This window comes from Microtus oregoni, unplaced genomic scaffold (assembly GCF_018167655.1).
Source record: "Microtus oregoni isolate MIOR12 unplaced genomic scaffold, Mior012 000032F_ref0000030, whole genome shotgun sequence".
In the NCBI taxonomy this organism is placed as follows: Eukaryota; Metazoa; Chordata; class Mammalia; order Rodentia; family Cricetidae; genus Microtus; species Microtus oregoni.
Window position 1 is genome coordinate 11,862,053 of NW_024543091.1, and position 121,896 is coordinate 11,983,948.

Genomic DNA, 121,896 nt, shown 5'->3' on the forward strand with positions numbered 1-121,896 from the left:
CGGGGCTCAGTAAATAGAGTGTTTTTCTGGCCTGTTCAAAGCCCCCTCCCCACCCCGGGAGGGAGTGTCCAGGGGCTTCCACATCCGCACCACATCAACCCATCCATAGTAGCATAGGCTGTAAGTAGTGCCCCGGGAATGCAAGCAGGAGGACCATATTTATAGGAGGCTATGAATGAGTCCAGTCTGGGCTGAGACCCTTACTTTAGGGGGGAAAAAAAAAACAGTAAAGGAAGAAAATATAATCGGACTGAAGTGCTCCTGGTCTCTGAGAGGCATTTAGCACAGCACCCCCACCCAATCGCACCCTCCCATACACCATCACGCCCACGCTTCGCGTGTGGTCTCACCCAGCCGTCATGAGCCTCCAGCCACAAGCGATGATGTCTCAGGAGCTGATTACACAGTAAATTCACGATGAGATGGCAGTCTCGGGCCACTTGCATTTGATTGTTCACACCATTCCTCTGCGTGGTAGCGTGGCTAGGGTCTTGATCCAGAAGCGTCCCCGCGAAGGTCAAGAGCACCACCAGGCGGCCCCAGTTGAAGTTTGGGACATCGGAGAACATCCCATTCGCCATCTGTCTCACCAGCTCCACGCGGTTGCCCTGGTAGCCAAAGAAGGTGGAGAAGAAAGCCTCATGCTGCCGTTGCATCCGCGCTGCCAGAGAGCGCAGCAATTTCGCCTCGGCCGATGTGGGCGGTGACTCGGGGACACCCGGCTCCCGAGCACAGAACGTAAAGAAGTCAGTCAACAGCCGTCTAGTGCGTTCCTGCAACGGATCGTTGTCCATCCTTAGGCCTCTGCACCCGGCCCAACCCAGCCGGCTTTCAAGGCCCAGCGGCTTCCTGCCTCCACCCCCCAGATGATCGGGAATCTCACTTGCACCTGTTGCAAGGAGCGAGGCCCGTGATGGAGCAAACAAGAACAACGTGGGACCCTCGGGTTACTGCTTACCTTTTGCCCAAGGATTAAGAATTAGCTGGGTTCTGGAACTTTCTAGGCGTTGGTAGGCCTTAAAATTGTCATTCTCCTACCTCGGCCTCCTGAATCTCTGGAATTACAGGCTTGTGCCATCAGGCCAGGCTAGAAACCACGTCTTAACTTGCTATGAACCCGGCCGGCTTGTTTGGAAAGTGAGGATATATAAATAATTTTGCAAAGGGGCTGTCCTAAGCTGGAGGAGGCAATGCAGGCCCTGCCCTGACTCTTGCTTATCTCTGACCTAGCAGTTACGCTCCCTAGAATCCCTGCAGGCCTCCCCTGACCAAGTCTCTACTTCATCAGTTCTCAACATTCCTAAAGTTGCGACCCTTGCCTTGCAGTTACTCCCAACAATAAAATTATTTTGTTGCTACTTCATAACTGTAATTTTGCTACTGTTATGAATCCTAAGTACCTGCTATGCAGGATCTATCTGATATGGGGCCCCAAAGGGGTCACAGGTTGAGAACCCCTGCTCTGGTAGGTTACAGTTCTGCTGGGCTCTATTCCTCGTGGGCCCTCCTGGGGCTGCTTTTTGACTTTTTGTGAGCTGAGGTTACTCCGTTTCCCAGAGATCACTTGTGCCCAGCTGTCTGGTCCCTTCTTTATGTCCACACTCTCTAGAAGCCTGCTTTAATCCAGGGCAGTCTCCCTGAGGGGCAAAGAGAACTCTCTAGAGTGTCACAGTATAACCCAGAACCAGCGTGTGTCCCTGAGACTCTTTCAGGGCTCCTAAGGGACACTTAAATAATCCTAATGACATGACAAAAATGTGTGTGACGTTTTTACTCTCAAGTCCAAAGAGGCTGCTGAGGTCACAGGAGCGCCCCGATGGCTGGAAGAGTGTGTTTTCTGCATTCTGGGGTCTCTCTGAGGAGCAACCGTCTGGGGCTGAGGCTATAAAGGCAAAGCCAACATTGTGCAAAGAGCCAGCCAGAGCAGGGGGCCAGGCAATCTGGGGGTACACTCCCTCTCCTGCTGCTCAGGGGCAGCAAATCTTTGGCCAGATGCCCAAGGCCATGCATAGCGCTAGTTTTACCCAGGAATGATTACCAGTGTCCAAGATGACCTTAGATTCCCAGTATTCTTAAAAAAAAAAAAAAATCCTTTTAGAGATGGGGTCTTGGGGGCCTGGGGCTGTACCTCTCAAGGTCTGGGTTTGGTCCCAGCAGCACACCTACAATTTTAGTGCACTTAGTGTGTGGTGCATGCTGACAAACGCAGTGTTCCAGCACCAGAAGTTTACAATCCTACTTGGCAATGCAGCAAATTTGAGGGCAGCCTGGGAATATACAATACATTGTTTCATAAAAAAAAAAAAAAACAAAACAAGGGGCACTGAGATTGTTCAGCAGGTAAGGGTGCTTCTTACTAAGCCGGAGGATCTGAGTTCAATCCCCAGGCACCATAAGTGGAAGGTGCGAAGAGGCTCCCACTGACTGCACTCTGACGTCCACACGTCTTCTGTGGCATGGGTATCCACCACACACACACAGAATAAATAAATGAATAAAATAATGAACAACTAAATATAAAAAGACAAAACAGAGCAAAACAACTCCCCCCCCCCCCCACACACACACAAAGAAAAGCAGAGGTCTCACATGTGACTGAGGTTGGCCTTGAGCTCTTGGACTCAAGCCACCTCCTCCTGCCTCTGAACCACCCCCCTCCCCAAGTACCTGGACTTAAAAGTGTGTGCCACCACGTCTGTTAACATGACATTTTACTAGATACGGCATTTCTAAAAGAACAAACCTCTACACCTTTGAAAGAAAAATGGAAGAAAAAAGCAGGGACCTTGTAATAAGAAACAGGCAGTAGCATTTAGAAGGAATTTCTGACTCAAATAAAGACAGGACATCCCTTTGATAGCAAAGACATTATTATTCATGACCTGGCCATCAGTCTTAGTACAGCTGCTGTGTAGGACACTCGGTTATTATTTACACGGACAACACCCACTTTAACTTCGGCATTTCTGACAACACTACTAGGAGGCTTAACCCATTTAGTGTCTTGTCTTCCCACGGCAGAAGGTTCTGTTTGCTCTCGGCAGCGTTTGAGCTATAAATGGCAACCAGTTTTTCCCCTCCAGTGTGGGGGACTGCCCCGCCCTAGCCCACCAACTATCGCAGAGCCACAAGTCAGACATCTGGCCTGTTTTCTGCACGTCTGCTTCCTTTGGAAAGACTCTCCCAGACAAAAACATTTCATCTAAAAAAATACAACTGAACAGGTTGGGAAAAAGAGATACTTTTACATAAAAACAGTTTTAAAAAGTGGTTCTGTGTAGTCACAGTTGGAGCTGGAATTTTCTTCTCTGACAGACCAATGCACAGTCATTCTCACAGTCCACAGAGCTGGCATGTCCAGAGGAAGGTTCTAGAAGCCACAGTCCACGCCAAGAAAAGGTAGTTTAAAGTGCTCTGAAGACAGACCGGATTCGAGGAAGCAACGGGGGACAGTTTAAATGTGGATAAATGTGGAACTCTACTGGATGAAATAACTTAAAAAACAGACAAACTTTACAGAGTGTTGGAGATGAAGCAAGGACTCGAAGGTACAGTCGAAGTGCCGAGACCTACAGGGGTGCACTTCCAGGAAGGGGACGGTTTTCGTGGTGACACTGGAGGGCTGAGTGAGTGCTGAGCTGTGAAGTTGCTCCCATGAGCTAACCTGTGGGAAGTCCTGGGCTCCTCTAGAAGTCATAGCTACATGGGAGGACACATGTTCTTTGTGCACGCTGTGAGAGGATTATGCCCAAACCTGAGAAGACGAAGATAGATCATTTGTAGTAGTTATTCATAAAACTTGAGTTTAACAGAGGAAAACAGGCTGTACACACTCACACATACATATACATATACACGCATACATACACATACCACACACACATACACACATATAACATACACATACATGCACACACAGACACAGACACACATACACACGTACACACACATGCACACACATACATACACACATGCACACACAGACACACATGCACACACATACACACACACATATACACACAGATATACATGCACACACATACACACACACACCCCTCCCACTCACACACTCCACCAAACAGGGCTCTCCAGGGCTTCAGCATCTCTGACACCTACTCCTCAGTTAAACGTCGGCAGGGCAGCCACTGGCGACGCCTTAGACTGGGAACTGAACCATGCGAATCCTCCCAGCTCACTGTTGTTCATCAACACCTCACTACTAAACTTTGTTTGTAACGTTGCAAAAAAAATCTTTTTATCTATTTGTCCCAAAACTAGACATTCAACCTACTCCCATTAAAATAAACAGAACAGGAAGGGCTGCTTACTTCCTAAGGCCTTAGTGCAGCGTTCTTCATTCATGATTTAGTGTGTATGTGTCTGTGTGCGCTGTAGTGTACGCAAGTAGGTCGGAGGGTAATTTGTGGGCACCACCAGTTCTCTCCAACCACTCTGTGGGTTCCAGGACTCAAACTCAAGCTGCTGGGCTTGGCAGCAAGCACCTTTACCCATGAGACATCTTGTTGGCTCCCCTAAGACTTTCTTTAAAAATCTGCCCCTCACCCTCTGCCCAGCCATGTTAAAATTATTATGCTCCAAATATGTCCAAGCCTAATCAAGATCATTATCCAAAGATCTATCTCAAACTCAACCCCTAAACCCTCACACAAGGCTCTGTCAGACCTGGTATCTTGCATAGCAATGGGCAATGTGCTCAGCACTCCCAAGTTCCAGGAACACCTGACGCCCACCTCCCTGCCTTTTGCTGTGGTGGTGGGACTCTAGGGGAGTTGAAAAGCTGACCAAAGCCACAAGGCCCTTCTCCTGGAATAGTATTCACACAATCAGTAGGCCATCCCAGGGGCCTTCACCTCCTCACATGAAGTCTGTCCCAGTGTGGAGAACCCTGCAGCACAGGGAGCAGTGACTGGGAACCTGTGACTTACTCAAGGCCAGAATCACAACAACATCAGACATGTAGGGGAAAATGAAACAAAGCATTTGGGTTCTTCAAGTTCCATTATTCTTTCGGCACCATTCTTGGTCTCTTAGAACACGTGTGTGGACAAAGCTCCTGACCTCCCAGAGATGCCCCCTTGGCATCTACCTTAGCTCTGGACATGAGAATGCTGGCTGACAGCCCTGGTGGCCTTCCTTTCCTTTCACACAGGGAAACGGGACATCTCCTTACTCTTAGGGTGTGATCCCATGACCCTGAGCAGAATGCTGTTCCGTCAGGAGAAACTCGAAGAGTGCTGACGCGGTTCTCATGTCCAAACAGGATGGAGACCCTGGAGCCCTTGAGAACATCCCAGACATTGATGGTGTAGTCATTGTACCCAGCAAAGAGCAGGCGACCTAGAAGCAGAAGATGCAATGGTTAAATCAGTTCCTGTTTCTCCTTCCTTGACAGTCACTCATTCTCACTCACTTACTAATGAATTTCTCCATCCATCCATCCATCCATCCACTCATCCATCTATCCATCATCCATCCATCCTCCATACATCATCCATCTATCCATCATCCATCCATCCATCATCCATCCATCCTCCATCCATCTATCCATCATCCATCCATCCATCATCCATCCATCCATCCATCTATCCACTTATCCATCCATCCATCCTCTATCCATCCATCATCCATCCATCCATCCATCATCCATCCATCCATTATCCATCCATCCATCCATCCACCCATCATCCATCCATCATCCATCCATCCATCCATCCATCCATCCATCCAATAAACAGATTCATCTAGGCCCACTCTGCAGCAGGCACTGTATGCTGCCTTTGCAGTTCAGGAGAAAGCTGTCACTGTCCTCTGTGGACAGCATGGGGCAGACAGAAATATCACTGTAGCATCATGTGGTAGGAGCCACCATGCCAGGCTCACATGAGATGGAGGAAGCCAGGCGGTGGCGGCACACACCTTTAATCATAGCACTCAGAGGCAGAGGCCGGCTTGGTTGACAAAGCGAGTTCCAGGACAGCCAGAGCTGTCACAAAGAAAAAACTCTGTCTTGAAAAACGAAAACAAAACAAATGTGTGTAGGATGTCACTGGGCTTTAGAGGAAGCAGGAACACTCCTGTCATTTCTAAACCTTCAACTTGGGTTTACAGAGATTAAAACAAGGTGATCGATGCTTTCGGGGAAGGAACAGTGGAGCTGTGTAGAGGTGCCAGGAAGTGGCTGTAATTTTGTGTGCAAAGGCGTAGACTCAGAACAGGGGAGTGCCCCATCAGCACTGGCCTGGCTTCTGCTAGCTGTCTCCCAGCTGTGGGCAGGGCAGCAAAGAGTTTCCCAGCACAAAGGGGAAAGGGGGTGTGTTAAGCGAAGGGTATCTGAAGGTCAGATGTGGCCTGAGTGTACTGCCCCACAAAAGGCTCAGAGAGGCGAAGCTAGGCAGAGAGGTGCTTTGCTTTTTAGGCCTACACTCCTGGAGAAGTTTCTGAAATAAAACCTTACCGCTGAGGGAGAAGTCCACGCTCGATGCTCCAAATATGATACTCTCCTTGGAGTAGATGGCAACCTCTCTATCTGCCCGCAGGTCGTAGAGGCGACACTTCAAAGAAACAGACAAAGGTGCAAATCATTCTGACTTCAGTCGGTCAAAGGGCAGACCACAGAACTACTATTGGGGTCAGCAGCTCTGTAGCTTGAGGCATGACAGGAGGAAAACCTTTTTAGTTCTCTCTCCTGTTATTTTATACTTCAGCCCCATTTCCTGTTAATCTCCATGGGTCAGCAGAGACTCAAAGAAACAGCAAGTGTAGAAAGTTCCTTCAGGGACAGAGATAAACATAAAACCCTACTTTCTTTTCCATGATGAAGCACACACAGTCAACATGGAACATTCCGAAATACTTAGAAATTCATTCTCGAGGAAATGAAAGTCGCCCCAAGTTAGAGGTATCTGCTAATGACTGCAATGTTCTTTCTTATGTATCTTTTTTATTTTAAGTATATGTGCTGGATACTTTTATATCAGCTTGACATGCTAAAGTCATAAGAATGTCATGGAACTCACTTTGTATCCTAAATAAGGAAATACCTCCCTAAGATAAGGAGTTGTGGATTTAGCTTAGCAGTAGAGCCTTTGCTTAGCAAATGCAAGGCCCTGGGTTCGGTCTTCAGTTCTAGGAAGAAGAAAAGAAGTTTGGGCTGTAGGGCATTTGCTTAATTAGTGATTGATGGAGGAGGGCCCAGCCCATTGCGGGTGGGGCCACTCCTGGGCTGGTGGTCCTGAGTTGTATAAAAAAGCAGGCTGAGCAGGGCGGTGGTGGCGCACGCCTTTAATCCCAGCACTCAGGAGGCAGAGGCAGGCAGATCTCTGTGAGTTCGAGACCAGCCTGGTCTACAAGAGCTAGTTCCAGGACAGGCTCCAAAACCACAGAGAAACCCTGTCTCGAAAAACCAAAAAAAAAAAAAAAAAAAAAGCAGGCTGAGCAAGCAATGAGAAGCAAGCCAATAAGCAGCTTCCCTCCATGTCCTGTGCCAGCTCTTGCCCCAGGTTCCTGACCTGTTTGAGTTCCTGTCCTGACTTCCTTTGATGCTGAACAATGTGATATGAAAGTGTAAATCAAATAAACCATTTCCTCCCTGACTTGCTTTAGGTCATGGTGTTCCATCACAGCAACAGAAACCCTAAGTGTGGAGGTAGACAGGGTGAGCGCCTCCCTGCTGTCTCTGTCAACACTGCATGGTAAGCACTTCTAGAATTAGTCTTCAAAGAAGATGATTTACATGTCTGTCCAATATTCCCCACGTGGCTATGTCTCAATCTGTTAGGCCAGGGCCAGCTAAATGCTTTTCTTATGACCAATTTTTTCTTTTATACATAATTCTATGACGAACATTTTTGTGGGAAGAAAACTGGTTTCTGAATATATTACAAGGGGCAATGGGTTGGGCAGTAACAATAGAACTGCCCAAAGCCATGTAATGAACTTTTTATGTAAAATTCTTTATATACATGTTGATGTCAGAAATAAAGTTACATTAGCTTAGGAGCAGAACCCTTGGAATAGAATTATTTCCAGGAAATGGCATGGCCAAATTTACATATTTTTGACACATAAGGTTTTTTTAAAAAAATATTTTATTATTTATGTGAATATGGACGAATATGGACATGTGTGTGTACGCGTGCATGTGTGTGTGTATGAATGCATATGTGTATGGGTGTGTGAGGAGGATAGAAGAGGGTGTCAGATTCCCCAGAAATGGAGTTACAGGAGGTTGTAAGTCACTTGACATGGGTGCTGGGAATTAAACTCGGATCCTATGGGAGGATACTAAGCCTTAAACTCCGAGCCATCTCTTCAGCCCTAAGATTTTTGTTATTATTAAAATGCATTAATTTCTCTCGTAATGTCTTCCACAGCAGCAGCTCAGAATGAAGCCTATTATTTAATAGGCTATTTGATATTTTTTATTGATTTTTATTGAGCTCTACATTTTTCTCTGCTTCCCTCCCTGCCTCTCCCCTATTTGATATTTTTAAGAACAACAAGAAATGACATTATGCTTTCTCTTAAAAACACGTCAACATAATTTGCCCCTTGTAATGAACCCATGAGGAGTGAACCTGTTTTTAGGTGAGTAACCAGTGTCCGAGAGTTTAAACAGTCAGAGGAATGAAAATATTCACTGACAGCAAGGTCTATTGCTTTGTAGCCCAGGCTGGCTGTTGGCTGAGGATGACCTTGAACTCCTTCCTGTTCTCCCTCCTACTTCCACCTCCCTTGTGCTGTGGTTGCAAGCCCTGTACCACCTGCTGGGCTTGTGTTCTTAACAGGGGGGAAACCTTAGGAAGAGCTCCCTCCAGATTGACGACTCTTTGAGCACACGACTGCATGCCAATAACATGAAATGCCAGACGATTATTAAGAGGATACAGGAGCGAAAAGTGCTTGTTCGGCCCAGCAGAATGTGCACAAGCTGCTGCGGTACAGTGAAAAAGATAAATCTACAAACAGACATTGTGTTGGCAAAGAGAAAGAGCATCCAGGTTAAACTGTGTGGCTTTCCTTAGGAAAGGAGAGTAATTTAATTTACTTCTTTTTTTTTTTTTTCAGTGACTACACATAAAACAAGTTGATTAAATAAAGTACCATGCGGTGGTGGGGCACGCCTGTAATTCCAGCACTTGGGAGGCAGAGGCAGGTGACTCTCAGTGAGTCTGAGGCCAGCCTGGTCTACAAAGTGAGTTCCAAGACAGTCTGAGCTGCTCCACAGAGAAACCTTGTCTTGGAAAACAAAAACAAACAAACAAACAAAGCTAAAGGGTTGGATATGTGGCTCCACCGTTATCAAGATCACAGGCGGCTTGCTAATCCAGAGGATCAGGTTTTAAATACCCAGATGGGGGCTCATACTTGTAACTCCAATCTCAGGGCATCCCAGTGCCCTCTTCTGGTCTCCAAAGGCACCAAACATACATGTGGTGCATAGACACACAAACAGGTAAAACATCCATACGCATAAAAATACTCAAATAAAATTTGAAAAAAAAAATTAAGGCCTGGTGCTTTCCTGGTCCCTTCTGTTGCTTTGTTTTAAATAAAATACCCTGCCACTTTTGCAAGTAAATAAAGAAAGAAAGCAAAAACAAGCTATTCTCTCTCCCCTCTGCCTTGAAAGGGCTCTCAATAACTGAGAAACATACCGTTGCATCATCGGACCCAGAAGCAAAGGCATCTCCACTGGGGTAGTATCTGCAGAGAGAGTTGGCAGAAAATCTGTTATGGGGAGCAGTCATCCCCAGCCACTGACCCCCGCCCCTAGAACCCCAAGGAAGGCATCCTGGCTCAGGGTCTCCGACCCAGAAGCTGCACTTCTGGGACTCAGGAGGACTCTTGCACAAGCTAGAGGGGAGTCTCATGTGGTGTGTCCACCAGCCTCTCCTGTTCCTCCAGCAAACTCGGGACAGCGGACCGCCTTACAGAGAGGTGTGCCAAGAGCCAAATGCCATAACCCACATTCACCGTAGGCACGGAACAAAGCAGGAGCCCTGGGATGCACCTGATTCCCCAAGTGTGGCTCAGAGCACAGGCACGACAGTCAGACAGACAGCCACCTCAGCCACTAGCACTGTCACTACGTGCAGTGCTTTGGGCAGGGACATCAACTTTCCCAGCCTGGTTTCCTCATCTGAAAAGTGAGGGTAATAAAGCCTGTCTTCTGGGTGAAGATCTAACAGGGCAGGGAGTCCCAAGAATCGGCAATGCTATCAAATAAAAAGCAATCAAGGAACGGTGGCTGTGGCTGTTCCCACTGTCACTTCAGTGCTCAGCACGGAGTAGGGTATTTATTTATTATAGATGGGGTCTCATGTAGCCCAGGCTAGTCTTGAACTCTGTAGGTGAATGACCTTGAACTTGTGATCATCCTGCCTCCACCTCCTCTGTTCTGTTCTGAGAATACAGGAGTGAGGTGCAACACCTGGTTCTATGCCACGCTAGAGAGAGAACTCTGGGTACACTAGTTAAGCATTCTCCCAGCACAGCATCCCATGAACAAGTGTCTTTAAGCCCTTCACTCTGCCCACACTCAGAGGCATCCCCACCTCTTTCAAAGCATCTTCTTTCTGGTTATAAATGGCCTCCACCCCACAGTTTGTCCATGGGGAGATTATAATTAAAAATACTAATGAATTGGAAACTTTGTTATTTCTTTTAATGCATACATTTGTGTAGGTGTGTGTGCACGTGCATCTAGAAGGTGTAGGACAGTTTCAGTTGTCAATCTCAGGATAGACTAATACCTCTTTCCCAGGTGACCTCCCAAATTACAAAGAAGGAGCAGAACGACATTATCCTGACCATTTGTTCAGGATGGCGTCAGTTTTGTCTCAAAAGGCTAGGTGACCACCTTCTGTGCAGCAGGTGCCAATTGTAGCCTAAAATTCTAGCTGCCATACAATGTAAAAATCTGGTCCTGTGTAATGCGACCCTCCACTTTTGAGTGGGGTTGTCAGTGACCTGGAGTTCACCAGTCAGGCTAGATTGGCTGGCTACTCAGCCCCCAGAAGTCTCTTATCTCTGCCTCCTCAGGGCTGGGATTATAGCCACCTGCTACTATGCATTTTAATGTGGTTGATAGAGATCGAAGTTGGGGGGCGTTTGGAGAGATGGCTCAGTGGTTAAGAGATTGAAGTTGGGTCCTCAAGTGATTTACCAAATGAGCCTTCTTCCCCTGGCTCCAGTAAGCTTGATTTTATAGAGTTCTGACTCAAGGGGATGAGAACAGAAATGCTGGAAGAAAAATGCCCACGATGTTTAGCTCTGTCTGCCCCACACCATGGTGTGACTATATTATGTGGGTTTTTTTTAAAACACACACGTGTGTGTGTGTGTGTGTGTGTGCGCGCGGTGTATGTGTGTTAGGTTATGATCACGTGAGTGCAAGTGTCCGAAGAGAGTATTGGATTTCCTGGAGCTGGAATCAGAGGCAGTTGGGGGTCACCTGACGAGGGTGTAGGAAACTGAACTCAGAGGAGCATGTCTGGTGTTTTCTCACCAAGAACAATGGCAATTCTTAGGACTCTGAGCAGAAAGATGTTTTATATTTAGCCATGGCTGTGGCACCTTTTGAACATGTGAAGTCCCAACTCTTTTCTGGAACCTCATAGAGCTCTCTACCAACCAAACTGTCTAGGGTTTTCTCAACTGAAGTAGCCCCGTGCAGCTTCTGCCCAGCTCCCTCTACACTTCCTCTAGCCTTCCCTGTCTAAACAAATAGGCCACCGCTGACGGTCCCGATTGGAGACTGGGGCTCCCTGAGCACAGGGTTCTTACAGTGTGGCTCATGTCACCCTGATGCCCTTCCTTAACAATTTGAAAGCCTGGCTCTTCAACTTAAAATCACCTCCTCAGAGGCAGTCACCCTCTAAGAAGCAGCCCATCCACTCATACCCCTGTTCTATTTTCACCTCGTTGTATGTGTGTGTATCTTTTTCCTGAAGGGTGACAGAGGCCTTGTCTATCATGCTGTAATCCGACTTCTGAGGAAATGCCTGGCATGTATACACCTATTAAGTATGGTCAAGAAATACTGGCTCACTCAGGGAGGATAGAGGTTGCTCTAAAGCAAGTGGATTAAGTGTTCCTGGAACCTGGAACCTTTCCTGTTAAGGAGCCCTCTCTCTTCAGGTAACCTCTGGGATGTGTGTGCGTCCATGCATGTGATCTACGCCCTGGGTCAAGCCCCAGGACAGAGAATCTCAAGCATTTTGCTCACTGACCGGACACTATTGACGTCAGATTCATGAGTTTCAAAGGCTTGCACACACTGGCCAGAGCGCATGTCCCACACCATGGCCTTCTTGTCACAACCCTGCAAATAGAAGATCGCCTGGTTAGTTATCCACTGCAAGTACCATATACAGACAGGGATGAGCCTGAACAAGCGCCTCCACCCAGTGAGGCTGAGGAGACAGAACCGAGGGATCTCAGGATAGAAGAGCGGGCAGGTTTCTTCACACACAGACACACACACAGACAGAAACACACACACAGACACACACACACCCTTAGTGTCTTTCCCTCTTTTGTGTATCTCTGAGTTGGAGTAAGACCTTCAGGGTTTCCTCCCTCCTTCCTCCTGGGCTTTTCACTCTCCTTCACTCCTCTTCCATTTTCTCCTTTCCCTTCCCTAAGCCCATAGCAAGCAAATGGTGCATGTGGTGGGGGTGGGGGAGCCCAGGCTGTTGACACTAAGGGATAGGTTGGTGGCATCAAAACCAAGCAGCCAAGAGCCTCGGCTTTGTTGGGACTGCAAAGCCAACCCTCAGCAGAGTTAGAAATGGGGTTCCTTTGGGTCACCTGTACCTCAGCAGCATGTCAACCTGGGAAACAGCTGTCCCAGGGCCTCTTCATAGGCCTGCCATTGAACAACTGGGGGCGTCAGTAGAAAGTCACCCCCCCCCCGGGCCTTCTGTCTCAATCCTGAAAATTACATGCTCTCTCTGAGTCATTCATAAACCATAAGCAAAAAAATTTCCATATTTTGCTATCAAGATGCTAGGAGCTCTTTGATAAATTCCCAGAGCCTGAATAGCAAAAGGCATTCTCTCAACAGTTAGATGAATTGATGGCTTAAAGCATTCAAGTTAGTGGGCTTCAAAGGTATAAAGAGGTCCAGTGACATCTGAGGAGCACCTGTTCTGGGGTATAGCGCCCTGAGAGTTTCACTGAGGACCGAGACAATACAATTCAAGTATCTCCAACCTCCTAGTGGACACTAAGGTGAACTGAGCTCATGTATGCAGAGATAATATAGTCTACAGAGAGAGTGGTCACTTCAAGAGAGCAGTGTGGTGGAGCAGGGACGATGCAGTTATACAAAGGCACAGGGGGAAGGCATGTATGGACGGCCAAAACGAGAAGAAAATCAGGATCTCTCCCCATGAGCAATGGGAGGCTCTTAATGGCTTGTCTCCCAAGGCTGTTGCCCGGGCAGCTCGCAGTAGAGAGCTTTGTGGCATTTGGCTACAGAAATTACCACCGTCTCCTGACCAGGGGAGACAGGTCTGCGAGCTGGCATCCCTCCCAACCACACAACACACGCTACAAACTCTTTCATCTAATGTGGGTACCATCTGGGAGAAGGGGCAGCAAGTGCTATAGTGAAGTATGCTAAGCTTCTAGATGAAACCAGTTAGGGTCCATGGACACTGATTCCTATAGTTCCCCTTCTGTTTCCTGCACCCAAGGGCGAGAGAAGGATGGTGACCAAGAGATGTGGGATGGGAGTGTTTCCTGTGTCTCTCCCACCCCCGGCAGCCTAGTGATATGCCAGCACTAGCTCATCTTAACATGCATTGTACATGCCCAGTGGCCTACAATTGAGCCCTGAGTGGCAGCATTCGAACAGAACATTCCAGATCTCCATTCCAGGGAGCTGAACAGTTCTAGGAAAGAGACAGGACCAGACCCGAGGACAAAGAACTGCCAGCATCTACCTCCCTAGTGGATAGAAGACCCCAGAGATTTTCCTTGTCTTTACCCCAGACACGAAGGTGTTTCCAGTTTCTGAGGGGGCCAGGTCCAAGCAGAGGACGTCAGCCCCATGGCCATGGAAGCTCTGCAGTAGCTGTCCGCTCTCCACATCCCACAGGGCGCATGTCCCATCACCACTGGCTGTCAGGATCTGCGTGAAGAGAGAGAGTGCTGAGGAAGGTTACTAAAGACTTAACCTTCCCCAGAATACAGAAGTGCGCGTGAACACACACACTCACACACAGACACAGAGGGTAAATGCTGAGAAGTCTCTCCTATAGGTGGAAAGTCAGAGTGTGTGGGAGGTTTTTTTGTTATTTGTTTCTTTTGTAAAGTTGGAGCCCTGCAGTGGTTCACACTTCTGATTAAGACAGATGAGTCCCAGGTCTTGCTGGACGACCATCCTATCCTAACTGGGGAGCCCCGAGGCCTAAAGAGAGATCCAGTCTCAAAAAATATGGCAGATGGCTCATAAGGATCAACCACTGAGTCTGATCTCTGCCCTCCACATGTATGCACATGTATGCATGTGAACACATTCATGGACACGGACACACACACACACACACACACACACACACACACACACACATCTGCTTGCTCCAGGAAATACTCTTCCTGGAAGACAGGGCCAGCCATATAATAACTTACTTACCAAGGTTAACAGCTTGATCACCAGGTCTCACTTGAAGACCCTCGGCTTGCTGGGCTTCCAGCTCAGCACTACCAGGTCCTAATCCAGGTTCCTGCCTGCCGTGCAGGTCTGTACGGCTGCCTCAACTATGAGAGCAGTCACAACCCGCCAAAGACATGCAGTCGGCGTGTTAGCGCTGTGCCCTTGCTGTGGCAAGACAGGGCGCAGACTGAATGATGCCCATAACATTTTGTTCTTGCCTTTTTTTTTTTTTGAGACAGGGTTTCTCTGTGGTTTTGGAGCCTGTCCTGGAGCTAGCTCTTGTAGACCAGGCTGGTCTCGAACTCACAGAGATCCACCTGCCTCTGCCTCCCGAGTGCTGGGATTAAAGGCGTGCGCCACCATCGCCCGGCTTTGTTCTTGCCTTTTTTTTTAAAAGGCTTTTTAAAAAAAATTATGTGTGTGTGTGAGGGAGGAAAAATGTGTGTGTGTGTGTGTGTGTGTGTGTGTGTGTGCCTTTGAGAGTAGAAGTAAAAATTAGGAGTCAGATCTCTCATAGCTGGAGTTATAGGCGTCTATTGGGATACCTAAGCTAGTTATGAGGCCATTTCTCTAGCCTCAACTTTTATTTTTATTTTTTAAGATTAGAGTATAAGGGCTGGAGAGATGGCTCAGAGACTAAGAGCACTGGCTGCTCTTGCAGAGAAGAGGGGGAGTGGTGTGTGGTGGTAGTGGGGTGTTTGGTTTCCTGCAGGCGATCTGATGCCCTCTTCTGGCTTCTGTGGGCACTGCATGCATGTGGTACACAGACATACAAGCAGGCAAACACTTAATATACATAAAATAAATCTGAAAAGAAATGTAAAAATGAAAGTGTAAAACGTGGCCAGGGAGATGCATGCAGTGCTCAGCCCTGAAGCCCAGCAGCTGTGGAATGCTGTGCTGTCTGCGTTACAGGCTGTACTCTACCTTCATGCAACTGAAGCAGCGTGCTCACTGCATCAGCAGAGTTTAACTCTACCCAAGTTCTCCTGGTTTTCCTTTCTGATTTTATTAAGAAGAGTGACCAAGGAGAAACAACCTCTGGAGCCTGCAGCACACAGGGCATGCCTTACCCTGCAGTTCCCAGATGTGTTCTGCAAGGGGGTGCCCCAGGGTGGTGTGAGCACTTACCTGCTGCAAGGGGGTGCCCTGGGGTAATGTGAGCCCTTACCTGCTGCAAGGGGGTGCCCTGGGGTAGTGTGAACACTTACCTGTGCAAGGGGGTGCCCCAGGGTAATGCAAGCACTTACCTGCATGTCCGAGTTGGTGAAGCTACAGGCAGACAGGTAGTTTGTGTGCATAGCAACAGACTTCTTCTTAGCAGCCATGTTCTCATTTTTGTCAAATGTCAGTGGATACACGGAACACTTATTATCCAGACCCCTGGCACAGAAGACAGAGGAACCAAAGGCTGACACGGAAGGACAAGCAACATGCATCCTTTCTCATTTGTACTGACTTTGCAAACTTCTTTTTTTCAGCAGCATCTTACATTAAAAGCTCTCCGCTTTGACTCTGAAGATCTAATTTATAGTCAAACGGAAACAAACCCACAAATATGAAACTGGGAATTCTTTTGGATCCACAAACAAGTGTGTGGGAGCAAACGCAGATCTAGATGCAGACATGGCATTTAATTCTACATAGATCAAGGTACACATTTATATCTCCCCCAAAGAGAGAGAGAGAGAGACACGGAGGGAGGGAGGGAGGGAGGGAGGGAGGGAGGGAAGGAGGGAAGGAGGGAAGGAGGAAGGGAGAGGAATGTACCACAGCACACATGTGGAGTCAGAGCTCCACTTTCAGGAGTCAGGCCTCTCCATCCACAGTGGGACCCAGGGACTGGACTCAGGCCACCAGCTTGCACAGCAAGCTCAGTTACTCTCTGAGCCATCTGTGGGCCCCTGTCCAGGTTTTCATGTGGGTGACGGGGTCTGAACTCAGGTCCTCACATTCCTTTATCCACTGAGCCTTCTCCCTGGACTTCTGACTGCTTTTTGTTGTTCACGACAGCTCTTGGTCAGCTGTTTCTAAGGGCTGCTCATGCTGGACTTAACTGTTTTTCATGGTTAGAAAGGACAGAGATCTCGGAGTTCGAGGCTGGCCCAGGTCTACAGAGTGAGTTCCAGGTTAGCTAGGACTGCACAGAGAAAGCTTGTCTCGGTGGGAAAGTACAGGCCTGTGTCAGAAATGTTTTTGGATCGTTTGGATTTTGGAATACTTGACTATACAAAGCAAAACAGTATTTTGTGGCTAATGGACATTTGGGAAACTTACCCACAAGCGATGGCACATCCCGACGGAGCGTAAGCGCACGCCATCACCCACGTGCAGGGCATGGTGACAGCATGCTCCTGAAACAGTAGTACAGTCAGCAGTGAGAAACAGGCACTTCCACACAGGTCTTAATACAAACACCAGGGTCAAGCGTGGGGGATTAGCAAATTTCTCTCACTGTGCCTGTCTGGTCTGGGATTGTGGTCCTCTAGGGAGTGAGGCTGGGAACCCGAGGCCCAGGATGTGGTGGGGAGGGACACCTCACCTTGTTAGTCGTGAAGGAATCCCACACAATCACCTTCCCATCCTGGAGAGAGAAGAAACAACAGTTCAGGAGTGGGCACCTGCCAGTGCGTTCTTACCAGAAATGGAACAGAAGTCCACGGAACACCGAGTCCTCATGGGCAGCAAGGGAGGCAGCTGAAATCCAGGATGATTAAGACCCTTCCACTTAGGGAGGAAGTGGGGCTGGGTTTTTCAGAGAGCTCTTTGAAGGCTTGGCTCCCCGCTTTACGTTTTTTGTCTGGGTTGGCTTTGACCTTGACCTGTAGCTCAGGATGACTTTGAACGTTGGCTCTGCCTGCTTTGTGAGTGCTGGCTGGGCTTACAGGCAGTACCACTGTGCCTGGTTCAAGCTCAACTTTTTAATCCCTCAAGCCATTTGGAAGTTCAGGTGGTGAATGAGACAGGGAAATGGGCTAGGAAATACTTCTTAGGGCAGAAGCAAGATCAGATGGCAAAGTGATAGATCCTTTCTCTACCACATCTGGTGGGAGAAGCCAGGATAATGCTGAGTGTCTACGGCCGAAGTGCATAGTCTGGGGCCTTTGAAGATCCCTGGGCTCAGGTGTCTGTCTCTAACTTCTGCCTAAATGGTCAAACAGTTGGCACAGGATGGATTAGAAAAGCCAACTCACCATAGGACAGGGGCTCTGAGCCTGCACACCAGGGGTCTCGGCACCTAGAGCCCACGTTGCAGACAGGGATACAGAGTCAATATGGTGGTTTCCTCCGCCTCACTGCCTGCCATTCCCCACCGCCTACCCACTGTGCACTCTGGAGTCCCATCAAACTGTGATCTTCCACAAGCTGATGAGCTTGCCAGGCGCCCACATACCTGGGGAGAATTTACCTCCACCCACAACCCCTATTCCTACTCATCAGGGTGATTAATCTCCTTTGTTAAAGGCAGAAAGTTGCTGATAACTCAAAGACTGTTCCAGAATCTTCAGTGTTTCCAGCCTCCATCCAACACTTCCACTCATATCCCCCTGTCTCTCTCGAGCAGAGGGGTTGCACGGAGTGTACTCAGAAGGGGCCATGTGGCCTGGCCTCCCCTTCCTTCTCCAGTAAGAGTGGCACACGAGGGGTTGGGGTGTAGCGGCGTCACTGGGGTGCTTGCCTGGCATGTATGAAGTCTTGGGTTCGGTTCTCAGTGATCCACAAACTGGGAGTGGGGGAGCACACCCGTAATCTTAGCACTTGGGAGGGGGAGGCAGGAGGGTCAGAAGTTCAAGGTTATCCAAGGTAACAGTGATTTTGAGGCCAGCCTGGGAACAGGAGACCCTGCCTTTTAACGAGGCGGGTGAGTGACAGGAAATCCCCCACACTTGATATGCTTGTAGAGATTTAAAAGTCAAATAGCTAAGTAGCAACTTCTTCATATAAGAAAAGACCAGGCAAAAAGGCACTAAAATGGTAAGGTGGGTAGGACACTTGAGAGGATGAGGCAGGGGAGTGAATGTATGAGGACAGTTTAGCCTACAAAGTAAGACCTTGTCAAAAAAAAAAAAACAAAAAGCTAAACAGTAAATAAAGTTTAATTAAGGTAATAATTGAAACGGGAGTCAAAACTCAGTTCTATTCTCTGGTATTTTTAATATGTATGGGTGATAGATTTGTTACTGCTATAAAATAAAAAGCAAGCGCAACATGACATGCTAGATCTATACGTCACACGCCACACTAATAACACTTGTCCTATCCAGCATGCAACTGACAGATGCCACAGCAGGTGGGTCACTGGAGCATGCACACTCTCTTTTAAAAAGATTTTCGCTTACGTATTTGGGTGTGTGTATGGGGGGGGGGGGAGGAAAGAGAGAGAGGGAGGAAAGGAGAGAGAGAGTGTGCATATATGCACGTGAGTGTAGTGTCCACACAGGCCAAAGGAGGTCACTACATCCCCTGGAGCTGGTATTATAGAGCACTGTGAGCTACCTGAAGTGAGTGATGGGAACTGAACCTGGGTCCTCTGAAAAAGCAATACAAGTATTTCCACTCCAGTACATGTACAATTTTATACCTACAATGGTTATTAAGGAAAGATAAACCCTTGTCTGGAAGAGGTGAGCCAGATCCAGATGTGTGGTAAAACCTTATATATATACATATACAAACAAACACACGCATATTACACACACACACACACACACACACACTGTATAAATAATCTATCTATCTATCTGAGTCTGATCTATAGAATATATAGGTTCATAAATTTCTGTTTGTTTGAGACAATGTCATATGTAGCCCAGGCTGCCCTTAAATTCATGTAACCAAGGATGACCTTGAACTCCTGATCCTCCTGCCTCCATCTTTGAGGGGCTGGGATTGTAGGTCCATGTTACCATGCCTGGTGGCGATTAATAAGAGACCAGCTCCATTAAAACAAAACTTTCTGAGAAGTGTTTCCTCAGGTCGGCACATGGATCCTGTGGTCCAGAGACAGCCAAGGTTGTACCTCACGCTGGCAGCTGAACTTGGTAATGTGTAAGAGTCACTCAGGTGGCACTGGTTTTGAGGGCACAGAGGGTCATGGAGAACAGCCGAGGCCTGGCACTATGTGGCAAGGCTGGGGCCCTGAGGGAGAAAGAGGCCACTGGAAAAGTTCAGCCTCGGCAGCAGTGGCATACCCAGGACTGAAGGAGTCATAAAGGGCAGTTAAGGCATGCCACTATGCAGCAGTGTTACAGGCCCTGATGAGAGCCCAGAGGAGGTTACTGGGGAAGGTGCAGCCAAGTTGCAGTGGAGAAACCAATGTTTTGGAGATGCCAGTACCACGAAACAACCACCGAGGACAGCAGCTGAGGCATGGAGGTGGCTTGAGTCTAGGAGCAAGTCAGTACACAGTGATCCTTTAGAGCCTGTTTCGGTGCCTGCTTTCGGTGCCTGCTTTCAGGTCCACGTCCTGAGGTCCTGCCTTGCATCTCCTTCATGGCCGACTGTGATTGAAGCAGGTAAACTGGAATACCACATCCTCCCCCAAGTAGCTTTTGTGCCGGGGCTTTATCACAGCCATAGAAACCTAACTAAGGCAATATCTAACCTAAAACTACACATACAATTAATTATTAAGCTGAAGGAGTCAGTTTCCCTCCTTATTTTATCAGAGATGTTCTATGTGCCCAAAACGACATGACAGGAAAAAATGGAAGGCCAGTTCCATGGCTAGGTCACAAAAGAGCTCTGGCTGCTTCTGTTTCCCTCTCTTGGGTCACCTGCTGTAAGGGAGGTCAGCTGCCAATGGCCATGTGAGCAAGGCATCCTGAGCGGTGTCACACAGACAGCCGACTGTAGCCACACCTACATCTTCAGCAACCTCACAGTGGAGTAAGAAGCAATGCCCAGGTGTCCAACTCAGAAATCCTGTGACATATGACACCCTTGTGCTAGGCTGCCTCATTTGGGGGTAATTTAGTTCAGTGCTGGGGATGGAACCCAAGGCTTTGTGCTCGTCTGGCAAGTGCTGGACCTCAGAGCTGAATCTTCTATCTCAGTTTTGGGGTGATGTGTTTATGCAGCAAGGGACATATAAGATATAAAAATAAACTGCATAAGCTATACAAGAAACTATGTATTTCAAATAGTTACATAAATTTCTTATTATTAAGCACAATAAGAATAAACCACTGAGGTGTGGTGGCACACACCTTTAATCCCAATGCTCAGGAGGCAGAGGCAGGTGGATCTAAGTTCAAGGCCATCCTGGTCTACATAGCAATTTCCAGGCCAACCGGAACTACATACTGAGACCCTGTTTTAAAGAACTACACTTTTTTATAATGGAAAAAGCCATTAGTGGGATCTCACTCATTTATGGCCCCCTTGAGGTGGGGAAAGACCTTTAAAAATGGCTTCACTCACAAAGGAGACCCTGTGACATGCTTAGGGAGAAATGATTCTGAATGCACCATCAAAGGAGTCAGACAGAGTCAAGAGGATTTCTTCCATCACTAATTCAAAGCCAGTGACATTCCCCAGGGTGTCGGAGCATCTGTCTGTCCAGTGCTGGGGATCAACCCCAAGGCACTGCTTGCCAGACAAGGGCTCCAACACTGACATACGGCTTCAGCGCTGCAGGAGGATTAACTCGCTCACATCCCTTGGAGAGTAGGCAAGGTCATAAAGAGGACCAGATGGCTCTTTCCTTCTGAGCTGTGTGATTGGAATACTGTCTCACCCTGAGTGGATGTGATAACCTCGTGCGGTACCTGTGACGAGCTCACGATCCTCCGCTTGTCTTTGCACCAATCCATGCACAGGACTTTGTTTCCGTGGCCTTTGAGGGTCCTTCTGGTCTTCATGACGAACTGGCCCAGGGCTTCCACCCGCTCAGCCACCTGGTGCACTGCAAAGACAAGGCCACAATCAGTTCTGTTTCCCAGGGCCAGGCTCCGGGCCACAGTGGTCCCAGGAAAGTCTCTGGCTCCCTAACGTCCTCTTCTTGATGTTTAGGCCTTGCAACACTTTCTTCTAAGGTTAGAGAGCAGAGGTAGCACAAGACTACTTGATATTTCTAGAGCACTATGTAGACTTTCCTCTTGGCCCTGAGAGACGGGCAGAGGAAACAATAGGGTAAGGCTGCTGTCTCTGTGGAATAGGCAGAGACCGAGGTTTACACAGACTTGCTGGGAGCCAGGCTGGAACTTGAGGATTTTGCCTTTCGGGGTGTGTGTGTGTGTGTGTGTGTGTGCGCGCGCGCACGCAGGCGTGCCAGAAGACAATCTCAGGTGTCATCCTCAGGAACAATATTTGAGGCAGGGTCTTTCACTTGGCCTGGAAGTCACCAACTGGGCTGGATGAACTGGCCAGGGATCCTCGTGTCTCTAGTCTCCATAGCGCTGGGGTTACGAGCACATGCCACCACATCAGGCAGTTTTATGGGGTGCTGGGGACTGAACTCAGGTCTTAGTGCTTCCAAGGCAAGTACTTTACCGAGGGAACCATCCATCCCCAGACTCTACTGCTTTCTGCTCACAAGGGAAGCTGACTTCATCAAAACCACCCCACACTGTGTACCTTGCTGCCTGGCAGTAAGCTGAATGTAACTGTCCCTGTGCCTGTCAAAGCCCGGGGCATGGTGGGAGCTGCAGGAATCATCATACAAACACTGATCAAATGATGACCGTGTGAGGCTGCTGAAGATTAATCAACACTGTCCTCAAAGTCTGGACAGAACCTGCTCATGACGTCATTCCACCAGGTCAGATTTCCTCCCCACGCAGTCTCTTGGGGGCTGGGACCTGTGTCCTTTTCCCTGAGGCCAAGAAATAGCTCAATGAGCTTAGAGAGGTGTGGCTGATGCTAGCCAAGATGTGGTGAGGAGATGAAGCCCTTGGGAGACAAAGGTCGGCAGGGTTCAGGGACTCCTCTCCACGGGAGGCAGCTGAAGGGACCACTCTCTTGTTGGTTAGTGGTTGAGCCAGGAAAGACCTGGGCTCCTGAGCCTTTTGGCAAGCAGGAAGAAGGAGGGGTGCAGCTCAGGGAAGGCCTGGTTCCCGCAGTCAGGGCGGTTGGCTGTTGAGCTAATCTTCCACGGGAGGAAGCAGGGGCAGGCTGATCTAGGCTGGAAGCCAGGGCTGTGACAACTGTGTCCCTCATGGACATCTTCCCTACCTCACTTCTGGTGTTTTTACCTTCCCTCTGGGTCCAAAGAGCAGTCTTATAGAACCATAGTATATCTTATATACTATATATAGTATTATAATATTTAATATATAGTATATATCTGCATGTTATATATATTATATAGTATATATAATCAGGAATTAGTGATGGCTAACCTACAGGCCTTGCCAAGTTGCGTTACCCAACACCACCCTTTGCAGCAAAGGCAAGCTTCAGGTCATTCAGGGTATCCCTCGGGGCTCTCCAGTCCTTGTCTGGTGCTCACTCGTGATGAGATTCTGCCCAGGGACTCTTATCAGGAACCCCACAGGGAGAATTTTAGAGACACCTGCTACCATCTGTCGCTCTGCCATTGATGGTGACTTTGACCACTTGGTTAAAGTTGTCCACCAGCTACCATTTCACCTTCTGTCATGAAAAAGAGAGTCTCACTTAACTCAGGCTGGTCACAAGTTTGCTGCATAGCTGAAGATGACCTTGAATTTCAGATGTTCCTGCCTCCCCCTCCCCAGTGCTGGGGTGAAAAGACATGTGGCCCCCTGCCTGGTTTATGTGGCACCTTGTCCACAGAGGCGAGCACGCTGCCAGCTGAGTTTTACCCCCAGCTCCAACAACACCCTCACGGGACCACGCCCTGACAGCCATTCCCGCACGCCAGCTGGCTGTCGACTGGTGATTTTCCTGAGCCCATCCTTCCTTCCACATGCAATGGCTGCTTTCCCCACCTGGTCCTCATGATGTGTTGGTGACAGTAGCATGGCCTCTGTGGGTCCCACTGTACGGGCCAGGTCATAGGTCAGTTCCTATGACTTCTTTTCCCCACCCTGGGAATGAGCCTAGGGCCTTGCATGCACCAGGCCAGCGCTCTACCACCAAGCTCCATCTTCAGCCTTGGGTGTCCCAGGAAAGAACTCTGCTCTGAGCGACACTCTTGGCGTTTCTGTGCTGCATTCCAATGCCCAAATTGTCCTCATGGCCCAGGAGAAGCCCCATCACGCAGGTTCTTGTGGCTTCCTGCAGCATTTTATTATCTTTAGGGGTCCCCAGTTCAGGCTTCCTGCACTACGCCAATCATGAAACCAGTCATTTCTCCAAGAAAGTCTGATCCCTGTTAGTGCCCCTTGAGAAGAAAGAGCAGAGAAGTCCCAATGAAAGCCCCAATGTTTCAGCATGGTGGGGCACATCTGTAATCCCAGCCCCCCACCCCCAAGGCCCAGACAGGTAGATCTCTGTGAGCATGAGACCAGGTAGAGCTATATAGTGAGAACCTGGCCCCCAAACAAAACAAACAAATGAAGCAAAAATACTCAGATGAAAGAAAAGCTCAATGGTAAATGCTCTCGTACATTAATTACAAAATGCCATCTCAGTGCTCAGGCTGAAGCCCCCACCAAAAAAAGGACACCACCAGCCTCCTGCAGACACAGTCCTCACAAGGCATACTGGAAAAGGCAAAAAACAGACTTAATTTTCTGAATTCTTACAGGCCTTTTACACAAACCCCCACGTCCTATTTAATTTCTTTAAAGATTTATTTATTTTTATGTGTCTGCCTACATCTATGTATGTGCACCAAGTGCATGCAGTGCCTGCAGAGGCCAGAAGAGGGCGTCAGGTCCCCTGGAGTTACAGATTGTGGTGAGCTGCCAGGTAGGTGCTGGGAACTGATTTGGGCTCTGTCTGGAAGAGCAGTCAGTGCTCTTAACCCCTGAGCCATCTCTGTAGTTCTGTTTAATATTTTATATCGATCTCCATTCCCATACCACTGCAGCTTCTCTTGCTTCAGCTTTAGAGGAAGCCTAGTTTTCCAAGATCCCTTTGAAAAAAACAAGACATTTCAGCAACTAAAAGAGGGCCCTCATTACATAACTTCAATTTTAACACATCCCAACTATCAATTATCCTTTCTCTTTGCGTCTTCCCTTCCCACACGGACTCACTCCCAGCCCACTCCATCCTGCCTCTATCTGCCAAATCTTGCAAGCATTGAATTAAAGGATTACAAAAAATTAACTATCAGGAAATAAAAGAAAATTTGGAAATGAGCTAAATATGTATTTGTGGGGTTGGGCTGGAAGCAGGAATGACTTCTCCTTTGCCTCCTGACTGACTGTTCCTCCAGGAAGTGGTATATATATATCTTTTAAAGAAGTAATGAACACACTGGTTTCTACAATAGGAATGCTAACTGGTTAGGAGATTTGGCCGGCAGGCAAGCTTCAGGGAGACAGCGGTGTGTTCTGCTTGAGCCTCCTGGGACTAAGAACCCATCTTAGCCACACACAGCCATCTGCCTTCCATCTCTCCTCCTGAAGGATTGGTCCCTTATCAGCTCCTCTCGAGAGCTACTGAAGCCTGGAACAAAGGGGACCCTTGCTAAACCAGAAATGAAGGCGCAGAGACAGCAGCAGGCCACACTGGGCTTTAGGGTGATGTCTGTGTTCAGAGAATTAGACTATGTAAGGGCTCGCAATGGGCATTCTCAACTAAGGAAAGCAAAAGCAAAGACCCAAAGGTGTGACGTAATCAGGAGCAGCAAGGGGACTCATCCCAGAGAGCAGAATGATGTAATGTCTGCACCCCCATAACAGCTGTTACCCACGGACGGCAGCCTGTCGGTGCACTGTCACCGAGTGATGCAGATCTGTCTTTCTATGACTGTCCCTGGCTGCAGCATGGGATAGTGATGACACTGGGGAGGAACCTGGCCAGGGAACTCCTCTCTTAGGCAAAGCCCTCTGCAGGGACCACAGCGCTTGCTGTACCACACTCCTGTGGTCCCTCTAAGACATGCCTGCAACAGCCTAGAAGCTGAGCCAAAGGAACCTGTTCCCTGACCCGTGCCCAAGGCATCCACTACCTTCATTGCCTTCTTGCTCAGCTGGAGCCCACATAGCTTAAACTGCTGGAAAATTTGGACAAGCCTTGTCAGAACCAGAAGCCGCAGCGGAGACTCCAAGAGAGGGAGATGGGTGTGGTTTACTGGGTGTTAAATACCATGCCGAATACCTCGGTAGAGGAATAGGTTGTCCTGGCTCTTAGGAGGCTCATAGCCTGGAACTAATGGACATGCCAATACCCTGGCATCAAGCACTCTGCAGTGTGACAGTGACTAACAGGTTGTCATATGAGGTCAGGGAGCCAAAGGATGCTATACAACTACTTACTGGCAGGCTGTCACAGGTAATGTCATTAGCTCCTGAATTTTTTTTTTTTTTTTTTTGGTTTTTCGAGACAGGGTTTCTCTGTGGTTTTGGAGCCTGTCCTGGAACTAGCTCTTGTAGACCAGGCTGGTCTCGAACTCACAGAGATCCGCCTGCCTCTGCCTCCTGAGTGCTGGGATTAAAGGCGCGCGCCACCACCGCCCGGTAGCTCCTGAATTTAAAGGAGGCATGAGAACTGGGATAAGGGAAAGACAGAGAGGAACCTCCCTCCCTCCACTCCCCCCTCCTTTCCTTCCTTTCTCTCTTCCTCAGACACGTGCCGCCACACCAAGACTTTTGGTATATGTGAACAATACCCCGCGTTTATTGCATTGGGGTTGGGCGGGGGGCTTTGTACAACAGCTTGCGAACACAGTTTTAAAGTTCTGCAGGTGAGGAAGCCAAACCTCAGAGGGCCGAGGACTTTCTCTACACATACTCTGGCCCTTAAGAACAGGCATACACCTTCAACAGGGGGATCAACTTTACTCAAAATGGCTGTGAGTCTTTGGAAAATCAAGGACAATGACACTCAGGCATGGGAGACACCCTAACCATGGATTCCCATATGGGAACCAGATCAGTGGGTCACAGGTTAGTCAAGAGACAGTTTGGCCCTAACTTGACCTCTGTCTGGTTACGAGACTTCAGATCAGAATGCTGCAGCATGCAGGGACGTAGCTCCTTCAGGAACCAGGCCCTGTGCTGTGCTCCAGAGGGAGGGTGGCTGGGACCCAGGCTGGCCACACCAGCAAGGGGGAAGGCCACTGAGCCACACCTGCTCCCTTACATCTCAGGGGAGGGGGAGGCTAACGGGAGGACAGCAGTTTCTGTTCCATGGAAGCCATCAGGCTCCCCTGAGCCTCTGTGTACACCCTGAAATCAAAGTATCAGAGTCATCTAGCTGGGATCGGGGAATAATCTCTCGCTCTGGGAGACTAATCTCCCATCAGCGACACTGACTAACTGGCTGTGGGGGTGCACACCTGGAATCCTGGCATGTAGGAGGCCCAGGCAGGAGAACCAGAAGTTCAAGGTCATCCTCAGTTACCGAGCGTAGTTACAGACCAGGATGAGATACGTGAGAGCCTGTCTCTCAGCTCTCTCCCCAAAACAGCTCCTGTGGTATGTAACAGGAGGAACTATTGGAATGAATATGAAATGTGTCTCAATGCATTTAATACAATCTCAAGAGTGCTTACAGAACTATAAACATGGAAGTAATCCACAAAGTATGGCAAAGAGGAGCCTGCAGGTGGGGGCCGCAAAGCTTCACCTCCTCTGCTTTATCTAACTGCCCCCCCCCCCCGTGAGTGTGGGGACCCATTAGAAACACTTGCTTTCCCTCGAGAGCTCGCCCCAAGCTATAACCGCACAGCAGAGGAAGAGGGCAGGAAATGGAGGGCAGGCTGGCTTTCTGCACCCTCTCCAGAGGGCGGGGCAGGCAGGAGGCAGGAGGAGCCCATCTGCAGGGACAGCAGCTTTCTCTCGGCCTGGGTCCTGGGGCTGTATTTCCTCAGAACATGCTAAGCTATTGACACACTCGCTTCAGGTCTGTCTAGAGTACGATTTGCCTGGATCTCCCCGGGAGCCACAGGATCATATTGGTGCAGGCCTCCAACTACAGCGTGAGAGTAAAACCTTCCACAAAAGAACAGTCAGCTGTCCTGCCTGGTAAACCCTGTGATTAACCCAAATAGAACCTGGATTTGTGCATTGAAAAATTACATAAATTTGCCTTTGCAGTTAAGGAGCTGGGACTCTGGATAAAGTGCCCACAGCCCAGGATGCTGTGACTTGCCAGTACTTCCCACTGTCAGCCCGCCTTCTGGAACGTTCCTCGCTCTAACTCTGGGACTCTATTGTTGAGTTGTGTCTACCTTTCTCCTCTTGTCTTGACACCACCCCGAATCAATCCGTCCCACAGCACATGAGGGATGGGTCTAAAGTGAAACCTCTCCACACCCCAGAGCCCTCTCGAGAGAACATACATCCCTTTAGGCATTCTGCACTGACTAGACCAAGGTGGGCATACTGACCAGTACTTGGTCTTTACCATTTTGCTACTTTAACAAAAGCATCGTGCTGGAGAGATGGCTCAGCGGTTAAGAGCATTGCCTGCTCTTCCAAAGGTCCTGAATTCAATTCCCAGCAACCACATGGTGGCTCACAACCATCTGTAATGAGGTCTAGTGCCCTCTTCTGGCCTGCAGGCATACAAACAGACAGAATACTGTATAAATAATAAATAAATAAATGAATAAATAAATAAATAAATAAAACAAAATATTCAGTACTAGGCCGGGCGGTGATGGCGCACGCCTTTAAAAACAAACAAACAAAAAAACAAAAAGCATCTCTGCTGTCTAGAACACAGTGAGACGTGGAGAGGGGAGACCTGTACCGGAAACCTTCCCTGGCTGCCCTCCAGCAGCTCTGGTGATGCCAGCCTGTGTGTCCCCCTCTGCCCTCCTGGGACTCAGATGCGTTCACATCTCTAATGGGAGGTAGAAGAGCCCTCTTTGAATCTGGGGCCTGAGGCTGGAGAAGAGGATCCTCTTTGATCTAAGGGCTGTTGGCGGGCCGAATCCGTGGCTCCCGATGAGGCTCACATCCTTGGAAACCGTGAAGACGTCGCCTTCTGAGGCAAGGGGCCTTTGCATCTGTGAGGATGTTACTGTGATCTGGGTAGACTCAGTGTAACCCTAAGGGTCTTTTTCATGGGAGACAGCAGACTGAGCCAGAGAGGGCGGTGCCAGAAGCAGTGGTCAGAATAAAGTGGCCTCTGAGCCACGGAACAGCCTCGAGACACCAAGAACACAAACTGTAGGCTGAGGATCACAATGACCTCAGGATGTGGGGAATGGCTCTCCCAGAGCCTCTGAAGCCACTGACCCATTGAGACTTCTGAGCCCGAGCTATGAGCTATCAGACCGTGAAGTCTGTGCAGCATGGTGTGCGTAGGAAGCCAACACAAGCCATAGCTGCATAACTGTAAATTGAAGCAAGGGCCCCCTCGGTATCAGCAAATAGAGGTAAGGTGGGGGCTCCAGGGAGAAGAACCCTGCAGGAGGCTAGGGAGGTAGGAGCTCCTGGCTGCACAACTGAGGCAGGCTACTTCCTGGTCTACAAGTCATTTGGGCTACTTCGGGCACACTGGTCTGAGTGTTAAAGCTACGGGGCTGAGGACGGAGTCCGATTCAGGAGTTGCTCATTCCCTTCCAGACTTCTCATCTCTGTCTGCTACATGGACTTAAACATATTTATTTATATATCTGTTTGTTTTTGAACAAAGCTTCTTGCAGCCCAGGCTGGTCCCAAACTCATTTTGTAGCTGAGGATAACCCTGACCTTCTGATCCTTTTGCCTCGACCTCCCAAGTACTAGGATTACAGGCCTGCACGCCTGGTTTATGTGCTGCAGAGAATGGAACCTGGGGCCTTGTGCATTCTAGGCGAGTCCTTCACCAACTGAGCTGTAGCTCAGGATTGATGTTTCATTCATCTTTAAATTTCTTTTAAAACTACAGCGCTTTGTTTACTTATTGTATGTGTGTGCATGTGTCGTATCGAATGTGTGAGCATGTGTTGTATCGTATGTGTGTGCAGGTGTCGTATCATACGTGTGTGCAGGTGTATTGTATGTGTGTGCATGTGTCCTATCGTATGTGTGTGTCCTATCGTATGTGTGTCATATTATATGTGTATGCATGTGCCATATCACATGTGTGTTCTATTGTATGTGTGTGCATGTGTCACATCGCATGTGTGTGCACGTGTCATATTACATGTGTGTGCGTGTCCTATCGTATGTGTGTGTCCTATCGTATGTGTGTGCATGTGTCATATCATATGTGTGTCCTATCATATGTGTGTGCGTGTCCTATCGTATGTGTATGCGTGTGTCCTATCATGTGTGTGCGTGTGCCATATCGTATGTGTGTGCGTGTGTCCTATCGTATGTGTGTGCGTGTGCCATATCGTATGTGTGTGCGTGTGTCCTATCGTATGTGTGTCCTATTGTATGTATGTGCGTGCATGTGTCATATCATATGTGTGTCCTATCATATGTGTGTGCATGTCCTATCGTATGTGTGTGCGTGTGTCCTATCGTATGTGTGTGCGTGTGCCATATCGTATGTGTGTGCGTGTGTCCTATCGTATGTGTGTGCGTGTGTCCTATCGTATGTGTGTGCGTGTGTCCTATCGTATGTGTGTGCGTGTGTCCTATCGTATGTGTGTGCGTGTGTCCTATCGTATGTGTTTGCGTGTGTCCTATCGTATGTGTGTGCATGTGTCATATCACATGTGTGTGCATGTCCTATCGTATGTGTGTGTCCTATCATATGTATGTGTGTATGTGTGTGCGTGTGTCCTATCATATGTGTGTCCTATCATATGTGTGTGCGTGTGCCATATCGTATGTGTGTGCATGTGTCCTATCATATGTGTGTCCTATCATATGTGTGTGCGTGTGCCATATCGTATGTGTGTGCGTGTGTCCTATCGTATGTGTGTGCGTGTACCATATCGTATGTGTGTGCGTGTGTCCTATCGTATGTGTGTGCGTGTGTCCTATCGTATGTGTGTGCATGTGTCGTATGTGGACCTCAGAGGACCACTTGCAGGAGTCAGTCTTCTTCAACCACATGGTCCTATGGATACAGCTAGGGTCCTCAGATTTGGCCAAAACCTGTTCGGTCATCTCACTGGCCCCACTGGGGGGCCTTTAAAGGAAATCTTGACTTAAACAATACCTCATGGTTTGTTTTTTTTTTTTTTGTTCTGTGGGAGTGGACATGCACAATTAAAAATTTGAAAAGTAACCTAAAAAAAAAATAAAAACCAAACATGTCAGTGGTTCAGTTCACTTGGGCTTTTTCAAAGCTCACGTCCTAGGCCTGGGGAGATGGCACATGTATCAGGACCTGAGTGTAAATAAAGTTGTCATAGCGGCTCGTGCTTGCCATCCCAGTGCTGGGGAGGCAGAGACAAGAGGATCCCTGGAAGTCTCTGACCAGTCTAGCCTACTTGTCAAGGTTCAGGTAAAAGTGAGTGGACTTTTACCTGAAAAAGCAAAGCGGACAGGAACAAGGATCTGAGGCTGACCTCAGGCCTCTATACATAGATGTATACACATGCATGGACACACACAGCACCCAAGACCTCACTGTGTCCCTCCAGACCCCAAAAGCTTCCTCACTGCAACCCCACCTCCAACTCTGGCCCTGTGTATGCCTGCCTCTCCAGACAGGACCCTGGCTTCCCTCAGCACAGCAGACATATTACCCTACCTCAGCTTCGGCTCACTACAGCAAAGACACCAGCCCCGCCACACACATCCTTGCTTTACTGTCTTGTTTCAAACTCCTTCCCCACGACAGTCTGTCCTTTATCCAGGTAAGGAATCTGTTTTCAAAGGTCTTTTCTAGGAGCCACGCTGGGCCACAGTCCCTGGGCCACAGGTTCTGGGGGATTTCTGAGCGCCCCCACAGCTCATTCCCACTCCTTCACTCCCTTCTGTCCAGAGCACACATCTAGCCCAGCACTTATTTTATCTATTGAGTACCCGACTCTGAACCAACACTGCAGCATCTCTACGGACCAGTCAAGCAGAGCCTGACACACCAGGGGCTGGCAAACTGTGTGAGTGAAGGAAAGGTGTGTGTGTGTATGTGTGTGTGTGTGTGCGTGTGTAAGGAGGGGGAGAGAATGTTGGCAGAGAGGCAGGGGGCAAAGATGGAGGAAAAAGTAAAGATAAGGTGGGGGGACCCTGAGACTAGGCATGGGAAGAGGCTGACCCCAGGCAGGAGGGGTCAGGTGTGTATGGGGGTTGGGTCTATAATCTCAGGGAATGGGCTCTCTACCTTTCATTTTTTGTCGGGGAGGAATAGGGTTGGAGACCTTCACAGAATGGTAAGTGGTTGACAATTGCCAGGGTAGAGAGCAACCTGAAGACAATGAAGGGTGACTTAGCCCCTGGCCACAGAGGCCTCCTGGTGCCTCCTCTTCAGCTTCAGAGGTTCAGCAGCAGGAGGAAGTGGGGGAGGCATGGAGCCACCCAGGGCTGAGGAGGAGGCAGGAGGGCCAGACAGAATCAGGGTCTCTGAGCAAGACTTTCGGAAGTTGATCGAGATATCTGTGCTGATGGCAGGGAAGGGCTGAAAGACAGGACAGGGCTGAGGAGTCCGGGCGAGAGCCAGGGCTCCTGAGGATCCTGGAGAGACTATGGTCAGAGTGGGACACTAAGTCAGAGACAGAGAGGATGCAAGACAAGATTCCCCGGGTGGGGAGCAGGGCTGTGCTAGAGTGAGGGGCTCATGTCACAAGGGACTTCAAAAAGAACCCTCAAGCAACAGGGCTACGCAGTGTCTCCATTTCCTCAGCTGTCAAACGGAGGAGTCTGAGGCATTAAACCAAGCTTGAGACAACATCACCATCTGCAGCACACAGGCTCAGGAAAGGGAAGGATGAGATCCATGCCAGGCCCCTCATACTTACTCCCCACTTCCCCTCAACTTAGGGGTGGCAACGTGCTTAGCCTGACTCCCTTTTTCTCCAGACTCCCTGGCAGGGGCCACATGGCCTAGTTCTGGCCAATGAAGTACAAATAGAAATCTCGGGAGGAGAGGAATTCTGGGAAAACTTTTGCTTTTTCCCTAAGAAGGTAAAGAGCCTGGGGTTCACACTTCCCTTCTTCCTGCTTTGGATACTGAGACAAAGTCTGGTGCAGTGGCAGTCATCTTGGAGTCGCTGGGTAAATGCCACATACGAAGGTGTGGAAGGCCTGGGTCCCTCAAAGCTCCAAGCAGTTACACCAGACCTGATCTTGTTACCAGAAAAACAACTCACAGTTTAACTTACTACATCTGGACATATTTCAAAACCTCACAGGGGCGTGTTCCCCTTCTAACAACAGAGGACCCCTAGAAGACAAACCAGAGTTCTGTTCTTCCAGCAAGTTTCAAGGAAAATCAATGCTAAAGGCCCCATACTGAACCCCAGTTCCTTTGTCCAAATGGAACTTAAGGCTGTGACCAATTAGGAAGGTGAGGACACCGCACATTAAGTGTGTGTGTGTGTGTGTGTGTGTGTTGGAGGGGGTGATGCTGGCAAGCCTTGCTCAGCAAAGGAGGGTGAGCGGGTAAGACCACTATCCCCATTCTGAGCTCTGCGGAGGAACACCCCTCCCTGAGAAGGGGGACCCTCTTCTAACCCAGAGTCCCAGCCCTGTTATGAACCGGGATGCGGGCACGCTGGCAAGTTTATTTACACCGTGCTGGCCCTTTTATATCAACCAGGGCATCCATCAAACGCTTCTGAAGGGCCTGCTGCCAGCTGAACGGATGGTTGCAGAGAGCGTCTCGCTTCCCTCCGCCGTCAGGCTCCTTACCCCCACGGACAAGGGAGACACGGGAAACGGAGCGCGGAGAAAAGACCTAACCGGGGCGGCGGGGTGGGGGCAGAGTCCCAACGAGGAACAGTAAAGCGGTCCCGCCCCGGTACACCTGCTTGCTGCCTCTCCACCCGCCCCCTGGGAGGGGCTCAGCATCCTCCCACCCCGGGCGGTGGAACGGGTCCCACGCGGGTCCGCCAGCCCCTCGGAAGGTCTCGAGAGCTTCCCTTTCACCCCCAGTTCGCACTCACGCTCCACGTCATGCAGCTTTGCCCGCTCCTCCTCCAGCTTGCCCTTGAGGCTCTCGGCCTCGCTCTTCAGCGACGCCAGCGTCTCGTTCTCGTGCAGCCCATCGGTTGCCATCTTCGTCGGGATGCAGCCGGGAGAGAAACGCAAAGCGGGAGATTGAGAGCCGACGCGGGGGCTGGCCGAGAGGGCGGGTGCAGCAGTGGCCTCCGTGACCCCGAACGCCTCCCCGGGTCCGCCCCCTCGGCGGTGACGCAACCGCTGCGGGGACAGACTTCCCTGGCTCCGCCCTCCGCGCCCTCCCGAGAACCAGGCGGGGCTAGGCCGGGGTAGGGGGCGGGGTGGGCGTGGGTGGAGGCTGCGGGGAACTGAGGCTCGGAGAACAAGCTTTGGTCCCAACTCCGGTTTCCTCGCTCCAGGGAAACCTGGTGAAGGCGAAGAGATACAGCCCAGCACTCTGCATGCCCGGGGACTTGGAGCAGGATGCATCAGAAACCTATCCTTGTTACAACTCATTAGCCAGAAACGTTCTTTTAAAAATGAGTTCTGGCTGCCTGGGCCCTGGGATGGGGCAACAAAAGCAGGGGTGTATGGCGCACTCTGCTGGGGTCAGGGGCGTCCTTTCTTCTCGAATGAAGCCTTGTTTGTGTTTCCTTAAGTTTGGGAATTTGGTGGCAGCGTGCAGACTGCGTTTGCCCCTCTCCACCTACACTTCTCTGCGCCTAGGTTCCTTGGTGACTCTTTTGATGCCCACAGGAGTTTCTCCGAAAGGAATTTTAGACACCCCCCCGCCCCCCCCCCCCCCCAGATTCGAAACAGGCACAAAAGGCAGTGATCCCTCGGGTATCAAACGTCCAGAAAGAGGGGAAGGTAGGATTTGGACCCAGCGGTTTGATTCGCCAACAGGCTCTGGGCTTAGGCCTTCTTCCTTTTCCTCTGTGACCTTTAGGTTGGGAAGGAAGATCAAGTTTGAGAATTCTGGACGGAACAGTGCCAAAGCAGTCTTCGGTGTTGTCCGTCCTCCAGTCTGGGGCCTTCTCATCCTGAGAAGGAATCTATATTAATTTTATAATTTATATTAATGATATTGCTATCTTTTAGGCAAGATTCTGGAAGCCTCCATTTTCTTATCTGGAAAACCTGTTTCCTAGCATCTATATCCCAGGTTTTTTTTGAGCATTAGATACTCTGGAGGAAACTCTAGGCGACTTCCAATATGTGACTAACAACCCCCTTCTCCTTTTCCTTCAGTACAGGGTTATCCACCGTCCATATTTATTCTCCCTGTCTCTGTGTCACTCTATCTCTTTCTCTGTCTCTCTCTGTAGCCCTGGCTGTCCTGGAACTCCCTTTGTAGAGTAGGCTGGCCCAGACGTATTGCTGTACCTCCTTCTGCCTCTCGAGTGCTGGGATCGAACATGTGTACTGCCAGCAGTAGTTTATCAGAGTTTAACAGAACACAGGCATACAGAAATAGCTCAGTTAAAGCTAGCTTTTTAAATGGGTGTATAAAACAGGCCACATAAGTGTACATGTATAGAGAATGAGGGGCCGGGGTGATGCCTCAGTGGTTAAGAACACTTGATGTTTTGCCAAAGGATCCAGATTCGATTCCCAACACCCATATGGCAGCTTACAACTGTCTGTAATGCCAGTTCTAAGGAAGCCAATGCCCTATTCTGTCTCACTCACCTCAATTATGCCCCGTGGTGCATAGACATACATGCAGGCAAATCTCCAATACACATAAAATAAACACACCTCTTTAAATTAAAAATTTATAGATTTGTTTATTTTATGTAGATGAGTGGTTTGTCTACGTGTATGTCTGTAACCCACGCGTGTGCAGCAGTCACCCCTGTTGGATCCAGAGATGGTGAATTACCACATGTTACCAGGAGAGGGCTCTGGTGAGCCACAGCTTTGCCTATAGCCTAGTGGATCTTCCCAGACAGGGACTGATTCCTAGGGCTGAGGACATTTTTGCTGGTAATCTGAAGCCTGGGAATAGACACCTTTGGCAAGAACAAGATTCGATGCGCTTTGGAAAAAGAAGTCAGGATTTCTGTTCAGTTTTTCCCCGGGCCAGCATGCCTGAGCTCAGGAGCACTGGAGTTTAGTTTTGCTCTCTGTTTAGGCTGGGCAAGATCAGCCAAGCTGTCCAAACAGTTAAGACAGGGAGCTTAGATAGGTCCCCCGGGATTGTTTATCTACCAGAATTTCTTCTAGCTTACTGGCTTGCTAGACAGACTAGGAGGAGACAGAAGCAAAAACCATCAGCACCAGGAAGAACAGCTTGTTAGGAGTGTGTTGGAGACCTAGCCAGAACCTCATATGACCCTCGCAGAGCCCTAGGGTACAAATCTGTTAGCATTCCTATTTCAAAGGTGGGAAAATAGGCCTCTGGAGGTGGGTGACAACTGGTGTCCCCACTACCTCAGATAGCAAGCAAGCCAGGACCCTAGGCAAACATCAGAGCTACACCAGGCTTCCAGGAGCTTGGGGACACAGCCTTTGAACCTACTCTAGGTAATTCGACTATCACACATGGGCTTGCATTAGAACAAAATGGACCAGCAATGGCACTCACAATCTCGGCACACGTGGAACAGTAGCTGAGCTGCTGAGATTTCTTGAACACAGGCCTTAGGGCCCTTTGCTTGAAGCATTTGTCACAGGAGCCGAACACGTTAACCAGGAAGGTCTGATCGCACATCTTGCCGGAGACGAGGCTGAAGGACAGAAAGAAATGAGCAGGGTGTGGGAATGTAGCAAGTGCTTCTGGGGACCCAAGCCTCTTCCTCAAGCCGCCTCGGTCTGCACCTCCGGGCAGAGCTCACAGTGAGTGCCGGCCTCTGGTTTACCACAACATGCAGCTCATTTGATCAAGCAGAAAGTCAGACAGCCGTGCACACTGCTCACAGGTTGTTTGGGCAGCTTGCTCACACCTTACAACTGACCTTTGGAGCACAGTGAAAACATTGTGGTGCATAATACGGTTAATTTCTTAACATTATCTTTTCGCTTTTCATTTCTTACACATTTTTGTTGGTGTGTATGTGCACACACTCTCATGTGCCATGGCACAAAAGATGAAGGTCAGAGGACAACTCGAAGGAGTCAGGAAGTAGATTTCAGGTCGTTAGGATTGATGGCAGACACCCCTGCTCGCTGAACAATCTTGCCAACTCTTTCTTATTTTTACTATAAGGTTTCTTGGAGCCCAGGTTGGCCTTGAACTTGCCAAGTATCATAGTATCAGAGGATAACCTTGAACTTCTTAATCCTCTTTCCTCTGACTCCGGAATGTTGGGGTTACAGGTATGCACCATTACCCCTGGTTTATGAGGTGCTAAGCATGTAACCCAGGGCTTCGTGAGTGCTAGGCAGGCACCCTCCCCGGTGAGCATCTTCAGCCTGGAGAGCCATTTGAAATTTCCACAAATGTTCCTCCCCTTGGTGTAAGATTTTGGACTAAAGGCAAGAGTCAGAAAATGGGCCTGAGCCAGAGGGAGGCCATATGTGTGGTGTTGGCTTCCTTCAAAGTGGGCATTTATATTTGTTAAATGTGGCAGCCAAACACTCAGGGACCCAACCTGTGACTGCATGAACAGCCTGGCTTGGAACTGGGAGGATGGAGGCTTTGGGAAACAGATCCACCAGGGGGCCTACGGACCTGGGTTCCGGGCTGCCCAGGTTCTGGTCTCTTCTGGAGGCCAGTCAGTAGACATGACTCCCTTGACATTTTGTTCACTGATATATCAAATAAACATCTTTAAACCAACCTTTGTAGGGTTGGCACAGGACTCAGAAGAGACAGTACATGAAGGAACTCGGCTCAAGGCAGGAAGTTGTGAGACTTTCAAGACCATTCTGACCTGAGGGTGGCAGCACTGGCAGGAGCAGAGACATCCTTGGAAGGGAAGAGAAGAGCCAGAGGGGGCTGTGGCCAGACATGGAGACTAACTGAGATGCCAGGGTGGCCTTGGACAGAGAATAGGGATGAGGAGGAACTGGGCTGGAAGGGGAGATGGCTAGGGTCAGGCCTCCATTTCCTTTGGGAGGTTGTGGAGATGGAGGACTGGGAGGTCACAGGGAAGGGTCACAGCTCAGTCCTGCAGATCGATAGCTGTACCAAAGAGAGCCCCACCTTCAGAGTCAAAGAAATTAACCATGAGTGTATTATGGGAACACTGGACTGAACATGCCAACAAAGGGGAGTTTGAGAGAGCTGTGTTTTGGGTGGCGGTGACACTGGAGATATTTGGGAGGGAGAGTGCCATACAGAGTCACCACAGGGTCAGAGAGGGAAACCACGAACTGTGGAGTTGGGCAAAAGTATGGCAAACACAACCTGAAAGTGGGGCGACAAGGGGGTAGAAGGCAAACCCTTAGGGACAGAGACCACAAGGGACAAGATACTGACAGCTACAAGCGGGCTTAGCTGACATCGCCCACTGCCTCTTCCCAGGAAGGCAGACATCCTGTGGTAGTCAAGCGAACAGAGTGGTTTCAGTCAGAGAGAGAGGCTGAGCCTGAATTGTAGCGTGGCTCACCAAAGTCAAGCACCGAGGTTTGTCACAAAGGGTGAGTCATAGAAAGCAGAAGGGGCCTGGGATGATGGCTCTGCCACTGAGTGCTTCCTGTGTGAGCATGAAGATTTCACTCTCATCCCCAGAATCCAAACAAGAGCCAGTGTGGTATACACACGCTTGTGACCTCAGAGCCAGTGTGGTGGTATACACATGCTTGTGACCTCAGAGCCAATGTGGTAACACATGCTTGTGACTCAGAGCCAGTGTGGTGGTATACACATGCTTGTGACTCAGAGCCAATGTGGTAACACATGCTTGTGACCTCAGAGCCAGTGTGCTAACACACGCTTGTGACCTCAGAGCTGGGGAGGCAGAGACAGACAGATCTCTGGTGCTCACTGTCCAGCCAGCCTAGTCGAAGGCCGGAGAGAGATCCTATTTCAAAAACAGATAGATGGTTTCTGAGGAAGGATGCCTAAGGATGTCCACATATATGCATATATACATGTACCCATGAACACACATGCACACCCATGAACACACACACACACACACACACACACACACACACACACACGAGTGCTTGGGGCTTGGAGAATGTCTCCTACTTCCCAGCCCTGCAGGGGCTCCTGCCGGTCTCAAGGTCAAGCTGAGACGTCAGGTAATAGCATTAGGAAACAAAGTCACTTAAGAACATCATCCTGGGATTTGCTCACCCAGAAGTAGGTCGGGGAGAGAACTACCATGGGAAGATGACCCAGAGGAAGAGATTATGTTCTAAGGGGAAGTGACTCTCAAGGACTGAAGGCTGAGAGCATCTCTAGGGACAAAAGTCATATAGGAATAGGTGGGAGTGGGGAGTGGTTCTGGGATTACTTAGTCTAAATCCAAGTCAGAGGCATTGTTTATAATGTTCATTATAAATAATTGGGAACAGAAGGACATGAAAAGAACCACATCTCCATCCTGTAATGGCAGGTCCTGGGCCCGTTCACACTTCCCATTCTCTTGCAGGGTCTTCCTAAGCATAAGCAGTTTAAACAATCGGGGTGTGCAAGAGCTGGCAAAATGACTTAACAGGTGGGTGGAGGCGCCAGGCTTGACAGCCTGAGTTTGATTCCCAGAACCCACTAGGTAGAAGGAGAGAACTGACTCCCAAAAGTCGTCCTGTCCTCCACATGTGTGGCATGCTCATGTCTACACATGCGCACACAAAATAAAAAGTAAATATCAGAAACAAATTGGGAGGGTAGGCTGGGGGTGTAACTCCATTGGTAGAGTGCTTGCCTGGTGTGTGCAAGACCCAGAGTTCAATCCCCAGCACTACCAAAAAAAAAAAAAAGCAGAACAAAAAGTCCTCTGCATTGAAAACATATATGCATGTTTGAAGTAGCATTATTTTTAGGTAAATAATGCAAAGAATTCAAATGTCCACCAAGGGAAGAAGAGGCATAGAAAACATGGTATGGCCAGGCTGTGGTGGCACACGCCTTTAATCCCAGCACTTGGGAGGCAGAGGCAGGCGGATCTCTGTGAGTTTGAGACCAGCCTTGTCTATAAGAGCTAGTTCCAGGACAGGCTCTAAAGCTACAGAGAAACCCTGTCTCGAACCCCCCCCCCCCCTAAAAAAAAAAAAAGAAAAGAAAAGAAAATACAGTATGTTCCAGAGACAGTCATTGGCAGTAATAAAGGAGACCCTGGAAACATCTCGGTGTGAAAGGAGCTAGACAAGAAGTCCACAGGGACCATTGCATGAGAGTCTAAGACACACAGACCGTCAGAAGTCCATCTGTGGGTGATGGAAGCGGTGGTGAAGTGAGAAAGCCTTTGATAGCTCAGAGACTGTGGGATTGGGGGAATCGGGTTGCTTGGAGTTAAATTACAGTGAAGACAGCATGCACATCCTTGCACACACATGAAAAGACAGGCAAGCCTTTTTAAAACGTGCAAGGTATTTGTAGAGGTACTGCTCGAATCAGGCTAGTCAGGAGGGCTCAGAAAGGTGTCATACAGAGTCGTTAAAGACACAGACTAAAGCCACAATGTAGCACTACTCGTTACACATGAGAAGTCCTAAAATTTACTATATTTAGTGTGTGTAGAGGTCAAAGGACAACTTTAGGTAGTCAGTTTCCTCCTTTTACCATGTGGGTCCTGAATATCAAACCCTGGTTCTCAGGTTTGGTTTGCTTGTGTCTTTACCTGCTGAGCCATCTTGCTGATTGGGTTAGAATACCTAAAATCCAAAAAATTGATACACTGGGGCTGGAAAGAAGACTCGGTAGTTAAGAGTGCTTGCTGCTCTTCCAGAGGACTTAAGTCCTGTTCTCAACACCCATATAGGGAACCAATGCTGCAACTCCTGCCCCAGGGGATCTAACGTCCTCTTCTGGTCTCTGCAGGCAACTGCACTATTTCCCCACCATTGGGCAGATGCCTAATTAAAAATAAATCTAAAACAAAACCCCTGATATACAAAGTGTGGGCAAGGATGTAGGAACTTGCTTTCGTTGCCAGCGAGGGCAATACAACTACTTTAGAGAACTGGCTGGTGGGACCTCTTGATGGTAAACAAACGTGTGTGTGTGTGTGTGTGTGTGTCTGTGTGTCTGTGTGTTTGTGCATGCGTGTGCATGTGAGACCCAGCAATTCTACTCCTGGGTATATATTCAACAGAAATGCGTACTTATTTCCTAAGAAAAAGTAAGACTGTCATAACAGCTTTGCTCACAAATAGCCCCAAGCTGAAGAATCCGATGTTCGCCAGGAGCGGACTGGATTCAAGCAACAGAATATAATAAACGGGGGCTAAGGCAGGAGCAGGTGTATCTCATAGACCTGTGTGGTGCCCTATCTGTTCCATCAACTGCACTCGACGGCTTTGGTTGTTACACTACTGCAGCTGGACCAATTTTGAAAACCAATTAGATTATTTTAAAGTTGCTTAATTTGTTACTGATGCCAACACTAATCTGCCTTTTAAAATCTCTTTATGATTTTGAAATAAAGTCATGAAGGTTGTAAAAAACTTAGAATAGACATATACAGAGTAACCGGAACACAAACCCTCCTGACTGGGCACCCTCCACAGAGAAATTCCTGTGACCTTGGAGTCCAGACATTGCTGTGTAATACAAAACCCAAGTCCCCCAAGGTGAATGAGTACGTACCTTACAGAGCAAGGATCGCCTGGGACGGTTGGCAGAAAGTGGGGAGGTTACTGAGGCACTGTGAAGGTTTGAGCTACTGGTCACCTAATCTCTTTATCCGACATTGCAGCTCAGGGACTGCTCCTCCCCATCTGCATACTCAGGTTCACTATGGGCCACTCACTAGCATAAACTCACACTCATGGGCCACTTACTAGCATACACTCACACTCATGGGCCACTCACTAGCATACACTCACCTGGAGAACCCTCTGCCACTCCACCTGTTTTGGATCCCTCTTAACTCCGCTAAATTCCTTCCTGGGCCCATTTCTCTGCTCCCTGCAGGAGACAGAATTGAATTCATTTGATCTTGTGTATCTACCTCTGCTCCATGGAGTAAGCCTGACAGCTCCTACCTTTTGTGTTGAGATCATCTTTGAGCACTGGCCTTCTTTCCTGCCTTCACAGTGATCAAGGCCATGGGGTAAACACGTCCTCTTTCTCCTCTGTGCAAAAACTTACCAACATCCCCAAGTCTTGTCCTCAAACAAGCTCTCCAAACTGACTTCTACACTCAAACCCTTGCCATCTCCACGGGACCTTGCCAATTCAGTTGTCTCCCAGCACCCTGGCATACAGATAAAATGTAGAATGAGATGGGGTCTAGTCCTCCAGGAACTCGTAGATCAGCAGAAAGCGTGGCCAAGGTTTCTGGTGTAGAACCCAGGTAATGCTAGAGTGGACAGAAAGCCCGAGGCTGAGAGCAAGAACGTGAGCTTGACTCCTCATGGGGCAGAGAGGGACAGGAGTGGGCACTAAGGTCATGCGAGAGGAGCAGAAACCCAGCAACTCCATCCTGCTTCCCCTCATTTGATAGCTAGGGAATCCCAGACACAGCCAGCACTCATGACATATCCCGCCCTGTGTTTACTGACGTCAGGTGGCACACTGTGACTTGTAGGATCCTAATATCTTCCTGTTTAAAGGAAGGACACAGAACTGTGCAGTAAGAAGATATGTAATTCACAGTGGTGGAAATAACTGCATGAGATTTGCTTGATAATTTACTTTATTAAAGCATTATCAAGTTCTATTTTCATTGTCCGGGTACCGCACATCAGTAGGATGGCACACGTTTGTCGGTGGCTCTGCTTCATAATCACCCAGAGATGACCATGCATTCTGTGGTGTCGCAGTCGCTGCCCGAGACCATCAGACGAAAGGGCGGTCAGGTGGCTTGGGGTGCATAGAAGCGTTGGGTCTTGGCTATGGGCCAGGGGTGCCCATCAAAGGGCTGCATTCTGAAGGGAAGGGAAATAGTTTGGGGGAAAGAGTAGCTGGTTCAAACGAAACAATGGAAAATTAGATTTCTCAAATTAGCCTGCCCAAATCTTCAGCTTCTTTCATGAAGATATTTAAAAAGCATATTAGAAAACCGATTAGTTAAAGAAAAGAACCCACAAGTTGCATGTGTATGCTTGTGTGTGAATGAATGTGTGTTTAGGTGTGTGTGCGGTACCGGGGTCAAACCCAGGGCCAACTGCTCTATCACAGAGCTCTGACCCCACAACTAAATCTAGTTTTAAAAGAAGTAATTGTATTTAAAAAAAATTAAATGAGATTATAAAAATTATGTTGGCAGGACGGTGAGCATACAGCTACTGACACAGGCCTTTCATCCCAGCACTTGGGAAGCAGAGGCAGTGGATCTCAGTGAGTTCAAGGCCAGCCTGGTCTACAGAGCGAGTTCCTGGACAGCCAGGGATGGTATACAGAAAAACCCTGTCTTGAAACCACAACCCTCAATGTTGGTTGGTACATTTTTAAAAAAATTCTTTAGAAAAGATCATTAATGGTATAAAAGTAAGCCTTGCTAGTAAATTTGTTTTAAATAGATATATACATGAAATGCTCTTCTTTTCTTCTGAGATGGGTTCTTAGTTTGTAGCCCAGGCTGACACTGAACTCGAGGTTATCCTCCTGTCTCATCCTCCTGAGTGCCAGGATTATAGGTGTGTGCTACCATGCCCATCTCTCAGACCGAATGCTCTCTTAAACATTAGATCGTCAAAAGTGAAGAGTTTTCTAATCCAGGGGTGTCTTTAGTAAGAAGAGCTAACGAGCCCTTCCTGCCAGTAGCGATGGGGCAAGAAGACTTTGTTCCAGTGGCCAAGGGTGATTCTTTCCTGGAAGGTGTAGGCATGGAACTCGCCTGTGGCTTCAAACATATCTCTTGACTTCATGGGAACCTTAGAAACCTGGGGAGCCCCCAGATTTCACTCCTGTATATGCAGGTGGGGGTAGGTCCCCGCCACAAAGTGGAGTAAACAAAGGCATTGGGAACAAAACTGAGTCTTCAGAAGTTGTAGCAATAGCCACCGAGATCAGAAGCAAGAGCCTTTCCCAGCCCAGTCGACTGCATGACATCTCCAAAGACAGGTGAGGTGTGGGCTTTCCTCCTTAAACTGCAGTCCATTTCCGGGCTCCAGGGGACCTGTGTCCATCTCTTCTCCTGCTACAGTCTCCGGAGAAAGCCGAGCTTGAAACTGCTGGGGATCTGGGTCATCTCCAGGGCGTGCGGAGAAGCCGTGAAAGGAAACGTGACTTGAAAAAGATACTTGGTGTCCAGCATCAGTTGGGAAGAGTCACCCCGGTTATTCAGAAGAGCCTGAGGTCAGAACCAAGGGGAGGGAGTCAGAATGAGTGTATTCTGGTTCACCACTACTCGGAGGTCAAGAGCCCGGGAAATTCAATAGCTCTGCCTCCTCGAGAGAGCTCAAGCCATCAGAAGAGAAGGCAACCCCGGGTGGTTGAGTGCACCGCTCCAGGGAGACAAGCCTATTAGGGTCTCCTGTCCAGCCAGCTTCCAGGAAGTCTCTCATTGTTACACTCTAAAAGCCATTCCTCACAGGACAGGCTGACTGGAACTATTCTTAGTCTTTTTTAAAATTTACACTTATTTGCATGTGTGTGTGTGTGTGTGTGTGTGTCTTGATTAGAGAACAACTTGGGAAAGGAAGTCTGTTCTCTCCTACCATAAAGGTTTGGGATCAAGCACCTTGGCAGCAAGCACCTTTGCGTGCTGAGCCATTTGCCTGGTCCATTTTATTCTTCTGTATTTATGTACATACCAAGGTTTAATTCTAAGCTCAGACGTCACTGGATCTCAAGTTTTACATTTTTTTAAAATTCATTTACATCTTTACTATTTGAAAAGTTCTTTGGTGTCAGGATTGCTTTCTACTCTTTAAATTTTTAAAATTTCTAGGAGCAGTGGCCCATGCCTTTAGCCAGAGGCGGGTGGGTCTCTGTGAGTTCGAGGGCAGCTTGGTCTACAGAGTGAGACAGCCAGGGCTACACAGAGAAACCCTGACTTGAGGCAAACAAATAAATGCATTTTTAAAAATTAAAAGTTGATATGAGTATATATGTGTCTATGTGTGTATGCCCCATGTGTGCAGTACCCACAGAGGCCAAAAGGGGGCATCAGATTCCCTGGAACTGGAGTTCCAGGCAATTATGAGCCTCATGACATGGGTGCTGGGAACTGAACTTGTGTCCTTTGTAAGAGCAGCAAGTGCTTGTGACTGCTGATCCAGCACTCTAGCCTTCTGCTACACTCTTGATAACCATGAGGACTCCAAAGGGCTTGTATATGTGGGTATAACTAGTGATGTTTACCACAGTAGCAATTAAAATAGCATTTAATATTAATAAGTCCATTAAATTGAACATAGCAGTTTTGTTGAAACACAGTTAAAATTTCAGAATAAAAAACAAAACAAAACAAAACAACCCACAGTGAGAAGCGGGAAGTTTGCTGTTCTGTGGTCTTGAGCTGGTGTGAGACGAGTGTGTAACACCTGCTTCTGTATTCAGTGAGCTGGTGTGAGCTGGTGAGATGCCTGCTTCTGTATTCAGTGAGCTGGTGTGAGACGAGTGTGTAACACCTGCTTCTGTATTCAGTGAGCTGGTGTGAGCTGGTGAGATGCCTGCTTCTGTATTCAGTGAGCTGGTGTGAGACGAGTGTGTAACACCTGCTTCTGTATTCAGTGAGCTGGTGTGAGCTGGTGAGATGCCTGCTTCTGTATTCAGTGAGCTGGTGTGAGCTGGTGAGATGCCTGCTTCTGTATTCAGTGAGCTGGTGTGAGCTGGTGAGATGCCTGCTTCTGTATTCAGTGAGCTGGTGTGAGCTGGTGTGATGCCTGCTTCCGTATTCAGTGAGCTGGTGTGATGCCTGCTTCTGTATTCAGTGACCACGTAGGTCTGGATGAAGTATGAAGAAACTCTGCCTCCTATAGGCACAGCTCCGAAAAAAGCAAGGGTTTTGCAGACTCCTGAAAGGGTTTACAGGATCCTCAAGATCCCCCCAGTTCACCAGGGGAAACTTTGGGGATGGTCATAGAAAAATGGGTCCGCAGGTCTGTTTCCACCGGGCTCTGCTCATTGGCACTACTTCTCAAAACAAGCTGATAGGTGAGTGGCGCCAGGGCTAAAGGTACTTGCTGCCAAGCCTGACAACCTGAGTTCAACCCCAGGAACCCACAGACGGATGAAGATAATGGACGCCTTTAATTTGTCCTCTCATCTCTATTCACACATCGTGGGATGCATGCACACACGCTGTGGCATATTTGTACACACACACACACACACACACACACACACACAATGATCTTTTCGTTAAGAGGCGCTAACGGTCACAGCACCGGGGTCCTGGTTTATGTTTCCATTCCCTTCTCATCAGGATGGGAATGAGTAAAAAGCCACCAGCTGAGGTTCCACGTGCTTGACAACCACGTTTTAATACTGGACCACATCATTTTACTCGAATATCAGTGTCTTACAGAGTGTAACAGGGTCAGGTTAACCTGGGCGCCCATAAGAAGCTCACCTGCACTTTGCGAACAAAGGATGGAGCGACTCTTTTCTCGAAGTCATCTATAGGTGTGTATGAATTAAGGATCTTTATGATCTGTGAACATGACAGAACATGGAATCAGACCGAGGAAAAGAGCAAACAGTTCTGGACAGTTAGGAACCCTCAAGAGGCACAGGCGGTTCTTGTAGACTATAATTTGTCTCTGGAGCCATGTGCTGTCTATTCCAAGAGAATAGGAAACAACACAAGCAGAATAGAGAGTGCACAGAGACCAACCACAGTCAGATGGCAGCGAGGGACTCTCCCCTTCCAGGCTCCCAGCTCCCACTCGAACTAGTGCACAAGGAAAGAGCAAACACACATTTATGCCGTGAGGCCTGCAATCACTACCCACCAAATAGTTAGCAGGTAAAAGAGGAGAAGTGACTTAGGGTCAGGTGCTACACAGCCAGCTATGGTGGGAAATGCCTCAGAATCTCTCCTTCGAGGTCCAGAGAGAAGCCGGAGTAGCCCACCCACTCACCTGCACAGCGGACAGGCAGGTGCAGCACTCTGAGATCTCCTTGGCATCGCTGTCTGTGGTCTTCTTGACCTGGAGCAGCCAGGCTGCCTGAGAGAGGGGCTCCAGCGTCTCCTTGGCTGAACTGTTCTGCAAGTTCTTATCTTTAAGCCATTCTTCTAAGTAGCTGATGTTGCACCTGGAGAAAGCCAGCAGACACTTGAGGACAGAGGGTTAAATCCCTCAGCATGTCCTAGAGGCTGCCAAGCTCACTGTATGCATGCTCAGCAGCCAAGTCCAGCGGTCTCACTTATAACAGGAGGGGATGCACTGGGAGATGGCTTTCCAGATCGCCACCATCATCTGTATGACAGCCATGACATAATGTGACAATGTCGAGAGCCCTGTGTGGTGGGAAGATGCTGAACACACCGCTTGGCATGGTGACGTTGACTCCATTCAGAGTTAAATATTTAGGTTGTTAAAAATATAAGTATGTACACTTTGGTGCCCAGAGCAACCACTACAAAACAATTAATAAATTACAAAGATACCAGAATATTCTAAGGACACCAAAAAGGCAGAAAAAGGAAATGAGAGGAACAAAACCCAGGAGGGGCAGGAAGAAAAGAATACGGCAGGGGCCAGAGAGATGGCCCAAGGAGTCTGCTCTTGCAGAGGACCCCATGCATGGTGGGAGTTCCCAGAATATTGGGAGGCTCACAACAATCTGTAACTCCAACTCTGGGGACATCATTGCCTCTGATCTCTGTGGGCACTACACTTTCATATATGTACCTCAACACAGACACACACACATACATGTAATTTAAAAAAAAACAATAAAAATAAATTGTAAGGAAGAAAATAACACGGCAGATAGAACTAAATATATCATGAATTACATTAAATTAAGGTAGTCTAAATTTCTCAATTAAGGAGCACACAGGGTCAGACTGGATTAAAAAAGAAAACATGACCAGGGCTGGAGAAACAGCTCAGCAGTTAAGAGTGATCACCACTTCTACAGAAAAATCCATGTTTGGTTTCCAGCATCCACACCATGATGGAGGAAGGTCATTGGTTAAATAAAAAGAAACTGCTTGGCCCTCATTGGTTAGAAGATAGGTGGGAGGAGTAAACAGAACAGAACGCTGGGAGGAAGAGGAAGTGAGCTCAGATTCCACAGCTCTCCTCTTGGGAGCAGATGCCTCAGGAGAGATGCCATGCTCCGCTCTCCCGGGCAGACGCACGCGATGAAGCAGGCTGCCAGGTTAGACATGCTGAATCTTTCCCGGTAAGACCGGTGCTCACAGATTATTAGAGATGGGTTGATCGGGATGTGAGAATTAGCCTGTAAGGGCTAGAGCTAAAGGGCCAAGCAGTGTTTAAACGAATACAGTTTGTGTGTTGTTATTTCGGAGCATAAGCTAGCCATGTGGGCAGCCGGGGTGCTGGGGACGCAGCCCCGCCGCTCCTATTACTACAACACCAGGCAGCTCACAATTGCCTGTAACTCCAGCTCTAGAGCAGCCGTTCTCGACTGTTCTAACGCTACGACATTTAATGCAGTTCCTCATGTTGCGGTGACCCCAACATAAAGGTACTTTGTAACTGTGATTTTTCTATGGTCATGAATCATAATGTAAATATCTGATATGCAGGATATCTGATATGTGACTCAAAGGGTCGAGACCCACATGTTGAGAAACACTACTCTAGAGGAATCTGATGCCCTCTTCTGGCTTCTGTGAGTACTGCACTCACAGGTACATACGCTTACCCCATAGATATAATTTAAAAACCAAGTCTTACAAACACCAAAACATTTGCGTGTGCTAACTACAAGAAACCTCAAATATGATATAGGCATGTTAAAAGAAATGGATAGAAAAAGATATTCTATGAAAATACTAATCAAATAAATAATATAAATCATTTTAAAGAAGACTTCAAAGAAAAGAAAATTACTGGGAAAGGATAACCAGGACGTTACATAATGACAAGAGGACCACTTCACCCGGATCTCTAGTGCTGTAAGCCATTCCCTTAGTCCCCAGGAATCATCATTCAAATTCCTGTTCCTAGGCATTTAACCAACAAAGCCTGATCTATGACCGCAATGGAATTAAACTAAAGCAACTGAAAGGCGACCAGCAAGTGTAGAGTCACAGGTGTGCACAAGGTTTATGCGGTGCTGGAAAGGAACCTGGGGCTTTGTATATGCTAGGCCACCACTCAACCAGCTCAGCCACATTCCCAGCCCCTCTGCCTTGTCTTTCGGTAGAAGCTTGTTCAGGCTCACAGCCATCTACCTATGTGAAACATGGTAAGAGCTTTTCCCCTTTCTCAACGAAGAGTAAAATATCTACAAAGGCCGGTCCCTTTGAGTACCCCTTTGTATCTAAAAATTACAATATGGCACCATGGGATTGTGTCCATGTGGTTTATGGGAAATCCAACTCCAACTTTCATGAGTGCTAAGAAGACATGATGGATTCTTTGCAGGACACAGCACCCACCTGTGGTCACCTCCCCAGTCCCTCACAGCACACAGGTGTCAATCACCTCAACACACATACATATCTTAAACATCTCTCCTGCGCTGTGTGTTTCCTAATCACAGGCTCCATGGCGCCTCAATTTAAGGTAGGATCTATGATCCTTAAAACTGTGTTCTGTCTTCAAGACAAACTCCAAATGCTTTCAGTGCATTTGGGACACTCCTGGTCCAGATCTGACCCGCCTCTCCATGGCAGTCCTACAGGGTTCTGCCAAACAGATGGCTGCTGCTTACTCCAGGCAGATCCGGATACAGACCACGCCTTTGCTTTAGTTTGAATCTTCTTCAAACATCTCCCGTTTGAATGTTCCTCTTTCTCAACCTCGTCACTCAACACTCTTCTCTCTTGTTTCCTCAGTGAATCTATTTGTCCTCCGTCTCATTTATCCCTGAGCATCCCCTTACCACCTGCTTGTGAGCCTCTCAACATGGCGCCAGGCTCTCTACCTGACTGGGGTAGTCACCGAGCAGGTGACTGGTGGAATAACCTTGGAAAATCAGAATCTACAACACAAGTGCCATTCTCACAGGCCAGAGCATCAAGCTGGTGGTAGAGTATGAGAGGGTTGGTGTGGAGCCACCAGCAAGCCAACCAACACTCAGGAGGCTCAGGGGCCTTGCACATGTCCAGGGGACAGCAGTGAGGGTCCAGCACCAATGAACTGGCCTTTGGGAGCATTCCTTCCAGCTGGCCTCTCCAGGAGGTTGTACCTGATTTGCATCCTTCGGGAGGTGCGGCATGGGACTTTACCTGATCTGCATCCCTTTCCTGCAGGAGCACATGTCCTTCCTCAGGAGGAGGCTGTTGAGGGTCACCGCCCCGATCAGGTAGAATAGCTGCTTCACCACCTGCCTCACGAGCTCGGGGTCCAGGCCATTCTGACACATGGTGGTGTAGAAGTAGCTCAGCTGCTGCAGGACGGATGTCATGGTGTAGGCGTCTGTGTCATCGATACTGGAGGAGCGCTTCCGGAAACCGGTGGGCTTCAGACCGGAAATGCCCTGCAAGCTCTCATACTCCAGCATTCCTGGCACTGCGGGAAGGGTGGAAGGCTCTTTACATAGGGATCACGTGAGGGTGCACATCCTCAACCTCATTGTCTGTTATTTATAGTCAATGGCTATGGTTGTGATAGAGCACAGTGGTTAATTTTGGCTGTCAGCTCGATGAGATTTAGGAGACAAACTCCTGGGCCTGTCTGTGAGGGATTTTCTAGAATTAGGTAAATGGAGGTGAGAAAACCCATCCTAAGAGTAGTCAGTGGCATCATACTCTGGGATCCTGAACCAAAATAAAAGGGAGAAAGTCACCTGAGGCCCTGTTATCATCTCTCTTTATTTCCTCACTGTAGATGCAATACAGCCAGTTGTCTCATGGTCCAGCCAAGGACCACCTTTGCCTTGGTGGACTGTGTTCTCTTAAACTGTGTGCCAAAATAAACTTGTCCTTATGTTGCTTTTGGCATAGAAATAAACAAACAAACCAAAAAGTACTAATATTAAAAAAAACTGAGTATATTGGGATACCATAGTAAGCCGGGGCATGAGCCGTGTCTTACAGAATGGCAGGAGCATCTCTTGAAGGCTTGAAACAGTGGTCCCCACAGGAAAAGATCAGTAAGTAGCTCAGAGCCTGGAACCACCAAAGCCTGAAGTATTTACATTTTAGAAAGCTGAGTAAAGCACATACAAATGTGAGTGGGACCCGAGGACCTCAGAACCTAAAGCAGCACATCAAATAAATAGTGTAAGTTCTCCACAGGGTTCCCCTCAGGAAAAGGGATCCTTACCCAAAGAAAATGGGCAACTGTGTGCTACTATACACGGAGTCACTTTAAACAAGCTAAGAATTAAAAGGTAGACACATGGTGATTACATTTCTTAGTTTTCCAAGCTATGTTACTCATAATCATATACACCACACACAGAATTTCTATTTTAAAGAGTCTCTTGGGCTGGGATTGTAGCTCACTTGATACAATGTTTGCCTAATATGCATGAAGTCTTGGTTTTATTCTCAGTACTAAGCAAAACCAGGCACGGTGGCACATACCTGTAATCCCAGCACTCAGGAGATACAGGCAGAAGAATTATGAATTCAAGACCTGCCTTAACTTTCATTACATATCAAGCTCAAGACCAGCCTGGGTTATGGGAGACTCTGTCCCAAAGCAAACAAAGAGCTTCTATATTGCTGTAAGTACCTCTTGGCCATTCATTCTCTTCTTACCTATTATGGGCTGGATGTTGTTCTCCATCACGATGATGAACTGATAATAAATCCGAATAGCCACATCACTCAGAATCTGTCTGTATTCTGTAAGATCAAAATTGTTCAAGCAGTTCTTATTCTGCTGTGGGCTGTTATACTTCATGAATTCCTGCAAGCAATTTGAGCATAAACATGAGAGCATTGTAGACACTGACGGAAACGGAAATACTGCCCCTCCTAAGGATGCTATAGTCAACACTTAGGGTAGCTTTTACAGCTTGAAGCTGAAGGTCTGCTTTTAAATGAGTTCTTCAAGTTTATTTTATATGACAAAAAAAATAGCAATTTACTGTATAATCTCAGTCAGTGGCAGCTGTCATCACGGCACTGCCCCTGAAGCGGAGAGCTACAGAGAAAGACACTCGGTGTCCTGCTCTGGCCTCTGCATGTGGAGAACAACAGCCCAAATGCCACTTTGTGTTCTAGTTCAGTGAAAAATGCCCAGTGAAGCTTGAAGAACACCTTCATGACATCACTTCCTGGAAGCAGAGTTGGGGTGCAGAGGTCATCGACTTAGGGATCATAGGAGAATGATCAGAGTCCTCTAGAGAGAACAGTTAGCAAAATAAATCAGAGGTTCTATTCTGGGTCATCATGCTGAAATCCACAGCAAGGCCCCATCAGGAGGAAACACCACCATCACACCCTCTATTGACTGGAAAACCGAGGAAAGCAATGCTTCACACTGAAGCCAAGGTCTGAACTCTCCGGAGTGCACCCATGCACATACAGGTGATACACGAACTAGCCTCCTGGGTGAAGAGGAGGCCGGCAAGCTAGCTGGCACAGAGGCTGAGTGGAGTAGGGAGTTCCCAATGCAGGCCTCCCTGAGCCAGATTGTGAGGTGGTCCCGGGAGGCCATCAGCAGGACCGACGCGCGTCCTTACCTCCTCCCCACTGTACTGCTTCAGGCAGTTGAGGAAGTGGCACGTGTTGGATAGCCAGAAGGACAGCATCTCCAGATCCTCCAGATGCTCCTTAGACAAGAGAAGACAATGAAGGCACGGAGGCACACACCTTTAACCCCAGCACTCGGGAGGCTGAGGCTTGTAGATCTCCAAGAATGAGGTCAGTCTGGGCTACATAGTAGAGCCCTGTCTCAAAAAAAAAAAATTCAAAAACAAACATTAAAAACAAGCTTAGCTGTAACCTCCCATCATCTGTGTGCCACACACATGTGGGTCCCTACCCATAGACCGGACAACCGTTCTGATGAGCACAGCTAGGGGGGGACATCTAGCAGGATGAACAGAGCCACCCTTCAGCCCAGATGAATCATGGCAGTAAGGCTAGGAGCACAGGAACGCACTCCATCTTCTTCAACACACTGCACGGGAGTGGGGGAGGGGCACCTTACAAAGTCACTGACCTAATGAACAGCTGCTCCTTCTTTTCTAGACCAGGAAAAACAGCGACAACAGGTTTTCATTTAGAATTTTATTTTATGTATATGGGTGCTTTATTTGCATGTGTGTCTATGCACCATGCGCATGGAGGTCAAAAGAGGGCATTGGATCCCCTGGAAATGGAGTTATGGAGGATTGTAGCTACCATAGCTACCATTTGGGGTCTGGGAATCAAACTCAGGTCCTCTGCAAGAGCCCTCAATGCTCTTAACCACTGAGCCATCTCTCCAGTGCCAATAATAATGTTTTAGGAAGGAGACTCATATGCTTGTCACTGGAAGAGATGGATAATCTTTCAGTTTCCCATTTCCTTACTGCTACACTAGTGCGGCACAGATCCCTCACTCATGAGGGGACAGAGGGGTGAGGTTGGGCGCACAGATCCCTCACACATGAGGAGACGGAGGGGTGAGGCTGGGAGAACAGATTCATCACTCATGAGAAGATGGAGGGGTGAGGCTGGGAGCACAGATTCATCACTCATGAGAAGATGGAGGGGTGAGGCTGGGAGCACAGATTCATCACTCATGAGAAGATGGAGGGGTGAGGCTGGGAGCACAGATTCATCACTCATGAGAAGATGGAGGGGTGAGGCTGGGAGCACAGATTCATCACTCATGAGAAGATGGAGGGGTGAGGCTGGGAGCACAGATTCATCACTCATGAGAAGATGGAGGGGTGAGGCTGGGAGCACAGATTCATCACTTATGAGGGGATGGAGGGGTGAGGCTGAGAGCACAGATTCATCACTCATGAGGGGATGGAGGGGTGAGGCTGGGAGCACAGATTCATCACTCATGAGAAGATGGAGGGGTGAGGCTGGGAGCACAGATTCATCACTCATGAGAAGATGGAGGGGTGAGGCTGGGAGCACAGATTCATCACTCATGAGGGGATGGAGGGGTGAGGCTGGGAGCACAGATCTCATACACCAGAGGGGATGGAAGGGTGAGGCTGGTGGCTACCAGATTGTAGCTTCTCCAAGAGTCTTTGAGGCTCACTGGCAGAACCTCTGCCATTTGTCTTTCCTTAGAGGCCAAGGGTAGACAAAGACTGGGTCACTTCCCAGAGCCCTTCCCAAATCGGACACTATGCCGAGATCCAGCACCAAAGGCGGCTCTTACCTTAACCACGTGCTTGATGCCGTTAATGGCATTGTTCATAAGGGACTTGAGCATGTCGGCATCATTCAGGGAGTCTGCATACCGCACACACATGAACAGGATGTGAGCTGGCAGCCCGGGAATCATGTTCACTACCACACCTCGGGGCTTCAGGTCTGTAGGGGAAAGAAACCTGCTCTCAGCTGCTGGTGGGAGGGGGTGGCTCCCAGCTGCTGGTGAGCACTCCTCCCATGATAGGAGGGGATGGGGTGGGGTTCCTGGCCTTTCTGTGCTTGGGTAGAGCCTGAGAGCATAGTGTCTCTTCTCTCAATCTGAGAAACTCCAACTTTTACTTAGCGAAAGTACATGAGGGGCCACTGGCTCACCCCACACCTCATTGGTAAAGGGCTTGTTCTCTGTTAAGAGGCCAGATGGGAGAAAGAATTTGTAATTTTCACTGGCAAGGAGGCTCTAAATATTGGAACTCCAGCATAAGAAAGGAACCCAACCCAGGCACCTCACCCCAATCGCTTTGGTAAGGATGGGAGCCATCTCAAGTCACAGGAAGCTGTCTCCAATGGAGACACTAGTGGCCAGCAGTACAGCAGAGGAGACAAGCTATCAAGCTAGTCTCAGGGTAAGAGATGTCAGAGAGGGTGGTGCACGCCTTTAACCCCAGCACTCAGAAGGTAGAGGCAGGCAGATCTCTGTGAGTTCAAGGTCAGCCTGGTCTACAGAGTGAATGCCAGGACAGGCTCCAAAGCTATACAGAGAAACCCTGTCTTGAAAAACAAAAACAAGAGAGAGAGAGAGAGAGAGAGAGAGAGAGAGAGAGAGATCAGAGGTGAGGGACTGGAGAGAGGCTCAGAGGTTAAGAGCACTGGATGCTCTTGCAGAGGATCCGGTTCAGCTCCCAGCATTCATGTGGTGGCTCACAACCATCTATTAACTCCTGTCCACAGGAGCTGATGTCCTTTTCTGCTATCCATGAACACCAAGAATGTTCATGGTGCACATACATACATACATGCATGCAAGTAGACACTCATACACATTAAATAAATGATTAGTCTTTTAAAGAGAGAGATGTCAGAGAGGCAGAGCAGGGATGAAGAGAAAAGCCTTGCAGGGAAGCTTATGACAGGAAAACAGGAGCTTCCAGTGGCCGAGTTAAGGCAACTACAGAGAAGACGTCCCTTGGCGTTAACACAGGTAGGGCTGTGTTAAGGTTTGAATCTTAAAAGTTTATGCTTTGAACACTTGTTTCCCAACTAGTGGTGCTATCTGGGGAGGCTGTTACCTAGCCTGTAAAACTAGGTCATTAAGGGTGGGCCATCAAAGAAGGCCCCTGATCCCTGCCATTGTCTGTTTCCCGCTGCTGTACTGTGAGTAGGTTTCACCCCACACTCTCTTACTACCATGAACTCAGCGGGCCCGCCATGCCAAGGTAAATCTTTCTTCCAGTTGTTTCCAGCAGGCATTTTGTTAGCAGTGATTGGAAAGCAATCAACAGCCTGATGATGCTTGCTCTCTCTCTCTCAGTCTCTCTCTCTCAGTCTCTCTCTCTCTCTCTCTCTCTCTCTCTCTCTCTCTCTGTGTGTGTGTGTGTGTGTGTGTGTGTGTGTGTGTGTGTGTGGTCATTGCAAAGCAGAGGAATCAAGGCAGCATCTTTTTCTTGAAAGGTCTTGGGGAAGATGGAGAGATGGCATTGCAGCCAAGAGCATACACTTCTTTTTCAGAAGAGCAGAGTTTAACTCCCAGTACCCACACTGGACAGCCAACAATTCCCTGTAACTCAGTCCTTGGACATGCAACACGAGTGTCCCACCACTGAACTTGGCTTTGTATGATGGGGTTTCCTATGTAGTTCAGGCTGGTCTGGGTCTCACAGTATTTCTGCCTTTCTGCCCCTAAGTGCTTGGATTACACATTTGCCCCACCAGACCCAGGCCCAGGAGTTGTGTCTTCCATTCTGACCCTATGATTAGACTTGGGAGGCGGTTGGGACAGTGGTTCTCAGCTGAGGACTGTTTTGGTTCCCCAGAGGACACTGACAGTGAACCCTGGAGCTTGACACCAGCTTCTAGAGTAGGCGGAAGCTAGCGATACGGTGCTGTAGTTCACAGTGCATAGCCCTTTCCCTCAACCAAGGACTACCTGGTCAGCACTGAAGCTGGGAAGCTTCAAGCTAGGGGGGAAAGCATGAAGGAAGAGAGAGATAAAGAAGAGCCCTCGTCCAGGACTTTGAAACTGACTGATATATTCAAGTTCTCAAAGAGAAAGCATGACCCAGAGATATGGTTTTGACTACCAAGAATGAGGTTTTGAATGATCTTGGCCTCATCTTCTTTCTTGTATTCCAGCATTCCAAGGTACTCCTTGGGTCCTGAGGGCAGGTGCACTTCATTGGCTGCAGACAAAGGCAAATTGTCAGCTACATACACGAAAGTCACACTCTCCGGTTCATAGTGAGGATACTGTCCAAGTCTATCCTGGTCATGAACCGCTACAGCTTGCAGCTATTGCTGGGGCTGTTGGATGCTTCAGACTTCTCCTTATAGTGATCTCTGTCTGTGAGTATGGCCACTGCTGAAAAGACAAAGATGTACTTGAATGAATCTCAGTGAGTGCCTCTTTCATCTCCAGTATGGCGGGGAGGGAGAGAAACCCAAGACATTGCCCTGATAATATCTACAGGGAAGGTACAAGACTCAGGAAACAAAATGCTGAGACACACATCTTGACCACAGGGGTGGGGCTGCAGTCTTCTATGGCTCCTGTGAGAAATAACCACATACTTAAGGGTAACAATGTTAGTCTGCTAAGTTGGGGTAATGTGTTACATCATAATGGGTAACTGATATAGGCAAAAGGAGTCCTGACTTAGATGTGTTGAGCTGAAAGGAAGTAGTGAGAGAGACAAAATGGATCTAGGACTTAAGAAAAGAAGTGACGATTAGGTATGAGGTTTGGTAGACATTATATAGAGAATGTAGCTCATTATTTTATTCATCTACTCCTTTTTATCTATCATCATCCATCCTCCATTGATAAATACATCCACCCATCCATCCACCCATCCACCCATCCATCCATCCACCCATCCATCCATCCATCCATCTACCCATCCATCCATCCATCCACCCATCATCTATCCATCTATCCATTCATCCATCCATCCATCCACCCATCCATCCATCCATCCATCCATCCACCCATCCATCCACCCATCTACCCACCTACCCATCTACCCATCCATCCATCCACCCATCCACCCATCCACCCTTCCACCCATCCATCCACCTACAAATTCTAATAGTAGCGACATAAAGGACAGGACATCTAGACCTGTCCCTTGTTTCCATGAGGCAGATTAGCACATAACATCTCTTACTGGCTGGGCAGTGGTGGCGCACACCTTTAGTCCCAGCACTTGGGAGGCAGTGGCAGGTGGATCTCTGAGTTTGGAGCCAACCTGGTCTACATAGAGAGTTCCAGGACAGCCAGGACTACACAGAGAAACCCTGTCTTGAAAACAAAAACAAAACATCTATTACTAAGGAGGAAAGCGCCTGAAGATATTGCAAATTTAAGATAAAAGTATAGTATAAGAATAAAGGAGGTCTTCAAAAGAATGAGCACAGCAAAAGAAAGGTGGCTGTAGGTACAGCCTGTGCGAGCAAAGATGGGACAGAGAGGACCGTGAAAAAGGAAAGTATGAAGAACGTGGCAAGAGGGGAATACTGGCATGGACATGGGCTCCAAAGCTAAGGGAAGAAAGGTAGTGGTCCTTCCCTCGGGCCTCCTGGGGACAGGCTGCAATTGCCACTCAGCTGAGGTCAGGATGTCATGTCTGTCTTCTCTGTTCCTCTCCACGGCCTTCAAAATGATTAATTGGATACTCACAATTTCATCTTGACAATGAGGAGCAAACAGAGGAAGGGGATAACGTATTTGTTTTAGGGGGTTCCTTGAAACAACAGGAGTGTTCTTGCTGTCTGGTACAATGAGCTTCTTTATACCCTTAAAGGCTCTTTAGCCTAGCCCAAGGCCCTAAACCTGAGCAGTTGAGCATCATTCCCTTAGGCTCTGCGTACTTTGAACATGGTCATGATCACATACTTCAGAACACAGTGCCTTCCCCGAAAGCTGCAAAGAATAAGGCCATACCCCTCCTACCTTTTTCAATTGTCTTGGTTAAAGTCTTGACTTGATCCTGTAGCTTTTTAATGACTCTGTCCTTCATGTCTAACTCTTCCTCAAGATCCTTCAGAAACCCAGAGAAACAAGGAATTTTCTCAGAAGCATCTCCTTTGACTTTGATTTTGTTAATGTCTTTACGGATCTGTAGTTCACATTGCATAAAATTCACTCGCACACATGATTTGCACAGCAGCTGCTTTCCAGATTATCCAGTTCCTGATATTTTCAAGGCTCCCCTAGTGAACACTACATCTGGGCTGGCTCACACCTGATGCTCTGAGCTCAATCCCCAATACCACACGGTGGATTCTGCATGTTGTGTTCACACACACACACACACACACACACACACACACACAGTCCTAGTTAGTTTAGTTTTTTGCTAATGTACCATGATCTAGAGTCACTGGGAGGAGCGAACCTCAATTCAGACAATGCCCCCACCAAGTTGGCCTGTGGAGAATTTTCTTGATTAATGATTGCTGTTGAAGGACCCACCAATAAATTAATGTCCAATACAGACTGAAAATTAGAGCTGGGGAAATGAGCTCTTTGAACGTCAGAAGAGGGCGCCAGAGAGACTTCTGAGGTTTGGCCCCGGCTTTCCCTTTCCTCTTCTGGGTGAAGAGGCTGTTTGGCTTAAACACTAGGAGGGTCCTAGTTGCCCAGAAACATCTCTCACAAAGGGCAGAGAGCCTTCCAGTTCTTCTGAAAGTGACTACCTGTTATTTTCCCCTTTCCGTTATGACTGGGTCTCGTCTATGGCAGGCTGTTCTCAAACCCTCTTCAAGGCCGACCTTTAGCTCCTGATGCTCCTGGGATTACATGCGCTCACTACCAAGTCCGGACTGTGCAGTGCTGCGGACGCCACGCGCTCCACCGCTGAGTTTTATCATTACACAACCACCAGTCTTTAGATAAGGACCCAGAGTGCCCTCACAGAAGGCCTTTCCGTCTATAGCTGTTATCCTTATTCGACAGGCGGAACACTTAGTTCCCTGCTCAGCAACACTGCCACACAGAGCCAACCTTCCGTACCCCTTACCCTGTTTTCCAAAGACAGCTGAGAGGCCTCTTGTTGGAGAATATGCTTGGCTTCCTCTTCAGCTTCTGGTTGCTTCTCCAGGAACTCGCTGGCCTCCTGCAGTTCTTGGATCTTATCTATGGGCCCCTCATTTCCTTTGATTTCCACTGCCCTGAGGAAGGGACAAGATGCTCTGGGCATCGTGTGACCACCCTAGTGTTGATGACTGCGCAGATGAAGGTGCTCCCGCCAGTTCCCACCAGAACACTCACTTGCCCTGCACCCCTAGTTCCCACCAGAACACTCACTTGCCCTGCGCCCCCAGTTCCCACCAGAAAATTTACTTGTCCTGCACCCCCAGTTCCCACCAGAAAATTTACTTGTCCTGCACCCCCAGTTCCCACCAGATAACTTGCCCTGCGCCCCCAGTTCCCACCAGATAACTTGCCCTGCACCCCCAGTTCCCACCAGATAACTTGCCCTGTGCCCCCAGTTCCCACCAGATAACTTGCTCTGCACCCCCAGTTCCCACCAGAACACTCACTTGTCCTGCACCCCCAGTTCCCACCAGAACACTCACTTGTCCTGCACCCCCAGTTCCCACCAGATAACTTGTCCTGCACCCCCAGTTCCCACCAGATAACTTGCCCTGTACCCCCAGTTCCCACCAGATAACTTGCCCTGCGCCCCCAGTTCCCACCAGAACACTCACTTGTCCTGCACCCCCAGTTCCCACCAGAACACTCACTTGTCCTGCACCCCCAGTTCCCACCAGATAACTTGCCCTGCACCCCCAGTTCCCACCAGATAACTTGCCCTTCGTCCCCAGTTCCCACCAGAACACTCACTTGCTCCACACTCCTTCCCCGTCTCTGGCTCGACTTAGGTGATTGAACGACTCTTCTGGTTTTCCTATCATGAGAAGCCTGTCACTGCTATGGTCAGCCAAGCCACTGAGATCTAATTCGGGGTTGCCATTATTTTCCCAGAGGCTCTAATCCATATCTAATCAGAGATGATTAGGTTTTGTTTGGTCTGAACAAGATTTAGTTTGTTTGCTTGCTTTGTAAAGCATTATTTAAGAAGGACATTTGATATAAACATCTAGATTTCTAGATTCTCTTTAAAAATAGTGATAGCAGAACCAGGGGCTACATTCCCACTGTGCCAGACGCCCATGGAACTTAAAGGAAGCAGCCCCTTTAATACCACACTTTCTTGCCCTCCAGGAAGCCATCCTTTTACCCCTGTGCTACCTGCCTGGCCCTGGAGACCACAGCTTAATGCCCCCAATGCCGGCTTCCCATGAATTTCCTGGATGCCAGTGTCTCTAAGAGTAGGACCAGGATGGTTCCGTTACCTTCCATCTTCTCGGTCTGCTCCTTCAGGCGCGACTCAAGATCCTGCTTCTGCCTCTCCAGCTCTGAAATCTGCTGCTTGAAGTCTGGGATCATCTTCAGAGAACAGTTAGCAACTATTATAACAGTCAGTGTTTGAGTCTGGACCTTAACTCTCCAAAACGAACATTCATCCGTCTCCCGTTCAGCTTGTAGAACACACAGCTGTGTAAAAGATCAGCTGAGGCACTGGATTTGCTGACATTCTATCCCCTCCCCTTTCCTCTAAAGACATACACAGTGGTCTCCAAAAATCCCAGCATGCTCAGAGAGCGCAGTTCTCACACGACTGTCACTGTGAGAAGGGAAGATTGCCCTGTGCTGAACTGTACCCATGCCTAGCAATACCATCTCAACCTGGAACAGAACATCCTATAGCTGGAATTGTCCAGGGCTCTCCATAAGCCCCTCTCCTTTGGTGTGTGCCTTATGTCCATCCCTTCACCTGCAGCCAGGTACAAACAGTTTGTCTGTTCTCTAAGTTTATACAGACACCCAGGCCGCCGAAGCCCAAACATACAAACCTATCTTAAAAGCACCATGTGTTTCTGTATCTTGAAAGCATTCTCTCTCTCTCTCTCTCTCTCTCTCTCTCTCTCTCTCTCTCTCTCTTTCTCTCTCTGTGTGTGTGTGTGAAAGAGAGAGAGAGAGAGCCTGTAGACCTATGGCAAGGCCTACCATGTTTTCTGATGTCAGCCTGGTGACTTCATGACGGATACTTTCATTGATGCCTGTCTCTTCTCGGAACAGTTTCTGCAGGTGGTTGATCTCTTGGCTCAGGTGCACTACTTTGAAGTTCAGACCTTCAATCTCTTTTTCATAGCAATCCTTCTGAGACTGGAAATGGCTTTCCAGAACACTGTTAAAAGAAGGGGAGAGGAATGAGCCCATGGTCTCCACATTGCTGGGCCAACCACAGAGGCGACATCGTGCTATAGTTGAGAAATCTAGGGTCAGCATTTCCCTTTCAGGACTAATGCTGACAATGCATTCACAGAAACAGGGAGGGAATTAGGAGTCGAAACCAAAGGAGCCTGGCCACTGTTAGAAAACAGTGTGTGTGGTTAACATGCAGTTTATGACAAAGGCATTTCATTTTAGAAGTGATTCGGTTATGGTTTTACAGTAAATAGTTTGAAACCTCTGGTCTGTGTGATACAGTTGTGATGATGTATGCTATATACTTGTGAGGGTTCCCTGAGTGTACAACGTGAGGGGGACCCTGCTGTGCCACCAGGCTGTCATAGGAGCTGGTGGCAGTAGGAAGTCCACACATGACAGTGGAGGTATAAATGAGGACTCCTCTGTTCTTTCTCTTTCTCTCTCTCATGCTCTCTCTCTTTTGGGTCCCTCTATGTAGCTCTGGGTATCCTGAAACTCCATATCTAGATCAGACTGGCCTTGAACTCACAGAGATCCAACCACCTCTGTCTCCCTAATGCTGAGATTAAAGGTGTGTACCATCATGCCCAGTGAGAAATCTATTTTCAGCTCAGTTTGCTGTGGACCTAAAACTTCTACAAGACAATGAAGTTTATTAATTTAAAGAAGCGCAGAAACTTCCTCAGTCCAACCACAGTACAGTAGCTGCTTATATAATGTAACTATGTTTTGCTTTTACTTTTAAAGCATTCACACACTTTTACTTTATGTGCGCTTGCCTGCATGTATGTATACATGTATACCATGTGTATGCATTGCCTGTGGAGAGAAGAGAGCATCAGATCCCTTGGGGCTAGAGTTACAGACAGTTGTGAGCTACCATGTGGTTGCTGGGAATCTGGTGGACCTGGGCCCTTGGCAAGAGCAGTCAATGTTCTTAACTGCTGACCCATCTCTCCAGTACAGATTTTGTTTTTTGAGATAGGGTCTCTAGCCCAGGCCAGTCCCAAACATCTTTGGTAGTTAATGATAACCTTGGAGTTCTCCATCTTCTTGATTTTCAAGTGCTGGGGTTACAGATGAGCCCATCAAACCCCATTTATTCAGTGCAAGGGATGGAAACAGAGTTTTTTTGGGAGGGAAAAGGGGGGTTGAGACAAGGTTTCTTTGTGTAGCTTTGGAGACTGTCCTGGAACTCTCTCTGTAGACCAGGCTGGTCTCAGACTCATAGAGATCCACCTGCCTCTGCCTCCCAAGTGCTGGGATTAAAGGTGTGCACCACCACTGCCTGGCTGGAAACCAGAGTTTTATGCAGGCCAGGCAAGCACTCCACTAACAGAGTTACATCCCCCAACCCTGTAACCAGTTTTGAGGAAACAAGTTACAGGTTTTCTCACTAGGTGTCCTCTTACTAGGCAAATGGCTGAATTCTCAGAGAAGTCTTTCTAGGGGCTATTAGATAATTTTACCATAAGAATTTACTTCACATGTCAAATATAGGTAAGATGAACTTCCTAACATTGTACTGTCTCTGGAAAAACAAACAAACAAACCAAAAACCAAAACCAAAACTAGAAAACAAAACAAAACAAAAAAAAACCCAAGGGAACAAACACCTCACCGAGTTGCCTTTTTGAGTCCTTCATAGGCAAACCAAAGTTCTCCATCCTCATTTAAGTGCTCCAGATCCTCCACAGAGAGCCTGGGAAATAAAACAAAGAAGGCACAAATGTCCAGTCTCCTACTCACGGGTTACAGTTTGTGTGTGTCATTCCTACAGTACGGTTCACCTTGCTTTCTAAAAGATTGTGTGTATGTGTGCATGTGTGTATGTGTGTGTTCAGAAGCTGGTAGAGACCAGAAGAGGACATCACATCCCCCATGGAGCTGGAGTTTCCACTGGTACTAGGAACTGATCCCTGGTCCTCTGCAGGAGCAGCAAGCACTCTTAACCACTGAGTCATCCATCAGCCCCTCCAACTCCCAACCCCAGTTTTATTTTTTTTTTAGGCAGGGTTTTTCACTGACCTGGCACTCACTGATTGAACTAGACTATCTGGTCAGTAAGCCCACTGATCCTCTGTCTCTGCTGCCCCAGTGGTTGGTTACAAGCATGTAAAGCCATGCTTAGCTCCCCCCCCCTTTTTTTTTAAAGAAAAGCATAGGTTGTAGGGATCAAACTTAGACGCTACCACTTCACTCAGTGTAAATGCTTGTAAATGTCTGAAGACGTAAGACTGATACCTGCTTCTAACATCTTCTATGTCATAGCTCTCCAGAAGCTGTTTGGTGACCTCTGACATCCGATCTGGAAGGAAAGTGAGAGCAGCATAAATCAAAGTCGAGCATAGCTTTCTTCCCTGGTGTCTCTCCAGAATGGTTTCCTACAATCTGCAGCTGAATAACCAAATAGCTGGCTATGAACACACTAACCACTGTCTTGGGTATCCAACTAGCAAGGTGTCCAGACTATCCACTAGCCAGCCCATGAGCCAGTACCTCTCACCAACCCACTAACCAGTCCATACTCTTGTACCTCTTACCTACCAACTAACCAGCCCACGTCCCCAGGACTTCTTACCTACCCACTAACCAGCCCACGACCCAGTACTTCTTACCTACCCACTAACCAGCCCACGCCCCAGTACTTCTTATCTACCCACTAACCAGCCCATGCCCCAGTACTTCTTATCTACCCACTAACCAGCCCACGACCCAGTACTTCTTACCTACCCACAAACCAGCCCACGCCCCAGTACTTCTTATCTACCCACTAACCAGCCCATGCCCCAGTACTTCTTATCTACCCACTAACCAGCCCACGACCCAGTACTTCTTACCTACCCACTAACCAGCCCACGCCCCAGTACTTCTTATCTACCCACAAACCAGCCCACGCCCCAGTACTTCTTACCTACCCACTAACCAGCCCACGGCCCTGGTACCTCTCATCTCCCGTTTCTGTGACTGCACGTGTTTTTCCACATCTATCTTCTGTGCCTGCAGCAGCTCTATCTCCTTCTCAAACTCAGAGATGGTCTAAATCAGAGCCATGAACAAGCCAAGGGCAGAGAAAACAGCCGTTACACTTTCCATCAGACAAGGACACAGACTTGTCACAGAGCACATGGAGCCAGCGGCCGCCATGCCATTTCCTAGCTGAAATTGTACCCTGCTCTCACAGCCTCAGAGCTTGCCCTGAAGCAGCTCAACTGCTCAAAATGCTACTGTTTCCACATCGACTTGGGGGCAGAAATTAGCTTCCCCATTGCAAAGGAAGAAAAGATTTACAAATTTGCCATGAGGTGGGTGAGGGGCAAGCTAAGATAGACCAGGTACTAGAACCTGAACAGTAAGCCTGAAGAGGTGGGGGTGGGGGAAGACAAAGCTGACTTCCTTCCAAGGAAGCTTTCCTCTTCAGCTAGGCTGAGAGGGGGAGCAACTGTGGAGGTTAGGCACCCTGGGAGGGCCTCTCGGGGAGAGTTTCCCACAAGCATTTCTGCGGGTCAAAAGGTTGCACACTGCTGTTCACACTACAGGCTCAGCTCAAGGAAGACCATGGGCTGTGTCTTGTTACTGTTTGTTTTTGTTTGTATTTATTTATTTATTTATTTATTATTATTAATATTTTTATTAATATTAGATAGAAACATTCTCAGGGATAGCAGAGGTGAAAAGCCCTCCTAGAATACTCTGGTCCTGAGTATTGAGACTCCTGACTGCACAGAGGAAGGGGATCAAACATAGACTCCTAATGGTCCTAACTGTCCTTGAGGTGAGTAAAAGCTGAGCCCCCATAGGGTAGAAAAATGATAATCTACCCTGAATTGAAGGCTTAACGACATGTTCCGGATCATGTGACGACATGTTCCGGATCATGTGCCTGGAAGCCGCGATCGTCCAGTCTGAAGCCTTGGCTCCCTTCGCTATTCTTGGCACATTTCAGGTAATGTTTGCATTCACTTGCAATCTTCAGACACACAGAGCTTGTCAGTGATGGCCAAGGTCTTTGTAAGCCAGACAGTAAGAGGCATCAGAACGGAGTGACATCTACTGGCATCTCACTCCAAGTGCAGGCTCACAATTCTTCCAATTTAAGGTTAACCTGGAGAGATGGCTCAGAGGTCAAGAGCACTGGCCACTCTTCCAAAGGACCTGAGTTTAATTCTCAGCCCCCACATGGCAGCTCACAACTGTCTGTAACTCCAGTTCCAGGGGATCCAATACCTCTCAGGCAAGAACACCAATGCACATAAAATAAAAATTAATAAATCATTTTTTTAAAAAGGGATTAGCCAGTTGGTATGACACGCAAGAGACACAGAATCGACTTCCTGGAATGGACAAGTCAAAGGAATATGATCATGTGATCCAGTCTCCCCAAGTCCCCCACATCGCAACAACAGGAGGCCAGTTGACAAGGGAGCCAGGAGAGCACTGGTTAGCACAGGGTGCTTATAGAAAAGGCGGACAGTTTTCCTGGGAAACCCAGAGGCAACGCAGACCGACAGTTCTGACGGGGGAAGCTCTTACAGAGCACACACGGCTGTCCACAGAGCTTTCTAACATGTGTTTTACGTGATTAGTAGAAGCTCAACAGCTTTCTGACTTCACAATGAAATGCTTTGCATTTGAGAACAGGCTGCAGCCGGGCATGGCTCTAGGTCCATTCCCTGGAAAGCAAGGTTGCTCCTCCTGCACTCTGCATCTGCCAGAGGTCTGCATTCTAAAACAATGCATGCACTGAAGGATCAGATGGATGCTACCACTAGCACCTGGGAGGCTGAGGCAGCAGCATCCTGCGTTCACGGACAGCCAGGGTGACATATTGAGAACTCGTTTCAAGATAAACAAATCCTCAAGTCTGTAGGGATGCATACGATTACGATTTCTAGTAAGGACTCATTGTCCATGCACAGCTCACACCTTACTTATTGTTCTTTTAAAATTTATTTTTCTCAAGAACTTTTTATTAAATTTCTATGAATATTTATATATTTTGTAAAATATAGATAACGCTGGTATTTTATTTATTTTTTTTCAAAACTTTTTAAAGATTTATTTGTTATATATACAGTATTCTGCCTGCATACCAGAAGAGGGCATCATATCTCATTATAGATGGTTGTGAGCCACTAGGTGGCTGCTGGGAACTGAACTTGGGACCTCTGGAAGAGCAGCCAGAGCCCTTACCCTCTGAGCCATCTCTCCAACCCAGCTCTGGTATTTTAACGCTTGCTTAAACAATGAAAATATTTTTCTATGTGATTTTTCCTGCTCTACTTGTAAATTTCATTTTTTAAACTTTTATTATAGATTGACAAAGTATAATCACATATATTTGTGGGTGACAAAGTAAGGTTATGATTTATGAATACAATGTGGAAAATCAAGTCAAGATAACAAACACACAACTCTCTCAAAAACCTGCCATTTTTGCAGTTGAGAATGTTGAAATTTATTCTCTTAACAATTTAAAATGTATAATACTTCATCATTAACTGTATTCAGTGATCTGGAATGAATTTCTGGAGACAGGGCCTCATCGTCTACTCTGGCCTCTAGCTCCCTGTGCTGCTGAGGAGAACTTGAGCTTCCTCCTGGCTCTCCTGCCTCCATCTCCCCAGTGCTGGGATTACAGGAGTGTGCACTACACCTGAATTCTATTGACTGGGCAGCTTCTCCAGGTATGGACCATCACTCGTGAATTTTCTGATAAAGTGGAAGATTATAACAATTTTACTTTAGTACAGGTATTCTTAAATTGATAAAATGATAAGTGATAAGGGTTTTCCGGAATATATAATTTAAATTGGAAGTATTCTTTTAGTCAATCTGTTTAAATAACTGTATAATTACAACCTAGCCGTGTTAGAAGCTGTGAGAAACATGAAATACAGTTTCAGACAGCGCAGTGTCTGGGACTTGGACTTGGGGGAACAGAGCATTGGGGTGTTGTGTGCCGTCAGTCTGTAGGGCTACGCCTGCTGTTTGATGTCTTGGGAACACAGAGATGCTCTGGCTGGGCTAGCAGCTGCTAGGGCCACACTCAACCTGCACCTGCCCTTTTCTATTTCATCCTCTCAGCTGCTCTGAAAAGCAAGCAGCCCGCTGTGACTCTGATTCTCACTTCCCCAAAGGATGCTCCCAAGCATCTAAGCACCTCCTGTAGGATGGCCACACCTTACTTAGCTAAAGGACTGGATCCTTGCTGCTGCCCCTGCCACCCAGGAATCCAGGATAACCTGACTACCAGCATATAGTACTGGCTATATCAGACACAGAGCAAGGAACCTCCTCATTCTGCCTGAATCCATACGAAGGCCCCCTCATATACACAATGCTTCATCTGGGCTCTCTTCAAAATCCCTACCATGCCGATAATGATATTAATAAATATCTTACCAAAAAGGACAGCCCACCTGAGCTGTCCCCAAACTGAACCCCGAATCTGAGACCTTTCCGCTATCTCTGTGCAGATCAAGGGCATCACCAGAGGACCTAAAAGCCAGCACACCCTACCTTTGCTTGCTTGGTCAGAAGAGCCACCTCCCCTTTCAGGCTGTCAGAGGTGAGCCGGCCCTCCTCCAGCTGATGATGGAGCTGCATCCTCTCATCCTTGAGGGCTTTAATTTCTTCTCTCAGAGACGCTATCTGTTTCTCATAGGCCTGCGTTTTCAGCTCAAAACTTTTTTCAAGAAGTCTAGACAGCAAAAGAAGAAAAGATAAACTTAGATTTGTTTTTATAGTCTTTGAACAAAATATACAGTACTCTGAAAATATAGAGAGGAGACACCTCCATGCCAAAGGAGGAGACAGGCTTGTCGAGACCTATGCCACCCTTGCAGTAGCCCACGGTCCTGTGTTTTAGCATGTATCCTGTTCTCATAGTCTGTAACCAATGCTTTAGAGCTCCTGGTATGAGAAACTCTCTCAAGATCACAGGGAGCACAAGACAGAGAGGCTGGACTTCAAGTCACACTGGGTGCTGGGGCGCTGTGATCTCAAAGTCATCCCTGGGTTCCACGCTGTCCTCTGAATGGGGTGCCCATCCTTCAGCAAAGACCTGACATATTCTGCCAAGTTCTAGTCCTTTCCCAGGACTCCCCAGGGGTCTTATTTAATCCTCAACAAATACGGCTGAGCATCCCAAATTCCCAAAACTGAACGAGAAATGCTAAAATCCGAAACTGCACCACCAGTGTGCTAATGAAAGGTTTCCACCTCCGAAATTATTTAGGATTTGGGACTATGAAAGGAGGGGTACTCTCTTGGTGAAGTCTGTGTCAATGGAAAATTTTGAAAGCAAAACCATTCTGGCCACAAGCTTCTCAGCTAAGGAACAAAAGCAGAGGCCATAATACAGGCCACCTCTGTATTCAGGGGTCTTGGTTTCTGAGAAATTTGAAAATGATTTATTTTACGTGTGTGTGTGTGTGTGTGTGTGTGTGTGTGTGTGTGTGTAAGCAGGTGTCTGCATGTCTGTGATTGCATGCACACATGTGTACCCTGATGTTTGCACCTTTGCACATGGAGGTCAGAAGAGGGCATCATGCCCCTCAAAGAGTTGGAAATGTAGGTGTCTTGGGACACCCAGCCTATATGAGTGCTGGGCTTCAAACTCTGGTTGTTCAGCAAGCACTCTTAACTATTGATCCATATGTCCAGCCCATTTTAAGAATTTTAGAATATATTTCAGCAAAGCCAGGTGCCCCAAAGTGTGTGGAAACCCAATTCCTTGTAAAAGGATCACTGAATTCAACAGGTGACGACGAACTAAGAAAAACAACAGAAAGGAGACATGTGACCTAGACTAACTTTGTCTAGTCCACAGGGTCCAGTGAGAGCTAAGGCAGCTCCAAGAGCTCTGTTAACTTCCTGCAGCCCTTAAGCTGCTGGGATGCTGCGAAACCTCGCATCCAGAGCCTCCCACCAGGAGCTTCCTACTGCTGGGATGTCAAGCCACACTCTTGACCAACTTGCTGTGTTAGCACCAAGGAAAAGACTCTGAGGAAGTCTTTGTGGCTCCACAAAGATTTTTGTTTTATCTCCTTTTGTAGATATTAACAAATCTTTAAAATTTGTAACCCCCCCCAAAAAAAAACCCAATCCACTATAGTATTCTCAAGAGACCAGAAAACAAACAAAAAAGAAAACCCTGGAGCCTGAGGTACAATGAACCTCAGACCTGCAGCCTGAACCTGCTGGGTCTGTCATGGTTTGTGCCTCTAAGGGCTGGGACAGGGCCAAGCATGCGCAGGCAGATGACCAGGGACCAAATGGAGCTGCAAGGAGGGCTAAGAGCGCTGCTCACTTTAGGGGCCAGCACAGCCTCGCCCAGGCAGACAGCAGGGTGCTCAGCTGTGCAGCTGGCTCTTCAGCCTTTGGGAGTCTCCTTACCCACCTCCTTTACTGAGGCCATGGTTTTCGGCGAACTGCACGGCAAAGTAGAACCTCATCCCAGGCTTCCCTGAGACTTTGTCTCCCAAGGAACACGACAAGAATATTCCACATCTTCCCATCATTCCATCATGCCCCCCCCCCCACTTAGATCTAGAAACTTCTGACTCCATCAGAGAAGGGGGGTTCCAGACTGGAATCTCTGGGAATTAGCAGATGGTTTATAACTGAGACAGGAAGAGGGCTGGTCCAACCCAAGGTCATGGGGACTAGTGAGGGTCCATCATCAGGAAGAGTATGAACAACCCTGGACCATGGGTATCATTTGAGGCTGTATATTATAGAATTGGGCCCTCAAGACTAAAATCCCCACTTGTTCAAAAAAAAAAATTCACACCCTGCATACCTGGATCTGGATTATGCTAGTTACAAGCTGAGAAGCAAAACAGAAAATAGAGAGCAGATGGGGATGTAGCCGCGGGTGGAGGGCTTGCCTGGTAAGCACGCGGCCCTAGGTTCCATTCCCTGCAATGCAGAAACCAGCAGTGGTGGTGCACAGTTGTAATCCCAGCACTGGAGAGGGAGAGGCAGGAGGGTCCTTGGCTAATGGAGGAGGTTTGAGGCCAGCTAGTGATACACGAGACCATGCCAGGAAGGAAGGAAGGAAGGAAGGAAGGAAGGAAGGAAGGAAGGAAGGAAGAAGAAGAAGAAGAAGGAAGGAAGGAAGGAAGGGGGAGAGGAGTGCGGGAGAGAAAAGGAAAAAGACAGGGAAAGGGAGGCTAGCTGAGTGAGCGGGTGCTGACTTTGAGGCCAGGGTCTCTTACAGTCTTTGCTGTTCCTCTTTTTGCACGTCATCAAACAGCTGCCTCGTGAGCTTGTCCATTTGTTCTGTGGACAGAGAACACTCTTTGAAACAAATCCACCAAGACAACGTCTGAATTATCTCCCACTTCCCAATCACCGTGGAGGGTTCATTCAGCTGGGACTCAAGGAGACACGTGCACCCTCATAAGTAGATACGTAGTGGAGGGGGCTGGGAAACAACAGTTCTGTTAAAAGTATCCATCCAAATGTGCCGCTGGTACCAAACAGGCAATCCCCCCCCCCCCACCTCGCTACACTTCTTAGAACTTCAATATTCCTGTGGCAACCTTCAGTTAGAAAACCTTTGAAACAGTGTAATAAAAAGTGTGCAGGGGGTGGGGTGTAGGGGGGTGAGCCCCTCCCTGCTCAGGCTCCAGGTGACTTCTCGACCTCTCTGCTCCTCACTGACTCAGTGGGCTCCAAGGCCCGGGCCACAATCAGGGCGTGCCTTCTTGCTGGAACCCCAGCTGCCTCATACCCTAGGCCTGGTGCCCTTTAGTCCACAGGCTGGGCAGAATGTGTGCAAGGTCCCTTAGGCCACTCACAAGGTGCTTACACTTATATACACTCATATGTTCACAGACGCTCTTAAATACATGCTTACCCATACATCTCCATACACACACTCATGAATACTCTTTTAAATGCACACTCTTACACACACACACCCACTCACACTCTGTATATACACTCATACATTCATGGATACTCTTAAACACACACACTCATATTTGTCCACACTCACTCTCACCACACTTGTGTCCCCACACTTACATTCATACACTACTACACACTCTTATACACTTACACATGTTCCTATTCTCACACTTCCTCACACTCATACAGAGCAGTACACTGTAAATGCATACATACTCCACACACTTACACACTGATCAACACCCACAAACTCTGATGGGGAATCTTTGCCAACCAATTATCTTTAAGAGGTGGGACCAAGTTAGGGTGTGGCTTTCTGGGACCCGGAGAAAAAGGGCGTGTGCGGCCCAGGTGCCCTCTCTCTGTGTGGTTCCCTCGCAGCACAGCTCAGCTTGGACTTCTTGCTCCTGTTTCGTGAGTTTTCCCCTTATAATAAATAAAAATATAATTGTTTTATCTTTTAGCTAGCCTGGTTCTTTCCCGACTCAAGCTAACTTCAACAAAACTATTGCACACGCACTCTCTCACAAGCTTGCACACACACTATTGCACACGCACTCTCTCACAAGCTTGCACACACACTATTGCACACGCACTCTCTCACAAGCTTGCACACACACTATTGCACACGCACTCTCTCACAAGCTTGCACACACACTATTGCACATGCACTCTCTCACAAGCTTGCACACACACTATTGCACATGCACTCTCTCACAAGCTTGCACACACACTATTGCACACACATTCTTCTGCACACTATTATACTCTCACCCATTCATACTCTTACATGCTCCCATGCATACACAAATTCTCATATACTCACACACACACACACACATACACGCTCACATACACTCTCACACACACACACACAACACAGTACGCACATGCATACAACACACCACACACTCTCATTCTTGTCCTTGGGCAAACCTTAGGGCTGCTGACTATGAGGCGCAGACGGGTGAGGTGAGCACCTTCTAAATGCACTTATCCCCTTGATGTGTGATGGCCGAGGACAGAGCGGAGGCCTGGCTACGCCCACACTGCTGAGTGACGCCCAGTGCTGGCTACCTTTCAGCTCCTCGGTCTTCTCTTGCAGCGTCAGCTCTGCTTGCTCTTTCTGCAACTCCAGCTCTGCACTGTGCTTCTGCAGCTTCGACAACCTCTAGTGAAAGGAAGGGACATGAGGAGACCTTGGTGAAGTCTCTGCCACCGGCCCTTGTGACGAGCCCTGTGCTCTTCAATCATATGCGCTTGCTCAGCTTAGGCCAGAGTAACAACCGCATCGGCCACAGAATCAGGGGCCCAAGGGGACTTCAAATCAGACACCGGTCCCACCCACCTCCCCAGCCATGACTGACGGCTGACACCTGCGAGATAAGCCCAAGTCCAAGGACTGTCTCAGGCCTCTCCTGAGCTCTGAGTACCCGGGGCAGCTTCTTAGTTAACTGTGGTAATAGCTGCTTAGGTCACAACACACACTGGCTTCCTGTGTTCATACTGCTGTGGTGTAGAAGGGAGGGGAGCAGGGCAGAATCTGTTACTTCAGCTTCTCTTGATGAGAGAGGCCTGCAGGGCTGTAAGTGTAGACCCAGTGATGGTGATGGCCATGACAGGCAGAGCCAGAAAGGGCAGCAGCAGCATTGTGGGCACCCCAAGTACTAGGTCACAGAAAGGGCAAAGGGAAACCCCCAGGGTGCCCATGGCTACGAATGTGGGAACTTCAAGCCTTTGGAAGGCACAGGAGAATGGACGGTAATGGAAGAGACGCAGAATATGCTAGATTCATCTGCTCATGCCTGTGTGGGGCCCACGGCGGGCACTGACTAAATTATTTCCCTGGAAAACTTTACCCTTAAATTTTTTTTCTAGCCCCCCTCTGTCATTTCTATTTTAAATGCAAGGAAGCTAAAGTTCAGAGGATCGGTGACTTGGCCAAGCTGTACTTTAGCCAGTAGCAAAGTCAAGATATGAATCCAAGATGTTGGGATTTCTCACTCGACCACAGAGATAAACTCTTTCCCAGGTTCTGCAGCGCAGGTCAGAGACAGGTGCCTCCAGGGCCCATGCAGGTGGACAAGCAACAGAGCGGAGGGAAGAAGGAAGCAGTCAGCAGTGTCCCTTGGGCCTTGTGTCCACTTGTAAAGGACAGGGAGAGCAGCTGGTCCCTTCCCTAAGCACACGATTCCCCCCAGAGTCCAGGCCCCTGGGCTCCCTCTGTCAGGGCTGTGAAGTCCCTGCTTTATTATGGCATGAGCAACATTTGCCTCCTCTGCAGAGACGGGAGTGTGGACTCCCCACGCAGGACCCTTCTGACCTCCTCCACTGTGTCCCTGTATCTCCTGCCCTTCTCTTCATAGCTGTGTCGGTGGGTGGCCGCTCGTTCCAGCTCTGCTTCCAGCTTCTGAATCTTTTCCAGGTCACCAGCCCGCAGAGCGGCCAGGCTGGTCAGTTTCTCCACCAGTCCATGGTTCTCTCTGCTCTGAAGAAAGACTCAGACGTCAGGGGTTTGTTCAGAGCGAAGCAGCCGCTGCATTCATGCCTCACGCAGCACCGTGGCATCTATCTACCACAGTCGCATTTCCCACAAGTGACATTTGTTAGCCTCTTCCCAAAGAACTGAGCGAGGTGGAGTCTTTCTGAGCTGGTGACGCATGTCATGGGCGGTCCATCTGCTTGTGGGACTCCGCAATAATTTTAACACTAGAGGCTAAGTTGTGTTTACCTCAAAAATCATATGCTGTGCTTTCATCCATTGACCTGAGGTAGGACTATTTGATAAAAAACGACTTCTAAAGAGGGAATTTGGGTATCTCTGGAGACCATGGGGTGGGCAACACAGATGGTGCACTCCACGGGTCAGAACAGACAGGCAGCGGTAGAGGGCTGGGGAGGTGGCCCCAAGATTAAAATGCTTGCCTCCAAAGTTAAAGTGCTAGAGTTTGGGTTCCCAGAATCCGTAAAAATAATGTCAGGCCATCACGGGGACTTGCTTGTGACTCTAGTCTTAGAAGGTAGAAACAGGAGATTCCCAAAGAAAATTGGCTAGTAAGTACCACTGGCCATGTGGGCAAGCTCTGGGTTTGACTGACAGCCCTTGCTTCAAAAAGAATAAGGCAGAGAGTAATCAAACATGCACACACATGTACATTTACACACATGAACATGCACATGCATACACACATGTGCACACTCATACACACATGCACACACACACTTACCTGATCCTCCAGCTTCTTCTGCAAACGCTGGACCCTGTAAGTCAGTTGAATGTTGAGCACAAACCTGCGGATGTTCTGGAATCTACGCCGGGCCAGCCATGCCCGTGCGTACTTCTGAAGGATCACAGCCTTGTGTTCCTGTAGCAACTGGAGAAAGAACCTTGTAAGATGTCAGCCAGAACTCCTGTTTCTCTTTCTCCAGGTCCATCATTACCTGAAGAGTCAGCCCAGGACATCCACAGTGCAGGGCAGGAGTCTCCCATCACTGACCCACTAACCCCTTCATCCCAGACTTCTGAAGCAACCCCTCAGGTAACCACTCAGGGCAATGTGGATGCCTCTCTACCTAGAACCCCTGCACTGAGGAAGGCACGGTGAGGAACAGCTGCCTGAGTCTACTCCGTACCTTCCGGTACTGCCTCCTGGCCAGGAAGCCGCGGGTGTAGGCCTGGATGGTGATGGTGGCCACGCGGATCAGCTGGTACAGGTTGCGGACCAGGTATCCTCGGCAATGCTTCTGGAGGATGATGGCTGCCCAGGCCTCCTTCAAAGCGGTGGCAGTGATGGCCTTCCTTGGGTGAAGAGATGGCAGTGTGAGTGGGTGGCCAGAGCTTCACCCTTCACCGTGAATCACAAGTATGGGCAGCACCTTTCAGTGAGGGGAGGCTCAGGTATGTCTCTATGGTTTATTCTGATGCAACTTCAGGCCTGCCTGTGCCTACCCTGATCTCAGTGTGGGTCACTCGGTCATGGAGGAGCCACGTGGGATCTCCTCAAGCCAGTTAATCCACAGGCACACACGTATACATGTGCACAGCCCACATCCAGACTATGAGGATGACAGTGTCCTGAAACCCCACTTGCTCATGCATCCATTCATGAAGAGCTGGGTTGGGAGTTGCCGATCTGGAGTTGGCAGACTACGAGCAAAGGGTCACATCTGCTGAGACCATCAAGCCTCATGGACACACCTGCGGCTGCTCTACACACATTGACGACAGCAGCTGCTGTAGGCGTAGCTGCCCTTTAGTGAGTCCCGCCAGAGTGGGGTGGCCTGGCAGAAGGTAGGGGCCTCTGAATGGCTCACTATGAGTCAGAGCTAAGGGGAGTAGGTTTTCATCCCTTTATTTTAGAATTTATTTTGTTTCTGTGTGATACAGATGCACAGGTGTGTGCCCATGCCCAGCTGTTCCCATATGGTGCTTGGATATACCATATGGATAACTTAATTGTTATTCTCTGCAGGAAATACCATCTCTCTCCAGCCCTTATTTATGGAGAGACAGGGTGTTGCTATAAAATCTTGAATGGCCTTGTTCTCATAACGCAGCCGAGTCTGGCCTCAAACCCACAGTGTTCTCCTGACTCAGTGTCCTGAGTGCTGGGATTATGGGGACACAGCACCACACTTAATAGAGTGGGTTTATACAGAGGGAGCTCCATGAACTTGGCCCCTTTCCCACGTGGCTCTTTCTGCCTACTTTCTCTGTCACACTGTGTCACAGAAATGGAGGCCATTATCAGAGGCCAAAACAATTTGTACTCCAAAATTATAAGCTGAACAACCCTTAAAGTATCAAGCCTCGGGCCCTTTCTTACAGCAACGGATAATAGACTCATGCATGTGTCTGCTTTCAGGCTATGACAGCAGGAGTTGCCTCAGAGGTCATTATTAAGTCTGGAGTGTAGCCCCAGCCCCTGGCACCCATCCCAGGCCCCTGCTCTGGGAGTTGCATTAGTCTGGACTCCAAATCCCAGCATGCTACTCCCACAGGGTATTTAAGTGGGCTCCCAGAGGAGAAACACGCGGTTCCAGGTTTGCACGTGCTCCCTGCTTTCCTGTCTCGCCACCGTGCACTTGGCTGCCCGAGAGCACCGTATTTAATAAAATGATGGGCATTTTAATTTGGTTTGATCTGACCTAATTGGATTTCTTTGTGTCAGCAGAGCCACCTGTCTTAAGATTTTTTTTTCCTAACAGTTATGAACGGTTAAAGTCTCAAATAGTTACTAACTGGCTCTTTACAGGAAAGTTTGCTAACATCAGCCTAAAGGTCTGGAGGTGAACACAGGCTCTTCCCTTCAGAACATATAAGCCCATGGAGGAGGATTTGGGAATGGCCAAGAAATGTAAGTAAAACAACTATGAGATAATCTCTATATTAGATCATATGAAAAAGAACAGTCATCCTGCCTGGGAAGAGATAGCACACAGGTCAGGTCCTTCTTCTATCCAGGCTCATGGTCACTGGTGGGGACCCCCCACCCATACCTGTGTCCAAGGAGCAAGAGAAAGGTTCCTGTCCTCAGCTGCCTCTCCTCCTGGGCACATCAGCAGCAACCGCCCTATGGTCTAGCTGCTCTCTATGGATCCAGCATGCCCCACTGTTGACCTGGAAGTAATTGGTATGACCCAGTGCCAACCTTCCTTATCCACTTACCTCACTGTTTGCTGACCCCGGAAATACTGCTGGATTGTCAGGGCAGCTTGTCTCTCTCGCAGGAACTTCCTCCTCTGCAGCCAGCCCCTCACATGCTTTTGAATCACAATACAACTCTGCCTCAGTTTATCCAAGCGGAGTTTCTCTAAATAAGCCACTTGTCCCGCTCTGAAAAAAATTTTGGTTCTACCAAACTGGTACTGGTTAGAATCCTGGAAGAGAGGAAAGATATTTGACACTGAGAGAGTCCAAAGATTTTCAAACCATTGGTATATATAGCTTTGGCACAAGGCAGAAAAGCCTGACTCACAATCTAGAAACTTCTGCTTTGAGGTGCATATTGTTTTCTGTCTTGGCTTTGGGTTCATGGCCTATCCCATTTCCTGGCTGTCGTGGCCTGCCATCTCTTTTCCACCGTAACTCATCACCTCAGCAATAACCTCAGGTCACACTGAGTGACACTAATACTCTGCTTGGTTACTGCCTCATCTGACCACGTCCTGTGACCCAGGTCCACGGAGAACGATATTGGATCATGAGAGATGAGGCAGAGGGAGATGGCAGTGAAACCCAGTGTTTGGATCCCCAATGTCCGCTCCTAGGGGATCTTGCCATGATGAGCATGGCCGCTGCTGTCTTACTAGTATGTGAAGGGACACATTTGAGAGGCACGCTGTTGGAATGAGCCCGAGATCCCAGCAGGCAAGACCGACCTGGATGAACCTGTGTAAAGCTATCTTGCACACCTCCTTCTTATCGCCGAGGGACAGCTCCTGCTGGGTCATAAGGATGCCGTAGCGGCTGTAGAACTCGATGTATGTCCACCTGCAAAATTAGAGAGAGAACTGGGCAGGTGTACCATGGAGGAGGCTCTTCATGCAGTGGACTGTGTCCCCCCCCCCACCACGGGGAAGGTGGTAGAGCCTGCTCTGGTGACCCTCCCTGTGTCAATGCCAAAAGCTCCCAGCATGTGCACCTTCTACATGTACGGATTCAACCAACCCTCTGGCCATCCGGCCCTCCGGCCCTCCTCAGCTCCTGTCCTGACGAGGCAACTGGGACCATCGCCAGCACCTGAGATGGGGTCCTGGGTGCTTCTGAGATACCCACAGCACCTTTGCCACAGTTCAAACATTACATGTTTCCCAAAGGCTCGGGTGTGGAAGACTAGGTCCTTATCACATTGTTTGGAGGTGAGACTCTCGAAAGAGATCCTGAGAGTTCTGGCCCAAATAATGGATTAACCCACAGACGAAGTCTACTGGAGGGCATGGAAACCAGAAAGGACATGGGACTAATTTGGAGGAAGTAACTCACTCTGGGCACAGCTTTGTCCCTGACCTCCTCTTGTCCCTCTCTCTGCCTCCTGTCTACAGTGAGGTGAGCCACTGTGGTCCACATGTGCCCCTTGCCATGATGCTGTGCCCAGAAACAACAAAGGCAAATGGCCACAGACCAAAACCTCTGAAACCACAAGCCAAAATAACCCTGCCTCCCTTGTCTCCTGGGGCATTCTGTCACAGTGACGAAAGAGGAGGATTTCTCCCCGGCCTTCCTCCAGGACGATGCACCTGACAAAATGCAATACTGCTACTCTGTTCTCAGCAAACACCTGAATGAGGGTAACTGGTAGGCCCAAAGTGCACCCCCCAAAAATGCAGGGCCTCTGACAGTGTCTTAGGGTGTCATTCAGATGACAGCCTAGGCCAGCTCAGCCTAGACTCTGATTGGGTAAACAGAAAAGCTGCTATTGAGTAAACAAAAACCTAAACAGCTTTCCTCAGAAATCTTGTGAAGCAGGTTTCTGTTTGTCAGGAAAAAGCCATTGCTTTCTTTATCTGTTCTCTACAGACAACCAACTCTGGCAAAGGGCATCCAGGTCCTGTTTAACCCAAAAAAGTCTGTCACAGGTCAAAGTCCCCACCCTAATCCTCAGGCTAGACCCATGCTAACCCTAGGCTATACCCACCACACCCACCTCCCCTGTACCTCTCCTCTACCTGCCGCCATAAAATTGACAGGACTTTTCCCACTGTCTTGTTCTACACACACACACACACACACACACACACACACGCACACACTCACACACGCACACACTCACACACGCACACATACACCAGTTTGATTCCCCCAGTAATCTTTCTACCAGTGATGTGGTCCCGTTTGATGGCTTCACTGTGCTCTTGCTTACAACAACCTACCTGGAAGGGTAGCTCTGGGCGCTGATGCGAATTGTTTCTAAAACGCCACAGGCTCGCAGCTGCTGGACGATTCGTTTGGAGTCAAACCTTGAAGCAATTTTACGATGGGTTCAGGCCTTCCAGCCACTGATCATCCCAGAACACGTCGGCTGGCAGGCCTGGACTTCAGGACAGCAGGGTCCAAACCGGTTGCCCCTTCACCCTCAACTCACCCACAGAGTGCCAGCAACACTGCAGATCTACAGAAATATCTACAGAATGTTCTGGAACAGCCTTGATATGAAACAGTCTAGAAGCTGGGGGTGTAGGTAGGTGTGGGAAGGAGCTCTGACTGTGGGAGGTCGGGGGAAAAGAGAGGCCCCACCTTGTGGGAGAAAACGCCTGAATTGAACTTCAGTGACAACCAGGTAAAAAGAGACGCATGCATTGAATGGAGGAATGCCCTTTACAAAACACCCTACAGTGGCTTACTTAGGACATAGGGCTAACACTGTCGGACCCGCGGATGCTCTTAGCACCTCCACTGACAGCCCACTCTAAGGGCCCCTCTTTTAGCTCCAGTAGGCAAAAAGGACTTCCTGATCTACAGTCATTGGTTAGGGGCTTTTACTCCAGGACTCCTAAGAACACATCTGATGTCTCATGCTACATATCAGGGTGCCTCTGACCCTCACCCCACTCCTTCACATGCACAGATGCCCCCTTATATAAGTAGAGGGGCATGGGTCCCGGTGTCTGACGAGACAATGATTTCAAACTCAGCCCCTTTGCTCAGCCCTGGAGTTGAAGGTGGTTTAACCAGAGAAGTCCCGCTAGCACATATATAAAAGGCAACACTGTTTGAATCATTAAAGAACTCAGAAACAGTGTAAAGTTCATGAGGGATCTCAGCAAATTCCAAAATCACGGTCATTTGAGTGTGAAAAGGCTGCCACAGGCTCAGGTCTTTGAACACTTGGTCCCCTGCTGTAGCCTGATTGGGAAGGTTGTGGAATCTTTACGAGCGGGAGCTTTGCTGGAGGGAGCTCGTAGGTGGGGGAGTACTTAGAAAGTTTATAGCCTTGGCCCATTTCCAGTTGCTCTCTCTGCTCCCCTGCGTGTGAACAGAGCCACGATATCTCATCTTCTTGCTCTGGCTGCCTGCTGCCATGCCTCCTTCACCGTTGGGGGGGGGAGTCTCCCTGGGGAACCCTTAGCTCATATGAACTCTTCCTTCCTTAAGCTGCCATTGGTTATGGTAGGATGCCGCTTTTGCAGGGCTTGACAAAAATACTTACTCAAAGGGCAACTTGCAATCATTTGGCTTGATGCACCGGACATAGTGGGGTGTGGTGGCATTGAGGGTCTCCATGAGCAAGGACAGAGAGCTGCGGAACTAGAAAGCAGGACCAGAGGTCAGAGGTCGCTCTGGGATGATTTAATACTCAGATCAAGACAAATGAAGCTGATCAGTGAGAGGTCATTTTAGGGCCGGAGTTAAGAGTACTTGAGGCTCTATTGGAGGACCCGAGTTTGGTTCCCAGCAGTCCCATTGGGTGGTTCACAGATGCCTATAACTCTAATTCCACGGGGCCTAACATCCTGTTTTGGCTTCTGTGAGTACCTGGGTACACTACCTTCCCCCCAATACACCCTGACCAGGTTCCCTGCAGCAGAGAACTAATGAACCTTATGACCATGCACAGGTCGGGAAGGGAGCTGGGATGCGTTTAAATTGGAGTTGGGACTTTAACAGATGGATTGGAAGAAGCCTGGTGTCGGTGGCCAGACCTGGACTATGGGTCCCACAGGTGTCTGACTCCCCAGAGTCTGGGCCTACTGGCAACCAGCTCCCACCTCATTCCCGCTCCCGTGTACCTTGCTCCCTACTGTGGTCCGGAAGTGCTTGCTGTTTGGCTTGATGACCTGCTTTGCAGATTTAACTGTGATCATTGCCCCAAAGGGAGAAGACGCAACAGGGGTTTCTTGGAAAAAGGTGGCGCAGAGGTGAAACTGTAAGGAACAGAGAGGGATTTAATGTCCCCAACTGTTGACTAACAGTCCTCACCAGCACTGACCAAATTCACAATCATACCGGCCCTCTAAATGAGAGGGTCCAGAGTGATAGCCCCAGCTACCTCCACAGCCAAAGCTCCATTGCCCCTAGGCAGAGCCTCCTTGCTGGTGACACCCATGGCTTGTTTCCTGGGACTGAGAGAGAGGGACAGCTGTGCAAGTGTCGGCATGCACACATTGTTCCAGCTGACGGAAGAGACATCTACTCTCCCTACTGAGCTCCTTGGCTCGGCTAGACTCTTTTCTCAGCCCATTCACCCTTCTTGCAGACCCAAACCTTACCCCAGAATCAAGGCTATGATAGTGTCTTCCAGCCACACCCTGCTTACAATGCTGAACCCACACTCCTACATCCATGTTTATATGTAGATGTGTTCTTGTATATTGTGTGTTTATGTGCGTGAAGGTGCATATATGCAAGGATAGACATGCGTACGGAAGCCAAAGGACAACCTTAGGCTTGGAGCTTACCCAAATTGTGATATGGGAAGACCAGAAAACGCATTTCCATCTCCGCTGGGGTTACATACATGTGTGTACCCTGTCCCCGGCTGTTCGTACATGGGTTCTGGGGCTCAGACTCAGGTTCTCATTATTGTATGGCAAGCACTTACTGAGTTAGCTTCTCAGACCCTTTTATGTTTTGAGGCAGGGTCTAACTACATAGCCCAGACTGACCTAGACCTTGTTATTAATGTATAGCCCAGGCTGGCCTTTGTCCTGCCTCTGTTCTCTCCTCTCTATTTGCTCCTCTTTTGAGGAGCCCACAGTCTGCTCTGCGTCCCCACCTGTTAGCTCGGGAGAAAGAGCCACTGCGTATCTGCAAGGCTTCTTCTAGACAAGACCTGGGGTAAGCGTGGGGCTGAGTAAATAACCCGCAAATTAAGACTAATTCTGTCACAAGATGCGGTCCGTGCCAACACTGAATGCTCTTCTGGGAGACACTCTGGTGAGTGTGGCCGTCCCCAGCTAGCATTTGTTTATGATCACCAGCGCAAGTGCCTGGGCTCATTTAGGAAACTGTCAAGAGCCTCGAGCATTTTAAACAGTAGATTGGATCTTCTAGAAGAGGGAAATAAATATAGATCATATTATTAGAAATCAAAGGCCTATCTACAAAATACCTTCTACTCAAGGTTTTATGAGGAAATGTTTGAGTGGGAAGAAATGGCCGCATATGGAGATAGTGTTCATCACACAGAGCAATGGATTTGAGGATCTACTGCCCCGGGCCACACTTCCTTCTGCCATCCCCACACTTAGTTTGATTTTCTTTCTTTTGCTCTGTGTGTGTGTGTGTGTGTGTGTGTGTGTGTGTGTGTGTGTGTGTGATGTTGGGTGCATTCTTCAGTCATCCTTCAGCTTATATTTTGGGACAAGATCTCTCTCTGAACCGGGAATACCAACTTGGCTATTCTGGCTGGTCAGCTAGCTCCAGAGATCTGCCTGTCTGCCTCCCGAGTGCTGGGGATCAAACCTAAGTCCTCATGCTTGTGATGCAGGCATTTTACTGACTGATAGTTCCTTGTTTTGGTTTTCTTTAAATGCTGTGGGTACCTCACACTGCTTGTTTTTGTGCTAAGGGATTTGGCTTCCTCTAGACTATGGAAGCCCCTGGAAAGACTTGTTCATCAGGCACATTCACTGTCCTGTACCCAAAAGTGAGAACGGGGCCTTCCCCATCCCTTTGTGTAAATGAAGGAGTCAAATGTGAGGTGTGCTTTCCCAAGCCGCTGTGTTTGCTGTTTTCCTCCTGTCATCTGCATGATGACCACATGTATACAATCTACAATGCTTTCAGATACAAAATGTGTAGAGGCCGAATTAATACAGGTCATATCCCTACATGGTATGGCAGTCAAAATTCTGAGCCACCTGGCAAGGCACAATTTGCACCTTCCACACAGAAGGTGGTCACCTAGCCTTTGACAGTGAGACAACCTGATGCCATCCATAGTAAGTGGTCAGGACATGCTAATGTCATTCTGCTCCTTCTATTGTAATTTAGGAGGTCACCTAGGGAAGAAGTGTTTTTCAGTCTACATGACAGAGCAGGCATAGTTGTGGACATGACCTAAGTCATTCCCTGCTACCTAGGAAACAGAATGCTAATGAACTTCCCCCTCAGTTTACCTTTTGATATAAAAGCTGTTTGGATAATAAATGCGGGTGATCTTCAGGTTTTGAATGAACCTTGAGACTCCCTCCTGTTATTGCCGTGTGAATTGTGCCTCAATTATTCCCACACCTCCACTCTGGTATGAGAAATTATTTAGGTCTGGGCTGGCCCCGGGCCCTGATAAAAATGGACTTTACCTCAGCTCTAAAACACATAAAAAGCGGTATGTGTATATTCAGCCTTGAAAAAAAAAATGAGATAAAAACCAGCTGTAAGCGGTTGTGACCCAGCAGTCCCTCTCTCTCCAATCCCACCCCTTCTCGAATCAGCGACTCCTCTGGGGTCCCTGCCGACCTTGCTTGCTCTGAGGATTTCAACCAGCATGTCATAAACAGTGTCTCTGTTCTTCTCCAGGAAGCCTTCACACTGGTACTCCACCTGTGGAGAGAGAGGCCGGTCACCCCAGAGGCCAGCATATGCTGTAGCATTGAGTTACACTCCAGGCCCCCTTTGTGTGTGTGTGTGTGTGTTTTGTAAGGTCTCAGGCAGCGCATATATCCAGAAATGAGCTCAGTATGGACTATAGAAGGATTTCTAGTGGTTAGACGAAAGTCAGCATTCCTCAGGAATTTGTGAAACATGTTCTGTCCCCTAAAAGGAGCAATTTCCCTTGCTTCTGGCAGAAGGGACACATGGCCCTACTGATCTATGGCAGCTGTCAGCATGTCAAAGCTCACGTTAGCCTCCAGGCTCCTTCGGTCTTTACTCACAAGTACTTGTAATCACATGCTAGCATCCTGACCCTTCCCCCTTCATCCCACACCCCCAGGCCTGCTCCTGCTCCAGCTTGCGGCTTCCCTCCCCCAGCTATTCTCTGCTATCCCGTCTCTTGCTCTCTTGCTATCTCCACTGCTCTCTTCTGCTATTCTCCCTTCTCTTGATGTTATCCCAGGCCGTGTCCTGTCTGTTCCTTTCACTCTCTGCTATGGACTCTGCCAGATGCCCCGAGCCCCAGAGATCAATCTGTCCCTAATTCCCCAGGGATGATGGAATTACAACTATGTGTCACATGATGACTGATTTCTTCCTTCCTTCCTTCCTTCCTTCCTTCCTTCCTTCCTTCCTCTTAGACAAAGGGTTCAGGAGGAGGTTGAACTTGTAGGGCGAGCACCTTACTAACTTATCTCCCCAGTTCCCCTCAGTGGAATCCAGCCACACCAGAGAAGTCCTGTCCTGGACGCGGCATACTGGTCTCTGTACCTTGTCAGCGAAGTGCTGGATGATGAAGGATGTGTTTGACATTCTAGGCTTTTCGAATAAAGAGTTCTTGTTGACAAAATTGTTGTACAGCTTTTGAAGCCAGTTTTCATCAGTTCCATGAGGCAACTGGAAGAGAAGGCAAAGACAAATTCTAGTAAAGAAACGAGATGAAAATGGCTAGCGGGAGGAAAGAGGCGGATGGGAGGGGGCTTTCTGCTGCCTCAGGGAGCCCCTCCAAGGCAGAGGCCCTTCTTCCTCTGAGCAGCTCTAAGTATTCATCTGCCTTTGACCTTAATCTTTATAGATATCTATCTTTTATTATGGACAGATAACAATCGTGGTAATATATGAAATATTTATCGCAATATTTCAATGGCTATGCCAGTGTCCCTTTAGATGGGAAACGGGCATGGCATGACTTAGGGTGTGATGCTGAATCGGCAGTATTTTATCCTTCTTCTCACAGAACCCTCACAGCTCAGGCCTGACTCCACTCTGAGTGACAGGAAAGGCAGCACCAGGTGTGTGTCTTCCCTACCCCATCTCAAGGAAAATAGGTTTTGGTTTTCCTGCCTCCCAGAACCAAGATTCAGCTAAGCTCCTTGAAAAACCTGTTTTTAATGCTGGCATTTAAACACTACTGGGTAAATTCAACCCACACAGAGTGAATTCAATCCCCCATTGTGTCTCAGTGACTTCTAGGTCACATTAGGAAACACTCCAGTACTTACAAATGCTCAGAGTCTACCTTGGCCTCTATACCCTAGAACATTCCAGAACACCGGCGGGATGCATGCAAGAGTTGGTGCACAGTACTGGGGAAAATGTTCAGGAAGAGTCATGAAACCAAGTATTCCAGGAAGGAACCACCGCCGGGCGGTGGTGGCGCACGCCTTTAATCCCAGCACTCGGGAGGCAGAGGCAGGCAGATCTCTGTGAGTTCAAGGCCAGCCTGGTCTACAAGAGCTAGTTCCAGGACAGGCACCAAAAGCTACGGAGAAATCCTGTCTTAAAAAATTAAAAAAAAAAAAGTGACAACATGAGGGATCCAAGATACGGTTGAGGTGAGGGTTTTTAATGGTAGATCTGAGGGACAGTACAGCCAGAGGCATCTGAAGGAATCCAGAGCAGGGAGAGAGAGTCGACTGAACATAGTCAGCAGACTGAACTGGGTCATGAGAGGAGAGAGAGAGAGAGAGAGAGAGAGAGAGAGAGAGAGAGAGAGAGCTGAGAGGAGAGAGAAGAGAGAAAGAGAGAGAGAGGAGAGAGAGAGGGGAGAGAGGAGAAGACCAAGTAAGGGGGCCAAAAGAGGGTGTGGCAAAATGGCAGGGTTATGTGGGAACGAGAAGCTGAGGGGAAGGGCAACACATGAGCTGAAGAAGTTTAGGGCAGAGGACAGGAGGAGACAGCTGTGAGGAGCCACAGGTACTGAGGGAGCCTGGAGGCCAGGCACAGATTGGCACGTTGACAGGCACCACCGTTAGCCGTTTCTTTTGGACCAGCATATTGCATCACTATTTTTACGTTAATAAATCTTTGGGGAGAAATGGCTGCTCAAGTGTCATAAGTAAGCTCCGTTCACACTCTCCTAGGGATTATCTGTTCTTGGGGCACACGCTGGGCTGACCAACCTTTAGGTTGCTCCTCCCCAAGGGGGAAAATAACAAGACAACTCCTAGAGATTCTCTGGAATCAGATGGTGTTGACTTTTGGCTCCCTCTCCCAGTGACTCCCGAGAACCAGGAAGAAGGAAGCTTTGTCACTGTTGTTAGCAGTTAGCACAGGGTGGAGTCAGTCACTGCCTGCCCGGTCTGGACACTGGCTTCAAAGACGCCTGCTTGCTGGGTGTTGCCCTACGGATTGTGTGTGAGACCCTGGTAGGTCTTGAACTCAGGACAAATGGCAACTGAGATGTTTATTTATCATGTCAAAGCGGACTCTGGCTGCCAGTCTCCCTTAGTCCTACTCACTAGTACCTGTGACAGGGTCATCCTGGATGGTAGACCCTGCCCGTTACCCTCAACCTCTCCAGCTCCTGAGCTTCATTGCCCTTCCCCCAGTAGCTTTCTCCTATATAACCCAGACATTTTTGTTGCGTGCCCTGGCTCTCGGTCCTTGGCTCCTTCTTCACCCCACTCTCTCTTCTTTTCTCCTCTCTTGACCCCCCACCTCTCCTCCATGGCCCAGTTCAGTCTGGACCCTTCCAGATGCCACTGGCGGTTCTCTCTGTCATGTTTACAATAACCTTCTCCACCATGCAAGGAGCATCAAGTCTTTATTGATTTTCATTCACACTCAAGCACACGCATGAGCTAAGGGTTCGGGGGGGGGGGGGTCCTAGGCCCCAGGATTCTGGGTCTATATTAGTATCTCAGAGTTACCATCCGACCGAATGGGTAAGATGTCCCGACTTTACAGATATGGCTCCAAGAAGCCTGCTGTGTGGTGTGTGCATGAAGCCAGCTACTTTGAAAGTTACCAAGCATTCTTCATCCAGCAACTCCAAAATGCCCATTTTTGCTTCAATGAGGTCGATAACAGGTTGATTGTCATAGAAGTCTATCAGAGTCCAAGGGATGTCTTCCTTCATGTACTCTTCTTGCTCGAGTTTAAAGACGTGCTGCAGATCCCAAAGATAAATCGAAATTAAATATCATCAAAGAGCATATATGAAGGGCAGGATCAAGCCTGAGAGACGCAGAGAAGATCTGACTTGTAGTCAGGAAGACCCTGGAACACGGGCCAGCCTCTTCCCAGGGATAGGGTCATCGAGCCTCTCTCATGAGTCTGCCAGTCACATGGAAACCAGCCTGAGTGGATTCACCACTCCTGGTGTTTCAGGAGTAAAACATGGACCACCATGTGTCTCCACCACCAACACAGTCCTTTTTGCTGTGGCTGTGGGCCACTGGGGCTCTCTGGGGACAGAACCAGTCTCCTTAGTCTAGAGCAGCTCAGCCAGGGCAAGGCAGCCGTGGAGCACACTGGCTTCACAGCCAGTGTGCAAATCCTAAAGTAGCATCCAGGGTGTCGAGGAGGCTTCCCTGGGACCCGGCTCAGGTTCCTCTTGGAGGATGAAGGAACCAGGTGACAGATGGGGAGGAAAACTTCACAAGCTGGCTCAAAAAAGAGAAGCTGAGGGTGGATGGATGGGATGCAGTTTCAAGATGCAGCCACAAAGTGGCACAGGAACTCCCTGTATAACTCATCTCTCTGGCTGCCCATGCATGCATCAGAACTGCCCCTCGCTGGCCCCGGGACGCCAAAGCGCTACCTACCAGGTTAAACTGCTGCTGCAGCTTTTCATTAGCGTAATTGATGCAGAACTGTTCAAAGCTGTTGACATCAAAGGTCTCAAAACTGAAACACAGTTGGTTGAACAAATTAAAATGAAAGCAGGCACCGCACCTAGATGTTCATTAGAGTTTAGTAGATTCCGAACGTTAAACTTAGCAGTTTAACGATAGCTTTAAGATGCTATGCTGTCGGCAAGTTTAACCTACTTCAAAGCCACTGGTCCCTAATAAAATGCCAGCCAGTTGACGGACTACTCTTTCCCCACCCTGGTTGTTCCCTGGAAGGAATCTGACTGTACATGACTCACCTTCCGCAAGCCAGGCACCACAGTAGTAGGCCTGTCAAGTCTGTCACATTTGACATATCATCTAATCCATACACCAGGGACGTCAGCATTATGGACCTTGTTCTACAGAATGGGAAATCACTCAGGCAGTGACGCCTGAGCTTCCAGTAGGAGGACACTTCTCTAACCATCCATCCAGGGGACAGGCAGGATAATCCTGCCTTCCCAAGGCTGGCTTTCAGAGTTCCTGGAACAAAACTCTGAGGTCACTTAACAACCTAGTCCAGCAGGAAGCCACACACATCCCTGCACTGTTTTCAGGCTTTAATGGCTGTTTCCAGGGTTACCTGGGAGTTGTAAACTCAAGAGCTTGGAGCTGCCAGGCAGGAGGAAGTGATGGGGGACTGGCTGGTTACTGCCCAGCAGTGAGCCAGCCCCTTAGGTCCTGTAATAGACAGGATTGTCTTAAGGAACAGCCTCTCTTAGCTCTTGTCAGCTGTGGCCACGCCAGAATCCAGGCCATTGAGCTGATCCCAAGAGGCTGCAGCAGCGGACACTTGGCTATGGTGTACACTAAGTCCTCCCCCTGGCCAGGTGAGCGCCCTGCTGGGAGGAAGCCTGAAATAACGCCTGCCTTTGCCTGCCCTGCCTCCCTTTGCTCTCACCCTGCCTCAGCGGGAGGATTAATGTGACTTCTTATTACACGTGAGGGTCAGAGTACAAGGGGCTGCAGCAAATGGTGCTGAAAAGGCAGCTTGAGTCCCTATCCTCCACCCTCCTTGCCCTCTGCGACACACACAGACACACAGAGACATACACACAGACAAACACACACACACAGATACACAGATACATAACTGCACAGACACACAGACACACACAAACACACAGATACACAGATACATAACTGCACAGACACACAGACACATACACAGACACATACACAGACACACACACAGACACAGACAGATACATACACAGACACACACAGATGCATACACAGACACACACAGACATACACAGACACACACACAGACACATGCACAGAGACACACACAGACACACAGAACACACAGAAATATACACACAGACAAACACATACACAGACACACAGATACATAACTGCACAGACACACAGATACACATAGACACACAGATACATAATGGCACAGACACACAGACAAACACACACACAGAAGCATAACAGCACAGACAGACAGACAGACACACACACACACATAGACACACACAGACCACAGATACATCTCTGCACAGACAGCCCCTCACACACACACTTTTATTCCTCACAGAAGTCACCCTGACTCCTTCCTCACCTCCTTCACTGGTAAAATGAGGTCGCAGAAGGCAAGGACCTTTCATTACACTGTGCCTGCAAGAACTCATTTGTTAGATAAAAGTATAAAATAAGGGGTTAGGAAGATGGCTTCGCAGGTAACACCATGGACTGTCCTTGCAGGGGAACAGAGTTCAGCCCCCAGTACCCATGTTGGGTGGCTCAGAACGGCCTGTTAGCTCCATGCCCAGGGATTTGACACCCCCTTCTGGACTCTATGGCCATCAGCACTCATACATGCACCAACCTACATCTAGATACACATACACGCATAATTATAAAAAGAAAATAAATCTTTATAAAAATGAAGAAATGTACTCCTAAAGTAAAACGTCTGTTATTTTTAAAGACAAGTTCAAGAGAATACAACAATTACTTTCCTCAATGTAAGAATTTTAAATCAGGCTACTAATTCTTTCCAATTATCTTCAATTTTTTTGTCTGGTTACTCATATGTTTCTTGGGATGTGACAGGGTAAATAATTTACTAGCCTATCCCAGCAGTGTATTAGTGTTTTCAAACTATTGCTTTGTTTTGCCTGTGAGCCGTGAGTAGTCACTGAAGATCTACATTAAACAGTAACTCCCCTTAGTAACAGGCATAGGAACAGCTGGCTTTCTACCTGGGTGAAAGTTCAAGGACAGAGCACTGTCCCTTGTCCCTCCACTCTTTCTCTCTGTGGGCAGCAGCAGGAGTGTGAAGGCCCAGGCCCTTCCCTTTGGGTGGGGAAAAGCCCCCAGTTGGTGGAAACCACAATGCCTTTCATGGGACCAATTTTCCAGTGTGTTCCTCCAAGAAGTCAGGTGTGGTCCTGAGAGAGTGGCAGAAACTGGGACCTGAGCAGCCAGCTGCTTTCTAGCAATGGGAAAGCTCCTTGGGTCCCTCTGCAGCTGTTCGCACCCTGCTTCCTATAAGCACTTTCGGAAGGAGCTGGACCCAGGATTCAGAAAAGCAGGATGGCGCAGAGAGAAGGATGAGACCAAACTCCAAAGTGACCCAAACATCGTGTTGTTTGAAGGAGGGGTGGGGCGACTGCAGTAGGGGTGGAGTAACGGGAGAAGGGGGTGGGGTGATTGAAGTAGGGGTGGAGTGACTGAAGAAGGGGTTGGGTGAGCCAGAGATCTTATCACCCAGAGAAGGACAAGAATGTAGGTGTGTGAGGGCAGGAGACAGGAGGCCAGGCAGACTGGGAGGATGCCAGCCTGCCCTAACCTGCATTTCCCAGAGGTGTTGCAGAAGTATACATGACTCTGCAACTTGTTGGCCTGTAGGGGATGGAAGTAGACCACACCCTCCTGCCAAAGGGCCTAACCATGAACAGTTTAATTTTCCAAGCCTTGGTTGTTACATCTCTAAAGTGGGGGTGTGGTGTGGTAGGTCTTTCTGTACACTGTGAATATGTGTTGCTCTCATTGGTTGATAACTAAAGCTGCTTTGACCTTTGACAAGGCAGGATAGAGCCAAGTGAGAAGTCCAAGCAGAGATACAGGAGAAGAAGGTGGAGCCTAGGAGACACCATCCAGTCACCAAAATAGCTACATGCCAGCAGACTGGTAACACCATGGCAATATGGAAATACTTAGATAAATCGAAATGGGTTAATTTAAAAGTAAGAGCTAGCTAATAATAAGCCTGAGCCATCAGTCAAACATTTATAATTAATATTAAGCCTCTGAGTGATTATTTGGAAATGACTGTGGGACTGGGCAGGATGAAAAGACTCCCATTACAAATGGTGTACCAATGTGAGGCTCTCGAATTACCATAGGGCCCAAGAAAGCTTACAAAAGGATTCTAGAACACATAAACAGAGCCACAACAGCTTTCTAGTTGTGCCTCTATTGCAGGCTGTGGTACAGAGATGCCATGGCATGTAGACTTGAGGATAGCATGGCGGATTCTCACCATGGTACACAGAGGTGTCTCTGGGCTGTGCAGCATGCAGTGTGGTGGATTTAGCTTTTGCTCATATGGTCAAAAAAAGCTAAAAGATATGCAGTAAATGAAGTCCACATGTTAAAACTTCTAAACAGGTTCCAATGTGTTTTAAAATATGCATAGGCTTAAGAAAGAAAAAAAATGGGTATAGGCAATTATCAAAATAAATAGTTTTAAAAAATAAAATAAAGTCTTTGAAGAGACAACAAAAATAATATTAAAAAAAGCCACATAAAGATGGCAAATATACAGAGAGTCTGGATCCTATAAATTATTGTGTTGATTTTGAATTTTTTTTTTGGCTGATAGGCAAGAGACAGCTACCGAGAGTCATGGGATTAAAAGAGAGACTAATAAAATATACAATACTAAATATTTTAAAAACGCCTTAACTTTAAAACAGAAGTTTAAAAATTTATCTATGATATGGGACTTAAAAGATGCATTGCTATGGAGAAGTGGTTTGGCTTTTGTTTATACAGAAAACAAGAGGGTGTTCAAGAAAACCAGAATTTGTTTCCAGGTTAAGATGGACCAAATTTTATCAAGGGTGACCTCCAGAACCTTGACAGATAATATCTATCAACCAAGATTATAACTGGTCTCCCCAGGACTTGGCCATTATATCAAATTTTCTTAGAGTCCCCATAAGATTATTAGCATCCCCAGTCAACAGAAAGTAGTCTAGAGAACTACACCCAAATTCCCATAATATTACTTTATAAATGTTTATTTTCATTTAGGAGGGGTTGGTTATAAATTGTTATTGGTCACAGTCAATCCCTTTCTAAAGAAGAAAGGGGGATATGATATAGAAATTATGGGGGAAAGGATAGATTATTATGATAAAAGGGGGATAGATTATTGAATCTACTTTAATCTAAAAAACAACTATTAATCTCAAAATACTTTACATTGGTATGGATTTTGGTTTATTGAAATAAATTTAAGGTCAATTTTATTATACTCTATGTATATCTCTACTCTTATTTAAGGTATGTTTATTCAGGTCATTTAAAATATAATATATAATTTAAAATACAGATTCATAGTTTGTCACCTATAATAGTCAAACTTATAGTCATATAGTTAGTTTTCTTTTTTAGCTCTAGAAAAATCTATTTCAACCAGATAGGTAATCTTCAAACACTTCAAAGGCCTACATAATATGGAATTTAAAATGTTTTAAGAACTTAGGCTTTTCTCAACAATGAGACATGTTTGCTCCTAGCAGCACTAATTACTTCAAAGAGTAATTCATTATGGGAATCGAAGAAACTCATTATGGAGTTTGCCTTCAATGTGGCAAGGCTGGCCATTTGGGCAAGAAACTTGCTTGGACTGCTTGACAATATGCTGTATAAACTGGACATGCAGGACACATAGGAAAATGATGGCTAAACATTGCCAAAATAAGGCCAGATGGTCCTGCAGTTCCCTGTTTCACAAAAGAAAGAGCCAGACATGCTGCAGGATACTGAGGAAAGCGACTGACAAACTCTGCCAATATAGATGTGAGAGTCCTTCAAATTTCTTGTTTCACAAAAATCTGCCAGATACACTAGGCCTGTAGACTGAAGATGGATGCCCCAACATTACAGAAGAACTTTAAATGACTGTCCAGGCAGTCAGTTGCTTCTGTCATTTCTAGAATTTTGGAAGTTGCTTGCTTGCACTTCCTATTTACTCAGGTAGTATTATCTCCTTCTTGGAGTCTTTTATGACATTGAAGACTAGATAGTTATAATAGTTTTCCTTAGTTATAATAAAAGATAAATTTGATATCAAACTTTAGACTCACAAAGATAAAATAGATGATAGAGTATTTTCCTTAATTTTGCCAAATACAAATAGACTAAATATTGTAACTATAATTCTTGCTTGATAACTGTTTTGTTATATGTAATTTTACTATGTTAAAGTTAAAATCTTCCTTTTTGATTAGACAGAAAAGGGGAAATGCTATGGGATATCTTTCTGTACACTGTGAATATGTGTTGCTCTCATTGGTTAATTAATAAAGATGCTTTGAACTATGGCAAGGCAAAATAGAGCGAGGCAGGAAATTCAAGCAAAGATACAGGAGAAGAGCAGAGTCTGGGAGATGCCATCCAGCCACCAAAGGAACAACATGCCAGCAGACCAGTAATGCCAGGGCCACATAGTAATACTTAAAGTAATATAAATGAGTTAATTTAAATGTAAGAGCTAGCTAATAATAAGCCTGAGTCATTGGGCAAACATTTATAATTAATATTAAGCCTTCAAGTTATTGTGGAAACAGCTGTGGGACCAGGCAGGACGAAGTCTCTGATTATAGGGGTGCTTCCAGGTGGCTTGAGAAACCACTTTCACAGGAATCATTGCCCAGTGAGGTTTTCTGGCCATTATTACTTTAGTGTTTATTGTACATGTGTGCTCATGTATGTGTATGTATGTACTCATTCATGTGCACACAGGGAAGGCAGAAGTTGATATTAGGAATCTTCCTCTAAGCTCGCAGCCTCTTTTTTTTTTTTTTTTGAGACAGGGCCTTTATCCCATCAGTTCAGCTATGCTGGCCTTCCTCTGCCTTCCCCAGGCTCCACTGAGCCTGGCCTTTTACGTGGGCCTTGGGATCCGAATGCATGTTTGTACAGCAAGCATTTTATCCATTGAGAAAGCTCCCTAGCCCTTGTTTGTAATTTATTTAATGCACTCTACAGAAAGGACACCATGACCCAAGATCTGTACTTATCATCTCTACAGGCAACACAGAAAAAAAAAATCATCTTCAAATCATGCAAAACAAGTTGAACGAAACAACCTAAAAATAACGGGCATTTGACATTTAAATGAGGAAAGGCAGACACACAGAAGAGAATCTTACCCATAAATGTCCAAAACACCAATAAAAGTGTGCTGCTTGCCTGAGAAGTGCAGTGCCTGGTTGATTCTCTCTACGATGAAGTCGAACAGGTGAGCGTAGATCTTTTTGGCCAGTGCGTCCCTGGCATTGATGGCCTGAGGCCTGGTCATGGGCTTTACCACCGTCTCCGAGGCAGTCACGATTTTCCTATTGCATAGCCACTGAGCCACTTTGCCAGTCTCCAGGCCCAAGAGCTCACAGAACACCTTCAGGTGACTGTCATCCTCCTTCAAGGCACAAACACAAGCCCCATCAGAGCAACCCAGCCATGCAAAGTGAACACTGCCCCATTTAGCCAAGGCCCTTGTGCGAGAAGAGGAGCTGTGTGAGATATCCATGCCTTGTGAGTGATAGCAAGCCAGGAATAGGGCAGGAGGCTGTGCAGACTCTCCCCCTGCTGTGGTGATGCCTGTAGACCTGGCTGCTTCACCTGCAGAGACACAGCTGTCCCCTCCCTGACCAGTCACATTCTGGTCCACAGAGGGTTGTGCACCAACCCAACCCCACCTAATGTGGCCAGGATTCCCCTAGGAGATCTGCCCTGGAAGGTGCCTAGACATTTTCACCAGATGGACCTGGTGTCTCAGCTGACACCAGGGCTTGTGGGGGACTCTCCTGATACACAAAATGACTTTTTCTCTTGAGTCTGGACATGAGAGAGGCCTTCTGGCCTGCAGACAGGGGCCAGGGGATGCTATTTACTGTTAGCCAGCATGCACTGCCCCTAGCTCTTGTCACTTGGCCAGGGAATGTGATTACATGTGACTGAACACCACCCTTCCTCCCAAAGTGGGCAGTACCTCACATAGAGACTGCCCTTTAAATGCTCAGAAAGTGGAAAAAAAAAATTCTAAGCCCCAAACGGTCCTGCTACTTCCTCCTCGATCCTCGCCCACATCCTTCCAACTGCTACCACACCAACACAACACTTCCTTCCGGCCTTGCCTGACCTCATCTCTGGGTAAGGGATTGGCAGAGCCCTTGTCTAAGAAGGGACCAAACCCTTGAAGTAAAAAGAGTCAGTCAGAAGAGCTGGGGAAGGGAGGCACAGAGGCAGCAGCCTGCTGACTTAGGAGGAGAGTCTGTGTGACATCCTAAGCTCCTGAGATAAACGAGTTGCATGTATGTACACAAAAGCCAGGACCAATAGTTATAAGACTCAGCATTTCCAAAGTCTTAACTGGGGCTGGAGAGAAGGTGCAGTGGTTAAGAGCACTGGTCACTCTTCCAGGGAATCCAGTCTGAGCCCCAACACCCACAGGACAACTCAGAACTGTCTGCAACTCTAGTTCCAGGGGATCTGACACCCTACTGGCCTCCTGGGGCACCACGCATGCATGGGGTGCAGACACACATGCAGGCAAAGCACTCGTACACATAAAATAAAAATAAATAAACCCTTTGTTTGTTTAAGTCTTAGAATTCTTCTCTAAGATCCTGCCTCCATGGTAAACCTGGTGCGACAGAGCTCAGCGTGGCCATGTTTGTTGGGTGGGAACCATGTTTGCTCTTTGGGAGCCATAACCACATTATATTCAGCTCTTCCAATATCCCAGTCATTTAGGACTGGAAAACTCCGTGAGGTCTGGACACTGGTGGAGGGAGGGACAGTGTATGTGAGAGGTGAAGGAGGGACAGAAGTACATCGGGATCATCTGGTCACCGAGTGACTGGGAGAGGCTTTAGGAGGAGGGAAACCCATTGCCTAGCCTCAGCCTAGGGTAGCTTCCCTACTCTCTCCATATCACCCCTCCCGTGAGGTCAGGGCTTCTTGTTTGGTTGATGCTGTTTCACAGAGCTTATATCCTGACACACGGTAGGCTTCATAGATGGTTGTGGAATAAAAGAACACGTTGCACACACACGCGTGCACGCACACATACACACACACACGCATGTGCACACACACACACACACACACACACACACACACGCACGCACTGTGCCAAGGGAGTAAGATAAACCCCGGAAAGCTTTCTTCCTTCTTCCTGCTAAACCAGTCTGCCTAGCAGGTCTGACCACGGCTGGTGCTCATCCATGAAGGCAAACGAACCGTGAGCTGTGCCACTGACCTTCACACCCAGGAAGGGCAAAGTAAACATGACTCTTACATTGACTGAAGACCTCTCGTTGCTCACGGTGGTGACCTGCACATTACCCAGATGTAGGATGGCAGCGAGAATCTTAAAAACATCCATCTGAAAATCTTCCTTGAATCCTGAAAGCAATCATTTCCCCTGTCAGGTCACTGCCATTCTTCTATGCCCACAATACAGCACCTGGATTCTTCCCAGACACTCCAGTTCCGGTCCAAGAGCTGAGACAGGGGTGTGAAGTGGGCTTGTCATGGGACAGGGGTGTGAAGTGGGCTTGTCATGGGGACAGGGGTGTGAAGTGGGCTGGTCTTGGGACAGGGGTGTGAAGTGGGCTGGTCATGGGACAGGGGTGTGAAGTAGGTTTGTCATAGGGCAGGGGTGTGAGGTGGGCTGGTCATGGGACAGGGGTGTGAAGTGGGCTGGTCATGGGGCAGGGGTTTGAAGTGGGCTGGTCATGGGGCAGGGGTGTGAAGTGGGCTGGTCATGGGACAGGGGTGTGAAGTGGGCTGGTCATGGGGCAGGGGTGTGAAGTGGGCTGGTCATGGGGCAGGGGTGTGAAGTGGGCTGGTCATGGGGCAGGGGTGTGAAGTGGGCTGGTCATGGGACAGGGGTGTGAAGTGGGCTGGTTATGGGGCAGGGGTGTGAAGTGGGCTGGTTATGAGGCAGGGGTGTGAAGTGGGCTGGTCATGGGGCAGGGGTGTGAAGTGAGCTGGTTATGGGGCAGGGGTGTGAAGCGGGGATAGAGACAATCTGTTCCCAGTTCCTCCCCTATATTCGAATGCTGTAGCCAGTGGGGCTTCCTCTTTCCTGGGCTGCTGGAGAGTTCAGTGTTTATCTGTGGCTGAGGGTAGACTTCAGCTGGCAGAGTGTTTTTGCCTAGCATGCAGGGGGCCCTGGACTTGATTCCCAGCATCACATAGACCAGGTGTAGTGGAACAGTCCTGTAATTCAGGGAGTAGGGACAGGAGGATTAGAAGTTCAAGACCATCCTGCACAGCAAGTCTGAGGCCAGACTGGGTTACTAGAGACCCCATCTCAAGGAAAGACAACAAACCTCAGAACAAAACAGGAATGCAAACAAAACCAACTCCTATCTAAGCAGCCGTTTAAGTCAGGTTCCAAGGAGACTAGACTTTGGTGTATTTTATACATTTAATTTTAAAGATTTTCTTTTGTCTTTGCTCATGAACTCCCAGAATCCTCCTTAAGGTGAAACAATGGAAGGATTCCATTTGCCCCCAGTCCCCATGGACCAATCACTGTGGATTAAGGCAAAGGGCTCTTGTCTCTGGCTGGGCCTGCTTAAGGGAGAGCTTTAGAAGGAGATAACGGAAGAGGAGGAAGGATAGGAAGAGGAGCAGGAAAAGGAGGGGGAAAAGAAGCAAAGCCTGGTGGAGGATGCTCTGTGCATGGCTGGGTGACCTCACAGAGGTTTCTGTTCCTGGCCTGGCACTGAGTTTCCCTTAGTCTCCTTCCAGGCTCACAGAACAACACTGAGTCTGGACAGGTAGATTCAAGGAACAGTTCTGCCACTCTTCCTAGGTCCCTGCTGTCCGTGGTGGCTTCCCAGACCTCATTTGCATTCTCTGTGTTGGTCCTTTTAGACATGAACTCTCCCTCTCTGGTCCTGTCTTGACATTGCCATATAATACCCCTGGGATCCTGACTGATTCATGTGGAATATACATAGGGGGAACTGGCTCATTTCCTGGTGCCGAAAATAAACCAAGCCAGCTGCTAGGAGGATCATGAGTCTAGCTGCCAGTTGTAGAGTGGGCTGTGCTGGTCAGGATGCAGCCATGCGTGTCTGTGGCAATCTGTGAGCATGGAGAGAGGCTGGGGCCCTCCCACCACGGTCCAAGACCCTGGTCCATGCTGGGGAGAGAGCAGAATGGAGACCAGCACTGTCCCTGCTCCCAGCAGAACACTAGGCCCTGAGTGTCAGAGAAGAGCAGCTGATGCCACCTAAGCTTTCTGTGGAAGAAACCTGGGGGTCTGGATCATCAAGGAGGTCAGATTCCCAAACAATCTCAAGACCCAGCAAATCTTCTCTGCTTTGCTACTCAGGTGCAGAATGAGGCTATGAGTTGGCCCATCCTAAATCCACCCCATCTCTGATCTGCTGGAGCTTGTGAAGGGGCAGGTTGAGCAGACCCAAAGCTCCAGTATCTCCATGACACAGGGCAACAACAGGAAATCTAAGAGGAGTCCCCATGAGGGCCCGGTATTGATGGTGATGCAGAGACCAGAGGCCTCGAACCAGACCAATGACTCTTTGCAATGAACACTTGCAAGTAAACATTTATGAACTAAGGTGTATGCTGTGTGTCTGACTCACTACATCACATTACAGCTTCCAAAAAGAGATTTTTTCCTTTCTTTCTCTTTCTCTCTTTTCCTTTTTTTTTTTTGAGACAGGTTTTTGTGTGTGTGTGTGTGTGTGTGTGTGTGTGTGTGTGTGTGTGTCCTGGCTGTCCTGGAACTAGCTGTAGAATAGGCTGGCCTCGAACTCACAGAGATCCACCTGCCTCTGCTGGGATTAAAGTCGTGCACCACCACTGCTCCCCCTCTCTATATTCTCCTAAATTTTATTTTGTTTTATTCTGAGGGGAGACTGAAGGGGCAGAGGGCAGATACGAAGGGACAGGGAGATGAATAGGACCAAGATGCATGATGTGAAAGACACAAAGAATAAATAAAAAGAAAGTAAAATATACAAAACTTCTCTGCTTCAAAGATGAATGATATCAGACCATAAATATACAGAGAATTTCTGCTCACTGGGTCTGGGATTTGAATGATAGATGAGCCTGGAAAACCTGCAGGTGGCTGATGACCCATAAATGGCTGAGAAAAGCAGAGGAAACGACAGAGCCTGGAGCACCCTGCTGGCTTTTTGTCATCTTTAACCAAATCTCTTTGACCAGGCCTTTCAGAGACAAAAACGTGCAGCCTCACTAGCATGGCCAGTGAAGGAACTGTAAACCTCAGTAAGTCAGAATCTTCTGAGACAAAGTCACTCCAGCATCAGACACCAAGGAGTAAGTGTGCCAGGTCCCGTCCCTGGAGCCTGAAGTGTGGGCTTGTTGCAGAGACCAAGGGCCACAACAACAGCCAGAGCAAGGATCTCTGCAGGAAAGGGAGGGAGGGGCTGCAGAATGACAGAAATGGTGGCCACCATCTATATCTGTATGTTTGACAAGGCAGTGCCCTAGCAGTTTGAGAAAAGAGCAACCAGCAGGCAGCAGCCCTGAGTAGCGAGCTTATTGGAAACAGCAGATTCCATCCCAGTCACTGGCGGAGGCTTTCGACACCTCACAATCCAGCGGTGGCCCTGGCCATTAGCAGCCATAACAGATGACAGATTAATGTTCTTCGCTTCTCTCTACAATGTTGGGAACAGTGTCTATGACTCTAGGCCTATGTGTAGGGCTGGCAGCGGATAGAAGCAAGCCAGTGTCCCCCGATCATGTTCTTTATTCTGAAATTGTATTTTATGTGTGTGTGTTGGCCTCCACGGATGGAAGGGCACTCTTATATTTTTGGTTGTGAGCCTATCCTTTAATGGTTGAGCCATCTCTCCAGCCCGGAAGTTCACTCTTGAGTGCCTTGTGTCCTCAGAGTTCAGAAGGCAAATCTCATTCCTTGGAACTGGAGTTAGAGGTGGTTGTGAGCTGCCAATTGGGTGTTGGGAAGCAACCCTGGGTCTTCTGGAGGGGCAACCAGTACTCTTAACCACTGAGCCGTCTCTCCAGCTCCCCAGCCGTGTTCTTGCGTGCCCCGAGCATGTGCACTTTCTCGGCCAGCATGATGTTGCTTACCCAGTAGTGTGAAGGTCTTCTGAGTCTCCACCATGTCGGCTCTGTCATTCACACCTTCAATGACAGTGTTCCCTCCCATTCTTGTGTAGTTGAACTCTTCAGCGCTCCCTGGGACAGAAAGGACAATTAATTCTACCCACAACTCAGAATTCTGGACATACATGGCTATCGGAAATAAGGAAAGGCCAGGCATGGTGGCTTTCCTCCACTTCCCAAAGCTAAGTCCAAGGTTTGGCCTGGGCTATATCATAAAATCCTGTCCGAGAGAGGGAGAAAGATGGGAGTGGGGAGAAGGAAGGAACAAGAAAGGAAGTTCATAGTTAATGGGCACTATCAAGCATTTTACAAGGCTATTGTAAAAAACAGAAACCGAGAATCAGGAAGATGAAGGCCTCATTCAGGGTCCCGCATTTCCAGCAAAGCAGGGGTATAAAAGCGGGACTGAGTGTAAAGCCCTTGTTTTAATCCCTAACTCTCCTGCTCCCACCTCTCCTGGGATTATAGACATATACACCAGTCTGCTCTAAGCTGGGGAATGGACCTGGGGCTCCATGCATGCTCGGTGGGCACTCAACTGAGATATACTGGCTGCTCCTCCAGAGAACCCAGATTCAATTCCCAGCACCCATATGGCAGCTCACACCTGTCTGTAACTCCAGTTCCAAGGCTTCTGACAGCCTCAAACAGACATGCATGCATGCAAACCACCAATGCACATTAAATAAAAATAAATTATTAAAAAATAATATTATGTATATTTTGAGCCCCTTCTCTTTTCATTCTTCCTTTCCTTTGGGGGGGGGGTGGAGAAATATTTTATTATGTAGTCCTAGGTAACCTATAAATTGCTATGTAGACCAGGTTAGTCTTGAACGTGTAGTAATCGTCCTGCCTCTGCTTTTTGAATGTTGAGACTATCAATGTATAGTGCCACATTTTCTTTCTTTCTTCTTTCTTTCTTCCTTCCTTCCTTCCTTCCTTTTTTTTTTTTGTTTGTTTTTCGAGACAGGTTTTTTTGTGTAGTCCTGGCTGTTCTGGAACTCACTAGGAAGATCAGGTTGGCCTTGAACTCACAGAGACTGCCTTCCTCTGCCGCCCCCCCCCCCCCCCCCCCCCCCCCCGAGTGCTGGGATTAAAGGCGTGTGCCACCACCGCCTGGCCCAACTGATTTTCTTAGTGCATTCATTTCAGCCCTAAAGCCCACCCTATGATTTTAGAGAAAATGATTTTTTTAAATTGTGTGCTAATAAACTAAGAATTTAAATGCCTTCAGAGAAGAACCCTTTCCTCCGCCACCCACCACATACTTAGCTTAAGATGCTCAAACTCCGGCTGCTGCGCACATGCACAGAGCTGATAAAAGATGTGGTAATTCCGTTCATTTTCTGCCTGCAAGAGAGAGAAAAGGTCCCAGATGCACCAACCCCTTCGCTGACAAAAAACGCCAGGGAAAGTCCCAAATGCACCAATCCCTTAACTGACAAAAAATGCCAGGGAAGGTCCCAAATGCACCAACCCCTTAACTGACAAAAAAAAAAAAAGTCAGGGAAGGTCCCAAATGCACCAACCCCTTAACTGACGCCAGGGTTTTCACTTGAGGCCCCTAGATGCCAGACTGGCCGGCTGATTCTCTGGGGATGGACACGGCTTCCTATGGCCAGCTCACAGCTGGCTGTCACTGAGTAAGAACTGGGGGCATGATCTTCAAGCTGATGGTCCGGAAAACATGATTAAATGAAAATATCCCACACTAAGGAACGGTGTGATTTTTATGAGCAGAAACTTCTGAGATGCCATTGGGCTGCTCAAGGCTTCCTGTTGCTCTGGCCAATGTGTTTAAGAAGTTTCTCCATTTTACTCATAGAAAGCCTTTCTTGCAGTGCCTTTATCAATGGCTTCTCAGTCAGCCCCCATTTTACTCATAGAAAAGCCTTTCTTCCTCCCTGCCCCCTCTTACCAGCTCTAATCCTCTCTCTCACCAACAGCAAAGCCAGGCTGGCAGCTCTGCCTGCTTCAGTGTTTGTGTTCGAGAAAGATACTCTTGCTGTTTGAACTTTAAGAGTTTTTTTTTCCCCAGTTAAAAACCAGTACCTTTATTCTCAATTCTACAACTCACAAGATTCCGTCAATGTATCAACATTTGCTTTTAAGAAAAAGAACAAGTCGGGCAGTGGTGGCACACTCCTTTAATTCTCAGCACTCGGGAGGCAGAGGCAGGGGAATCTCTATGAGTTTAAGGCCAGCCTGCTCTACAGAGCAAGTTCCGGGACAGCTAGGGCTATATGGAGAACCCCTGTCTTGAAAACAAAAGAACAGATCAAGAACCCAAAGGGCAAAGGTGCCAAACTCGTGTTTTCAGGTCGCACGCTTTGCTAGTTGTCTGAGTCTGTGCACGTAAGCAGTGTTTTCAGCTGGGCACAGGGGACTTAATACTTTTATTCTTACCTGAAAGACAACTCTGGACTTCTCCAGGAGGTATGTTCTCATGTTGGCACCAATGATCTGACTTCTCTCATCAAAGCTGATTTCTGTGTATTTCCCGAACCGACTGCTATTGTCATTGCGGGTAGTCTTGGCATTTCCGACCGCCTAGAACAAGGGGTTCTAATTACAGGGGTGCTGTACACTGACAAAGCTATCTCAAGCACGGAGACTGGTCAGGTTGTGGAGGGGCCTGGGCTTCACCGTCCTGCGATCCATTTCTGCGATCCATTTCTACTTTCCATAGATGTCCATTAATGTTAGCTTCCTTTTCCATGTCTTCCTCTACTTGCGATATGGGAACTAATTGCTGTTGTGGACTGAATGTTTCCTCCCACATCCACATGATTCCTTGGAAATTTACTTTGTGTATGAGTGTGGGCGCATGCACACACATGTGTGGAAGCCAGAGAACGTTCTCTACCATGTGCATCCAAGGACTGAACTCATACATCTGCTGTGTACCTGCTGTGAGTCACAGGCTTGGTCAGCAAGAGGTATGTCTTGCTGACGTGGTCCCACCTTCATGGAGCTTCTAGTCTGGTGGAGGTACAAACCTTAAGTAGCTCTACAGTCATTCGCTAGGCAGGTCACATGACCCTTCCTCTGGTCTGCCTTCCTGTTGCTGTCATAGATGGTGATCGATGTCTCCATGCACCAGTCTTTGCCTCTAGCTGTGCACCTAAGGCTCGTTCAGGCCCCGCCCCCTCCCCCCACCCAGGTAAGGTTCTTTCATTGAAAGACATGCTTCTGTTAGCACAGAGCCCTGATCTTAAAGACCAGGTCTTACTTATTTCCATTATGTTGGATAATGCTCCACAATGGCTTAAACAAAGCAGGCAGTGGAAGTCCCTGAAGGTTCTGATTTGGAAGATGGGGAGAGGGCTCTGTGGGAATCGGGGCGGGGGGGTCACAGGCTGCACTGCCAGGGCCATTCTCTGCAATCCCCTTCTCACTTTGTAAGGTACACAGCGTTGGTCTTGGGGTTCCTTCCTGTGCAATCTAGCTCTTTCTTCTCTCACAGGGTGGTCTGCTCATCCTGGGGTGCTCTGTGTGACTTTGCCCCACTGGAGAAAAGAGCCAGAGTCCGATCGTAGCTAGCATATGCCCAGGTGTAAGCGGTCAGGACTCTATGACCCACTTTAGACTTCCAAAGCGCAAACAGTCCCCTCCCAAGACTCTAGACTGAATAACAACTGCTCGGGAGAACGGATGCTGCTGACTGGAGAGCACTGAGAGCGCCATGTGACCGTGGAGTGCCCCGGGATGTCAGCACACGCTTGGGTATTTGGATCTGCTGACAGAGTGCCCAGTGCTGTAGGCAGAACACACCGTGGCAGTCACCACTCCACCTCACCTCCTCCAACCTTACCACAGAATCTGTATTCTGCTCGTTGCACACTCACGTCTTTGGTCTTTAGAGGCAGGGATTTATCGCTACAGAGCTACCCCCTACCCGAGCCTCCAACCCCCAGTAGCTCCTGCAGTGGTGCAGTGCCCACCTCAGTAATGGGGTTGGACGCCAGGACTTTGTCCTCCACGTGGGCGTTGCTGCTGGATTTACTGACCGTGGCAAAGTACCTCATGGCATAGCGGGCAGACACAGTCTTCCCAGCTCCCGACTCCCCACTCACGATTATGGATTGGTTTCTGTTGTTCCTAAAACCAACACACGAGAGATGCACTGAGATATGCTGAGAAACATTAATCTTTCTCTATTAAGAAGGCGGTATAGTTCAAGGCCAGTCTGGGCAACACAGCAAGATCTGTCTCTGAAAAAGAAGAGAGTAGGGGGTGGGGAAGGAGCTCGGCCAGGACTGCGCTCGCCTAGCGTGCAGGAAGCCCTGGGTTTGGCCCTCAGCTCCCTATAAACCAGGGCAGGGTGCTGTACTGAGGAAGCAGAAGCAGGAGAATTTCAAGTTCAAGGTCATCTTCAGCTATATAGGGTGTTAGCGGCCAACCTGGGCTACAGGAGATCTTGTCTCAAATAAAAGAAAACAGACAACAACAAAAACAAATCAAAACAAAATGAAAGGCCCTATCTGTCTGTCTGTCTGCCTACCTAATTTAGAAAAAGGTCTGGCAAACTGGAACTGTCTCACAGATTTAAATATTTAATGAATTTCCTTTTTCTTATATGTGGTCACAGAGAACACACACTGTTTCCTGGTATGTCCCTTGTCCCTTTGTCTTGAGGTCCCCAAGACCAAGGCCAAGATCAGCAATCACTTGAATGATAAGGCTGGGGTCCACAACACCAAAGAAGTCAGGACAAAATCAGCCAAGGGAGGAGCCATGGTGTGAAGCAGGAAACTAGGGATAGATTTCCCAGAAGCTGTCCCACTTTGGGCCACAATTGCCACATTCCTGCCTCGGGGAATGGATTTCCTGGGACCTGTGAAGTTCTGTTTACCTAGAATCCATCAGGGGTTCTGTACTTCCCTGAGGACTGGGAGTTCAGCCTTCTAGGAGGAAATCCGGTTCTCAGTATAGAACACGTTGCTTCTATAAAGCGTAAGCTTAGGTACAGAGAGCCATGTTTATATGAGGAAGAGTGAGCTGTCCCGAAATTAGCCAGGCTCAGACTAGCTTTCCAAGGGGCTCTAAGGACAGCTCTCTCAATCCCCGTTAGCAATTCCTACACATCCCACTGACGTTATTTTAAGAACAATGATTCAAAATATATTTGGGGACATATGTGTTCTATAATCCTACACACTGTTATATAATGTAGATATTTTAAAAATAATACCTTAAGCTTTCAAGCCACAGGACTATGGTGGTATAACACCGCATGGTGTTAGCACTGCCTCTGTGGTAGACACTGGGTGGACTCGGGACATGTGTTCTCAGTTTCGCATCACAAAAGGCATAATTATCCGTTTTACAGTTGCATGAGACAGCAACTCATGCATCACAGGCGTTGACCTGGGGCACACTACCACACACCCTGTGGTGACACTAGAGTCCCTGTCACTTCATCTCAAAAGAGAGGGGAGGCTCTGGAAAGGTGCCAGACCTGTGTCTCTCAGGAAAGGCAGAGGGCTGTGTCCAGCACCAAGCCAAGTGTACCATGAACCTGCTTTATCTTAATTTGTTCCTGTGACACAGATTCAAGCTGCAACCTGGAACGGCCCTGCAGTTTCCTTGACCTCACTCTGTTGATGGCCAGACTGTAACCTCAGATGTTGGTCATGAGACTGGACTTCAGGGGTTTCTGGGAGGTCTTCGGCAGTCAGAAAGTTCCAGAGGCAGGGTGTGCTATGATTGGAAGCAACCTTGGGGCAGTACAGACTTCCATCCTTTCCTCCTTCCTGGGAACATGACCCCGTTGTTAGAGGCTGAGCTACTGCCTGAGAGAAAGGGTCTACCAGCCTTCTCAGGGCATGTGTGTATGCCCCATGAGCAGTGTTGCTCTGCGGGGCTCTTGTCACCTGGAGGACAATCCCACCTCTTGATCCATATGACTTAGAATAAGGAAGAAATGGCCAGGTACTAGATGGGCCCTGTTGTTAAGGGTCTCACTCAAGGGACAGGGGAGTGGGGGATCATTCAGTCTCTGATGATTTGAAAGAGGTGAAATTTAGCCTTAGATGGTCCACCAGGCTTCCCTGTGGGAGAGAAACATGACTCGTTGATGTCATGGCTTCCTTTGTCATAATGAGCCTACTAGTGAGCCTGGTCCAGGAATGAGCACCATGCAGCTGCTATACCTAGAATTACAAGGTATACAGTGGAGCCCACACCCCAGCTTCTAATGCTGAATGGGGGCAATGACAGCAGAACAATGGACTTTGCAGGAGTGTGGCAAAACCTAAGGAGATCACTATGGGTGAAAATTCTGTAAAGGATTTAACAAAGTTAGGATGGTATTTTTCTTCTCCAATATCCTGTAGTCAAGGGCAATATAACCACACAAAGGCAGTCATGGGAATCAAGAATATCTGGGCCCAAATCCCAGCTCTGCCTTTAACCCCCCAGAGGTAGACAGCACTCTGGGGCCAGGCGGAATCTGGCAGGCCGTCCCAAGGGTATGAAGATGGTGCTGGAAATGTGAACCTGGTGTTCTTGTTACAGGAGGATTTATGTAAATGTTTAGTAGCAAAATCAGAATTCTACAGGGTTGTGAAAAGCAAAGTGACGAAATCAGGCTAAAAGCCAAGCCTGTGGCTCGAACCTGTGCCTATCTGGCAATGAATTCTGCCTCCTTAAATAGATAAAAACCAAACCGAAAACCGTAAGCACCTTACAGTGCAGAGTCAGTTAGTCCTCCTCCGGCCAAACAGGCTGCAGGGGAACTGGGAGGCTGGACATGTTACCACCAAAGAATAAACCAGAAAGTCCCTAGACAGGCCAGCCACCCTGTGACTGTCACTTGCTGTTCATTATAGGCATCTAGCCAGCAAAGCACCCCACCCCCAGCCTCACAGTCTCACTATGAGGGATGAGCCAATGCAGGGGATTCTGGGAGAGCTGAGGAAGGCCAACCTGGAAGCGCACTACCTGGCCATCTGCTTGTAGGCCTCCTCTGCGACAGCAAAGATGTGTGGGTCCATGTCACCCATGTTCTGTCCACTGTAGGCATGGATGATGGCATCCCCATATATTGGCAGCTGCTTGTAAGGATTCATGGCCACCAAGATGATTCCTGAGGAAAGAGGCACGGTCACCAGACTCTCACGGGGTTTACCCCATCTGCTCCTTGGTGAGAGACCCTGCTTGAATACACTTCTTTGTATGTCTGTCTCTTGATGCTTACACAAACAGGTTATGAAACATTGTCAGGATGGTGGGCTTTTGCTTTTGGTGTCCTGCCCCATCTGCTGCTGTCCTCCCAGAAGTCAGTGGGTCGGAAACTTAACCCCCCTTCCCGTGTGAGTAGCACCTGGAGATGGTCTTCAGAGAATCATTAACATCATGAGGTCCCGAGGATGGGGACCCACAGCAGCCTCGATGGGCGAGACGCTGGAGCATGAACACCTGCTCTGTCTCACACTGGGACACCCTCACCAGATGCTCATAGGTGCTGGCAACCATGCTCCTGGGCATTATAGCCTCCAGAGCCATGAGCCCAACTTCTGCTTTCTGTAGGTAACCAGTCTCGGATACTCTATTACAGCAAAAGAAAACAGACAAAGACACTGTCCCCCTGGATGCCTTCCTGAAGGCCCGTCCTGCCACTTACTAAAGCCTTTGCTCGACCTGGGTCAAGTCACTGAATGCTCTGAATTTTGGTCACCTGACAGTACTGTAGTTCATTTTTTTTTTTAACTCTTGCTCTTTGGGGGCCTGCCACCCAGCTCCCAAATATATACAGAGAGACTTATTATTACAAATGCCTGGCCTTAGCTTGGCTTATTTCTAGCCAGCTTTTCTTAATTTGCCCCTGGGCTTTACCTTTCTTTGTTCTATATACTTTTCTTTCCTTCTTACTCTGTGGCTGGCTGTGTAGCTGTGTGGCCCCGGGGTCCTCCTGTTCTCGCTCCTCCCTCTTCTTCCCTCTCCTCCTATTTATTCTCTCTGCCTGGCAGCCCTGCCTATGCCTCTTCTGCCTTGCTATTGACCATTCAGTTCTTATTAGACCAATCAGGTGTTTTAGACAGACAAAGTAACACACCTTTGCATCATTAAACAAATATTCCGCAGCATAAAAGAATGTAAAATATCTTTAACTAATATTTCACAAGTCACCTTCATCTATGGTCTGTTCTGATGGCTGGATGGGGTGACACATGGGAAATGAACTGTGTTTTTGCAATTCCCAATATAAATGCAATAATAACAACAATGTCCCGGCCAGTAATAAATGTGTGGGATCTGGTGAGAGACTCAAACACAAGCCCATGGTGTTTGCTTTCATCATAGCCCATCTTCGTTCCCATGAGAGAGTCTCCCCACACAAATGCCTCTTTCACACACACTCTACATAAACAAGGCATCCAGCTCGCCCAGGACACTCAGCAGACGGCCAAGTTCAGACTCCTTACCGCTGTAGGTGTAGATGAGCTTGGATTCTGCAAAGCGGATTCTGAGGTTATGCAGCACTGCTGGCTCGTGGAGGTAGCTGAGGGCTGTGAGGTCATTCTCACCCACAAGGATGTCTGGGTTCCTAAGCGGAGGCAGTGACCCCGGGTCAACCGGGTAATCCAGCTCCTGTGAACAAAGACAGATCTAAACTCTGTGAAACGGAGGACCTTGGGCGCTTCCACTAGACAGTCTCCTTTCTCCTTCCAGCTCCCACAGATGCGTTTCTCACACTAAAGCAACAAAAACCAAACCAAAACAACACCCCACAACTTTTAAAGAGGTTATTATAGTTTGTGGAATTTAGGTGTTGTAGTGTTAATGCTTTCTTTATTGGTGGCTGCTTTTAGGCCAACAATGGTCTGAGGGCTTTGATATTTATTCACTAATAAAAGGTTGTTTCCATTCCTGAAGAGCTGTCCCTCTTGTGGCTAAAATGTAAGCTTACATTTTGGTTGTAGGTTCTTATGGTAAACTTAAAGCTGAACTGAAATTCTTTATTGGGTAACCAGCTATCCCCAAGCTCGGCAGGCTTTTCACCTCCACCCAGGAGTCGTCCCACTGTTTTGCTACACAGATGGCTGCATTCTCTGTATTGCTCTTAAGTAGTCTGTTTGGTTTCGGAGTTCCTAGCTGGAGTTATCTTAGGGGTTTTCTAGTTAACTCATTATGCAAAAGGTACAAGGTTTAATCTTTGCTTATTTTTACTTTTAATTGATCTTTTATGTGTGTGGGGGGGAGGGTGCTGGGGTGAATGTTTTGCCTGCTTGTGTGTATATGCATGACATTTATGCAATGTCTGCAGAAGTCACAAGAGGGGGTTGGGTCCCCTGGAACTGGAGTTACAAATGGTTGTGAGCTGTCAACCTGGGTCCTCTGTAAGAGTAGCAGGTGCTCTTAAGTTGTGGGAGCTGGAGAGGTGGCTCAGCAGTTAAGGTCTCACTAGGTAATCCAAGCTGATCTCAAACCCTCTATTCTCCTGCCTCAGCACTGCTGGAATTACAAGTGAGTGTCACCACACCTGTCTTAGAAATGTTTAGTAGAGGAGAAAGCAGATAACCCTCATAGTTGACTCTGGGTAATGAAAAACTGGGACCAAAGCAAGGACTGTATCTTATAGCAAGTCTGACTGTGTGTCTTACGGCAAGTCTGACTGTGTGTCTTACGGCAAGTCTGACTGTGTGTCTTACGGCAAGTCTGACTGTGTGTCTTATGGCAAGTCTGACTGTGTGTCTTACGGCAAGTCTGACTGTGTGTCTTACGGCAAGTCTGACTGTGTGTCTTACGGCAAGTCTGACTGTGTGTCTAGAGCAAGTCTGACTGTGTGTCTAGAGCAAGTCTGACTGTGTGTCTTACGGCAAGTCTGACTGTGTGTCTTACGGCAAGTCTGACTGTGTGTCTTACGGCAAGTCTGACTGTGTGTCTTACGGCAAGTCTGACTGTGTGTCTTACGGCAAGTCTGACTGTGTGTCTAGAGCAAGTCTGACTGTGTGTCTAGAGCAAGTCTGACTGTGTGTCTAACGGCAAGTCTGACTGTGTGTCTTATGGCAAGTCTGACTGTGTGTCTTGCGGCAAGTCACCCCCCTCATCTGACTTCCCGCCTCTGTGAAGGGGTCCTCAGGGCTGAAGAGGCTGTAATGAAGGTGGATGAGAAGCCAATGAGCAGGTATCCAGCGGTCCCCACCCTGTGTCCACCATAGGGGCCGTGGGAATGCACAATGGGGAAGATGCTGTCACTGAGAAAGCCCAGGCTAAGGTGCCTCGTGGCTTTGAAGCTGCCAAACGTCTCCTCAGTTGGCACATTGGGGGACGAGAAGTGTCTGAAGGAGGCCTTGTATGGGGCAGTCGGTACCAGGGCTATCCCTGTCATCCTCAGCTGTGGGTGAATGACCTCCTCAGTCTGGCCCTTCTTTCGTAGGAGCTAAACCTCGAATTCCCCAAGGCATCTGCTGAGCAGAGGAAGGGGATGTCGGGACCCTAGAGGCATCCAGACTGTGAAAGACTGGACCCCCCAGTAATAAAAGCCTCCCAATGCCTCCATTCCTGTTTTACTGTTGGGGGACGCTCAGGCCAGAGAGGGGAAGGCCTGGAGGGAGCCTGGCCATTCCCAAGCTTCTGCTCTTGATGCCTGGTCCTGGACCAGCTGTGCCCTGGTAAATGCTAGGCCTTCATCCCTGGTGCTCTGTAGATGCTTCAGTCCCGCCTGCTGAGAAGGGCATGGCTGGCCAGGTGAACACTGAACAAGACAGGCTGGGAAAGCAGTCAAACTCCCTCAGCACCTCACGTCATCCACTGGGCTTGACCCTGTGTGTTTGTCAGTTTTGCACCAGGAGCGAAGCTAGGGGAAGTTCAGGACACCAAACAAGAGTCCTTGGGCCAGATCCCGTTGACCCTCATCAAGGTCTACGTGTAGTCTGCCCTGCCAGCACACGCCCTAATCCCAGGCTGTGTTTGAGAACACTATCAACAAGAGACTCTAACGTGGAGTCTGTAGTTTCCATGCTTCGATTTTTCTGTTTTAATGTGACAATCTCATTTTGACATCAGCTGTAACATGCAGGGGGAGGGGAGGGATCTATTTCTGGGGGAGGAGAAAACAGGAGATTGTCAAGTAGAGGCAGAGGTGACATTCTCTACACAATGCCATCTTTGTCTTCAGGTATAAAGAAGGGTTAAGGTAAGAGGCGTTGGCTGCTTGCCATTCTCTCTTCCTCCCTGGCCAGGGGCCCTGGAGCCTGCTAAAAGCACAGACAGCTGCTGTCCCAAGGCTTCCCTCCCTGGGCCCAGCCACCTGTTTATGCCCAGTCAGCTGCCGGAGGTACTTAGAGGCCCTTGCGGCACTCAAGAAGAGCTACAGGGAGCCACCGAGAGTGGGGCCTCCGCAGAGCACAGCCCGATTGTGCTCTCTTATCTGTGTGTGCACACAAGGATGGTCCCTGGCCTTCAGGGCCTGCAGCTGTGCTTTCTTATCCGTATGCACACACAGGGACGGTCCCTGGGCAGCACCCTGACTGTGCTCTTTTATCCCAAGGACAGTATGGCCTTCAGGGCCTGAGGCAGCAATAGATGTCAGCTCCTTTTCTCTGTGTGGAAATTACGGGGTTCAGACTCAGCAAGCAGTACACCTGACCCCAGAGCATGACCCTTCCATCTCTGCAACTTCTGAGATCTCCGGAAATTCCTATTCTCCAGGACCAGATGCCTGAAGGAGCACAGGGTGTCTCTGTGCATATTTTGTAAATTCCAGCATTTAATGTTTATAGGCAAATCCCAGATTACCACCCCTGATCCAATGGAGCACAGATGGTTGGTCCAGCTCCACATCTAACACTTGAGTCTAAAAGCACAAAGTTGGGGCTGGTGAGATGGCTCAGTGGTTAGGAGTACTGACTGCTCCTCCAGAAGACGGGGTTCAATTCCCAGCCCCCACATGGCAGCTTGCAGCTGTCTGTAGCTCCAGTTCCAGAGAATCTGACATCATTATACCAATGAGCATGAAATAAAGTTAAACTTTAAAAAAAAAAGCACCAAGTCAGCCTTGGCTGTGAACCCAGAGGAGTGACTTCTTAAAGCCGATACAAAATCTTCAGTAGCTGTACCATCAAAAGACTGGAGTGGCCCCTGGCAGTAACTCCACGGCAGCACATCCCACTCGAGTCTTGGCTGAAGTCTGAGCTGCCTTTATTCCCACCATTGCAGGCTCTGTCTCCGCACAGCCTCCCGACCCTTACACTATCTGTGCACCCTAGACTGACTTCCTAGCTCTCCACTCTCCTCCACACTTCCGACCTCTCCCCAAGATCTAGCTCCCTCTTGCCACTTGGATTGTGCCTTGGGGTCAAACTACTTCCCTCCAAGTCCCTTGCCTGCCCCGTGTCTACTGAGTGAGATCCACGAACTGAAATGGCTGATGGGTTTCAGTAAACTCGCTGAGGACTCGGAACACAGCAGAGACGCAGATCTGTGACTGACACGGAGCCCCTTCTAGATGGGCGGCTGGTGCAGGGCAGCAGGAGGGCACACACACATCAGGAGATCCTCAGCACGAGCTGGCCTCCCTGGATGTGGGGCTGGTGTGTCTTATGCTCCTTTGCCTGCACTGTCCCTCTGGGCTCTGTCCCCATGTCACAGCTGCGTATGTCATTCTGTATTGTGAGCAGAAGAGACCCTCACCGTTCCATCCTCTAGCAGGAGTCGGAGGACTCGGTCACCAGCTCTGTAGTCCTTTGCAATTTCAGCCGACTTCCACACTTCTTCAGGATCAGGGATCCAAACCCTGTTGTACTGCACAGGATGAGACAGGTTTAACCTCGACATGTGAGAACCCCAAACAGGAACCATTAGATCCCCATTTATTCTGTCAACTGGATCAATCCCCACATTTAGAAGACATTCAGGGCTAGGGGATAGTCCGTAGGTAAAGTGCTTGCCATGGTAGCACATGGACCTGGTCAATCCCTAGCACCCCTGCGAGAAGCCAGATGAGGTGTTTATAATTGAGGTCGGTCAGTCTGCCATCAGTGAGCTCCGCTTCCTTCCAGTGAGACCCTGTCTCAATAAACAAGGTGATGGCTCCCAAGGAATGACAGGAAGACCTCTGACCTCTATACGGTGAGCATGTGCATGCACACACACGCACACACATACACACACACACACACACACACACCCCTTCTTCTCAGAATACTTTCACCTCCTCTTTTGCTGTGAGGAGATAAATTCTAGGGTATCTACGATGCACAGCCAGGCTTGCCGACCTGGTTTTGTAGGCGGCAGAACTCCAGAGCTTTATAAATACACCATGAAACTAAAAGCTTTGGGGGGGGGGCAGGGACGACATCTTAGAGTTCCCTAGCTGAAGCTGGGAACTTTCTACGAGACTCGGGCAGAGGAATTTGTCATCTACCAATAGACTACTTATTTAATTTCTTGTACCCCCTCTTTTTACCCATAAAATGGTACAAAATCCACTCCACAGGGGTGCTAAGTAAGTATATGCACTGGAAAGCATTTGGGGGCTGGATATGTGGCTCAGTGGTAGAGTGCTTGCCTAGCATGAACGAAGCCTGGGTCCCATTCCCAGTACTGAATAAACAAGACATGGTAGTGCACACATGTAATCACAACACTCAGGAGGTGAAGAGGGGGAAAGATGAGGAATTTAGGGTCATCTGGCTACATTGTGAGATCAAGGCCAGCCTGGGATACATGAGGCCTTGTTCCTAAAACAAAACAAGCAAGTAAATGAACTTTGTAAAATACTAAGGAAGATTGTTACAGCAGCAATATCTAGGACTGTTCTTATTTCGAGACAGGGTCTCAGCATGTTTCCCAGGCTGGCCTGAAACTGATAATCCTCCTGCCTCAGTCTTCTGGGGCAAGGATTACAGGCACGACCAGCACATTTGGCTATTGCTCAGATACCAGTGGTTTACATAACAGTAGCCAAGGACTCCGACTTCAGGAAAGGCAGAAGCCCAACCATTCCGCTTGCTCTCTTCCCAGCAGGCTACTGGTGCACTTATCTCAGCTGCTGAGCGGATCCTACTGCATTACTGAACTGTGACATACAGAATTCATGCATCAAAGTCTTGGTCCCTGATGTGACTGTTTGAAGACTGGAGCCTTAGAGGGTAAATGAAGTCCTAAGGGAGAGCCCTGATCTGATGGGACTGTAGGAATAGTGCCCCTATAAGAAGAGACAGAGCAGGGCTGGTAAGATGGCTCAGCGGATAAAGGTGTTTGCCACCAGACCTAACAACCTGAGTTTGATCCCCCGGATCCATGTGATAAAAGGAGGGAACCGAGTCTGAAATTTTCTTCTGATTTGCACATATGCACCATGGCAGGCATGCACCCCCAACAGTTAACTGAATGCAATGCGAGGAGGGGAGAGGGGGGGGGGAGAGAGAGAGAGGGAGAGGGAGAGAGAGAGAGAGAGAGAGAGAGAGAGAGAGAGAGAAGAGAGTGAGGGAGAAAGAGAGAGGAAGAGGGGGGAAGAGAGAGAGAGGGAGAGAGGGGGAGAGAGGGAGAGAGAGTGGGAGGAGACAGGGAGAGAGTGAGTGAGGGAGAGAGGGAGGAGAGAGGGAGAGAGTGAGGGAGGGAGAAAGAGAGAGGAAAAGAGGGGGAAGAGAGAGAGGGAGAGGGGGGGAGAGAGGGAGGGAGACAGGTAGAGAGAGAGTGGGAGAAAGAGAGAGAGAATGAATGAATGAATATGGGAATGGAGGACTACCCCAGAAACCATCAGGCAATGACCCAGCCTGAATGGAGCCTTGTGTACACACGGGCACACCTCTTAGATATACCCACACCCACCCCACACACCTTTGTCACCATGACCGCACATTTCCTACCTCAGATTGGCTCTTAGAGATGCTTTTTATAACGCAATGAACCACAAATTATTAAAGTACAATACCCCAACATATCAAGAATTGGCCATTATAAAAGCTCAAGCCGTAAGTATCCTTGAATGGTCCACTGCAAGTGTCTGCCAGAATCAGAGTTCCAGATGGTTTACTTCAGATGCTGTGGGAGGTGGGAGAAAGTTGGGGCGTTCAGATGGGAGACCTGCTGAAGGATGAGGGCCCTGTGGCTCGAACTTCTAGAGGAGCTGCCGTGTGATCACTTGAGCTGGCCAATTCTTTCATATTACTGACTTTCCAACTCAAACCCAGACAGCCCAAGAGCACACCAGAAAGAACCTTAAAAGACCAACAGCAGGGCCTACGACTCCTGCCTGGGCCTGGCTAATTAAATGGGTGTGGCCCTGGGGGTGACCCTGACAAGCATCTGACTGTCCCACGCTCTCCTAGAGACTTCTGGATTCATTCCAGCTACCTCACTCAGTGGCGGCAGCATTAAAATGCACACGACCACCCTCCTCTTCTTTGCTGCAACTTGGTATCCCAGGTAACCATACCCACTGGTCCTAGCATCTCTATCAACACACTATCTGAGGCCTAGAATCCTGCGCCTGAAACCAAGCCTGCTAAGCAAACACTATAGTTTACTCAGTCCCACGGACCATCTACTGCCCCTCCTTCCTCACATTCCTCTACCCACAAGGCAACACTGTAAAGCACACTGGAGTGAAGTGAAGCATTTGGACAAATACGCACAAGCTGTGCAAACAGAGTGACCGGCTCTCACATGACTCCTGCGAGCTTCTGGCCTGTGAGGCAGAGGGCTCCATCCTAGAATGGGCAGCCAAGCTTGCTGCGGGGACGAGAGCCAAAAGGCTGCCTGTGGGCCTCTGGTGGGCTTTCTCACCAAGGGGCCTCGAAAATGAAGAGAAACTAGGACCAGAGAGGTCGAGGAAGCAATAGGGCTCAAGAATATGCCAGGTCCTCCCATGCCTTCCTGGACTGGAATCTCCATGCTCAGGGCCCTGAACCAGACAGGTGAGGTCATACCTCCTTCCTCTTCCTCCTCTCTCTCCTTGTAGGCCCCTCCCTGGAGTCTCCTTCCCTCCATGTGACTACTCACAGGTGGGACAATGGTGGGTGAATCTGACTTTCTAGACTAAATGAGAAATGGGAAGACTAAAAAGCCAAGCTGCTTTTGGAGAGTCCCAGCTACTTTCTCAATGGCCCCAGCACCTGCATCTTTGAGACCACAGTAAAGGCCTTTTGTTTTGTTTTGTTTTGTTTTGTTTTGAGACAGGGTTTCTCTGTGTCACTTTGGCTGTCCTAAAACTCACTCTGTAGACCAGGCTGGTCTCAGTCTCACAGAGATTCACCTGCCTCTGTCTCCCAAATGTTGGGATTAAAGGTGTGTACCACCACAGCCCGGTCTCAGTCACACGATCTTATTGCATCTCCAGCACCTTCAGATACCAGACCTCAACATCCTTGGCAGCTCACATAGAGCAAGTGCTGCCACTGCTTGTCCCTCTGAGCACTCTTGCTCTTCAGCTGGAACCCAGAACTGTGGCACCTCTGCCTGTCCCAGCTCAAAACTCCCTAGGTGCTCTGAAGCCCAGTGTTTAAGCAGCCCAGCACTCACCAGCCACGGACAACCATCAGCATCCACCACCAGCATCCACCATCAGCTGTGCGCACACAGACACCCTCGTCAGTATCAGTATCCATAGCAATCACAGCAAGAGAAAAAGTGAAAGTCGTCCTCAAGATTTTGACCAATAGCTGGGGAGCCACTCTGCTAGCCCATTCCTCTACCATGTCTACAATGTCTGAAGTCACAACGAACCACCAGCACCTTCTAGAACACTCAGATCTTCCCTGACTCCCTGTCTGTCCTGATATTTCTCCCACCCCTAACCCCAGCCAGGCACACCTGTGAGCAGACAAACACCCAGAGTCCCTAGTTGCGGCCCCTTCCTTGGTCCCTTCCAAGAGGTTTGACTGAAGCCTTTCAAAAGCTCCCCCCTCCTCAGCCAGCATCCGAGTGTCACCTTGCCTTTGTGCTTGGGACCCTACAGCATGCGGCCTGCTTCACAAATGACTGTTCAAGAAAAATTCGAATGCCTCGCAGGTCCACCGTACCAGAAAAGAATGAAAGTCGGCACTTGGCTTGTTGGCCCTTTCTCATTTGTAACCTTTTGAACTACTCACAGATCGGACAATGGAGGGTGAATCTGAAGGAGAAGAGGAAGGATGTTAGAACGGCCAAATGGGAATGTCACTAGCGTGAGCATTGGCCATGTGTGAGACAGGGACCTGGACTGTGAGTTTCAGGTACTTCTCCTGACCTTGCTCCCTGGGTTCCAGTCGACTGTGAAAATACTCATGAGCTCCTCACGTGTCTACAGCCGCCCTGCCCTGGTGTTCACAATCTCTCCTGTGAGTTCTTCATACACAATCAAGACAAGCACACAACCAAACGATTGTGTCTTTCTGGGGAAAGCATAGGCCAGTTCTGCTCAAAACCTAGCAGCATGAGAGGTTGGATCTCAGAGCCCACAGGCTCCTGGCTGAGCAGCTGGTATAAGACAACAGCACCATGAGGGTGGACATGCTGAAGGTCAGCAGGGGAGGGACTGGCTGGAGAAGGCTCTGGAACAGCTCTTGGTCCTACCGCCTTTCTCAGCAGTGGTGGCGCCCTTGCCACGCTCTCCTTCCCCAGCATACCTCCCCACCTTCCGATCCTGGGCTGCAGCATCCCCACTCCTCACTGCGGTGTGCACAATGGCTGCTGCTCTCACTTCTGTGCACTGCGCTCACTCACAGCCCTTCCCCTCAGCCAAGTGAGAATCCCTTTCTTCAGAAGGGTCCACTGGAAGACAACACCATGGTCCTATGGAGTGACATCTGAGGACCTTCCTCGGGACCTTCCCCTGATGTCTCTGGAGGCAGCAGAACTAATCTCCCAGGCTTCAGTCATTTGCTTACAAACTGTGTTTGCTGCTGCAGCATGTATAGGTTTTGGGCTCTCGTTCTTCGTTCCATGCTGCTATGAATTCCTTCATCGTGTGGGCGGGATTTTGTGACTAGCTTTTCTCTGTCTTGATGGATATTGGGGTTTGTTCCATATAGTTATTATAGAGAACAATATGACAAATTAGCATGTGTGGGCAGGTAGCTAGACAACATGGACTTCCCAGGAGTCCTCTGTATGGGAAAAAGCTCAGGTTCCTTGGAGATGGTAAGGGTGGGGCCTAGGTCAGAGCATAGAGAGGCATTAGGTTCTGACTCTTGTTAGGTCTGTGTAACTAAGGAAACTTCCTTGATCTGAGCTCCGCACAGAATGGGGTCTGAAGGTTTAACACATAGATAGTTTTTTTCTTCAGACTATTTCAGATTGAGAGAAGGTTCTAAGGATGATGTCTGGTACTTAGAAACATTCCACTTTATCACGCAAGATAAAAATAACCATCCTGCCCACGGCTGTCGCTGTAAACAGAAACACCCACTCCTGAATGTGTGTACAGAGCCTGTATTTAGAGTGTGTTCACCGCACCCTGGTCTTTACAAGCCAATGGTCAGCAGAGAGGACACATAGTTGCAGAGGTAGGTCCTTGACATAGGGTTGGGAATCTAAGGTGACAAACGCTTCATGAAGGTTATAAGTAGGGATTCGTCAGATCAGTTTTTTCTCAAAGGGATTTCAAGTAATACTGCTTGCTTAGAATATTTCTCAGGCATGCTGCCGTGGGATGTGGGTCATTTTACACCTCCTGCACCATGGCCTCTCTCTGGAACCCCTCTCCCTCTGGGAACCTCTCTTCTTGGTACTGCCCAGCCCTCCTGCCTTCTCCGTGATGGTTCTTCCATTGGCAGCCAGCAGCTGCTTCTCTCTTGGAATGCAGGCAGTCCTCCGTCCTGGCCTTGGCCCTCTTGCAGTGGGGTGCTCCTGTCTTGGTTTCAGTGTCTTGGTTTCCTGGGAGAGGGCACCTCAGCCCCTGACTAAGCCCATTCCCTAGAGACATCCCGGTTGTGCGCCCCCCACTTACTCCCCTGGAGTTCTCTCCCTGCTTCAACACCCTTGCTGGTTTAAAAAAAAAGTGCTTCCTGACTTCTCACAGACACTTCCTTCTCCTAATGGCTCTGATGCTGCCCACACACACCCTGTTCTCAGTCACGCAGATGCCACTGTCATGTCGTCCTTGGTGTGTCCCTTGTCTAAATATTCCCCGGGCAGTTCCTCCTTGTCTGTCTCCACCCCTCATGTCCAGGACTGCAGATCCATCGGGATCCCTGAAAGGCTGGGCCCCTGATGAAGCCCCCACCTTTGTTGAGCGGCCCTTCTGCCTCAGTTGGGTCTCCCAAGGTCTCAGCAAACGCCTGCTTGACGTTTCTCCCTTCAGAGAACCAGAAAATACCTTGGAGGCAAAACAATGGCTCCGGAATAAAACAAAACAGTTTTTCTCTGCTCCCCCATGCACAGTGCTTCTGTCTGCAGGGAAAGCCCTATCCCGCCACACTCCAATCCTTTCTCTACCCCCCCCCCCCATGTCCTCACTTATTTTTTGGGGGAAAAAAACAACCTTGGTATTTAGCTCTAGCTGCCTGGAACTCACTATGTAGTCCAGGCTATCCTCAAACCCAAGGCAATCCTCCTGCCTCAGCCCACTGAGTGCTGTGATTACAGGCACTTGGTAATAGGGGTAAGTGCACCTGTGTATTTTTGCTTCAAGAAAAATTGTTCCTCAAAACAGGTCAATAATCAGCTAGCTATCTGTCCGCAGAAATATCCATTAAGGTGGGGGTTTGCTGAAGAATTTTCTTTTATAGTTAGTAACATGACGACTTAGAAACATCGTTGATGACCTGGTGGCTCACACTGTATCTGGTAAAATCTTCTAGATGAGGGATTTAACTCTATAGTGGAGCGCTCGCCCAGCAAGCACAAGGCCCTGGGTTCAGTCCCCAGTTTGGGGCACGGGTGGAAAGAGACATAAACTATAAGACAATGGTTTGAATGCATCAGAGGGATATCCTCTTTGTCTGATGTATGCTTGTAACTTCTTAAACAAAGTAGAAGAAAATCCCCCCCATGGGAACTATAATCATAAAGCACCTTTTAAACTTAATGTATAAAGATAGGTGTGGTGGGATATATATGTCTGTAATACTAGCGCTCGGGTTGCTGAGGCCAGATCTCCGACACATGTGAAGCCAGCCTGAGCTGTAGAGAGAGAGGGTACCATTCCAGCCAGGGATACAAAGCAAGCACCTGTCTCAAAAACAGGGTGGAGCCTGGAGGCCACACCTTTAATCTCAGTACTCTGGAGGCCGAGGCAGGCAAAACTCGGTGAGTTTGAAGCCAACCTGATCTACATAGTGATTTCCAGGCTAGCTGGGGAGACCCAGTGAGACCCAGTCTCAACAACAAAACCCAAACCCAAAAGCAAACCATAACCCCCGCCCCACCCCTACCCTCGGCTAAATTAAGTTCATGTGTGTGGGAAAGTGTTCCAACAGAATCCATACTAGTTCTATCTGTCTTTAAGGGCTCTAAATGTCCCCTACGACAGTGTAGCAGGATCAGTTTCGTGGCTGTTTAATTTTTTCACACGCTTTCCTGGCCGAGAGTGAAGCTCTAAAGCCCTGGAAGTTTCCCAGAGTGCTCTCAGAGCTCAGCGCCAGGCCTGTCGGAGGTGCTCTCTGAGCTAAGCACCTTAGAGGGGATAGTGAGAGCCCGACAGCACCCGTGTGCTCAGACCAGGCAGCTCCAGGAGAATCCCCCGAGGAACTTCGCCGCCCAGGGAAACGCACCCAGCATTCTAGAAAGCAAGGCCAATCTTGCTGAAATCCTCCAGGCTCCGGAGGCCTGGAAGGTTACGGAAGCCTGTCGTGCTGGATCGAAGCTCCAGACCAGTGCGGGACCCAGATTCCATCAGTGGCAGGAGGAAGGGTCCAGGTGGTACAGTCACCCGACGTGGGGACAGCGGCCCTCCATTGGGTGTGCCCACCCGCAAGGCGCCCGGCAGAGCTCGCAGCTGCTCCCGGCCTCTGCCCTCCACGCGTCCGGGCAGGTGCACAGGTGCGTCCCCGCGCCCCTACCTGCGCGTAGAGCTCAGCCACCGCCATGGGCCTCCGCGCTGCTGCTGCAGGGAACCGTGCGCGCCCAGCCAGTCAGCGCTGGGCCATCTTGTCAAGTTTTCCCAAGTGCCACGGCTCCCTTTCCCCTAGGGCTTGGGCTCGGGGAGTGAGGAGTGGTGGCGGGGGTGGGGGCGTGGGGGACAGCAGCGGGATTGGTGCTCACGGTCAGGCCCGCGCTACTATTGGCCCGGCCCAGGTAACAGGTGAAAGAAACCTCCAGGGGTTCCGCCCAAGTTCCTGCTCCCTTCCTGTAGCGGGCAGAGAAACGAAATGCTTACACAGAAAACCCCAAAGAATCAGTGAGTTAACAGAACTTCTAAAC

The 121,896-nt window shown here is 48.5% G+C and overlaps 3 protein-coding genes across 8 annotated transcripts in view; all 3 read right to left on the reverse strand.

The window, feature by feature from the left end:
• Positions 1–794, reverse strand: part of Bcl2l10 (BCL2 like 10) — a 3,663-nt gene extending 2,869 nt beyond the window's left edge. The window contains exon 1 of the mRNA XM_041679374.1: positions 351–794. Within this exon, the coding sequence (XP_041535308.1) occupies positions 351–794 (444 nt within the window). The remainder of the gene's footprint in view (positions 1–350) is intronic.
• A 2,064-nt stretch (positions 795–2,858) lies between these two features.
• Positions 2,859–33,983, reverse strand: Gnb5 (G protein subunit beta 5). Its single transcript, XM_041679871.1, has 11 exons — positions 33,723–33,983; positions 21,457–21,593; positions 17,229–17,270; positions 16,964–17,040; positions 15,937–16,069; positions 14,018–14,161; positions 12,255–12,346; positions 9,678–9,726; positions 6,476–6,572; positions 5,192–5,358; positions 2,859–3,754 (listed from the first exon to the last, which is right to left on the reverse strand). The coding sequence occupies exons 1-11, from the start codon at positions 33,832–33,834 to the stop codon at positions 3,743–3,745; spliced, it is 1,062 nt and encodes a 353-aa protein (XP_041535805.1). The 5' UTR covers positions 33,835–33,983; the 3' UTR covers positions 2,859–3,742.
• Positions 33,984–42,468: 8,485 nt separating this feature from the next.
• On the reverse strand, positions 42,469–121,671 carry Myo5c (myosin VC). Of its 6 annotated transcripts, none has more exons than XM_041679735.1 (41): positions 121,536–121,671; positions 113,242–113,352; positions 109,032–109,197; positions 107,548–107,692; positions 104,547–104,703; positions 103,009–103,152; positions 101,871–101,952; positions 100,564–100,671; positions 96,758–96,864; positions 94,608–94,873; positions 88,141–88,222; positions 87,342–87,482; positions 84,863–84,988; positions 83,957–84,040; positions 81,286–81,420; positions 80,706–80,803; positions 79,429–79,515; positions 77,938–78,049; positions 77,225–77,436; positions 75,190–75,355; positions 74,784–74,930; positions 73,880–74,044; positions 72,634–72,727; positions 70,860–70,923; positions 68,158–68,338; positions 64,581–64,674; positions 63,880–63,943; positions 63,257–63,337; positions 61,432–61,612; positions 60,717–60,810; positions 60,205–60,268; positions 59,378–59,528; positions 58,309–58,396; positions 56,441–56,539; positions 54,151–54,305; positions 52,508–52,597; positions 51,579–51,729; positions 50,100–50,382; positions 46,810–46,984; positions 46,299–46,379; positions 42,469–44,072 (listed from the first exon to the last, which is right to left on the reverse strand). In XM_041679735.1, the coding sequence occupies exons 1-41, from the start codon at positions 121,560–121,562 to the stop codon at positions 43,920–43,922; spliced, it is 5,211 nt and encodes a 1,736-aa protein (XP_041535669.1). In that variant the 5' UTR covers positions 121,563–121,671; the 3' UTR covers positions 42,469–43,919. The 6 variants fall into 6 exon arrangements, with proteins under 6 accessions (XP_041535669.1, XP_041535666.1, XP_041535667.1 ...); XM_041679732.1 differs by having other exon boundaries at positions 59,378–59,549; XM_041679733.1 differs by lacking the exon at positions 121,536–121,671 and adding an exon at positions 117,076–117,147 and having other exon boundaries at positions 59,378–59,549; positions 74,784–74,921.
• Positions 121,672–121,896: the final 225 nt, after the last annotated feature.

Bases quoted from the DNA above. Each gene is read 5' to 3' on its own strand.
- Gnb5 (XM_041679871.1), bottom strand. From the start codon at position 33,834: ATGGCAACCGATGGGCTGCACGAGAACGAGACGCTGGCGTCGCTGAAG. The intron at 17,041-17,228 runs GTGAGGTGTCCC...CTACTGTTTCAG, and splicing joins ATTCCTTCACGACTAACAAG to GAGCATGCTGTCACCATGCC. The intron at 16,070-16,963 runs GTAAGTTTCCCA...CTTCTGTGCCAG, and splicing joins GGATGTGCCATCGCTTGTGG to GGGTCTGGATAATAAGTGTT.
- Myo5c (XM_041679731.1), bottom strand. From the start codon at position 117,111: ATGCTGGTGGTGGATGCTGATGGTTGTCCGTGGCTG. The intron at 80,804-81,285 runs GTACACGGGAGC...CCTGCTTTCTAG, and splicing joins GGACCACAGTAGGGAGCAAG to TTCCGCAGCTCTCTGTCCTT. The intron at 63,338-63,879 runs GTATCAGTCTTA...TTTATTTCCCAG, and splicing joins ATAGAAGATGTTAGAAGCAG to GCTCTCTGTGGAGGATCTGG.